This window comes from Cydia amplana, chromosome Z, assembly GCF_948474715.1.
Source record: "Cydia amplana chromosome Z, ilCydAmpl1.1, whole genome shotgun sequence".
Lineage (NCBI taxonomy): Eukaryota > Metazoa > Arthropoda > Insecta > Lepidoptera > Tortricidae > Cydia > Cydia amplana.
This window is the reverse complement of record NC_086096.1, coordinates 31,499,986-31,636,677: the sequence shown is the minus strand read 5'-3', so window position 1 is coordinate 31,636,677 and position 136,692 is coordinate 31,499,986. Positions and strand designations below refer to the sequence as shown.

The 136,692-nt window shown below is 35.7% G+C and overlaps 5 protein-coding genes across 5 annotated transcripts; 4 read left to right on the top strand and 1 right to left on the bottom strand.

The window, feature by feature from the left end:
- The first annotated feature begins 50,041 nt into the window (after nt 1-50,041).
- LOC134661655 (cytochrome P450 6k1-like) lies at nt 50,042-59,333 on the top strand. Its single transcript, XM_063517801.1, has 8 exons — nt 50,042-50,456; nt 51,753-51,908; nt 52,222-52,406; nt 52,824-52,984; nt 53,289-53,407; nt 56,076-56,181; nt 56,743-56,991; nt 59,136-59,333. The coding sequence occupies exons 1-8, from the start codon at nt 50,076-50,078 to the stop codon at nt 59,294-59,296; spliced, it is 1,518 nt and encodes a 505-aa protein (XP_063373871.1). The 5' UTR covers nt 50,042-50,075; the 3' UTR covers nt 59,297-59,333.
- Nucleotides 59,334-63,875: 4,542 nt separating this feature from the next.
- LOC134661942 (uncharacterized) lies at nt 63,876-77,106 on the top strand. The gene is made up of 5 exons (XM_063518195.1): nt 63,876-64,225; nt 67,072-67,239; nt 70,593-70,698; nt 73,453-73,636; nt 76,584-77,106. Exons 2-5 carry the CDS (start codon nt 67,086-67,088, stop codon nt 76,686-76,688), a joined length of 549 nt encoding a protein of 182 aa, XP_063374265.1. The 5' UTR covers nt 63,876-64,225; nt 67,072-67,085; the 3' UTR covers nt 76,689-77,106.
- Nucleotides 77,107-80,988: 3,882 nt separating this feature from the next.
- On the top strand, nt 80,989-122,265 carry LOC134661098 (glucose dehydrogenase [FAD, quinone]-like). Its single transcript, XM_063517036.1, has 7 exons — nt 80,989-81,307; nt 110,081-111,001; nt 112,301-112,517; nt 114,208-114,409; nt 116,806-117,017; nt 121,481-121,630; nt 121,999-122,265. The coding sequence occupies exons 2-7, from the start codon at nt 110,124-110,126 to the stop codon at nt 122,206-122,208; spliced, it is 1,869 nt and encodes a 622-aa protein (XP_063373106.1). The 5' UTR covers nt 80,989-81,307; nt 110,081-110,123; the 3' UTR covers nt 122,209-122,265.
- A 458-nt stretch (nt 122,266-122,723) lies between these two features.
- On the bottom strand, nt 122,724-124,831 carry LOC134661944 (large ribosomal subunit protein mL51). The gene is made up of 4 exons (XM_063518196.1): nt 124,664-124,831; nt 124,468-124,587; nt 123,062-123,209; nt 122,724-122,936 (listed from the first exon to the last, which is right to left on the bottom strand). The coding sequence occupies exons 1-4, from the start codon at nt 124,723-124,725 to the stop codon at nt 122,793-122,795; spliced, it is 474 nt and encodes a 157-aa protein (XP_063374266.1). The 5' UTR covers nt 124,726-124,831; the 3' UTR covers nt 122,724-122,792.
- Nucleotides 124,832-130,281: 5,450 nt separating this feature from the next.
- LOC134661894 (zinc finger protein 664-like) lies at nt 130,282-133,143 on the top strand. Its single transcript, XM_063518121.1, has 2 exons — nt 130,282-130,401; nt 131,843-133,143. Exon 2 carries the CDS (start codon nt 131,848-131,850, stop codon nt 132,997-132,999), a length of 1,152 nt encoding a protein of 383 aa, XP_063374191.1. The 5' UTR covers nt 130,282-130,401; nt 131,843-131,847; the 3' UTR covers nt 133,000-133,143.
- The last annotated feature ends 3,549 nt before the right edge of the window (nt 133,144-136,692 follow it).

The following is a 136,692-nucleotide window of genomic DNA, read 5'->3' as shown; positions in this document are numbered from 1 at the left end:
TTAATTACTCGCCTAACTTTTTCCAGTACCTAAAATATCCAATTATCATAATAAATTAATAATACAACAAACAAAAACCATGCATTTGGAAATAAAGCTCTCACGTTTCGAACTGCTAACATGCAATCAATGAAATGCACTATGATAAAACACATACCTGCTCACGTGCCATAGAACTTTGGTAAGTACATCAGGCGGTCTAGCACAACTTGCGTTCTCGCGCGCGAGTTCATACTTGAAGTCGCTCCAGATGTATGGAGTCGCGCGTGAGAACGCAACTCATGCTAGACCGCCTGGAATACAAATATTTACGGGATTGGGCTGTCGCGAAATCGTTAGTTTTGTGCGAACATCGCATTTTACGTTCAAATAAACTTCTAAAGCGAAGCGGTCAGCCTATTCTACAAAGGAATCTGCGCAGAGCCCACCGTCAGTCACTCTTCCTAAAAAATCCATGTCACGTGCATTGTATCAATTGTATGGTATATACGTATTTAGAGAACAAAAGAAGTAAAGATTATTTTTTATACAGTTAAAATTATGTATGTCATGAACCTTTTTTTATATAAAATCAACCGATAGAATTTAATTTTATGATCTCTATCAAACTATAAACAAACGACACTAGTTAATACTAAACTGTATAATACCAAAATCTATGTGAAAATTATGTTCATCACTAACAATTTCGGGTAAAGAGAAGAGAATAATAGATTGTAGTGGGGCCACGTACGTGGGGTCACGTGTAAAACTATACCTACTGCCCCACCACGCATAACAACCGCAAGTGACACTAGGAAAATTGTTTGAACTTGGAATTTACTGCGCAAGAACAGGGCAAACAATGGGGTTGGCAACTGTCAAAGGTTTGCATAGATGGCGCCATCATTAATTAGCTTGCCCCTTTTTGTATGAGATTTGGATGAAAGGGCTGGCATCCAGGGCATTAAAAAAACAAAAAATTGACATATTTCTAGGGATTGACAGGGCAAGCCAAATACTTCGAACGGCCAACCCCATTGCACGAAGTTCCGACTGTCATTTACGGATATTGTGCGGGGTAGTGGTAGGGCATATTATACTGTAAAGTTTTACTTTAAATTCTGAAATATACCTGGAGTTATGTATATAAGTATACAGGATGCTTCTTGTAACAGGAGCAATTAATTAAACTGTAGGCTGTACTCCTCAAACTGACCAACATTTGTTCAGCACCTTTTGAGAATAACTCATGTTTTGATTTTTATTACACTTTTAAGTTTATTCTAAGACGCAATGTATTACAAATTTTGTTATGTTTAAAGCGTGACAAGCAACGTCAAACACATTGAAGGCAATATTTATTTTGTATGAAAAAGAGGAAGTCTAAAGGATTCATCATTTTCAAAAGTTGCTGAACAAATGTTGGTCAGTTTGAGGAGTACAGCCTTTAGTTTAATTTATTGCTCCTGTTACAGGAAGCACCCTGTATAGTTTATTGTTTTAATATTTGCAGTGAGCTTTAAAAAGTCCTTGTGATATTTAAAAAAACCCTTAAATTTTAGACTTTTGTGTATTTACACTCGTAACGCTTATTTACTATCTAATAAGGTCCATGATCTAATATTAAATAATCTGACTTCCTTGTAAATATTCATCAAATAAGTTTTTTATTACATACTTACCTACCCAACTTTAGACCGGCATGCGCAAGGCATGAAACGTCGAGTTTATAGGATAGTACCTACCTAAATCAAAATGTCAAAATAAATTAAATAAAACAAGAAAAAATATTGTTGAAGGATAACCTACTCGCCTCGAAGCGAGCTAATGCGAACTTACCAGACGGAAATATCTTTCTTTCAATTTTTCCACATCGTTCATTTTATCATTATTTTAGGTACGTTATGCTGTCATCCGTCTAAAAAATCAATAAAACATTGTCTTCCTATAAAAAAATACAGTGGCAAAAGATAAGACCTTGAAGGTTTCCACTTCTTTTCTTATTACCGATTATAAATGATTTACCAGTGTTGTCCTCTAACAATTAATCAAAACCATTTACAATTGGAATCGGTGTAATAATAAAACAAAGCAATCTACCTATAGGTTCAAATAAAATGTCAGGGAGCGGAAAGGAATGTTCTGACTTCCGCGCGCACAACGCTCAAGACAATCACAGAGCCGCGTGGCTAGGCGAGGCAATATCACAGCACATTGATAGCTTTAGCCAATGTTATTGTCTATTTTTTGTATGTACCGATATCCATTGGGATATTCGCTTGCATTGAAATCCATCCACTATACCTTGGTGTGATACCGTCGGCCTGCCGATGCCGGTAATCCGGTGTATAAAAAATAATAAACAATAACAAATTAACGTGAATTTCTAATTTCAGACTGGCGTATTGATAAATATGAACTCGAGATATGTACCTAGGTATTTGTCTGTTTAAGTACCTATTTATTTATTTTTCTACTGGCACTTCTAATCAATTAAATCACTGTCAGTGTTATCTAAATCAACTTCATTAAGGGCACGGGGCGTCGGGCGAGCCGGCACGTGTCTATAGGATCATAGCATCAGTGTTGTCATGAATATTCATACAATATTGTACAACTGGTGTATTTTTTAATGCTAATCTCTAGGCACAAATCTACAAACCAAATTGATTTAATCTTGTATAGGTATTTACTTTGTTATTATTTATCATTTTAGGTGTTTACTGCTGTCTTAAGGCTTCGTCACACAGGCGCGTTTACCGGGCGGCGCGTGAGCGGGGCGCGCCGCTTTTATATATAAAACGCTCACGCACCGCTCACGCCCCGCCCGGTAAACGCGCCTGTGTGACGAAGCCTTTAGAAAAAATATTCTCTGCAATTCTCGGCCATGTATCTGTTGCACAAAATACTTTTGCATGAAAGAAAAACCTTACAGTAAGTACAAAAGGCGGATTTAAGGCGGTTATCACACTGGATGCGATTCGCACTTCGCACGTCGCTCCAATATTTGGGCGAGACAACGCTTATTATAACGACATCCCGTTCGCACATCGGGGCGACGTGAGAATCGCATTCAGTGTGATAACCACCTAATTCCATAAGCATTCTCTACCAGTTTACTCGGAAAACATATAAAAACTCAAAAATGCGAGTTTTCCCAGAGATAACACCTAGCTAGAACGATTTTTCGCCCCCGAAAACCCCCATATAGTAAATTTCATCGAAATCGTTAGAGCTGTTTCCGACATCCCCAAAATATATATATATATATAAATAAATATATATATATAAATAAACAAACAAGAATTACTCGTTTAAAGGTATTAGATTAGATTAGATAGATAATATGATAACATTTATAAGCGGTGGTGGCCGAGTGGATATGACGTCCGACTTTCAATCCGGAGGTCGCGCGTCAAACCCCGGCTCGTACCAATGAGTTTTTCGGAACTTATGTACCTACGAAATATCATTTGATATTTACCACTAGCTTTTCGGTGAAGGAAAACATCATGAGGAAACCTGTATACGTCTGCGAAGAAATTCAAAGGTGTATGTGAAGTCCCCATTCCGCATTGGGCTAGCATGGGGACTATAGCCCAAGCCCTCTCGCGCATGATGGCCAGCAGTGGGACGTAGGGTAAAGGCACCAGTAGTCAGCCTTATAACGACTTTTTTAAGTTTGAACGTTCGGCATTTCTACAGGATTAGTCGGATACTTAAACAAATGACATGGTTAGATCAATTGTTTATCATAGTTTTAAAACAAAATATTAAAAAAAATAACAATCCTCTTTATAATATCTCTAATTAAGTTTAAACAAAAAGTGGCACTTTTCTCCAGTAGTCAGCCTCCAAAATCCAGTAAGCAGCCTCTGTGTACCCAGTACTCAGCCTATATAAACTATTCATAATAATTAGATCAAAATCACTAATATTTATATCAAAATCAACGATATTATAATATTTATTTTTTCTTTATAATTTTTGTTATCGTTATTGTAGTTAGTTGTAGTTTTTAATTTTAGTTTATAATTTTTTGTATATATCAAAATCAACGATGTTATACAAATATCTATTTTTTATTACTATTTTAGTTATTGTAGTTAGTTGTAGTTTTTAATTTTAGTTTATAATTTTTTTGCATATACATATGTATTACTTACCTACTTGTTTACTTATTTAATAAAAATAAATCTTATAGGTACATACAATTCTTATAAAACGAAATTTGTTGGCCATAGGTACTTAATTAACTAACACTATTCTTGCAAACTAAGAATCGCAATATTTATTTTCTAATAAATAATGAATCCGCCAAAAATTAATGAGGTAAATCAGGTAATATATAATTATGTTCCTAGTAGGTATTCGGTAAAAAATAATTAATCTAGTCTATGCAGATCTAATTATCATTAATAACCAAAGTCATATACCGACCAGGAAAAAGCAAAATGATAGTTATGTATAGTTAACGTCAAAAATACGTATACACTTTTGAACCTTATTTTAATGAGATAAGGTTTAGAAATGTGGACATATGTTTGGCGGCGACGTACCAAGCAAGGTCAATGGCTGAGTACTGGATCCGCGAATCCCAGTGCTCAGCCGCTTTAAAACGTTATTTCAAATGCGGCTGACTACTGGGTTTTACTTTAAATTGACTAGGGCATGCCTAACTAAATTTGAAAATGTAAATTTAACGGTCCTAACGGTCGCATTGGCTCGAAAATAATAAAATAAACGAATAACCCAAAGGTCAGCCGTGGGGGGCTGGGCACTGGATTCTTTGGAAAAAAGTGTTATCCAGTGGCCAGCCCCCTCAATTTATAAGTGAAATATTGATATTTTCATTCAAATATAATGCAATTTAATAGATAAATAAATAAATAAACCAATCATTAACAAAAATAATAACTTTTAACATTAAAACATAGTTTTTCTTGCCTGTTAAGAGAACACCACGTGCAGTAAAAAATATGGCGGACATGACACTATTGCACTCGTCGACAAACAGCACCTGTATGAACGAGTATATTTCTTCCCCCCGTTCCCTCACCGCACCTATCGTGTGACGTATTAACCAATAAGGAATCAAAGCTCCTATTTGAGTACTCGCGATTTGTTTAAACGAATATACCAGATATTTATGACCAATAAACGGCTCAAAAGGCTGACCACTGGTACCTGGCTGGCCACTGGTGCCGTTACCCTATAAAGGCTGATTTATTATTATTATTATAAGACACACATATTATTCTACTATATAAATAAATAAACACGAAACATAAAGCTAATATAATACTTTCATACTGCTAGCAAAGAAAGCACAAAAAAATGTTTTGAATGCAAACTTATTTGGCCTCTGTATATCGTCTGCTTACTTACTAGGTGGCTACAGGGTAGTACCCAAGGTTTGGTCAGTTTACGGCCTAGGTTGTACTTGGTCGTACTGTGTATGATTACCTCCAAATATTATACGCTTGCAAAAAGCTGTTAAGCTCGAGTGTTAAGTTCGAGTTAAATTTGGAATTGCATTTGAACAAGCTAAGCTGATAAATTCAACAGTTTACCCTTAAACAGGCCTGACGATTTTTTTACATTTGATTACTGATTCGGGTAGATAATAGCGTTAAAAGAAAAGTAATTTCTTGTTTTTTTTTAGTATCATTAATTCAATAAAAAAAAAACCCCGGTGGTTTTTATATGCCCTCTGCCCGTTAAAAATGGTGCTGCGTGGCACATATATGGCCACTGCCTTGTTAGCCATACAGAGTAGTTTTAAGGGTAAGTCACGTCTTCACGTGTAATCGATAAAATAATAAAACAACTACTTAATTAAGAAAATAGAGTTCGCGCGGATATCGTGGCTCGTAAGATTAATCGTTGAATAAATATTTAATTTAAAAACCAAAGGAAAATATAATATTATCGCGATATATTTAATTCTTTTAGTTTGAATGACTTTTGTACTATGAGGGTTCATTCATAGTGACCCTTAAATGTCATGTAAACTCCCTGCAGGGCAGAGGCCACTTATAAACCACTCGAACGTGCCCCAGGCGGGCAGAGGGTTCATACGAACCACAAACTTTTAGATCGAATATTTTATCAGAAAACAATAACTAAGGTAAGTTATGACTTACTACACATACATTACCTAATAATCTACCATAAAAATACAAAACAAAATACTTACAGTACCTTTTTTCGGCGTAGCGAACTTATACAGCGGGAGAAACGTACAAAAACTGCCATTTGTTGTCGATTTGAACTTGACAACTAAATTGTCAAAGAAATTTGTTATGACACCTGTCATTTTTTTACGTTCCTATATCACCCACTTAATAGACTTTAGGGCAATGACATTTTGCGGTCGTTGTATTTACTCAGCTCGTCAAAAAAAAATCATTTGCTATGTGGTACTTATAAATACACAACCTGTTTAAGGGTTAATAATGTCAAACATAATCATCATCGCAAAGCGTGTCAGTATCATTGCTGGGGGCCGATTTTTGAATTTCGCCACTCGAAATTCGGTGGAAAACGGCGAAATGATAATTTTTGAAATACGAGCCATAGAAATTGGAAATCTAATGGTATTGACCACTCGATTTCAATTCTATTAGTAGAATTTGGATGCCTAGCAGTGGAGATATTATTTAACGAAATACATGAAATCGAGCGGTCGAAATTCAAAAATCGGCCCCCTGGAAGCCAACTTCCTCACATCGACAAGAGGGATAAAATACGGCTACGGAACCCTACGCTGAGCATGACCTCTTAGCTGGTTTTGCGACCCGATTGAACAAGAAACCCCTGTAACACTGCTCTAAATAAAACGCTAACTAACAGGCTAATTCGAACGTAACGGGGCCCACTGATTAACAGTCCGCCGGACGGTATCGGCCTGTCAGTTGTTCGGAACTGTCAACTTTTTATTCTAACTGACAGGCCGATACCGTCCGGCGGACTGTTAATCAGTGGACCCCTTCACTGACACCAAAATGACATCTAGGTAAATGATGTTAATCAGTTATCGTGCATTTCGCTTGTACTTCTCCGTACATGGTTTAGCGCGAGCGAAACTCACGATAAATGGTCACCATGAAGTCATAAGTAATTCATAAAGTACAATTTCGCCTTTTTTTCCTATAGATATACATAATTAAGTCTTACTATTAAGTATATTTTTGGATAAAATAATTTTGTTCAGTGATTTATTTGACAAAAATAAATTTGAGCAAACATTTATAGGCCATGTAAAACATCTGGGAAAAAAACAGTTGGTCTTATAGAAGTTGCAAAGTAACAGTTTGGGAAAATGTCATTTGTCGGATTTTAAGTTTGTCAAATGTTTATATGGGAAAGATTGAGTTGACAAACGTGCAGTTGGTAAAATTTGGTTGGAAAATGAAATTTGGTCAGAAAAGTTTCGGTACATTAAGAGGATCCCGCCCGTACTTTTTATGCCGTTAACGCAAAAATGACGTCACGCTGCATAGAGTATGATTGCAATTATTATTTTGTCATAATTAATCATTTTGACAACCTCTGCAGATAACCGATATCGATACTTGAAATAATCAGTTCGATGTCTAATTGACTTTTATCTTATTGTCACTCAACTAAATAACTGCAGCTGTCAGATTAAAATAATACTTATTATACTTAAAATTTGATATATTTGTTAGGTATTGTTGGAAATATATATTTTTTTTTAGCTTAAATAATCTGTTTAAGCATCAGATTGTGTTAACACTAAGATTTTTTTTATTTTCCTCACAGTTGATGTGAAAAGCAGTATGTATCACACGGTATCAAAATTATTTCGTCTTGGGCGTTATCACTTGAATCCCTCATTACGCTCAGGATTCAATGTACGCCCTTGACGGAAATATATCATTTTGATCCCTTGTAACACAAACTACTATTGAAGTAATTTGTACATGATTAAAATGATTGACGACTAATGATTAATAATTACAATAAAACTATTTGGGATCATATAGGCTGCATATAGGCAGCGTGACGTCAAATTGATGTCAACGGCATGAAAAGTAGGGGCCTTGGCATTTCCCTGGAATCTCATTCCCCTGGCTATGCCTATTCGCAAATTCCCAAAAGATTCTGCTTAGCTGTTTGTTTGTAGATGGGACTTGGCACGGTTACATAGTCACCAAAAATTAGTATGACACCGTAAGATTGTGAACCCGTTAGTTTATAATCTAACGTAGGTTAGGTTAGGTTAGGTTAGATTATAATCTCCCTACCGTCAGTTTATAATGTAACTAGCGAGATTATAATATGACGAGTGTTTACAATTTTACGGTGACAGATATAATATAAAGAATTAGATATTAGATTGTACTTATTTTTTACATATTTATACTGGAGGCTGTCAGCATACTGGTTCATCTATATGCCCAAATTGTTCATAGATGGCAGGTTGTTCATCTTCTGAGCATATTGGCCTATTCTGGTATTTTTACCCGACTACGGCAACGCAAAAGGAGGGTTATGATTTTTTATACTAAGCTTAGACGATAGTAACTGCCTGTGAAGCCGTTGGTCCTGGGTTCGATTGCCGGTAAGGGCATTTACAATTTTACATATTTGTGTGATGAGCATGGATATCTGTTCCGGAGTCATGGGCCCATGGGTGTTTTCTATGTATTTAAGTATTTGTATAGGTATATTTATTTAGGTATTTGTATATATTTATTTAGGTATTTATTTAAATAGGTACTTACATTTATTTATTTATTTAATAATATTTAATTACAGGGTTAGGGTGAACAACTCAAATACTTAACTTGAAAACCTTGCATAATGGCAAATTAGCTGTAATGTAGAATAACCCGTCCAATTTCAAATCACCATGCATTTTATTTATTAGATTATTTATTTATATCTATTTAGAAATTTAACCGACTGTAAAATTTTCTTTCACGATAACTTCTGGCATAGCACCGCGATAGGAGGAAAAAATGTCCATGTAGCAAACTAATATAAAATACTAGCCGAGGGACTAGTGTGAAATCGCTCTAATAACAGAAGCGGAGCCAGGAGAGGATCACGTACGATATCGTTTTAAGTTATATTGGAGCGTAGGAGAGTCCCGCGTCGCGTCGCATGCTGACACAATCTACTCAACTCGGTTACGTCGGGTCGGGTGTAACCTGGTTTAGATTATTTGTTGCCGTTTAAACGGTGTCTCCTACTCTAAACACAATACAGGGTGTTTTGATTATAATCAGGAAATAGAAAAGATCTATATAATTTTACGAATAAGATAAACTGCATTCTACACATACAATAATGAAAAAAACATTCCACTTGGGAATCGAATCCAGTTAAATTTGTAACAATAAAGTAAAGATTTATTACAGAAATAATATTTTTTTTTTATTATTTAAAATGGGCTTACTCATGGCCACAGACTAGCCGAGGCGAAGACGTGGCCTACGATGGAGCGAGTCTGCCCAGAAGGTGCCTGTTCACCCTTGATTTGAAGGTTGCCGGGTTATATGAGCTCGGAAATATAGACGCCGGCAAGGAATTCCATTCCTTGGCAGTGCGCATAAGGAAAGAGGAAGCAAAGCGCTTCGTGCGGATTCGTGGAATATCTACCAAGTATAAGGATGGAAACCGGCCGTGCGTCTAAAAGTCCGATGGTAGAATGGGGATGGTGGAATAAGCTCGTGTAGCTCTTGAGCACACTCCCCGAAGTGCAATCTGTAGAACACCGATAGACTGGCGACTTTCCGCCGATGGGCCAAAGACTGAAGCTTACCCGTTAGCTTCTTGTCACCAATCATCCTCCTGGCTCTGCGCTCCACTGAGTCTAAAGCGGCGAGTTGTATATATCATACAAATTAAAAAATTGTCAAATATCTACAGTCATAAAACATTATATTATATTGGGTGATTGGGATTGCCACTCTGGCTGTGGTAAAGTGAGAATTTAAAAAAAGTTAATCAAAAGCCCATTATTTTAATTCCAAACTTAATTAAATAGTAACGAAATAATTCGTCTTAAACTTAAATTATGTTAATATATTTGTATAAGATGGGCTATATTGTTAAATATATGTGTGAACTCAAATTTAAGTTCATGAGAAAATTCGTAACCGTAGGTTCGTACCTACCTACCTACCTATGAACTTAACGAATTTTTGTTTTGTGATTTTGTCGCAAATGTATGAAAAATCGTTATTATACGTGCTCAAGTGACATTATGTACCCGTCTCGTGTTAGCATACGTGTCATGAATGACATCTCTGGACTCGTATGCATATCATGCATCAAAAACAACAACAACGCACTAAGTATTGTATCTCCAAAGATGGCCCGGTGGGATTTAAATACAATTCCAGATTTTTCCCTCACGGGCCCATTTGGGTTGACCACTCTTTTTGTACTACCTACTCGTACTAAGCGTCGGTTGCACCAATCCGTTTGTTACCGTTAAAGTTTGCAAAATGTTATTGTACCTATTGGATGTTTCATATATGTATAGTTCTCTGCGTATGACGTTAATCAGACCGTCAACTGTCGTTGGTGCAACTGGCCCTAAATTAGGCAAACTTTTGTCTGATGTATGAAAAATGCGACCATCCTCTGAACGCGCCTTGCGACCACCCCATGAAATGGAGTTATTCATTTCATTCAATATCATAATAATCAGATAAAATCATAAAAGTTTACGGCAAGCCCCGAGCTAAGGAACATTTAGCAAGTCCTAATGATGTTATCAGCAGCATATCCAAATTGTTAGGCGCGATTGTGTCACAACTGATTTATTACCTTATAATTAGTAGCTAGAGTAGCTTGTTTTTTTATATCAGTATGAGAAGAAGGTCCATCATAAAAATGAATGCTCGTGTCATAATATGTAATAATGGCCGGGAAATATCACATGGGATTTATTATGTAGGTGTTAATGTTGGCTTTTTAAGAAAAGATACCTGTAAACGTTTGTAATGAACGTATTAGTAGTGTTTTTGTTTTTGATTATTTTTTTAAGGCGAAAAAATCATAAATTATCGCGTTCGGCATCATCTTCAAAGATATGATTAAAAATGGTACATGTAATGATAACAAATTTTAATTTTCATACATAGGCATTATATCGGTTTCTCTCTTGTTTTAACAAGTTAATACCCTTATTCAAATCGGATCAATCGTAAAGTTACCTATCACAAAAGTTACTTTTAGACAAAATACAGTAATTAAATAAACATATTTTCTAAATGTAATAAGATTGTTAACAGCATTTTAATAAAGTGTTAATCAATACATCCAATTAACCCTTTAACCATCTCACATTCCTTTCTAGCCATTCGATTTGGAACCGTAATTCTTAAAGCAGAGATGTGTTTTTGTTTTAAGTATGTTGGCAAGTATGTTGCCGCTACGGACTAAAGGGTTAATAATAACAAGAACGGCATCAATCACGAACATGCTCTCCACAAACTAGCCCTAACTTCCGAAGTTACCCCAACGCACCCTATAAGTAGGTACCTACAGACCTACATACTTGTAATCGGCTGAATATTTTAACGCCTGCGGTGCTACTTTCATACAGTATAAGTAGGTATGCCCAAAATCGCTGTATGTCTAAACTACTGACACCCTTGCTGTAGGAAAACGAGTTTTGGTAAAGGCCCGCACATACTGTCTAGGGCAGGGAAAAAGCTTCAGTATCTAGAATATCGTTTTATATTAATAGCGTTCACGGGGACATGTTTCTGGGAAAGGGAGGGAAAGCAATGGCGCGGTGCTATATTAGTTGACTCCACCGTGGCTAACAAAGTGCACACGTGGTCAAACTAGTCTAATAAATTACAGCGGTGAAGGTCCTGAAGGCATCGCAACAGGTTCTACACTATCTATACTATAGTATTACTTAATAGGTACATGTACAATAATAAAATAGGAAATTATTATCCCACAACAGTACGATTTTAGGACTGATTAGTGTTTAAATTGGAATAGGTATGATGACACATGTTGAATTTTATTACAAAATCTAGTAAAATAGATAGCAAACGAGCAATTTATCACAATAATATGGATATTCAAATAAAATATTGAAAAATTACAAAAATACAACACCTGAAAGTTTCAAAATTTAAGTTTTTTTTTACTTCCTAAAACGATAAAAGTAAGGGTACAATTCGATTCCTTACATTTCATCCAAAAAAATATTGTATAGCAACTATATACATAAACGCAATATTTCACCGACAAAAACGCAATTTTCTTGTTTTGTCCATACTACAAGATGGGCTCCCACAGAGACCTTGACGTCACGTTCCCTTGCCGTTTTGTATAGGGCGTTTCGCGAGTGAAGTGCGACTGTCGACCTTTGACTACAATTTCTGACTTTTGTGTTACTTTAATGCAATGGGTCCCATATAGACATTTGATCCTAAAAACAAACCCGATCGATTGATACCATAAATGAAAATTAGTCATGTAGCCTATTATCGAGTCACAGGAGATAAAAACTCGGAACTAACTAGAAACATCCTTAACATGAAAACAAAATAATCGATGACTTACAACCAATTTTATAACGATTATAATATGGACTGTAATTTTGGTCTGAAATAAATATTGATTGATTGATAAATCTAAAAAAGTACTATGACGTGAAACTGCAGCATTTCTAAAGAAATACTACACATAGAAACGTATGCGCTCGACATTGACATTATCTACGATTCATCGTCAGCTGGGGAAAATATTCATGACTAAAGGTGACATGCTTAAAAAATTATAACAAATAATAGACGCAATAATCACATAGTTGCATTTATCCCGGTTGACCTTAAATGAATGTTTATTCGTTTTTTATGTACCTACTTAGGTTACAACACAATTTTGCGGTCTGGAATCCATGGCAGTGAAGTCGTGTTTACCAAATTTTACAGAAATATGAAGCGCAATTTTCAGGCAAAAGTAAAATGGAATGTGCGCTAATAAGTAGGTAAGTATGTTATCATGCAAGTTTTTGTCTCTCTGTAAACAAACGCTTATCATAGAAAAATATAATCTACCACAATTATAGTGATAGGTAGTTACTTAGGTTGGGTACAGCGTAATAAGCCTAGAATTTCAGGACTTCAACACTATCAAAGCCATGTCGAAATATATAATAAGTCTACGTAGTTTTACAACGTAATATTAACGTTCATTTACTTAATTAATACCTACCTGATTACCATCTACATGAACCGTGGAGACCTCAATTTACTTGGAAATATCGAACAAACTAACAATATTAATCTAATCTAGTTTTTTATTTGAGAACGTAAGGAAAATTTGTAATGCGATAAGAAAAAGGCGCGACAACTTAAACCGCTATTTTGCTCGACCGCAATAGAGCTGTTGGTCTGAAAGTACACTGTTCCTGATCATCGATTATATTTTCACGCCCCAGCCCTATCCCGCCGCTTTTACGACGATCCCGACACGGCCCCGAATAGGTTACTTTTTGTGGGGCAACTCCAAACTCTCGGTGTTATATGCCGCTAAACAGTTTCACTTGCGTTTAATTCAAGAGATTGTTTACCGGCTTATAAAGTCGTGAATAATCGCCCGCTTCGGTTCCCTTAAAGGTGAAAGTATTTTTTATGACACTCGTAGTGGGGTTTTAGTAGTGTAACACCAGGGAGCTGTATGACTCCTGTCTGTAATACTTCTTGCAAGAACACTTCCAATCTGGTCTTCGGGCCTCCTTTATCTATATTCTCCAGTAATGCAAGATATTCTGAGCTTACCAGTCTTATTATTTTATCAAATTGCTTTCCATACAGAATATGAAATTCAGAACCACAAACATTGAAGAAATCATGAATTAATATTGCACATATGTCTGGTTCAGGTTTTAGGTTGACAAAGAAAGCAAGCCATTGCCAACCAAACCGAAGGCCATGAGGATTGGGAGCATTCACAAATCTAGGTGTTTTAGCAATCCATATTGCACATCTTAGCTTAAATATGCCAGACATTCTCTTTAAAAACATTTCTTATAAAAATACTTCACAATTGTTTGAAGAACTAGTGTTTGAAGAGCGTCCTAAATATTGAGTAAGTATGGTACCTAATCATTTTAATTATGTTTTTCAACGTTGTTTATTTTACTTTGTGAATTCGATATTTATGATGTTGGATAACAGTTAAGTATGCATACCTAAAGATATGATGATTTTTTGTCCCCACCGGTTGTTTTACAGGCAATTTCATCAGGCAATACCTAATATAATATATACATACATATTTTATAAGTAGGTTAGTAAGAAAGTCATGGTACAATGCTTCTGTAAATATATATCCTTAGAGTTAACAGAAATTTAAAAAGGGATCTCTATATCTATGTAGAGACTGAAATTTAAAACCTGCATTTAAACTATTAACTCGCTCTTAGTACCGTGCGAAGTGGTGTCGCGTTCGTAATTAACGGGCGAAACCTTTCTACCTATTTAGTTGTAGTATATATATGTATTTTATGAGTCGAATTCCAATTGCAAGGTATCAAAGGAAGTTACTTTAAAACATACCATTTTCATTGCGCTAAATTAAGAGGTATACAATACAATACAAAACTCTTTATTGCACACCTCACATATACGTAGTTTACAATAAATGTACAATAACATAAACAAAGACAATAGAGGTAACAACAGGCGGTCTTATCGCTTAAGAGCGATCTCTTCCAGACAACCTATAGGTATGTAGGTATATTCTTAGAATTTATTTTAGAATACCGCTACGACACGGTTTTATGGTGAAACTGAAAGTTTGCAGAGAGTACCTCCTCTTAGCTTAAATCGTTAGCATTATATAAAGAAAGCAAGCAAGAAACCCGAAAATATGAAAACATTAAAGATTACGAACGATAAGACGAAAGAGAACAAACGGTAATGTGTCACCGTAACGATTTGAGATTTACTAAATTATGAACTACTTAAATGTCAAGTGTTGCCAAAACAAAACACTTTCATAACTTCAGTAGGTGGTATCGTCTTGGGTCCTCTCATTCGTTTTTTGTCAAGTTCTTAAATTAGTCCCATTCTGCTTTCGTCACCCATTCTACATTCGTCAAGTTCATCGGTGGTCTTTGTCATCTTTGGTTATATTTTGTTGTTTACATTTTGACGATATTGACTAACATCGAACATGCCCAAAGCAGATGATGACGAATACCGGAATGAGCCGGAATAAGAAAAATGCAAACAACAAATATGACCAAAGATGAGAAAGACTACCGACGAACGTGACGAATGTAGAATGGGTGACGAAAGCAGAATAGGACTAATTTAAGAACTTGGCAAAAAACGAATGGGACGACCCAAGACGATACCCAGTAGGTGAGTAGTTACAAAATAGAGTTTAATTCCGAAGATATGTTCCATATCGCCCGTCTCTCCGACAAACCTACGCGCTCACAGGTCGGGGGCAAGGGAGAGAGTTCTAAGGCTTGTGTACTTACTAAGTACTACTTAGGCCTACCCATAGGTAATTTCAACTACGACTCTAAAGTAGACGTTTTACAGGGCCCCTATTCGACATGTGCAACTGTCAGATTTCGCGTCATTTGAAATTCAACTGCTGAAGTTCATTTGAAGTTCATCAAGTGCTGAAGTTCATTTGGTACAAACAATAATTTAACAAAAAACAACTTTGTTTTATTATTACTTTAAGGTTTATAATGGTTTGGTTTGGTTGTCACCTAACTGTGGATTGCTAATGTCAAATTTTGACAAGTAATGATTCCAAAGGTAGACTTGGTTCTCTATGACCTTCGGCACCATCTTGGAGTTTTTGACGTGCGAAAGGGTAATTTATAGCAAAGAGTAAAACTTTTTTTTTTCAGTACGTAAGTTTACATGAATTAATGACATCTTGTGAGCGATAGACCAACGAATGCGCTGTAGGCGATGCGGCGGCGAGTAGTGGAACTTACGTGACAATTTCCATCAATCAAAAAGGGACTACATTGCTGATGGTCGATAAAGGCTATTAATAATTGAATTTTAACAGCAAGAATGCCTTATTGACAAGCGATCTTTTTGTTGAACCCACACCTACACGTCAAATAATGCTTGCTCCACACATTCTCCTATAAACGCTCAAAATTGTAAAAAAATTAAACAATTTACTCATCACCTCTCTCAACTCAAGCTGCCTATTTCTAAACCACGTTAATAAACCACAAGTTGTACCTTAAGAGCCTCCTGTTGGAGCTGAGATTTAAATATTTTAGGTAAATATACCCGTCTCGCTAACGGAAGCGGCACCTAAAACTAATGCGATAAGGACAAGGTGAAAAATCCTGCGTAAAAATCTCAAATATCGAGGTCGAGTACGAAACCTCCTGTTTCCTGTTTACTTTTAACTGTTTCCTCCTCCAAAACTTAACCAATCGTAACCAAATTTGGAAATCTAAATGATTATGAAATTATCTGTGTCGGACCGTTTTGCTTTTTTGGCTAATTGATATCAGTTTTGAATACCACGCCTCTCATTGCGGCATAGTCAATTAGGCCATTTTGGCCATTTTTGAAGGGCTCTAGCGCCTTAAAAAACAAAAATATCAAAAAAAGCAAAACGGTCCGACACCGTTATTGACAATATTAATCTGTGTTAAAAAAATCATTGCTCTAGCTTCAAAACCCACGGAGGAAACAGTCGAGTACGTTTGTATGGAGAAATGACCACTCCTGTTGGCTCTTAACACATTTCGTAAACCACATATTCAGAAAAGTCCGTATTTTATTACTAAGTGGAACATGAATAGCTTGTATTACTTTTTTGGCATAAAAGTAATCTAAATTAGTCAAAATATTTTGACTAAATATTGCGCTACTGCTACCTACTATATAGGTACCTACTACCTTAGTAACTTGGTAACTTTGTCAGTCACCAACTATTTTGATGCTACCTACAAAGAGCATCAAAATAGTTGGTGACTGACAGGTCAGGCTTCGGTCTTGGTAAGTAATATAGTCAAATACAGTAGGTCATAAGACCTAACATTACTACCAAGACCTAAAAGTACCTATTGTTTAATATGTATCTACTCAGAGATGATTTTTAATTAAAGGAGATTAAATACATATATGTTATTCAACTACAAATAAAAAAATTAGATCTATTTCAGTTTACACATTTTTTTTCGTTTAATTTTAATAAAACATTAAAGTTTTTAAGCATTCAACTTTATTTAATTTTCTTCACTTTATTATTTTCTGATATTTAAGTAGGTATGGTGTTTCAGGTTGGTAACAGGAAATAAGAAAACCACACCTCTCCAAAAACTCTGCTGGTGATTCACATCGGTAAGTTTAAATATGAAACATGATAAAAACACTTAAATTAAAAACTTAATGTCTGGGAGACCGAGTTTTGCTCGGGAAACATATAATAACCCAAAAATGCGTTTTCCCAGAGATAAAACCTAGCTAGATCGATTTTGCGCCCCCGTAAACCTCCATATAGCAAATTTCATCTAAATCCGTTTAGAGCCGTTCCCGAGATCCCCGAAATATATATACATATAAATAAATAAATAAATTTACAAGAATTGCTCGTTTAAAGGTATTAAAAACTTATAAATAAATTATTAGCCCTAAATCCTGGTAGTGAGTGTAGTGACCTACCAAGTGCGGTAGGGTGCCCTTCTCCAGGCTGCCCGCTTGCCCCGCTGGATAAGAATGCTGATCCGCATCATCAAAAGCATACAGATATAAAGCGCTTTGACAGCTCCTCATAGAGGCAACGCGCGCTAGGCCGCACGCCATAAATCTAAGCTAAAGTCTTAAATTCGAGATCATGAACATGAAATATTGTTCGCTATAATATTAAAATCATAGGTATTAGACCTATGATTTTACTATTATAGCGAAAAGTTAGCAGGAGACGGCCGTGCCGTGGTCGTGATAGGTACAGCATGCGTGGACCAGACAAGCAAACCCTGAATTATGTCCCTACCTATTTGACTATACCTTTGTTCACCATTATGTTCACCTATGTATATTTACTCTTCTTTCCAAGATAATCATCTTTTTCAAGATGTAACCCGTATAATCGGGCTGTATAATTGCCTCAATTTTTTTTACACAAAGTTGTATGTAATCTTAATTCGATAATTAATGATGTTTTACATATTTATCATATACTATTTTGCAAATTTTTCTTGGATATTTGTACGTTGTTTATTTCGATTGACGATTACTATGACAGCGTTTTTTTTTTCTTTTTTGGCATTTACTACAGTAGCCAGTGTCATGTCGATATAAAAACACTTTAAAAATGGAAAGGTTGAGTCCTCAATACAGTGACATTATAACTCAAACAAGAACCATCCAAAGGGGGGTGGGGGGAAATTTCGTTATCTGCCTCTCTATCACTCTTGCATATACGAGCGAAATTTAATGGTGGCAGATAACGAAATTGGTATCGCGGCAGGCCCTCTTTAAACAAACCGCCTTGATTCATCAATGTTATATTTATTAGGAACAAACGTTGACTGCCGACTGTTCTATATATTATACTACTCTTTGCTGCCCACTTCTAGCGCTGGCGGTACACCGCGAAAATCAGTAAAATGCTGCAAATGGTGTTAAAGGTCTGAAAATCGGTACGATTGATCTTTAGGACATTTGAAACAATTTGACCCGAAGCGCCAACAAATAAAAAAAACGAGAGGAGTTATGACGTCATGTTTTTTTGTATGAAATAAAAAAAAATGTTTAGAAACCTATCGTGTATGGTATTAAACGAAAGGGCTTTCTGAGCCAATGCTAAAAATATATCACATAGTTACATTTCAGTCATTTTGTTTAAATTATAATAAAAATAGTTTTCAAAACATACCAAGTTTGGGCTTCTCCAGATACAATACCATAATTTTTTTTTTGTAAAATATACCTCAAATTATCCCTAATATCCTCATATCTAACCCTAATAAAGCAATTTTGAAATTATTTACATTTAGGTTTTTTTTTTAATTTTTCAATTTTACAAAGTGTAATAATAGCCCTGCCGAATTACTCAATACGAGTAATAATGTCATTCGGGTAAAATAAGAGTATTGAAACTTGCTTTTTCTACTCCCGTACTTTTATTTGTCATTTAAAGGGTCGTGCACACACCTTTAAACCCCTAACTTATAGTTATCAACACAAGTCTTTAGTCTATTCCCCAAAAAAAATATTTGTGCATACACGCAGTATCTTTTTGGCACTTTTACGATACTTCGTGTAATCACCACTTAAAAAATATTGTATGGAATACATTGTTTCCAATCTAATTTTAATTGTCATTTCTGACAGATGAGTAAACCATATACATGTTTTGGTTAATGGTACGATTATTTTCATCTTTATAGGGCTGTATCTCCTAAACCGTGCGTCGTAGCACAAAAATAATCAAATTTTCGTTCCCCTTTGAAACTCCTAAGTAATATTTAGAAAACACAAAAAACAAAAAAATAAAGATTTTTTTTTATAGGGTTGTATCTTCTAAACCGTGCGTCGTAGCGCAAAAATATTAAAATGTTCATTCCTCTGTAAGAAACCCTAATTAATATTTAAAAAAAACACAAAAAAGAGATTAAAAAACACAAAAAAAAAATTTATAATGCTGTATCTCCTAAACCGTGCGTCGTAGCGCAAAAATAATCAAATTTTCGTTCCCCTTTAAGGAACCCCTAAGTAAGATTTAAAAAACACAAAAAAAGAAAAAAAAAAGAAAAAAAAAGAAAAAGAGGAAGAAAAATATTTATAGGGCTGTATCTCCTAAACCGTGCGTCGTAGCGCAAAAATAATAAAATTTTCGTTCCCCTTAAGAATCCCACGCACTGAACAACCTATCACATTAGGACATGAAACAATCATCATCATCCATTTTTATTATTATTTCATTGCATTTCAAAGTAAGTGCTTGGTCGTAGAAAAAGTATTGTATGCAACGTTGTTTAACTGAGTCAAAAAATACTAGTGGCGTCTTTATTAACAATTTTCGGTTGTTGTTTGTTGTTATTGTTACTCACGCCACTCGCCTTTTTTGACCTCTCTTAAACAACAGTTGCATAAAATACTATTACATGTTCCTTTGGTAATATCTAAGCTTTAAGTAAGAAAAAGTTATGATGAGTGGGGGGCGGAGAACTCGGGAAAGGGGGGACGTTAAAGGTGAGTTTTTTCGGTTAATTCTTTCTTAATTATTACATAGACAATTTTTACTACGACTTATAGATTCCGAGATATAAGCGACTTTCTGAAAAAAACCGTTATATATTAATTTTATGCTTTCTTTTTAAATATTTAATTGAGAGATTCATAGATCACACTATGTAAAATTGAAAAATAAAAAAAAAACCTAAATGTATATAATTTCAAAATTGCTTTATTAGGGTTAGATATGAGGATATTAGGTATAAGATTAGAGGTATATTTTACAAAAAAAAATTTGCCGTATTGTATCTGGAGAAACCCAAACTTAATTGGTATGTTTTGAAAATTATTTATATTATAATAAAAAAAAAATACTGAAATGTAATGATGTGATATATGTTTGGAATCGGCTCCTAAAGCCCTTTCGTTTAATACCAAACACGATAGGTTTTTAAACAATATTTTTTTATTCCTTACAAAAAAAGATGACGTCATAACTCCTCTCGTTTTCTTTTTATTTGTTGGTGCTTCGGGTCAAATTGTTTCAAATGTTCTACAGATCAATCGTACCGATTTTCATACCTTTAACATCATTTGCAGCATTTTACTGAATTTCTCGGTGTACCGCCAGCGCTATATAGGTATACTTGGTCAACCAGATCTTGACAGTAGACAAAGGCGGCAATTTTGAAAAATGTAGGCGCGAAGGGATATCGTCCCATGGAAGATTTGAATTTCGTGCCTTTTTTTACTGACAAGATTTGGTTGACCAGCTATATACATATTATACTACTCTTTGCCTACGCCTTTGTTTTAAACTTTTTTTTAACAAGTTTTCACAGACAATTAAAAATTTGACATAGACACATCAAGGCGGTTTGTTTACAAAGGGGCCTATCGGGAAGTGCGAAAATCGAAACTCAGCTATTTGCCTCTTTATCGCTCGAATATGCAAGAGTGATAGAGAGGTTAGATAACAAAATTTCTAATTTCTGACTGTATTTTTCTTTAAATATTTTCAAATATAATTAAGTTGCGTTGTTTTATCACAAAGTTAAAAAGACTTAAAAGACCACTGTTTGTATCATCACCATCAGATCAGCTCGATGGTAACCATAAAAATATTGTATTGTCACCCATATTACATATTATGTACTTATGTAAATTTTCAGCTTCATTGAACACCCGAGAAGTGGGTCAAATCTAGACACGCGGTAGCGTGTCCAGCCAAGTTCAAAGAAAAAGGAACTGGCGACGCAGCAACCGTGTGTAATATTACACGAACCATTTCGAGCTACTTTTGACCCCTTCACAACTTGAAACCTACTTAACCTACACACATGAAATTTGGCACATGTATTCAAGTCCCTTAGCTTGTTCAAAATACACTATTTCATAAACATAGCTCAAACAGTTATTGATAAATTAACCTTTAAAAACTGGCATTTTTGTGACTGACTGACATATAGATCAAAAACCTAACCCACTTCCAGGTGACCTAGAAACTTGAAATTTGGCATCAAGGTAGACTATTAGGTGTATATAGAAGGAAAAATGTGAAAATTGGAAATGATTGATATTTTGATGGAAAAAATAATAATTAATACTTATAGACCAAAAACCTAACCCACTTCTAGATCACTTAGAAACTTGATATTTGGCATCAAAGTCGACTATTAGGTGCATATAGAAGGAAAAATGTGAAAACTGGAAATTATTGATATTTCGATGGAAAAAAAATAATTAATACTTATAGACCAAAAACCTAACCCACTTCTAGATCACTTAGAAACTTGATATTTGGCATCAAAGTCGACTATTAGGTGCATATAGAGGGAAAAATCTGAAAACTGGAAATTATTGATATATCGATGGAAAAAAAAAATACTTATAGACCAAAAACCTAACCCACTTCTAGATTACTTAGAAACTTGATATTTGGAATGAAAGTAGACTATAAGGCGTATACAAAAGAAAAAATGTGAAACTGAAACTTTTTGACAATTAACCGCGCGTTAGCGAGGGTCTCCTTTTCAGCTTAGGCAAACTGCTTTCATGATGAATACTATAGTAATTTCTGTACAAAAAGTAATGATATCCCAACAAAAACATAAATGTGAAATGAGAGCCAAGTTCAATATTGAGAATATGTGTCGTTGTTAAATCGCCGACAAAAGAATTGAGATCTATATGGGTGCCAAGTTCTGTGCTGTGTAGAAAATCCTGAAATTATAAAGGATTTGTCTTGGCTAGTTTTTAACAACAAACCAAGTTTTTGAAAAACTAACAGAAAAATATATATTACCTATATGCCTATACGTAAAAACTAGCCAAGACAAATCCTTTATAATTTCAGGATTTTCTACACAGCACAGAACTTGGCACCCATATAGATCTCAATTCTTTTGTCGGCGAGTCAACAACGACACGTATTCTCAATATTGAACTTGGCTCTCATTTCACATTTATGTTTTTGTTGGGATTTAATTTGCATGATTTGATTGGAACCACATTGGAACAGACAGACAACCAACGGGACAGATGAAACTAAGTAAAAGCTTGAAAAAATGTGGCTTTTTCAATTTCTATTGCAACTTCAGATGAAAACGGGGTTTCTATTGTTTCCCAGATAGTTTTAAGCCATAATGTATTGTTTGCTCGAATTTTCGTTAGTCATAATTCATTTGGTTCAGAAACGCGTCACTTTTCAGGATTGCCATAAAACAAATCTAACCTAACCTAACCTATCTATAGGATAACCTAACTAAAATCTTGAAATGTTAACGGTTTCAGTTTTATGAGTAATGATAATATGACAAACAATACATTATGACTTAAAACTTTATGGGAAACAACGGGACCCCATGAAAACGTCCTTATTGAAGCATAAGGACCCTTAGTTTATGGAAAGCCACATATAACAACCAATTCGAGGCTACTAGGTGGCAAAATACGACTCAATACGAGTAGGTAGGTCAAATACACGAGAGTAAGGATTTATATTTGGCCAAATATTCTTGTGACAAAGTTATTCTTCCTCGCGTTATCTCGATTTTGCCACGGATCATGAGAACCTATTGTTCGCTTGACAATTAATCTCAAGGATTGGCGTAGGCACTAGTTTTTCCGAAAGCAACTGCCATCTGACCTTCCAACCCAGAGGGTAAACTAGGCCTTATTGGGATCTGTTAGGCTGTTAAAGTTTAAAGTTACCTACTCGTAAGTCTCGTAACACAACATATAAGTTTCACATAACAAAATTACTTACATATATATATATATATATATATATTATGTACCTAAACATATTACTTTTCTAAAAAAAGGACTGAAATCTAGTGCTGCGAAGAAACGGTATTTTTGTTCGGCTTTTTTGTTGCTATTTTGGCATATGGATACATGGTAGAAGAAGTAAGTATGGAATCCTCCTCCGTTTTGCGTGGTCCGACGCACCTGGCCGGGTTTTCGCGATTTTCCGTCAATGTCTGTCAATACCTTATTTCTTACGAACACCTAAAATAATAAGTTTAAAATTAATCTCAATGTCTCCAGTTTGCTGTTCATTCAAACTGACAAAATCCAAATTTCTGAGGCAATATACGACCGCTGTCTTATATAAGCCATTAAAATTCATCATGAATAACCCCACGTTGCGTTGTTATAAATTTAATTAAATAAATAATTATTGTATTTAATTTATAACAACTAATTAGGCATAGCGTCCAATTTAGAATATGACACAGGCACTAGTTCTTACGAATTTTACCTTAATTTATTAATCAAAGGACCTGAGGTAAAAGTGAGAAGAGGTTAATAAGCAGATGCACCAGCTAGTCGCCGACGCTCCGCTTCCCCCGGGATTAGCCCTTAAGCCTGCACCTAACAGACTGGCTCATAGGGGGCTATGAGCTTGCTGTTGCGTCAATTTTCATTTTTAGAAAAAAAAACTAGTCTACTAACTACTAACAACACAATAAATGCTTATTTTGCCGCATTCTTCACTATCTCTCCCTATTTTACTGCCATCTAACCCAGAGGACAAAAATATAGCTTATTGTGGCTACTGGCTACTCCGTCTTCCTCATGACTCATGATATTTTACTTCACCATAAAGTAATTGGTGTAATATCAAATGATATTTTTCACACAAGTTACAAGAAGTTCATTGCTAAGAGCCGGGGTTAGGACCCACGACGATTGGTTTAAAATTTAAACTTTATATATAATTTGTTACCTAGTAATTATACTAAATCTGTTTTCTTTTTGACATTTATTGGTATATGTATTGCTGTATGTTTATTGTCAAGTTTTTTTTAATTCTGGACAATTGTCATATATTCGTTTTCATGATAGATCTACACCAACGCAACTGCATGTCATGTTCTTGCGGTTTATTTTTATAACGCCAAGATCGAAATTTGACTGTTAACTCCATCTTGCGTCGAGTAGGGGAATCAAAAAACTATAGAAAATAGAAATGCAGTTTACTCTATGCCATAGAATCCCCTTTTAAATGTCATAAATCCAAACATGGCGGCCATACCAATAGACAACCAAGTCTAGCGATGAAATGATTTGTTTACATGAGATTCACTGACAGGTGACACACTTTACCTATTCGACAACCCATGATTGTTCAGATTCAAATGAACTTCAACATGCGACGTCAAAAGTGGCATGTCGAATAAGGCCCCTGAAAATGCACGTACATTAAGGTACAGTAATAGTAACTTCGTCGATACAAAACATTAAGATTTCGTGATTTTTGCTTGAAAAAAAACTGTCTAAAACGCATCTTGTTTTTTGAAGTGAAAACTTCTTTAGCGCCGCTGGGCACTTTTTGAGGTGGGGAAAAAATGATAAACTCGAGACAGCGTAAGGCGATCACGTGACCGTAAGCCCCGTAAGGTGGCCACTCATAATTTAGATGGCATTTAAATCAATAAAGAAAAACTCAATGTTATTTGACATTTATGTTGCGGACACCTTTTCAAAACCTATACTTACCTTTTTACACACTTTGCCTATGTTCAAATAATTTGAATTTGAATTCCCGGTTCTCGCCATACAAACTCAGTACCGGGAGCAATCCCTAAATTTGACGTTGTCATGGCAGTGTGTAAATAAACATGTCAATGAAAAAGTGTGATCTTATTTGAGAATGATAATAATATATAATAAATAAATATAATACCTCCGCTAAACGTATGTATCGTGTTACCGGGCGTCGGTAACATAGTGAGGTGAGTTTTAGTTTTCACTTCTATCGGCACTCCCGGAGTGCAACCCGTTCTTTTTTTTATAATTTATGCACAAAAGCTAAAAATGTGGAAATTGCTTCTCAAAATGCGCTATTAAATTTTTAATCGAACACATTGATTAGGTACTTTTTTGGCATTTCTTATATTTAATGTCTAATGCAGAAAGAATCAACGTTAAGAACGTTAAATAAAACCTAAAAACATAAGAAAGCACCAAGAATCAAGTTATTTTAGAAGCCATTCGGTGTAAAGTTCGGATTCAGGCACACAGTAGATAGTCTCTCTAATCTCAATTCAAGTCCCTTTGTTCGAAGTGGGAACCGTTCAATACTGACATACCTACTCGTAGCATGGGCGAGTTTACATAGTGATAAAGAGAATCGAAACTTTTAAGCCCCTTGCTCGCTTGCTGCTGTTAATATGTAGTAGTTAATACTGCTACATAATGAAACACTGTTTTATATACATACATATTACTTATAAGCCCCTTTTGATGTATTCATGAACCGCATGGCATTGTGGCATTGTTGCTCTGTCATGCACGGTTATCAGGTAGCGTCTCCAGAATACGACTTCATTTCGATTAAAACATCATCTCGACTGATATTAGAATAGAGGTCAAATCTAATTGCTTTATTTTTCAGAAATGCTCGAGATTTGAAAGTGATTATTAAATTTATGTAAAAGTGGTTATTAATTGTATGAATTATTAAATCGATATTAATTTTATAATTATGCAATAATGACATATTCAATGATACGTCTTCAAGAACCATTCTTCGATAAACATAATAAGTATTTTCAGAAATAATCGCTCCTATAAAAAGGTGTATAAAAATACATAAGAACCGAACGAAACGAAACGATATGAAAAACTACCGTCCAATTTTTTTAAAAACTTGACCACATAGGAAATCTTTTAGGTTTCAGAAATTTTGGGGGGTAATCGGCGGGATTATTTTTGGTTAAGGCGGTTAAGCAAAACTTTTGCAATAAAAATTTGATTGGCTCCGGCATGCCTAATTAGAGAATGTTTCTGACGCCACTCCGCCACTGTCGCACCTACACAAAAATCCAGATAAAATTGGAATAGGTAGGTAGATATAGGTATCCCTTTAAATACGTTTGCTTTAGGCGGCCATTTTGTTAATTAGGCCACGCACCCAATTGTTAGCGCAATCAAGCGTATGGGGATGATGTTTTTGTGGCTTTGATGCGGGTAAATATCATTTGGGTTAAGTATGAGCCAGCCTATAATTCGATAAAACCTGTAGGTACTAACCATGTGTGAATATTTAAAAATGTTTTTTTTTGCACATGCAATAAATACATTTTTGTGATAAGTTCATACAAATAGTAATATTTTTTTACAAAGTCCAACCCATATATCCGATAGGGCGTTATTCTGTTATTAAGATGGTTATTATAATAATTCATTAAAAAGACGTGCCTGACTGTCAAAAACTAGCCCTTTAGGTTTATAATCGCTCAAATTTTCTCGATTTTTGACATAGTTGCGTTCGGCGCTCGAGGTCACAAACTTGGATTATTCATTGAGCCAACATCATAAACAAGTGTGCAAAAAATTAGAACTACCCGATTTGACGCAAAGGAATCCCCGTACTTTCAGCCGACAAAGTTACTGGATTAATAAAGAGGTTATCCATTTAGTTTTGAATATTTTCCATGAGGATTGTCGTGGTGTATAGTTTGTAGCTTTCTAATAGACCCCTAAGGCTAATCCTATTGTCTATTGTTCAGTAAAACCGCACGTGCTACTTACCTGCAAAAAAGGGTCCTAATTATTCTATTTGGCACCTGAGCGCGGGCTAGTCCAACGCTCAAAAAACCAGTGTAGGTGCGCTCTCCGATAACGCGCCTTTGTTACGCATCTCGATGACACATTTTAGACTGGTTCTGTAGCGTTCGACTTGCCGGCACTCAGTAACCGCAGTACCGATTTTTTATGCAGGTGGTTGTGGCACGTGGCACGAGCGGTTTTTCTTAACAATAGACAATAGGATTAGCCTTCGGGGTCTATTAGAAAGCTACAAACTATACCTACAGTTCACAGAGCCACAAGTATCATCACTACACTACACCTTATAAAACAAAGTCCCACACCGCGTCTGTCTGTGTGTATGTTTGTTCGCGATAAACTCAAAAACTACTGAACGGATTTTTATGCGGTTTTCACCTATCGATAGAGTGATTCTTGAGGATGGTTTAAGTGTATAATTTATCAACCCGTGCGAAGTTGGGGCGGGTCACCAGTATACTGTAAGTACTTATGTATCCGTTCCGTACAAGTTCCGTTACAAAAAGTGTCCAGTGCAAAGGCAACATAAAACACGTAGGTATCCAGTATGATACTTCAAGTATTCTTCTCGAACTGTAACACTGACTTAACCGTAAGACAAACTAGAGATCGATCGCTGTCAGTCGTGTCGTCTCGAAAAACCAGCGTCTCAAAATACAAATCTAAATGCGCGGCGATATTGTGCCTTTCGGTAACCTTGAACCCTAAAATTATGTACCTAAGGGAAATATCGCGGGTAGGCAAAGTTTTAAAATAAATATACAAATTGTACTTCATTCGGGACTATTATATGTAAACACGGTTTTGTTTTGAGAGGGGCCCGGACAGCTCCGGAGGTTCTATTTCTGCGGCCGAAATTTTAGTGTAATTAGCAAGATTAATGGCACCGTTAAAGGGGGCTCTTGAGTTTAAGCGAATATTTTTCTCATTTTCTCTCGACATTCATAAACGCTAAGCGAAGTTCAGGGACCTAATAGAACGAATTATAAGCGAATATGTAAACGAGAAGTAACAATTTTTACACTATACACTATATAGCTATACTGTACTAACAGTAACAGTTTACCTACCAACAACAAGTTATCTCGTTGCAATTAGATATAAAACGATCAGTTAACTTAGTGAACGATGGTTGTACTGAGCTGTACAATTATTATTATTATTAAACAGTACATATTTAGGTACATACCTACCTATGTACCTACTGAATGCGTTTTTTCGGTCAATGAAATAAAAATGTTAAAATATTTTACATCAACTATTCAACTGTTGGTAAATGTTCAATAAGCAAAAATTAATAGCAAATAAGTTATGTATGTTTTTGTCTTTACTAGCACATAGTAATAATTACCGATTTTGGTAAATGAGGTGACACCGATTCGTTTTTATGAGACAGGTGAGATAGGCTGATAGCATTTATAACCGACTTTCAGAGGGAAATGGTCATTTAAGAAGATCTATAGCCTTATAATGCAACCCTTATACTCTAAAACCCTCGTTCGTAAACATGTCATAAATTTATGATGGCTGGAAATTTTAAGATTTTGAAAAATTATGTATTTGAGGGTCAAACTCTTAGTGTCGACAATTTTGACTAAATAGGACCTAATTAAATAAATATTTATCATTTTCGTAAACCCAACCAATTGCGAGTATTTATATAATTTAATGACTAACATTTTGGTAGCACAAAGCATTATTTGAGGCCGAGATGTGACTTTATTTGACTAAGTGGGCACAGCGAACAACAAGTAGGTACCTAACTTTGCCGAGAAGAGCTAATTTCGTAGCGTGTACCCTCTCCAACATCAAAGGACTCATGAAGTCATGAGTAACTTAGTAAGGGACATTAAATCGTACCCGGGTTTATTACTGCAAAATAATATGAGGGTGTTTAGATTGATCAGAGAAAGAAGATATTAAGACATATATATAATATATATTGGTGAATATAAATTCGATGAAAGCAATGTCGGCAACACGACTGACTCATTAATGTGTCACAATGTAAGTCAGGTACATTATTTTGAGATATACCTATTAACACACAGTTTTGCGTGTTTACAGCAAATGCTAAAATAATATTAAATGTCCAGTCAGCAGTTACAGGGACATTATACGTTATAAGCTTTAATAGAAAAGAAAGCAGACTCAAAACAGTTTGATATAAAATAATTTACAATCATATAGTGCATCTTAAAACTAAAAAATCGCTATAAGTAAATATGCTTAATAAGATTTGAGGAGTTCCCTCTCTCTATTTGTAAAGCTAGGTATAATGCTTACTGTCCAATGACGTAGGCAGGTAGAGCAATTTAGGGACATTCACAGTGTTATTGGTTATTGACTATTCTAAGCTTGTAAAGTTATCTCCGCTCTTTGCGTAAGCGGTAGGAGACGGCGCGGCGGTCAAATATTGAATTTTAAGAAATATTTAGTGCATCAAGTTAACTTATTTACTTCTTCTTTTAAAGCCTAATTTATTCAGTGCAGTTGCTGCGTTCATTCGTCATGTTACGTTGTACTTTATTGTTTTGTATTCGATCTCATCACTGCAGAGCCATATTAGCTTGCGATATAGGTAACCATCGTCTTGACCAAGCCATTTCTGGCTTCATACTTCATCACCTATAGGATAATCTCGCCACTTCTACTCAACAATAACACTCAATTATCCTTGAGAATCTCTCGAGAATTCCAACAAAGTGCCAATCAAATATGCTAAACATCTTTAGACCTAGAAATGTGCTAAATATCTTCAGCCTTAACAAATCAATATCGATGACAAGGCAGAATATAGAGGTCAAGTTGTACGTTGTACAGTCGCCATCACATATATCGGAGCGGCCAAGGTGCTCAAAATAATCTGAACTTGCACTTTAACGTTTTGATAAAAGAGGGTTAGGTATTTTAGTCGGAAATGCAATAATCTTCAGATTCATGCAAGAGACACTCAAAAGTATGAAAGTTTTGTAGGTTTTACTATTAGATTTTGCAAATAAAACAATTACACTTTTTATGTTTCCGGCCATGTATGGCAAAACCATTTTCAGTTGTTTTACACCATATATAACATAAAAAATGTATTTTATACCAGTTTGTTTCTAAAGGTGGGATCAGACGGTTCATTTTTTGTTCATTTTCTAGTTTCATTATTCATCTTTCACTCAAAGTGACACGTCTGAACACAAAATGAACCAAAAGTGAAAAATGAATTCATTAGTGAAACAATCCAACAGTGTTGGATATTTTCATTCGACATCTTTCACTCGCACTCCGAATGAACAAAAAATGAACAGTGTGAACACAGAGTGAACGTTCATTCGGATTTTGCATATTTTTCTCGAATCCTGTCCTATCTATCGAATTCTACCTACACAAAGATAACGTAAAAGCAATAAAATTGTGTTCAAGACAATTATTTTTGGAGTATTTTAAAAATTACCAATGCCTCTGGAACCACAACATTGATGATTAAGTAAGTAGATATAGACAGAACAATCCGGACAAATTCTATAAAATCTCTAATTAGTGATTTAAACTTAGAGATTAGTGAAGATGTTAAACTTAAAATAAAGACGATACGGACCTGATATGTAGGTACTACAGAATTTATCAAAATACGACTATTACAATAATTTCTTCCAGCGATCCATGGTCGCACCCACCACCGTCGGCGCTTTCTTTGCTTCTTGCTTGTTAAAATCTTTATTAAATGATCAAAAATTAAAGTTACTTATACCAAGAGACCAAGACGCACAAATTCATTCGACGCCATAGTGAAAGAAAAAAAAAAGTATAATTTTTCCAGCAGACGTCTGAACGTGAAATGAAACGAAAGTGAAACATTCATTCGAGTGAACCGTCTGATCCCACCTTAAGTAATACTTATGTTTACATGGAATCTGCTAATGTAGGTATAAGTGTACGTACCTACCGTGTAAGAAAATTTCTTACCCATTTGTGTAAGTCGTATTAATTACGAATATTATTATTACCCTTTAAAGGTTCAACAACGACCATAAAGCCGTTATGAAGGTCAAAGTTCGTTTCATATGAATGTCGAAATTATTCAAATGTATACGTATAAAGGCCCAAAATGAAATGTGCTAGGAGTTGAAAACTTAATTAAACTCACTTAATAAAGGTATACTCGTACCTATGCTAAGTTTATAACAACTATCAGCAAAATACCTACTTAACTAAATTAATAGAAAGTTGTGCTGGTTCAACTGATTGGTTCAATGCTAAAAATACGTTTAGGTATAGAATGTCTAACTTAACATATTTTATTAATCTTTATACGAAAACTAACCTAACTCTTCTACTTAGATCTTGTACTCGTAAACTATCCAAATCTATTTTTGAAAGCCACAACATACCTATTACTTACTACGTGAGCAGAGTTCGATATTCATCCGAGTAAAGATGTTGTTTATTCAGTGGGGCACATGTATAGCAAGTAAGTAAATTGTGGTAACGTGAGATACAGGTAGGTAAGCCAGAGATACACTCAATGTGAGAATGTTCCACGGATAACATTACGACAGTAAATAACAACTTACACAGCAATACCATCCACAGCATCTCCATATTGTTGTGTAAAATTAGATAAGGTGAACGCAGTCTGATTTTTTACCTAAACTTTAAAATGGCTATTTATTACAGTGAAATTTTAAAAATACTTAATCCACATATATGTTCTTAAACTGTCCATGATTGGAATTTTTTGCCATAAGATTCAATAAATACTATAAATAAAAACTCGCTAGTCGTACAAATATTTGTCCTGAAAGGGATAAAAGTAACTAAACTGACAGCGGTATCAATAATATTTGCTTGCCTTAGGTAGGTACCTTATTTTCACAAACGCCGATGATATCAGGTAAACATCACATGGAATCTAATTTAATAGAGAACCTACTTCTTGTATCTATTGAATAAGTATTTACTCTATAATCATACATAAGTCACTAACTCATTATGATATTTTTCTGAATTCATAACTACTAGTTTGATTTCAAGTACCTACCTAGTATATATATGTACATATATATCACCATCATCTGAAAAAAATTTGGCCTAGGTCGTGGTAAAGTCCTAAATATGTATATTTCTATTACACACAAAAAGTGCTGAACCAAGGTGTAACGTACCTTGAGGTGCGAATCTTTAAACAGATGCCGGAACACCAAGCTCTCGCGTCGAAAAGAGAACGTCCAATCAAGAAACAATTTACGTTTTTATGAAAATTTCTGCCGGAGATGTTTTGTGAGGAAATAACCTTAAACGAGCGCATTATTGATAGAAAAGCTTACGTTATTCCTTCGTGAATATATACCGTTAGTATAGTACAGTATGTTTGTTTCGTGCTAGCGTCCATGCGCTGCAACCGATCTTGAAACAATTACTAGTTAGATTTGATAAAACATCTTTCACGCGAAACAGAAACTTCTACATTTATTTTCGTTGAACGGTGCGGTGAGCAACCTTTTGACACATTTTTGTCGCGGTTATGGTTCAATGGGTCTCCCGAAACTTTTCCCTTCCAATAATTTTTGTAGTTTAATAGAGTAGAACGATAACGTGAACTTCGAGTCATGTCAAATAGACACGAAAAATGCTCCATTTTAAAAACAAAACAAAACCTGATTCGCTTAGGTATAACGAATGTAGGTAGGTTACTTTTACAAAGATTAACACTTTCGGTGCCGGGCGCCCCGTTTCCAGTACAAAATGAACACACATTACGTGTTCTTGACAATGAATGTGTTAATTCTTAAGCTAGCCTTCGTTACAATCATATTTTTATACTTGATCATCAGGGACCTCAAAGCCCTACTTCAACGAGCGTAATACGAAGTTTCGCCAACGATATTAAGTACGAAGTAATATAATAGGTCTATGAGTTTCGCAGAGCAAAACATTCCTATTGGAAAGTTTTTTATTAGTTTAACAGTAAATATCGGAATTATGCGTCCAGCGATTGCAATGGGCTGGGCAATGGACCCGTCCGATGTTAGTTAGCCAAGTAAAAGTATGGGTTTATTGAAACTCTGTCATAAGGAGTTACGAAAAATTTAATTTCGAGCGTAGATACCTATGTACTTACAACTTCGAAGCCATTATAAAGTGACCTTTTAGTACTACATTATAGGTACATTCCTCCTCACTAGATTCATATATTAAAGGATAGCAAGAAGGGTTCCATTCATTTCTTATAATTTTAGGTTAGGTTAAATACTAGTAACCATTACGACAACTACCTAAGAAATGAAAGACAGGTTGACAGTTATGAATAAAATGTCCAACTCGAGGTCGATGTGACCTACAGTGACATGAAGTTTGAATGCGTTCATACAGTAACTAGGTAGGGACACGCTAGTTGTCTCAGCCAAGAAAATAATTAAGGCATAGGTACTCTTAACAGTACCATCACAACAGTAGGACAAAGTAAAAAAATATTAACGGCTCATAACCTATGCTTGTCTCTGCTGCGGGACCCAGAAAAAGCTTCTTAACAAAATAACATCTAAGACTAATGAACATTTCATCCAAATAATTATTAAGTAATTTTTAACATAATTCATATACATACAGGTAATAATAACAAAATTAATACCCACCACTCCCACCAGGCACGAAATACTTAAATATACATAAATGCCACACTCCACATTGCATACAATGCATACACTTCTAAAATCATTCAAAAAATTATAATTTATGAATCACCTGCTGTGAGCTAACAGAGCCAGGATCCGCGGACTTGATCCGCGCAATTATTCATGAAAGCATTTTCCTCCAAACTGCGGATTGCACTGCCCGTCCATCAGGCGATGACCGTGCATGCGCTGCGCTCCAGTCAGCCTCGGAATGCTCAGTGTGTACTCGCTTCACGCCTGAATACTACACACTACACAACTCTACGTTACCTACCCGAAGCAAATTACTACAAATAGTACAAATACTTACCCACATAACAAACTGTCTTTCGTTAGATACCTGCCATCGGCAATTTATATCAGGTTTAGATTACTTACACAATACGATTTATAAAATGATGAGGGTAACAAACATTAAATTACGTTACATTACAACTTTGTCGTGTGATCAATGTAATTATAGGTATTTTGTATGTAATCAGGGTATCGTACCCGTATAGTACCATTACATTATTACATGGTGTTTTTCAATTACCTGCAATATTTTTGACAAGAATACTGAGCAACTTTTACTATAGGAACAACCCCGAAATCGCGAAAACAAATTGACTTTCCCAATTCTCCCATAAAAAAACATCAACATCTGACCGGCCAAAATGTATGAAACAGACAATTTAGGTACTTTTCGTAATTTCGAGTTGCTCAGTATCTTTCAAAATATTGCCGGTAATTAAAAAACTCCTTGTATAATAAATGTACTCGTAAACATTCCAGTTAACGAAAACAAAGACGTTCTAAATTGTGTTGGGCAGTAAAATTCAATATTATTTAAATTAATGTTGTGTTTAATTTTAGAAAACATGCATCCAAACGTAATTCGCACTAATGACCTATTCATTTTCAAACGCAAGCCACACATTCCGATCTGATCTACCGATGAGATGAGCACAGCCAATGAAATAATTAACAGGCAATGAAATTAGGGGATTGGAGCGGAATAACCCAAATTGCAAAATTTCATCTGTAATATATCACGATCAGTGAACAAAAACTCTGTCGCGTCCATAACACAAACGCCAGCTACGTCCCTCTTAAGAAAATTCAATTACCCGAGAAATTTTCGATAAATTGATTTCGTAGGGACAATTTATGACTCTCGTTAGGCTTGCAAACCTATAGCACAAACACAGTTATGTCAACAAGGATGGCACAGATTTTAGCCGATTGCTTTCAAAGGCCCGTCTCAATCACTACATTTTTTTTAAATTTATTGTTATATAAAAAACACATACATTAAACAGTAACAAAAATTTCGCCAAACTGTACAACAGTTTGTTGGCGGTGCGCTCTTATCTTTTATATATTAAATTAAAAGTACCTAAATCTAAAACACGCTCAAATAGAAGTGTACAGAAATGCAAACAAGTATAACTAGTTAACAGTTCACCTCGATTTAACTGCACTAAAAGTAATAATAATGCTATGTAGTGTACATATACCTATACTAACAGTGGTTTTTAGAATAATTATTTAACAATATTTCTTTAAGCTTTGCCTTAATTTTTTATTTATTTTTCTCCAGTAAGAGAGCGTTTTTATTACAAATCTTGGGTGTTACATATTCTTTAGTTCGTTTACCGTAATAATTTTTAGCCGTGATTTGACATAATTTCCTCTTTTTAGATGACCTAGTATTATAGTGGTTAACAGATCTCTCAATTTAAAAATCTTGGGTATAGTAACATTCTATGGCATTTAGATATTCTACTTTACATGTAATCGGAAGGATTTTACAAGCCAAGAACAATTTTTCATAATTAGTTCTACATTCATTTTACATGTTTTTTTTTAATTTTTTTTACTAGATTAGATTAGATAGATTTACTAGACTCGACCAACCTGGACTGGTGAGATAAGAATATTTACACGGAACAGCGCGAAACGAAAGAGTGGTTAAATACAGAAAAACCGTCGTTATTTTCCAAGTGATATAAGGGCTTCATTAATCTGCGTGTTTTAATTACGATCTTGTTCCTAAATCACAGAAAAAACCATGTCTTTCTTTGTAAAATGCTTAAATAGATAGTTAGTGGTGTATTGAAACGTGTACCTTAATTTTTATAGACTAAGGTTTCAGTTTAATACATACATTTGGGAAAGATACGGCCTTAAGCAGTATATCTCCCCCACACAAACACGGCGCTTCTCGCAGTTACGCTCGTTTTTTAGGGTTCCGTACCCAAAGGGTAAAAACGGGACCCTATTACTAAGACTCCGCTGTCCGTCCGTCCGTCCGTCCGTCCGTCTGTCACCAGGCTGTATCTCACGAACCGTGATAGCTAGACAGTTGAAATGTTCACAGCTGATGTATTTCTGTTGCCGCTATAACAACAAATACTAAAAACAGAATAAAATAAAGATTTAAGTGGGGCTCCCATACAACAAACGTGATTTTTGACCGAAGTTAAGCAACGTCGGGCGGGGTCAGTACTTGGATGGGTGACCGTTTTTTTGCTTGTTTCGCTCTATTTTTTGTTGATGGTGCGGAACCCTCCGTGCGCGAGTCCGACTCGCACTTGGCCGGTTTTTTTACCACTTTTGTTTTGTTTTCTTACTAATTGAAGTAAAAACGCAATCTCCGCTTGGAGCATCTCAAACCTTTTATCGTCTAGGTTTTGTATTTTTCGATGTGTAGAGTGTAATTGAACTAAATAAGTCACTTTTTTTAAACATTAAACAGCTCAGCATTAAACAAAGCGAGCCGTTGCAACCGGGATATATTGACGCTCTGTCTTCGTTCGAGGTCATATTAGAAAAGCATAGTTCTAATCACAAGAAATAATGTAAATACAATTACAATTTACCTACATACCTTTATGGTCTGTACACTATAATCTACGATGCGGTGGTCTCATGATCATGACAGTTCGGTGTACGGAGCACAGCGGGGCGTTTAAGGATTTGCCGTGTGAGTGCGTGGCAAGTGGTGTTATCGGGAATTCGCAGGCACGTAAATACATGGTTCTTAAATATTTATTTCCTGGCAATCTGGTGGCATGTAAACGACTTTTTTTCCCTGTTATAAACAGGAACTGCATAACCGGTATAAATAAAGGTAGTGATTTAACACGGTTCGTTTCAATCAATGAGAATATTTATATTGTAGAGTCTGTGCGGAAAGAGAAGAGTCGTGGAATGTATGGGGCCCAATACATTCCACGAGTCTTCTCTTTCCGCACAGATCCTATCGAGATGATATCTGTCAGCGTACCACCCCTTATGTTTAAAAAATATGTAGTACAGTCAGCATCAGCAGAAGTTGCTAAGCGGGCGAGGTGTTCAAAATTACCTTGACGCGCTCTTATTCTCTTAACAATAAAGTCGCGTCGAGTTCATTTTGAACACCTCGCCCGCGTAGCGACTATTAAGTGCTGACTGTACTATATAATGGGGTTGGCCGGTCGAAGTATTTAGCAGATGGCGCCAGCATAGCTTGCCCTGTCAACCCCTAGAATTGCGTAAATATTTTGTTTTTTTAATGGAATTTTATGCCTAAGGGCTGTCATCCATAGAAAAAGGGGCAAGATATAATGGCACCATCTAATGCAAACCTTTGACAGTTGCCAACCCCATTGGTCTACATATGTACGTACATATCTATGTATGTTTATATTATATGTTGTTGCCAGCTCTCTGTAAATACCTTCTTAAATCCGTTTACTGACCGGATGTTGGACATATTGACCAATATGACACACCAGTGTCTTGGTATTTGTATGGGAAGCTTTAGATGAAAGAGAGCAGGAAATTAGGGATTGCCGGTCAAGCAGTTATTGCCCGGGTTAGGCCGGTGAGGTTATATAAAAACCTATTGCAGATGTGTCTCGCTAAACCGCTTGCAATATGATGTTTCGCAATGAAAAGAGGTTATTCTTTTTTGTCAGGTTAATCATCTTTAAAACTATTTAACTCAACTAAAAACTTCGAAGGAGGGCCCCGAGCTGTGTTTTCCTCGAAGATGGATAGACCGATTTTGATTTATTTTGTATACTTTACAGTTTGTTCCATAGTCCCCGGAACCCCGGAACGTTCTTACGCTGCTACTGCCGCTAAGCCGCCTGCTGTGTCCAAGCCTATACTAAGCAGCGGCCGAAGAAAGGGGTGCAGAGCCTTCGTGAACATGTTCACAAGGACCAACAGCCGGCTCTAAGGGAGTCGCGATGCGACGAAGATGGTTTTAAAAAGGCGGAGAAGAGAAGGAAACCAGCTCGTCAGAACCAGTGCGGTACCGCACCGACCGGACCCAATCATTTGCTGCGTCCTGCAACACCGTCGACGCTGCTGTATGTGTCCCGTCTACACTACCTTACGAAGGTCGATGATATCGTAAAGTTTGTAAAAGCAAAAACCGGATTCATCCTGAGGGTCGCGAAGTTGGAATCTCGACACAATGCGAATTTTAATTCGTTTGTGGTGACCGTTCCGACTGAACATCTAGCGACCTTCACCAAGGAGGAGTTTTGGCCGAAGGGTGTCAAGTTTCGGCGGTTCCGCGGCCGGTTCCCTGACACTGCGGGGTTGCGTAATGCATCGCAATCATTATGTGTTTTTTAGTGTTTAGTTATATTTTTATAATATGTATGCTAGTTTTAAGGTATTTATGTATGGGCCACTAGTTGCCTGAAATAAACGATTTCATTCATTCATAGTCATCAAGTTAATTTTAATAATGGGACCCTTGAGAAATCAAAGGAGTTCTCCAAATATTATAGGCTCGTATTATAGGTAACTCGTGCATTTACTATCGGAATTTATTTCGTTTAGTTTCATTTGGTGGACCTGCTGACGATGATCATAAATGAAAATCGCAATTAAAATAAGTTTTTGGCAAAAATGACATTTTTGGTACAAGCTTTTATCGCTGACTGTACTTTTTTTCCCACAGACAACTAATACTCATCGAGACAATTCTAAAAACCCCAAACACAATTAGGTTCCGTTGTCTCCATCATCAGATCAGCTCCATGGTACCATAATGTTGCATTGTCACCAGACTTTTACACACGTATGCAAATTTTCAGCTTCACCGGAAACCGGGAAGTGGGTCAAATTTGACTTGCAAGATTTGATTACAGACAACGGGACAGTTGCAACTAAATAAAAGCTTGTAAAAGGCATTTCGTGAAATCTTTTTTTATTGTTAAAGGTTATAAATAGTTATATGACAAAGACAAATAATCATTATTATGTATATTAAGGCCAGTCCAGAAATTGCTAATTTGATTATAAATTAAATTGACTACACGTACACAATTTAATAGTGGGATCGGCGAACCAATTTACTTTTATGTCCGCACCACACAATTTAGTCACATTTTCACGTCTGAACTGACCTTTAGACTTTTGTGAGAGAACTGTTGTTACTATTGCCTACATATCTCTTTAGTTATCATCTTTTGCTGTGCAAGTGACGTTCGGTGGGTTGAAAGGCGCAACAAAGTGATGACCATTCAAAAGTGGAGTAAACACAAGGAATAACTGTTTGTTGGGCAATAACCTCGGGCGTCACGTCCGTCCGTTCGTGCCAGCCGACCGTAAAATGAGCTTGCTTCTTTCAGTTTCGATATTTCATTGTCTTGCCTGAGCTGAATCTAAAGGGGCCCACTGATTAACAATGCAGTCTGCCGGACGGTATCGGCCTGTCAGTTGTTTGGAACTGTCAACTTTTAGTTCTAACTGACAGGCTGATACCGTCCGGCGGACTGTTAATCAGTGGGCCCCTTAAGTCACTTTTTGTGTGCTGATAGACTTTGTATTTCACCAAAATTTTTCACTTGCGGTTTTAAATAGGAAATTCATAGGTAGGTATTACCTAATAAAAGCCTAACGAGGGTCTTCTTTCACAGGATAAATAATTATGTACTTATTAACTGTGCCCTCCCCGTTGCTTTGCCGATCTATATTAATATTTAATCTATACTAGATACTATTAGTATAATCAATCGAATCATGTTTCTTCTCTTTCTCACGTTGTAGTAATAAGAAACTTCCGCTTGTGTTTTACAAGTCGCAAGCTCTCGTGAAAAGAACCATAGATATGACAATTTGGTTGAAAATTTTCGAATTTTCACCATGAAAGTGCAAGTGAAACTCACGCTCCGAGGGTTCCGTGCCATTTCACAAAAACATGTATAATTATTTCTTTAAGGCAGACGAAAGTATCAAAAACGGAACCCATATAGTTTCGTCATGTCTGTCCACCTGTCTGTCCATCAATCTGTCTATTTGTATGTAATGTTTTATTCGTATAGTAGTTATAAGATATATTTTTATAAACATTTTAAGTATAAGTGTGTTTTGCATTCCGCTCCTTAGTTTTGTAATTAAATTATTAAGAAAAACCTCATTCCCCCACTTAAAAGTTCTCTTCATTTACAGAGTATATGTTTTATCCATTTGATAACAAAACGACGTCATTCGACTAAAAGCCCCTCGGTTAATTAACATGGCGCTAAAATGTTTCACGTAAACACTTATGTACGTTCTCTAATCTAACGCGCAAAAATTAAATGTAATACATATAGCAACGACATATCAAAGCCAAATGAATGAATGTCACAAGTAACTAAATAACTTGAAACGTTGAAAATAGTAGTATAAAGTAGTAGTAAATCACTTTATTGTACAAAAACAGGGTCACATGAAATTTACATAAATTTAGGTACAAAGGCGAACTTATCCCTATAAGGGATCTCTTCCAGCTAACCTTAGAGTTAATAGAGCAACAGGCAACTACAACCACCTACATACTTTTAGGATCTAGGCAATAATGTAAATAGGTACCTATTCTGTAGTATTTTCACATAGCTTGGGTACGGTGACAACTGTATCTCACTTAATACATATTTTGCGTTGTAAGGTTATATATACCTATTTATATATATTGTATGGAGATGACAGCTAAGACCATATGAGCTAGCTATGTCAAAATTAGTATTTCATACAATATTTTTTAAGTGGTGATTACTCGAAGTATCGTAAAAGTACCAAAAAGATACTGCGTGTATGCACAAATACTTTTTTGAGGAATAGACTAAAGACTTGTCTTGACAACTATAACATAGGGGTTTAAAGGTGTGTGTACGACCTTTTAAATGACAAATAAAAGTACGGGAGTAGAAAAAATCAATAAAGAAAAACTCAATGACATAATTCAATAAAGCTACATCTTGATGATATCGCTAATAAAAGTGAACTCTAGCACTGGTGAATAAAACTCAAAATATCATGACCAAATATATTTAGATGCGAGGTCTGCAAGGTAACTTTACAATTTCTATTCGAATTTGAATTTCGAATTTTAAACAAGCTCATTGACCAGCGATTTCGGAACTAAAGTTTGTCAATAGAAAGGAGGATGGGTCAATTATACATAGTGCTGCAGACATTTTGGACTAGTCATTGAGTTTTCACTTCTATCGGCACTCCCGGAGTGCAACCCGTTGCTTTTTTTGTGTAAAGTACTTCATACAAACTTACACTGTGTGTGACTATATACTTACATACAATAAGTTTAAATAATTGTGACACGTCCCGGGCACGCAACAGCAAAGTAAATTGAATCGACAGCGGGAAATTAAAGTTCCGATGCCGGTAACAATTTTATTTTTACGTGAGGTTCAAGTAATGTTCGCGCTTTCAGAGAAACATTTTAATACAGTTAGGGTGCTACTATGGGTGCTACACTGCTCTACGTATTGGAAGGACACTTTTCAACCATGCTTGCTCTGCACACATTTTGCAATAGTGTACAAGTGTGATCATAAACGTCAAAAATATGAATATACTTTGCCACGTCAAAGAAAGTGCATAGACTGCAGAATTATCGTAGATTGATTCTACTAGTAGAACCTAGTATCCGTACCATGAATCACACTTAACAGTGTCAAAAGTAGTCAAAACTAACATATAATAAACGCTAACGTCAATGTAATTTTCTTTCTATGCATCTCGCTCGTACTCGCACATTAGTGCGAGCGAGATGTAGGCATAGAAAATAAGTTACGTTCCCGATAGCGAATAATATATGTCAGTTTTGACACTGTCAAGGGTGACTCATGGACCTCATGGTACGGATACTACCAAACTGGTGGTAGCCACATGTATGTGGTTATTAGTAGGTTCGTCTGACTACTTTAGCATAAATAATACTTATACCACAATGGACCTTATTGCCACACTGCCATACATAATATATACCTAATATATAGGCAGAAGTAAAATGCCTGAACGAAACTGTCGAAACTGTTTCATAACACGCCAATGTGTGTAGCGTTTAAACACGAGGGCGAGTAATTTATGGTTCAAATGCAATAGGGGATTATTGTGTGTGTGTGCCTCTTGACAAATCGGCTTGTAATCTCTTGATTACAAGCCGATTTGTCAAGGGGGGGGGGGGGTTTGCCACTTGTCCAACAGGCGTATTCGATCTGTCAGAGTCAAAGGTGACATTTCTTCAACCAAAAACGTCACTTTTGACATCAGTATCATTTCGGAAACAGATCAAATAACTAAAATTCGAATAAGCCTGCAAGTCCAACTTACCAATATTGTGTCATCTAAATAATGTGAGTCGCCCGTGCGTCTCGCTCGCGCCTATATACATAAAACTAGGTCCAAGTCCGAGCGAAATACATGCGCGACTGACATCAATCATCATATTAGGTTTTGATGTCACACACAGTGTAAGTTATTGGTGTTTTTTTTTTAGTTTCTCGGTTAAATCGCCGTAAAACTGTCCGATGTTTTGATGACACGCTTCTTGAATCTCATATTGGTGATATTGGATACCTAACACATTATTTTCTTCAGAGCTAAACATTTAAGTAATTACATAAATGTGTTTGACGCTCTCCTAGCTAAAAGAACTTGTGCAAACTTAATTATTATGGTAATGAGTTAGCGGATATACTGGGATATACCTACTTCGAACACAATAAACTCTGAAGAAACGCCAAGCAACTTGGCAAAACTTGGCGAGTGGGTTTTATGGTTAGGAACTGGCAGTTAAATGGCAGCGAGCTACGAGATCAATAATTGTACCTACAAAGAGTTGAATTAGTCCGTAACGAGGTCCATTGTCCGTCTATGTAAGTACTTGTTCAATTCAGGGGAGGTAATTAATGCTGAGAAGACACTCTTCCTACGTGTTTTGGTTTTTAAGATCAGTATAAGGCTTGCAACTTATATGTTATACTCAATAATATTTCTGGTCTGTGTCCGACAAATGTCGTCCGATCGGCGTTCTGTAAACTCGACGTACCTATTATAAAACCTATAGATATAATATTCTGAAGAATGTGTGCATATCAAATGGCATTGTTCAGTTCAGTCAGTCGATAAGCGGTCGAGGTGGTCAAAATCATATTAGCACATCTTAATATTAGTTATAGTCAATTTAGGAGCGGTACATGAGAATTGTAAATACTTATTAAGATTTGCATTGGACGACATTGATTCCTAGTTAAAAGAACACGCACCTACTTAAATAATGGCAAAAAAAGGATTGCATAGTTCTAGGTATACACTCGGTACGAAGTCTGTCCTAGTAGCATTCCACAGTTGCGGGCAGTAAGTATTCGAACATTCTCGTCCAGTAAAGCATGGAATGCTCATCACAAGTTACTACATAATATTTAAACAACAAGTAGTAACTTACAAGTTATTCCTCATTATTACCTATCTACTGGTAATAAGGTATTTACGTTGATATTTCCTTATTTTATCCTGACTCTGGGTTATTTTAGTGTTTCTTATTATTATAATTAGGTAGTACGTATATGTACCTACATTAACTTGTATAAAGGATCTCTTCCAGTGTGCAGTGAGTTTAGGTTACATTCGGATTGCGACTGCAGCAACAGTCCTGCTGCACTGCTTCATCGTTGCTGGTACATCGTTATTAGCAGTGGAAAATGGTCGATGTCACTGTCAATTTCCCTGATAAATTGCGTTGCTCACGTTGCCGCATTGCTGTGGTTATTAAAACGTTCAATGTATCTATCATTCTTTATCAGATAAAGAATGACGTATTGAACGTTGAATGATACTGTAACAGTAAAGCTGCATCAATAATACTGCTGCAACGTACAAAAATTAACAAAAAGTTACATCAGAATGCAACCTTTCGTAATAATTAATACTAATTTTCTATTGATTATAAAAATAATATTATAAAGAGTACAATGCGGTTTGGTTAGGTAGTGACTTTGTACTATAGGTATATGCATTATGAATTCCTCGTAGTTATAGAGCGCCCGTTCTGCGCTCAACGAGCCAGTTTTTCAAGCGATGCCTAAGTTGCAGAAACTTGGTGCTTCAATGTTTCTTTAAACTTTTACACTTTCACATTATGCTGATTAACTTCATCATTGGCCTTAGCGTCTATATTGCAGACGATTTATGGCGTAAGACATTACACCGCCTGGGACGGAATGAAGGAAACGCAGGGATGCCCAGCACCTGCATTACTCTCTCGGCTTCACTGTCTTATCCCACAGGAAAAGCGAGCCAATACGTGTGGAGACAGGTCGGCCGCAGGAATCTGCCGCTTATTTCAGGTTGGACCCTACTCCGCGCCTTACGGAAACTCCATTCCGGGTTTTATTTTGGAGTATCCTCCTAGATGGATTTCAAACCAATGCTACTCAGGACCATCTCCCCTGTGACGAAATAGCTTCTTGCTTCGTTAACTTATTACCGCTATATTACGAGGTTGATATGTTGACATTAGGTAAGTATACCTAATATTGCCTTAACTTCATTGTGTTTATTTTTGTTTATTTCAATATGTACCGTGGGATTCATTTTAAGTCATATATCTATTAGGTATGTATGTCATAATTGGGCGTTTTTTTTTTAAGTTGTCCCCTACTCTTTTTTTTCAAATTTGGGATTTTTTATGTTATTTCTACTCAGAACCACGAGCTCTTTCTATCCTAATAGGAGAAAAAAAGTGTCCTAAGGTTTTTATTTCCATTCCGTCACCATTTTTCATAGACTTTGTATGGCGGTCGCGGAATGGAAAGTACGAAAAATGTATGGAAATTTTGGGACACTTTTTTTCTCCTATTTGGATCAAAAGAGCTCATGATTCTGAGTAGAAATAACATAAAAAATCCCAAATTTGAAAGAAAAGTGTAGGGGACGACTTAAAACAAAAAAGGCCCAATTCCGTGGACTGAAATTACTGCCGAAAGTGCATGATTCAGACATAGTTTACTAAGTTGTTACCTAAATAATTCAAAGCAAACCAACAACTATGCAAGTTGAAAATGTCCGCTACGCAGGCAGCAGGCACCAATCCAGATTCTAACTCAGGCGAGGACATCAACCACTACCCTCCCTCCCCCACTCTCCTTAGAGATATGACATTGTAGTACCTTGGACGGCCTCGTAGGAGACCAATTGCACATAGATGTAGGAAAGTAATTTATATTTGTTACAAACATAGCTCATATTTTAAAATAAGTATAAATAAAAGAATATTTGAAGCACAAGCAATCAAACATAATAAGTAATAACCTACATATGTTCCTGTACCACGAATTGGTTGTTTTGTTCAATTAACCGCACAACATGCTAACGACGAGGAAGATGCAGGTTATTAATTTTCCTCGTTATGCTTGTCCGTAATGTCCGTGCTATGGAAATACCCTTACTTACTTCATTCTCAGTTTAAGGAAATATGTTTTATTTTATTTCTGCCGGACATTGTTGAGGTCATAAAAGTTGCAATGTTTTATTTTATGTTTAGGGCTTATTTCACTAACAGGTAAGTTCGTTTAATCTTGTAATTATACGATACTGCCTAGCCCGAGTCATATCATATATTAATTCACTTGAAGATGTTCAGAGGTTGGAGTTACGGGCAAGAAGATAAGAAAAAATGTTATTCTCCATAATTAACCTGTCAGCTCAAATTTGAGCCAGAACGCTTATGGTGACGTCACACACGTGGGAACTCACGGGTTAACAATACCTATACCGTACCTACATTAGACTTAGATACAAGCGTTAATGGTGCGTAAGGTTTATAAATAATCAAAAATCATACTTTAAATATAGATTCATAAAACATTTGAATTTAGGTATTCAAATGTTTTTTGTATTCAAAACAACATTGAATGCGGCTAAACATTGCTAACAGATACAGCAAAACTAAAAATAATTTTCCGAATTGTACAGGATAAGTACTGTTGTAATTTATTGTAAAAGTACCCCTATACAATAAATAACATTTAAGTAAATAATCTTGTACAAAAAACTCGATCTCCTCTTGAATAAACTGTTTGCTGTGCCCTACAGGGTGTCATGTTGTACACGATTCTATGCAATAGGTTAAGATACAATGTGATATGCAATAAAGATTATGAGTATGAGTATGAATTCTACATCTCAATTTTAAATATCAAAACAAAAAATGGCAAAAACTGATCCCGTTTCGTTTCGTTAATTCCGTCTATCCGTCAGTCCGCCGGTCCGTCTGTCTGTCCCTATAGCACAGTGGAGTAAAATTGCTCGAATATTTTGATAAAATTTGGAATGTAGGTAAATAGTTGAAAATTGTAAGCCGTTACTTAGTTTAGAAAAAACATAAAAAATATGTATTTAAAAAGGACACTTCTTATGTAATCTAAACAGTTTTTTGAGTAAACATCAACGTACGTACGTCCAAATTAACTTAAACGTTAAATTATGTTTTTTGAAAAACGAATTATAGCCAGCCTTTTATGAATAGTATGATACCTTTGCGTATGGTACTTTACGCACACTAGCGTCCCAACCCCTACCCCTGCCGCAACCCCCCGTTTTAATATGAAATAGGTCCCGGTTGACGGTTTTTTTATTTTTAAGAAAAGTCTTAGAATTAAGAAAAAAGTGTGAAGGTAAGAAATAATCCTTAACCTCTAGCCGCCCATACGTCAAACCTTGCCAAGCAAAATGAAATTTTATTTTGTCAACACAAAGTTCAAATTAGAATGGAACAGGAGGAGACATGGAACCTTTTTATAGGTCTCTGGGCGGATAGAGGTTAATAAATTTTAAAGAAAAAAGGTTATATGACCCTTTTTGCTAAGACTCACCATAGTCATGTCATGTATTAACTTGTTGAAGTTCAATGTAACATAGTACGTGATAGTACTGACAGAAATCGTATGGGGAGAACCAGCTTGTTCAACGGTTAAATTTTGTTCAAGTTCATCTAGCTATAACATGAATATGGTACATCATATCAAAAAAATTAATATAACCGTTTTTTGACAAGTGTTTAATAATAATTATTTCGTTCAATGACACTTTTTTATATACTTTCCCCATAAATAAAAATAAACTGTCAACCGGGACATATTTCATACTAAAAGGAGAAGTTGCGGCAGGGGCAGGGATTGGAACGCTAGTGTGCGTAAAGCACCATACCCAAAGGTTGATTGATACCTTTGGGTATGGTGCTAAAAATAAACTGTTAACCGGGACATATTTCATACTAAAAGGAGAAGTTGCGGCAGGGGCAGGGATTGGGACGCTAGTGTGCGTAAAGCACCATACCCAAAGGTATCATACTACATTCATAAAAGGCTGGCTATAATTTGTTTGTCTTCCCCATACTTTAGAACACAACTTAACCGAATCAAAAGTGTTAAATTGAGATTTAGCGAGAGATAACAAATTGTTAAATTAGAATCAACCTCAAGTTTACCTACGCATGTGGTTTTTGAAAACGTCAAACTTTCGCGGATTGATGTCACACTGATTCTTTAGTCTTTATTCAGGCAAACACTAAGTATTTACAGCTACAGCCAAGACACTTATACTGTTAATACATATGTAGTCAATATCATAAAATTAGTAGGTACACTTGTATTACACACATTACTAAGTTACATAGAGATTTAAAAAAAATCTGATATTAAGTAACATAGGTAGAGTTTTAAAAAATCCTGATACTACGTTGTAGGGACGGCCACTTGTCTGCGAATATGTCTGCGTTTTGGACTGTCGCTAACGTTTCTGATGCAGATCCGCTAGCCACACCGCGCCGCACATTATTATGAGTGATGACAATCCGCGTCCAATGTGTACACCGCCTAGTTTTACTTCGGAGAGTAGGTAACTAAGTATCCCATATTCTAAATTAACAAAGAAACTTATCTTGTTATGTAAGAATTACAGATTATATAAATAAAATTTTCATATCTCATGCTCTGAAAGTGCATGGGTCGTTGTTGTTCTAAAAAGTGCGCAGAAAGTGATACGTTTCTGCTCTAGCGCAGAAAAGTGGTGTACTCTGCGTCCCCGTCCCACGAGCAACGGGGTAAAAACAAAATGAAAAAATAGTGTCTTATTTCCCCGCTTAAAACTATTGGTGGTTGTTCAATTTTACTAATCCCGTATTTAATTTTTTTCATCGAAAATGATATAAGTAAATTGTTAAAATAAATTATTCTTGATTTCTTTTGTTGAATTGTATTTACTCGATTACACAAGGTGGGAACCAAAAGGAATACACCAAAAGAATTTTTTTAAACCTTACAGTTGCGTAAATGAGCAAATACAAAATCTTCAGCCATCAGCCACAGTTAAATGGGTTTTAGCACAAAATAAAATACAAGATAAAAATTGCTTATTTCATTAATTCAATTGTTATTTAATATTTAAATTCTTAAAATAATTTGATTATGTTATTACGTGGTGGGGCGCACCAAGATCGCGGTGCGGTGCGGTAATTTGTTACGGCTTTTATAACGAAAAAGTAAAAAATTAAAAAGTTAGAGGCAATCCCGCTGATTTTCATACTATACTGAACAAATAATTTTAAAATACTGCAGTTGGTTTGTTAAAATATGTGCGTGTTCGTAAATATCGCAATCTAAATGTTTATCGCTAGGGTTATTTATCTTCACACATGTAAAGTCTCCGATTGGAAGTAAGTCCTAAGGAAAAAAATCATGGCCGTAAGTCTATTAGGTAGTTGAATTACTGATTTTGCAAAATTGACTTGTCTCGTTTGGTTTCCTCGCATTCGATATGAAAAGTAGAGTGTTTAACTCGGGTTCAACCCTTGGTTAACATTTCCATTCCAGCAGCGTTAATAGCATATAATGGATATGTAAATTCTATTTTAAGATATGGCGTAGTAATCTGGGGAAACTGCACTGACAAACATAATGTATTTATTGTTCAAAACCGCTGTATTAAAGCCATTTTTTCGATTAGTCCTACTGAGTCATGCCGTCCATATTTTATACAAAATAATATTCTTACCTTCCCCTGTGTCTATATCTATGAAGTTTCAGTTTTTGTTCACAAATATAAATATCTGTTCACAGAAAATATATCATTGGGTCCTCGTGTAGTAAGACCTAAATACAGACACAGGTTACATAGGCCATATGTTAACTTGTCACTTACGGCAAGCAACGCCTATATTACTTATGTGTATCACAATTTACAACAAATTACCTGGGGGTCGATTTTTGAATTTTGACCGCTCGATTTTGTCACTCGAAAATCGGTGGAAAACGGCGAAATGCTAATTTTTGAAATACGAGCGATAGACATTGGGATTCCAGTGGTATTGACCACTCGTTTTAAATTCTATTAGTAGAATTTAAATGCCTAGTAGTGGAGATATTATTGAACGAAATACACGAAATCGAGCGGTCGCAATTCAAAAATCGGCCCCCTGATCGTTTTAAAGACATGGATCTTGAGCATTTCAAAGCAAATATAAAAATGTGGCTAATAGAAAAATATTTTTACTGCATAAATGATTATTTAAGTTTATCATGAGTGTTCCTAATATGTAACTAAATATATATACTGTAAATGTATGTACACCTGAAAAGGTAAAGTTTCGGTGTAACTAAATATGTCATTGTATATTCCACCTGCAATGTAACCTGATTCTTACATACAATAAAGAACTTGAACTTGAACTTGAACAATCTACTATTACGTCATAGATAAAAATCCGACCGATACCGATGACTATACGACGCTTGACCGACAACAATTTATTAACTCTACTAAGATATTTCCTTAAGTCGTCAAGTACTCATATCATAAACCGGCATTATACCTCGCTCTGCGGGCCTACATGGACGTTTTGAAAATGAGTACAGTAACGCAATATCTATTAACGGCAGCTGTCACCGCGTTGATCGCCCTATTTTGGATTCTAAGGCAAAGATATGATTACTGGAAGAAGCGCGGTATACCCTACGTGAAGCCCGTCTATTTCATAGGAAACCTAAGTTTTGTTATGAGAAAATCAGTATCTGATTTCTTTCTCGAGATGAGTAAGAAGTATCCTACGGATTGTGTCGGTATGTTCCTAGGAATTACACCCACGCTAGTAGTGCAGACACCGGAGCTTGCTCGGAAAATACTCGTCAAGGATTACGGCAATTTCGAAGACAGGTTCCTGTATTCGGGTCACGCCGATCCGCTTGGATCGCTGAATCTCTTCACAATAAAGGTAAGTCAATAAATAGTAATTTCCATGTCTGAAATAAATATTTTTTATGTATCTAATACCTTTAAACGAGCAATTATTGTATATTTACATATTTTTATATTTATATGTATGTATATATATTTCGGGGATCTCGGGAACGGCTCTAACGATTTCAATGAAATTTGCTATATGGGGGTTATCGAAAAAAATCGATCTAGCTAGGTTTTATCTCTGTAGTTTTTATATGTTTTCCGAGCAAAGCTCGGTATCCCAGATATTTTTATTTAAATAGGTACTTATCTACGTATAGCAACTAAAAATTTGCTATTAAGCTTAAGTAACAAAAAAGTATGTGTGTAAAATAATATGCGAGAGACTCGGTGTTAATATCTGTAATTTAGTAAAATGTTCAGTCGGTAGAAGCAAATAAAATACAATATGTAGGTGCTTGTGCTCATTTCATTTAATTTCACAATTGCGTTCTGCTCACTGAACATTAAACCAGTTCTTGGAATTTTTTTCCTTGGAAATATAGTTGGTACCTCGGCTCGTACCAAGAGTTTATTGGAACTTAACATACGTACGAAATATCAATTTATATTTGTGTACCGCTTGGTTTTCGGTTAAGGAAAACATGAGGAAATAGGACTTAATAAGGCTAACTTGTCTTCTGAGCTGGAGGGTTAGATGCAGAAGGAAGTCCCATTAGTAATAAACAGAGGTGCCTATGCCAATGTTTAGGATTAGGTTACCAAAAGCGCCGGATATTACACCGCATCGGTACAAAAAACCGGCCAAGTGCGAGTCGGACTCGCGCACGGAGGGTTCCGCACCATCAACAAAAAATAGAGCAAAACAAGCAAAAAAACGGTCACCCATCCAAGTACTGACCCCGCCCGACGTTGCTTAACTTCGGTCAAAAATCACGTTTGTTGTATGGGAGCCCCACTTAAATCTTTATTTTATTCTGTTTTTAGTATTTGTTGTTATAGCGGCAACAGAAATACATCATCTGTGAAAATTTCAACTGTCTAGCTATCACGGTTCGTGAGATACAGCCTGGTGACAGACGGACGGACGGACGGACGGACGGACAGCGGAGTCTTAGTAATAGGGTTCCGTTTTTACCCTTTGGGTACGGAACCCTAAAAAACTGTCTGTTTTCCCGAATATACCCGAGTGTATTTGAATAAAAATATGTCACCGTTATTTCAATCTTTCAACGTGGAAAAGGAATACCGATACAAGATTGATTTGTGGTAGGTAATTAATTAGTTCTCAATTGAATTTCACTAAACTAATGATTTATGTATTTAGAACCCGATGTGGGCATCGATGAGACAAGAACTAACGCCCATGTTCACGTCATCACGGCTCCGAAAAGTCACAGAACTAATGAACATGAACGCGACAGAACTCGTGAAAAGAGTGCAGCGCAACTTTATCGAGAGGAAGGAAGATGTCAATCTTAAGGTAACTCGCAATGAAATAGGATTCTGAATAGATCATACACAGATTTAATGTTCTTATTTGTATTTTCTGTGCAAATGTGAATTATGTCTTCCAGTCTTTGAGATTGTACCAGCTGTATCTTGATTCCAAGTTACACTGTATGACAAAATTTGGATACCATTATAATTTGCACTGATTTAATGAAATAGGTATTTAATTAACTGCTACAATTAAATCAAAATTGAAGAACCTGTGGGCAAAAGGAACATTTTTGTTTAACAGAGTAACCAATGCTGTATCTTTCCCCAGTTTACCCCTAGTTTTCCCCTTTCAGGAAGTGTTCTCTATGTACGCCTCTGACACGGTCGCGTTCACTGTGTTCGGCCTACGTATTAGCCGCCTTAGCGACCAAGACTCCCCTTTGTGGTTCATCACAAGCCACATGGTGAAATGGACTTTCTGGCGAGGACTTGAATTCAGTACTATATTATTTATGCCTTTTCTGGCGAAACTGCTAAGGTAGGTGAACATTATCTTACGTTTTATGTGCGTGTGGAGTATGATTTCGATTGTGCGCTATACGAGTGTACTCGTAAAACTCCTTGCTGCCCTGCGCGTTTGGACGAAACTCAACACTTGACCTGCACGCAATCTCATTTCCTTAACAATAAAATTGTGCTAAGATGGCAGGCATTTTATCAAGGGGATGTTTTACAATGTCAGTGACTTTTAAGCTTGTAACACATAGAGTCTCATTTCAGCTCCATCTGTTATAAAGTATAGAGACTTCGCCTTATATTATATAGGTTACTTAATTTTTATGAAAAATAGGAAGTCTAAAACTTCATAATTTTTTAAAGCTATTGAAAATGAACTTTCGTGTTGATTCATTAGCATCTGATCGGCTTTCAATGTCTTCTTTTATTCTATTTACAGATTACAATTCTTCTCTGGAGGCGCAACAGAGTACATTAGAAAACTATTTTGGAACGTTGTCGACGAGCGCAATAAGACCGGCGTGTCGAACGATAAAGATCTCGTTAATCACTTACTGAAATTAAAGGAAAATGTGAAACTCCCCGCCGAGTCTGGATCTAGTTAGTTAAATGATTACGCCCAACAGTATTATTAGCGCAGTGGCGAAGTGATTTATTTTAATGCTAGAGCCCGTCTAACTAATAATACTGCACCGACTTTGCAGAGACAAGTCTGGTAGTGCCACTGTAAACGTAATATTTTCAATTTGTCGTTAAGGTGGCACTTTCACACTGTGTCGCTTGCCAAGTCTGCAGGTTTGCTTGGACTAACCCTAAACATTTTAAAGTAAATATTTTTGGATTAATACGGTTTTTCTCGGATATTACTAAACACACAATAAAAGCTGCATGTGTATCATTTCAGAGTTAGCTGACGACTTGATGCTTGCACAGGCGGCGGTATTTATACTAGGATCTATCGAGACTTCATCTACGACCCTCAGCTACACATTACATGAGCTAGCCTATCATCCTGAAGCACAGGTAGGGTAGCTCCCTAGTTTAAGTAGATACAGTCGACGTAAAAAGTTAATGTTTACATTTTTCGCCTTATCACAAAGGAGTAAGGTGCAAAAATGGAAACATATCTTTGACTTCGACTGTACCTAAACTATATTATTGTATGAAAATAATGTTTGTTTATTTTTCACATGTGAATGTCAACTAGGTGCCTAATTGAACTTTTATATTTGCTTCACAAACACTATGCACCTATTATTGTACAACGTAGTTTATATTAGTCGAAAAGTAACAATTAATTATTTCCTACCTAGCCTAGCCAAATCAAAATGACACTTTAAATATTATCTGTAGGTTATTTATTACTCTTCTGCTTATCTGTAGTCTATGTACACTGAAAAGTACCTAAGTAATAATGATATGCAAAAGCTTTGTATGGCAAACTAGTTTTGGTTTATCGCGAAATTAAGAAGCCATTTATAAGACTGCGACGTGTTTATTTATCTTAGAAATTCATTCTTAATAAAACTCAGTCAAATGTAATTCATAATAGCGTCTTGGCTCCTAGTTTACTCGTAAGTACCAGCTGCAACTGCAAAAAGCAGCCGGCTCTCGAACAAAACTAATTTAACTTACAATCCCTACTCATTATAGAATACGATTGTTCAAACTTATACTTAACCCAGCAATGTGTAGCTTAAATATGCTCTGGGTGTGTAATAAACTTTAGAATCTAATCCTTACAATACATTTCAAAACTGTCCAGTGATACGGTTGAAACGTCATTCAATAAAGTTTCAGCACAGACTTGTAATAACTAAAATAAATAATATTGATTCTCAAAGGTTATCTTCGTCACTAATAACAATAAAAACAGTGGACTATATGCCCATATTGCCTATATCAGTCTAAAAATGACATTCGGATGGGGACTGCGACTCTATTATTGTGACATCCGAATATCACTATAACATTGATCTGAATAGAACAAAAACATATGAGAGTCGCTTACAATAGGCTAGATGACAAATTTTCATTTATGGTATCAATCAATCAGGTTTGTTTTTAGGATCAAATGTCTATATGGGACCTATTGCATTAAAGCAATACAAAAGTCAGAAATGATAGTCAAAGTCCGACAGTCGTACTTCACTCGCGAAACGCCTCTAACAAATCGCTATATGAACGTGACATCAAGGTCACTGAGATCGCATCTTGAAGTATGAACAAAACAAGAAAATTGCATTTTTGTCGGTGAAATATTGCGTTTATGTAAATAGTTGTTGTACAATCTTTTTTTGGATAAAATGTGAGGAATCGAATGGTATCCTTACTTATTTCGTTTTTGAAAGTTATACACAAACTTAAGTTTTGATACTTTCAGGTGCTGTATTTTTGTATTATTTCCTTATATTTTTTTAATATCCACAATATTGTGATAAATTGCTCATTTGCTGCATTTTACTAGATTTTGTTATAAATTTCAACACGTGTCATCATCCCTATTTTAGAAATATACAGGTTAAGATAAGTTATTAAATAAACAAAAGCCCATGGTAGGACACGTTACATAATTGGGGCAAAAAAAATCTAAATGTTTAGCAAAAAATTTGCTTGGTGGTTTTTGCGGGTCTGTAATAATGTATATGTCATACACTTTGGTCTCTAGACCATTATTTTGTATTAAGGCGTATTCGATTTACATCCATACCTACTTTTTGAGACAATCAAGTTAACAAGCATGGTTTTGTATCACTTTTGTAATCTAAGAACACAAAGATGACACCGAAACCATCAATTTTCGCTGAACATAGGAGAACAACTAGTTTTATATTTTTTCCAAAATAAAATAATATCTTTTAAATGTGTAATGGTGGTAGGTATATTCCTGAACTCTTAGCAATATATTTAAATCATCTATAAAATATTTATCTCCAACAAGAAGTTTTATTTTTATTGTAGTTATGTTGTTTTTGCAAACATCCCTTTATGTAGAAGACCTACAATTTCCATACAAAACCGCGTGCCCCTCATGCCTCATGCCATGTAACGTATTTGCATTGTTGTAGGTGGCGCTATCTACAATGTTTGCCTTGCGTATGAAAAATTTTACCATATTGCTATTTATGTCTTCTAAATATAAAATTGGACTTGTCAAACCACTGTTATATTAGGCACAAAAGTATTAGATTTAAGTAAATAATACAACATTTCAGGCTTCATTAACTTTCACGCTTCATTAACGAATTATCCAGCTTAAAGAAATTATCGCACAGCATAAATACACAGATAAAAATAATAATCTTGTGTTAATCTGCGAGCACGGTTGTATATAAAATTTGCGGTTTCAAGTAACCAATCACTTTTGTAAATAACAATTAGTTTTATATACGTCTTGGTTAAAACGCGATTTCACTAATTATAACTCGTACTTACTAAATAGATAGGTATCTTGGTTAGAACTTGTTTTGACAAATTGATCAATAATTATTAAAGTTTAGTTTAGATGAGGTATATAATACAAAATGTCTGCTTGTTTTAAATATCCAATTCCTCTGTCTTGAATCTAGCTGTAGTAGGTGTAATTAAAATATTATTAGCTGTCTCAATATTACTTTTAATAGCAGACTTCTCTATCATTCATAAATCTAACAAAGTGTAACATAGTGAGTCCTTTTTACTTATTCCGCAGGAAAAGCTTTTCAATGAAATTGACACAGCACTAAAGGAAAAGGGAAAAGAGATTTTGGACTACGATAATTTATTAGAGCTCAAGTATCTCTCATCATGCATTAGCGGTAAGGAACTTTTATGTTTCCTGTCGTTTATTCGAATGCCCCCTAAGGTCGCTTATGTTTTCCAAGTATAAAGGCAACATTGGTAACGATAAATAGTACAAAAATATATCAATAATCCTCGGAATAATGATTAATAAGTAATTTTCATATCGTTTAAGCCCGATTAAAATAATATGAGCCGTACTCTCGTTTTTTAGCTGAAACCAGGTACGGTTGGCAATTGCTTACCGTGCTTGGTTTTATAGGCTGCAGAGCCTGCAGACAGAGAGACTCGGGCGTTCGATTACATAAGATCAGTCCCCGAGAATGAACTGCCTTGTATTTTTTTTTATATCGACTCTGTTTGGTTTAGGAAATAAACCCGACGTTGATCAATTCAAAGTTGAGGTATGTACAGACGAGTGGCTCTGCAACCAGCAATAAAGTTATTCCTACTTACATATTTAAATACGGACCTCCCGGCACATATTAACAGAAACAATATGAAATTGACGTTCTCAATCAACGGTCAACTTCTTACTAAGTTTAGAGTGGTAAGACTAATTCAGTATTCGTTTATAGAAACAATGAGGAAGAACACGCCAGTACCGTATTTAGAAAGGAAATGCAAGAACAGGTACCAGCTGACGGACGACATAGTGATTGAGAAGGGCACCCCCGTATTCGTGAACGTCATGGCGCTGCATTATAACGAGAAGTACCACGTGGAGCCCGAGAAGTGGCGTCCCGAGAGGTTCGCCAACCCATCCGACAACGATAACAAAAATTTCACCTTCCTGCCCTTTGGCGAGGGACCTCACTTCTGCATAGGTATGAACTAAAAGTCAACATCTAATAATCAACCTTTTTACCACTGACTGATTGACTGACTGACATTATAGGTACACATAGATCAAAAGGGTGAACAATAGTGTGAATAGAAATTTACAAACCAGGCACAAAGAAACCACTGACTGTACGATTTCCTTTCTAAAATATAACTACGGAACCCTAAAACCAATGCAAGAAGGCATAAACTAATTATGGGTTAATATAAAATAATCTCTATTATTTTCCCAATGAACTAATATATTTAAGAATTAGCATCCATTTTCATGTTTATGTTTATAACGGGATTTTTATGAGTACCTAGATTTTGTATAAGTACTTATAAGTGTTATAACTAGTGATTTAAATTGTTAGAATAGTGATTACTATTAAAAGATACAGCAGCATTAAAAACTTTATATATAATTAATTTAGCTATTAGAAAGTGATAATAAAATGGATCCGCCATGGATAGATTTAACAAAAGTCTGTAGGTAGTACCTAACCTATCCATAATGCAAGTTAGTTGGCATAATAGCTTCTATCAAATTACCAATCTGGGTTTCGCAAACTGAAGCGTATCTTATCTTAATTAGATCGAAACCAAGCATATTCTAAAATTAGAACCCTGTGAGCCTGTGACCTCAATTGTTCGCCATCAAGACGTATTGAACGTCTCACATCCATACTTGACATGTCGTAGGCACCTACATAAAGTGTTGTGAGAAGGCTTGTTATAGACGATGTAAGGGAAAATTTAACTTTTATGTAGTTGGGTCAAAAACAAATCGGAAAACAGGCATCTTACCTACAAATAGTAACGATTCGGGTGCATAGTATGTATTATAGCTTTTAAAAGGTAAATGAATTAAACATACCTAATGAGGGCTCAGAAAGAAAATTAGCTTCGAAGTCCAATTATTTATTGATGTCCACAGGAAGGAGGCATAACCTAGAGATACCTAAATAGTCGCGGTACCAACATTATAATAATAAGTGCTGATCATCTGTTTGGCTGTTTCATGGACCTACTATGCCTTCATTTGATATGGCCATTTCAACTTTTAAAAAGTTTGGAACTCGACAAATAATGGAATTTGTATGCAACATTGCAGTCCCGAAATCGAGACTGCAATGTTTTTAACTTTTTAATTTTTTGACTGACCATAAACTACGCACTTCGCGACCAATTTTTTTATCGGCAACGTCGACTTTGCCCTCGATTTTTGACAAAAAATTATTTGATTCAGGACGTTTACTAGTAGGTAGGCGATAGTAAAGTGATGGAGACTAACAGCCATATTCGAACTTTAAGATACGTCAAATATAAGATATTGAAACGATATGGATCGGATATGTCAGTGTCAAATGAGTGTCAAAAGTGACATTTTTGTTTTAAGAAACGTCACTTTTTACACTTGTTTGACACTGACATATCCGATCTATATCGTTTCAATCTTACATTTGACGTATCTTAAAGTTCGAATTTGGCTGTTATTAAAGGTTTTAACATTTAAATAAGGTTTAAGATATCTTGACTCGAAGGGTCATGCTAATTAGGGTCCCGTACCAAAAAAGGACAAGAGAACCCTTATGGTGCGACTCTGTCCGTCCGTCCGTCTGTCTGTTACATTGCTAAATATCTCGAGAACTACTGAAGCTATAGATTTTAAATTTGGAATAGTTATGAACAAAGTTAACCCGAACACATAGGAATTGGATTGTTTTTTTTTTCTTTTTATTCATTATGTAAAATGCCCAATATAAACAGCAGGCAAAATTTCAAAGTCTAGTCGAATTGAACATTACAAAACCATTTCTTTTTTTCATAGAGAAAAAAATAACTTGAAGCAAAATTAACTATCAAAAACCATTTTCTAATTTTACTAGCAATTTAAGCCCCTTTACGGGTGTTTATTATAAGTACTTGAAATATCTATAAGATTATACTAAAAATACCTTCTTCTTTCAAATAAAAAATAATTGTTGAAATCGGTTCACATGATAAAGAATTATCTCTGAACCAACATACATAGAGGTCGCGCAAATTAGTTCGCCTTTATTTTTAAATTCAGCGAATCTGCAAGGTAATTAAATGGATAAGTAGTTATGACATTGTTATTTGAGCGGTACAGTTTTGTTTTCAGGAAAGCGCTACGGGTTGATGCAAGTGCGTGCAGCGCTCGCGCAGCTGCTGCACAGGTACCGCGTGGAGCCGGTCTCGTCCTACGAGCTCAAGGCTGACCCGTATGCCGTGTTCCTGGCGCCCGCCAATGGAGGCTCGGTCCGCTTCGTCCCGAGAAAATAGAACGTCCCTTACCACCGTAACCTGTAACCCGGGCCAAACCCGGCACTAGGGGAGTCAGCCGTGAAATTATCATTTTTGAGTGTCTAAAGCTCGTAGTCAGTGTATTAAAGCCATTTGCACGACTTATCCGGTTTGACCGCCCAGCATTTATTTGGAGCTTTGTTTTACCCTTATGCTTTTGTTAGATATACAATAAAGTTTATCCAATCTAATCATATATTTTTTTCTAATTTCAAAGTCCTCCTAGTCTAGTCGATAATGGCCCTTGTTGACCCTACGAAGCACGAGATCCCGGGTTCAAACCTGGCAAGGCCATTTACTTGTGTGTTGATATTAAATCTATTTATTGAGCTCGCTCCTAAACAAAGAGTCGTATCGATATCATAAGAGTTTTTTCTTTTTGTGACATGTTTACAGAATAAATAGCAAAAAATGCAGAAAATTTGTATCGCTGGTTTAGGCGGTATTTAGATATTTAGTTTTTACTCCAGAATAAGTAGCCAAATTATCAGCTTCCTAAGAGCAAAGATTAGACCTAATTCCGTATAAAATAAGTAAAGTCTAAGAAAAAAATGTCTCGGAAAAACAAGAAAAAATTATGCTCGAATAGATGGCGCCAGCGCCATACCTTTGGCCTATGTCTAGTTTAACAAATATCAGTGAAAGAACATAGGTCAAAGTCATATAATGGCGCCGTACTTTTTAACACCTGGAGGACATTTTTGGGGTAGGGACCAAAGACGTGATCTGAGATAACGTGATCGGAATAAAAATTTAAAAGTAAAACTTATTACCTAATTATTCAGGATTGAGTTGGTATCGACGTTTACTCCCAACATGTTTTCGCATTTGAATATTTGAACAGCAGTTATCTACTTATAATGCTAAACAATGATAAATCATTGTCCCTTGGGATAATATGTTCACATTCGCAATGTATTCTGATGGTTATTATATGAGTTACACGGTACGCGTAGCGTGGCAGTGCAATATGTGATAAACATTATTTGTTTTTACTTTTTCACAGTATAGGTATTACGTACTTTGTACAAGCAGGTAGTGTATTTGGATTATACTTTTTTCATTAGCCGTTTACTGGAGCTATTAAGTAAATATAATACGTCATAGCACCACCTTCACTTGTGATAAAATTAATAAAAAGAGATCAACTACAAGTGAATCTACCTTACTTACTATAAACAAACAAGTAAAGTAACATAACATTCTGTTAGGTACGGAATTTTCCCGAAAGTTTCCGAAACTACCCAATAAAGCAAAGATTTCAGGCGGCTAAAGCCGCGGGCCATATGAAAATAAGAAAAACCTCATATTTACGTTACCACCTATGATCTGTTTTCGTAAAAAAATTATAATATATATAAGGCTATTCAGGGGTTGACACAAAAAACGTGCTGATAATTAGAACTGGAGGCTAGAGACAAACCAAAGAAAGTCTGCAGCGCTAGATTAAAAGTAGTTTTTAAAAATCAGTATGCGACAACACCACAGAAAATGGATTAAATAGTCTTGATACTTGTGAAATTTCTACCATATTTACCGTCTATGAAAAAATTAAGCTGTATGCACAGCTTAATTTTTATGGTAAAATAAATTTCATTCCAACAATAGATGTCACTATTAATATGTAGACATATACTAATATTGATAAATAATATTGGGAGAATGTGACATTTGGCTTCATCAAAATTAATAAGCTTTTGTAATATCCGCGACGGCGGTAAATAGGTACAGAGGGCCTACCGCGAACACCGAAGTTCTCAATATGCGAGCATCTTTCTCTTTTACTCCCATTAAGGCGTAATTAGATTGACAGAGAAATTGCCCGCAATTTGCGAACTAAAGTTTTCGGAAAAACGAAATAAACCATTAAAACAATAAACATATATTAAAAATTAATTTTAGCTTTAACTAGTAGGTACCCATGCCGTGAGCATAAGCATGGAGGTTGTGGGTTCGAGCTCAAAACCCGGCTAGTACCAATGAGTTTCTCGAAATGTTAGAGGAAGTTCATAAGTAGGTATGGCTATACCTATTAGGTGTGTTCAATTTGCTGTGAAACCTTAGTCTAAACCAATATTATATTATCTAAGTAGGTACATATGGTGAAGTATTAAGATGTTTCATTCCACTTACCCGTCATCAACTCCAAATTTTGTAAACATTGTCGTTTTTCAGCTTGAATCGCCTCGTGCTGACTTTTTACAAGTGTAAAATTATTCGTCATGCGGAAAAGTAACTCCCGCACGCCGGTTTTGTAAGGTTTCACCATGTTTATTCCGTTCATCACAAAACACAATGAATATTTAAACGATTTTGACAAACACATACCATAGTGCATGACGTTTACTGACTGCTTAAAAAACATTGCCATATGTAGTTTTTTAATTCGATGTCAAATTATTGCGCTGCAGACTTTCTTTGGTTTGTCTCTAGCTAGCCTGAGCCTAGGCTTATGCTGATTGTTGTATATTATAAATAACATGTTATGAATTTGATCTGGATTTGTTATGAATATGATCCGTCAGTCTCAAACGTGATATTTCTTTAACTTAAAACGTCACTTTTGACACTGACAGACCAAATATAACATCATCATCATCATCATCATCATCATCATATCAGCATTGAGCCGAAAGATGTCCACGGAAGTATGGTTATGTTTTCAAAATGACGGGCGTTTTTGCGAGCCTTGATGATTACTTGCTCCCGTAAAAAGAATCAAAGAATATTTCAACAGATGATCACGCAAATCCTTTTAAAATTCCGTCAATGTTTAAACATTGGAATTAAATACTACTATTACTAATTAAGGAACTCGCAAAATATGAATGTGCCCTTTTATCCCGCCCCAGCGAGTTGAGTGCGGACCATTCGGCAAACATAGGTAGGTACACAAGCGGCCATGGGGAATAATTTGATTGTAGTCTCAAAATTTTGCGTGAAAATGAGCCTGTTAAACTGCCCAAGTATTTTTGTGTACTTACCTAATACATTTTATAGATGAAAAAAGCTTTGACAGTTTTTAGTTCCCATTTTTAACACTCGTGGCGCTGCCTGACATAACAACAACAAACTATGAAAAACGCTGGGGTGTCCATCAAATCTGGAGTTCGTCGGACTGTTTCTTTTCAAAAAACATTTCCTTCGCAACTTAACTAGATCTCCTATTTCTGAGCGGTTTGCCCTTCGGGCATCTGAAGCTACCTAACGAACCTAACCTACCTACCTATTGATTTAGTGAGACGTCCGTGAAAACATTACACTTTGGGGGAAAAAAGCGTAGGTAGGTAAGTAGGTTAGGTTCGTTAGGTAGCTTCAGATGCCCGAAGGACAAACCGCCCAGAAATAGGAGCCCCGCTTGCGGGGCTCCGTCTATTTAAGTTGTGAGGGAAATGTTTTGGAAAAGAAACACATGTAGTGCGATGGGACCATGGTAAAAATAAATTAAATTACAAACATTGTCAAACTCCGGTTACGTAGACGACCGAAAGAACTGGTCACTCTACAATCTAAATAGTAGATACGATGCGGCTAAACGTTGGCTGCCTTGTTGAAGAACGTATCGCAATGACAATCCGGCTAATCGTCGAACCGCCGCTAGCCGTAATGTAATACGGCGGATTATACGATCTGACTACGACATATATATTAGCTTCTGTCCGCAACTTAGGCCCACTTGCACCATTCCACTAACCCGGGATTAACCAGTTAAACCTGGAGTTACCATGGTTACCAGTACAATTTGACACTGAGTAAACGGTTTAACCGCATAACCCCGGGTTAGTGGGATGGTGCAAGTGGGCCTTAGTCTGCGTAACAGTGTGATTACGTGGATTTTTGATGACGTTTACTGGCAACATTCACGAAGCTCAGAAAATAGCATTATCCCAGGTGTCCGGATGTGACGTACAAAATTTTGGATTGTATTCCTATACGAGAATGCCGATAAAGGTGTATTCACTTCGAAAAAATCATATTCACAGGTAACTCTTAAGTACCTATCTCATTATGTACGTTTTATTGTGCTCGACATAACAATTAGGTACGTTTTACCGAAACCAACTAATAAAGGTTACTACATAGCGAAGTATTTTTCGTCGAAACGTAAACTGAAGTCACCGCACGGAATTGTCTCGATAAATCTGCACAGCTTTTACGACATCATGTTCGAATTCAAGACCTTGGTATTGATGTCTTCCCAGGTTGCTAGTTGGAGCGATGTCAAAAGAGAGTTGGGTAAGCAGGCAGCTCCCGCATTCACCTTGACCATACGGTGCGGGTCAAGATTCCGACAAGCCGGTTACAAAGTATCTCATGGCTATGAACAAAATTAAAACCCACTCGATACCTTCACCTTAAGTAAAGCCAATAACGATTTAAAAGTCTTATATGATTTTAAATAATTTACTTGCAGGCAGAAAAGATAGCAGACTCACTTTTTCGTATCAGACCGAGTTAAGTGGGTGAAAGTAAAAAATATGAAACATTAAAACTCGTGACACAACAATCTAGTTGATTGCTTCGCAATCGAATTATTGTCGTTGCAAATTACATAGTAAGTTTGTTGTGGGCCGAGAAGAGTTGAGCCGTCAAAATGTATCTAAGTTAGTGAGCCGCGCGGGTATCCGGGCCGTCGCCTCCGTAATGCACCGGACGTAGGCAATGTTTCAGTACTTTCAGTTCCGACGCTCCAGTCCGCCGCCGGGAGCGCACGGGACGGCCGCGCGACCCTTCCCGTCTCCCGGCCGAGACCGCCTCCGAACGCAAAGCCGTATCAAATATTTACACAGCCCTAATACTACTAATAAAATTTCATCGCGCCACTTACCCTTCTCTCTACTCCCGTTCAAAAATATGATTCAACAGTAAAGTTGCAGATAGCAGCAAGTGCAAAAATTCCGTGTTTTGGTAAGTTTGAAATAACCGTGATGATGTCATAATATCAAAAGTTCAAACCGGCCAAAAGCATTTTGGGTCATGCTTAGTGTAGGGTTCTATCGTTACCGGCTGATCGTAGTACCTAACTGAATAACAGGTTATGAATTGGATTTGGATATGTTATGAATATGATCAGTCTGTGTTAAAAGTGACGTTTCTGGCTGTAGAAATGTTACTTTTGTCACTGAATGACAAATAATGTTAGTATTTAAATATAATACGCGCCGTTAGTAAAAATCGGATATTTTGTGATGGCGCGGAAACCCTCGATAGCGAATATTTATATTTATTTATTTATATACTTAGGCAAAATATTTTGAAATAATTACACCCCAAAATATCCTGTCTGCATACGAAACCGTCGGTGTTAGACATCAATTTGCGCTTGGCCAGTTTTTTTCTAATTTCATTTTCATTACGAAATAAGAAGACAATAGGTACTTTTAAGTCCGGCAGGCAATCCTATATTACTTAAAGCCGAAGCTCGCGCTTATCACCATTTCCAAATAGGTACATCTTTTGCGAATACTTAATTTGTAATTTAATGTAAAACCTTATAACTTTAAATAGATGATAAGCTTCGTAATAGCGTTTTATGGCAGAATTATTGGGATTCAAACATTGTAAAATTTCACTAACTATATAGTAGTTAAACTGCAAGCCAGAGACTCAATTTCATAATTTCATTCCTTGGTACAATGCCTCAAGGGCCTATTTTAGATTTAAGCTAGTTTTTAATTTCTTTTAGTAATACACTGTATATATCTTGTTTTGTAAATAAATGATTTGCCTATTTCATAACTCAAATAGACACAGTTATTAGATTAAGTGAGAAACTGAAACTTATGAATTTTCGTTAGCCATGATGTGAAACTTAACGCAAAATCGTAGTTTTAACATTTAATTTTTACGGATATAAATCAGAAAAAAATGTCATAAAAAATCACACAAAAACTATAACTCTAACCGAAACAAAAGTTAAAAAAGTTACAGTTGGCTCGATAGGAAAAGAACACAAAGACATGTCTTATTTTCATTCATTTTCGGTTATATACTCGTATCGTACTCTTGCATACTATAGCAGTATAATTTTAGCATAAAACAGCTAGTGATATAGCCGGTCGTACGAGCAAAATTTTAAACACGAGAAGGTATATTTTCGGAGTCATTGAGAGGTAAAATAACCCGCGCGCCAGCCGTATCTTCCGTCGCAAGATTGGCGCGGCGTGCGATATCTTTCGTTTCCTTCTAATTTCCTGGCTTTAGGCCCGCTCTTAAGTAGGTACATAGTATATTCATCATACCGATTAAATTAATAAATCTATCAGCACATTTGGAGTTAATATATTCTGAGATACCTATCTAAACACCATTGTATGTATGTAGATATCTTGTTATAGTTAGGTACTTTTATAGGCATCTATACGGCTTGAATTAAGATTGCCAAATTAAAATATGACCGTCGAAAGTCTAAGATATAATTTGAGCCGTTTTTGATATTGAATTGGCGCCTTGTCTTAAACGATGATTAAACAAAGTACCTAAAAGGCCAAACGGTCAGCCTTTCAATCAATCAACCTCATCGAGCGGCCGTAGGCGTAAAACTTTTTTAATAAACGTCGTGTCAAACACAAATGCAGAATGTGCTGGTCTTCATTTTGTTACTAAAACAAAGGATGGGCTAACTCTTCCCGCGTTAAGGCGGGAAAATCCTGTATCAAGGTGCATATTAATTCCGCGGGGTTGGTCCTGCGCGAGCACTGATTAAATGCCGTTTACGGTCTCAAATCTAGTTTACTTTACCCGTCCGTCCGGCGAAGTTATTCGCAAAAACCAAACTCAACGGGGTGTAAGAGATTTGATTAGGTCTCGGGCCTTCTTTAATATTAACTTCAGGGCCAAGCTATGCTCGCGGACAGTAATACAACGTACCACAAAGAGAACGTTAATTACTATATTTTAAATCAATCCCCGTTTTGTTGTTTTAATTGTCTTGGTCCTGGTTTAATTTATAAAATAAGTACGTTCTTTAAACAAAATTAATGAATAAATTATAATTTAAATATGAAACGCGCGATAAGAGCGTATGAAACTCGTTACCATTCGTAGACCCATGCAAATTACTTAGTTCACTATAAGAAACAATGTTTTACTCGAAGAGACACGGACTTAATCACCGCAGTAACGTAATGGGAAAGAGGAAGAGGTGTGCGTGACAAAAACTAATAAAATCCATCCACAATAGGCCCAGAGAGAGTTCCAAAAATACTAAATCCCTTTGTTGGGCAGACTACGAACTATCGTTAGGTAGGTACTGTAGATTAAACGACGCGATATATACGTAATAGTTATTTTCGATACAAGTGCGAAAAAGAGAAAATTCGAAACGAGTGACGATAAATTAAAACACGACCGAAGGGAGTGTTTTAAATCGACACGAGTTGCGAATTACCTATTCGCACGTGTATCGAACAACGTTTTACAGTATATATGGCACTTTAAAGTTTAGACATACGCACGAAAAGTGCTATTTTACGCACTAGTGCGGAAAAGTAGCCCCATATGTACTGTAAAGTCTATTTTTTTATTCGGTAGACTAAAATGACATTTCATAGTATGGAATGACACATGATGTTCATACTATGAAATGTCAGTTTAGTCTACCGAATATAAAAATAGACTTTAGGTATATGTTAGTACAACGCAGTATGTATCGGCGGTATCGAAACTTGAATACAAACCTAGAACCTTGTTACCTAGAACCTCATCGAGAAGACCGAAGGGAATAATACAGTATACTTTTATTCTGTTAGCAGTATCCGTTACTGTAATGGCACGAACGACAAGAAACCCTCTCGGGCTGCTGACGTCACTCGGCAGCAGCACGACCACTGCGACGGCGGTGCCCACCGCCGCTACCGTCACAGTTGCCAAGCAAAGTGCCAACAACAAAAGGCCTACACCTATCATCATTTATCCGACCGGTAAGTAACTGAACACACAAGTCAACCGCGACCATGTCCTTCAGACCTGCACATCAGATAAATTTGATACACGAATGGATGATAATTGAAGTGATGTTTACAAAAACAACATAACTGACTACACTGGTTGACACCTGAAACGATTAACAATGTTCTTAAAAAAGTGTCAACCGCTCTAAGCAGTTAGGTTAGTTTTGTAAACATCCCTTCAATTGATAAATAGTAAATAACAATAACACAGCGTTACCATACCAGCAGATATAAATACCTACATTCATTTAATAAAATTAAAGAATGTAATTTAATTTTTTTAATATTTTAATTATCCTGTAGATAGGTACTTACTTATTTTAAGCGTCAAAACTATTGAGTAAATTTAAAAAGGTATACGTTTAGGTATATTCGATGTTTTTAAAATCGCGCATGATAGGCTACATTTTAACTGACTCTGAAAGAGAAAGAGATTTTTCTAATGAAAAAGTCGTTGTCGGGTAAAAGTTATAAAAGGTTTGGCTCGTTTATTTCATCTGACAACGAAATGTAGTCGAGAGTGTAAGCCCTAAACGACGGCGTTGCATGAACAAAAGATTGCATTTGGCAAGATTGGTCCTTAGGACCTAAGGATGGATTTAAGAAGCGGAGCCACCAAGATTATAGTAAAGGGTCTAGCCGCAATACTATAGTGAAACTGCCCCTGGCTGAAGTGTATACCTTTCTTAGGTGCGTTTATTTGTCTTATTATAAGATATCGATTTACCAAATTTCAAGGCTAGAATCCTCTTGGTATGGCTAAAAAAATTTTTTTTTTAAATCGTTTTTATTTTTTTGTAGCTAAACTAGTGGTTCGATTGTTTTGAAATTTGGATGTTAATTGCATTTAATATTAGTATATTTCCAAAAAAAAATCAAGGTTGTAACTTGTTTATAAAGGCTTAAAAAAATATTTTTAATTTTTTTCACTTTTTTTTTAATACTTGTGAGATAGCGACAACCTCAATTTTTTGTTATTTAATGCAGAATATACTATTGCATAAAATATATTTTTTGTAAAAAAATCCATTTGGAGCAGCTAGGTAAAAATGTCTTACTAATGCATACAGGCCGTCCTTCTTACGTTTGTATGGGAAAAATTCAAACTCTAGCTAGAAGAAGTGGCACCCCCTTATTTGGTTACACTTATTATGCTGATAATGTACACCAAGTTTTGTAACTTTATCTCAACTACAAGGGGGTGCTCAACCACTTTGAAAATTTTCAACGTTGTATGAAATCCAAAAATATTTTTTTTTTTAGATTTATATATAAGTAGTTGTTTTCACATTATTTGTAAATGTGATTTATAACTTATTACATAAAAAAAAATCTTTTTTAAGAATTTTTCAGGTGAATTTAAAAAAAACTTGAATATTATGAAAAATATAAATAAATATATTTTTTTATTTAATAAAAATATATTTCTTTTTTAAGAATTTTTCAGGTGAATTTAAAAAATACTTGAAATATTATAAAAAATATAAATAAATATATTTTTTTATTTAATAACTTATATATCACATTTACAAATAATGTGAAAACAACTACTTATATAAAAATCTAAAAAAAATAGTTATTTGTACAACAAGAGATCAAAGTTTGATATTTCTTCGAGTGCTTATTCTGAGTTCCGTGCAAGCGAAAGATTCTATACTAGATCTATTTTATAAACTTGAGCGTAGTAAGGGACTCAAAGCGCACGAGATGTAAATAACTTTGATCTCGTGTAGTTCACAAAACTTTTCACCTCAGCAGTGAGAACATATTAGAGAACCCGAAAAATGTATTCCTTCTTCATCACTTACCTCTATTCACTCATGTTTTCTTAAGATATACCAACAATTAAATTTTCACCTCAGTAGCTCGAACAAGGGTACTTTGCTACTTAAAAACAGTGAACAAAATCGTATTCTGCATTAAAGAACAAAAAATTGAGGTTGTCGCTATCTCACAAGTATTAAAAAAAAGTTTAAAAAATTTAAAATATTTTTTAAGCCTTTATAAACAAGTTACAACCTTGATTTTTTTTTTGGAAATATACTAATATTAGATTCAATTAACATCCAAATTTCAAAACAATCGAACCACTAGTTTAGCTACAAAAAAATAAAAACGATTTAAAAATATTTTTTTTTTTGCCAAACCAAGGAGATGCTAGCCTTGAAATTTGGTAAAACGATATCTCATAATAAGACAAATATACGCACCTAAGAAAGGTATACACTTTAGCCAGGGGCAGTTTCACTATAGGATTACGGCTAGACCCTTTGAAAAATTAAAAAAAATACTAAATATAAATATTTACCAAATTGCTTTATTAAGGTTACATATGAGGATATTAGGTATATTTTGAGGTATAGTTTACAAAAAAATATTGAACAGTATTGTATCTGGAGAAGCCCAAACATGGTATATATGTTTTGAAAATTATTTATATTATAATTTAAAAAAATACTTCTATGTAATGATGTGATATATTTTTAGAATCGGCTCAGAAATCCCTTTCGTTTAATACTACAGACGATAGGTTTCTAGTTTTTAGTGCCATACAAAAAAAAAAGATGTCATAACTCCTCTGGTTTTTTTTTATTTGTTGGTGCTTCAGATCAAATTGATTCAAATGTCCTGAAGATCAATCGTACCGATTTTCATACCTTCAACATCATTTGCAGCATTCTACTGAATTTCGCGGTGTACCGCCAGCGCTATTACCTAACTAGGTCGATGCGAACACAGAGCACGGCACAAGGACCTGCCCGCCTTGCTGACTAATCGCACCCACTAACGATACCCAGCCCAAGCCTTTAGACACTAGTAGGTACACAGAAAATCTCTCGAACTCCAAAATTAGATATCAATTAAATAAAATAGTTTATTATTTAATAGTTAATTACAGACCTTATGCACGATATTCTGTGTTTGTTAAGTGTAATTTATTAAACCCATTTAACCATATGGGACGTCTAGATTGTAAACTTTGGAACGATCGAATTTTAGCAACTGAGACGCTTCTTTACTTATAAAACTGCTGCTATTGCTGAACACTAACTTCCACTTAGTCGCTACAAAGCTCGTATCGTACCTACCTACTAAATACATAGGTATTCGGAACAACAGTTTGGAGAGATGGCAGCAGATGAAAGCTTTCTTAATACAAATCTCACTTTACGGTGCTAACGAACTCTGAATACTAGTCCTTAACCCCATTGTAGCACAGTAAAAAACTGGGAGCACCATTGCATTGCACTAAACATTCGACGAGTGGGGCGCAGAAATCCCGGATTAACCTGGCAAATGTACATTTTATTATTTGTTTTCAGTGACTCCGGAATCAATAGTGGTGCCGATTGTGTCATGCATATTCGGTTTTCCATTGCTGGCATTGACCGTTATATGTTGCCTTCGAAGAAGAGCGAAACTTGCTAGGTAAGAAGATGTTTTAAAGTGGACATGGTATTTTCGCCAACGCGCATTTGATCCTCGGATGTAATCTGGCTTTCCTTGTTGTACTAAATAGAGTTATTTATTGTATTTAACTATTTTAAATTGAGAAAAACCGTCTGTTCTTTGTAAGAAACCTTTATCCAATTATTAGGTCAAAATTTTGATCAAATATAGGGGATATTGGGGTCAATTGGAACGATTTTAACATTTTTGACTAAGTAAGCTAGCTTTCGTCAAATTTCTGGGGTCAAAAACAGTGGAAATACGTAACTATTTTTAAACATTATTGCAAATACATATATATTACAGTTTAAACACATAATTGCCTTGAGTAAATTACTTCAATACTTTTATTAGATTGTAAATATTATAATGGCTGTCTAGTCATAAAAACTCTTTTAAAGTTTTGCGCGCCATGCGAACAGAAAATTACTTCTTAAGTCATATTCATATATGTTCAGTCAGCTGCAAATACCTATACCTACCGTACGTTTAAAATCTGGACTCTAGACTATACCTACGTCCCCACGAAAGAAACCATAAAACTTGGCATGCATAGGTATAACATGTAGTTTTTATGAATTTATCAATCAATCAATCAATCAATATCATTTATTTGCAAGAATACTTAATTAAAGTTACAGGATGTTCTTGTAGAAAAATGTCCAGTATTCTATCGTAATTAAACGATGCGCAAATGTTTTAGTACCTAACGTAAATTTTTAGTCCAGCACATGTGTTAGACTGAAAATTATTATGTTATTAAATTAAATTTTAATACATGCAATATAGCCAATTAGATAAATAGATTTCACTCAAGAAATTGTATAGCACATTTCATTACATCAATAAAATTGGACTAATATCAGTACATTATTATATTACATAAAATTTATATTTGATTGGATTTATAATAACTAAAATTAATTATTTGCATTATTGTGCTCAATATACTGCTTGACACTATAGAAACAGTGTTCTAATAAAAAGCTTGTCATTTTCTTCCTAAATTCAGTAGTGTTTAGACATCTTAAATTGACAGGCATACAGTTATATAGTAGGATACACATATTATAGGAGTTTTTTTTTTGTATATAGCCGTGTTGCATCTTTAAGCAGACGTTTGTTTGTTTTTACCAGATAAAGCGTGAATCACATTTTTTAGTTATGTCATTTTACTTGATATGTAATTCTGAATACTCCTGTAGTTAAATTATATTTTTTTTTATAAAATAAGTTTTAGCTAGCTTAATCTCGTGTATTGTGCCTTTAAGTAATCTATTTTTAGCCACCCCGCTGAGCCCGCCCCGCCCCTATGCAATGTGTTGGCAGCAATGCAGAAGCACGCTCGGCGAATATCCGACACCGACTCTATAACCCATCCTAGTATAGATAGATAGATATAAGGTAAACGTACTGGTGCTCGACGCGGTCCCAAGTCCCAGTACATGTCATCTTGAAACTTAAGTCATTGTCAATAGAGATGACAGCTGGGTGTCATCTATTGGGCATTATCATGTCGAGCACTAGTACGTTTACCTTAGCTAGCTACCAATGCGCTACTGATGATGGCAATTGACTGTGTCTTAACTATTCGCCCAAATATTCGTGTTGCATGTACATACATACATACAGGGTGGTCCAAACCATGACGTCCAAAAATTTTTTTTAGATTCCTCACGTCGTGGGCTATCAGAATGTACCCCATGTATGTTAGCCGATTTTTCGTAGTTTTCGAGTTATGATTTTTTAAACTTTTAACTTTTGTTATGAAATTCCGGGGTTCCCATACAGGGTGGCTAAAAAATAACTGCATTCCCGTTGCCAGGGAGGTTTTGGGATTATACTGAGCAAATTTTACTATAGGACCAACACCGAAGTCGCAAAAAAAAAATTACCCTTCCATAGAAAATGGACCACAGCCAAAATGTATGAAAGCCAAATTTTTTTTTTTCGCGATTTCGGTGTTGGTCCCATAGTAAAATTTGCTCAGTATAATCCCAAAACCTCCCTGGCAACGGGAATGGAGTTATTTTTTAGCCACCCTGTATGGGAACCCCGGAATTTCATAACAAAAGTTTAAAGTTTAAAAAATCATAACTCAAAAACTACTAATAATCGGCTAACATACATGGGGTATATTCTGATATCCCACGACGTGAGGAATCTAAAAAAAATTTTTAGACGTCAAGGTTTGGACCACCCTGTATATGTATATGTAATATACATACCATTACATTCAAAGTTATAAATAGCAGTAGCTAGTATATTTAACCCTTTATAGGGCAACGGTCTAAAAAAGACCAGCCTGTAACACCATATTTTTGTATTTTTTTCTTGTACAGAATTTTTTGGACTACAGAATGGCGATGAGGTTTGCATTGAGGATTCTTTTTTCAGTCTTGCCCGTTAAAGGGTTAAATTAGTATTTAGTTTTAATCTGTACACACCTTTCCGCCATAAATTAAACATTCAGCATAAAAGTCTGTACACCTATCTATATTTTGATATTTTTCACGTCTTTCACAATCATACCAGCCGCGTAACTTGTTTTCTTCAAGTTATTGGGTTAGCTGTAATTTGATAAATTCTCAATCGGGAAAAATTACAAAATATACATTTTTGTGTTGTGTTGAATTGCCATGCCATTCGTCGAAATAAAATGATGCGAAAAATTGGTTTAAACGAAAATGGTCAATAGAAAATTTGAAAATGATAAAAAATATTTTCTTATAGAGAACGAGCTCGACGCCGAAACTGCGACTTGGATCGCGGCGAGCTGTCCGTGGTGCGCCTGTCACCGGTGAAGGCGCGGGCGCGCGCGGTCAGCCTGGCGCGTGCCTCGCGCGCGCTGCCGGCCCTGGAGCTGGACACCGTGCTAGAGGAGCGCTCCGACCCCGAGCAGACGACGGTGTCGCAAGTAAGGCTTGTAGACCAGTTGTCGCTGGTCAACACTGAAACACAGCCCGCTGATTAATGGACAGCGTGTACTTACAGTCGGTTGTAACAACCATCCACCGTTAAAATTTTACTTAAATTTTTATGGTCACTTAGTATGGAAGTAACGTAAAATCGAAAATGGTAGGAATAAATTAGACTACTTATTTTCTCCTAGTAGAATAAATAGTGCTCGTTATTCTGACTAGAAATAATCTAAGCTAACTGGGATTATTAAGATTTCATGAACTTAGGTAGAGGTACAACAATAAAAACGCCCATTACAAGCTTACAAACATGTAGGTAGGTATTATAATATTTTCTTTGATAAATAATCGAACCAGATTGTCATTAGTACTAAAACAACCTTATCAACTTGGCCTTAAACATTAGTCAGCAAGAGGGCTAATAATAGTAATAGTTCTTACTTCAATACGGGTGACCGGTGTAGTTAGTACCTACTCACGCAATTAATGAAAGCAATCAGGTTAAATTACGTAGCTATAGGTAATTTACATCACTACTATAGTTTCAACATGAATGAACATCAGTAATTTCAACAAGTTAATAGGTACGAGTAGGTACTTACATCGAAATTATAAAAACGATACCTACTTAGGTAGGTAATAAAAGTAGCTCGTTAAAGCCAACCATTATAGGTAAATATGGTTGGATTACATATTATATTATGTAAATCTTAACCGAGAAATTATGATACATAAAAAGTCGCATTCTCTCAAACACCTCCACCCATCGCATACTTTATTCACGAAATAGGCCTCAACGGGCTTTTCCCGTCAGATTGTCAGATTGATGAGTCGATCATTCTTGTTACACCCGGCAACTAAATGTTTAGTCGAGTCAGGACGTTAGTTGGCTAACCTTCAGGCTAATGCCATTTGTTCAGCCAATTTGAGAACGATACCGTTTCGTACCCGATTTGTCTTACATCTGATTTTGACAGAGAACATTATCCTAATTGGCATTAGAACGGTTTTTGCGAACCATTTCGAACGTTTCAAGCTAACACTGGTAGTGGCAAGTCGTTTTCTAAATCTCTTGGACAGTGTTGAAATTCGGTATGTAAATAAGAGGTCCTGTTTTCATGTCCAGACTATTTTAGGTTTCGGGACCTCAAGGAACCCCGCTATCATCTTGAAAAAAACCGGTCAAGTGCGAGTTACACAACACATACGACGTGTGTTGTGTATACAACACATTATAAAAACCAGCAGCGGGACAGAGGGCCTACCGCGAACACCGAAGTTCGCGAATTGCGGGCATATTTCTTTGTCACGCTTTAATTGGAGTAAAAGAGAGAGATGCCCGCAATTTGCGAACTTCGGTGCACGTGGTAGGACCTCAGAGGGCCTACCGCGAACCACGTTCGACGTATTGCCTCTCTGTCGCTCTTGTAAATTCGCACGTAAGTGTGACAGGGAGGCAACACGTCGAACGTGGTTCGCGGTAGGCCCTCAGGGGCCTCAGGGCCCAAGCTGCCGGCCGGTGGTCAGGGCCACAGAGAAAGGAACCGACGAACTATACGCGCCGTGTCCATGATTGCCGCCTTCTGCATCTGACCCTTTATTATTCTTATCTGACCCATTATTTATTAAAGCTTATTAGAGCCTTTCTTTTATTTTTTGCCATTTTTATATATTGTGAAATTTTTTGCCACTTTTGTGTTATTTCTAGTCAGGATCGCGAGCCCTTTATATCCTTATAGGAGAAAAAAAGTGTTCTAAAATTTCCATACATTTTTCAAACTTTCCTTTTTGTTACCACCATACAAAGTATATGGGGAAATGGTAACACAATAGGAAAAAACTCTGGGACATTTTTTTACCCTATTAGGATCGAAGGAGCTCGTGATTCTGACTAGAAATAACACAAAAGTGGCAAAAAAGGTCACAATAAATAAAAATGGCAAAAAATAAAAGAAACGCTCATTAAAGTCAACACAAAAAGTACTGCTAACTTGTAACTACTAGAGGAGCGGGCGGGTAATGAGAGCGGTGTCAATATAGACTTACTTAATGATCGTATTTATACTAATGTAATTCAGGAGTGTCAGGAATCCTTTCCCAGGGCTTGCCTCCCATGGGCAACCCCGTCGTGCCCCGCGATTAGTATTTAGTTGCAAAAGACGAATGTTTGTTTTTGGCTGCGCGGTTATGTGTAAAAAAATATAAATTTAATCATTGTTGAGAAGACTTAAAATATATACATACTGTTTTGTATTTACACGAAATAAATGGCTGCCTATTTAACCTTCGGCGCTACTTTTGAAATTGCAACTGCGAATCATAAATTTTTTAAATTTTTTGCAATGAGAGCACTTCGTAGTACCACAGCGGAAGTTAAAATTGGCTCCCATTAATTACCCCAACGCAGTTTATAATTATTTCCGTATATATTTGACTTTATTTACCTTTCTAAATGCCACGAAAGAGAGACGTTACAATACAACGACAAAAGCCTTTTGGACAGTTGAAACTTTAGAAAATGTAATCCAAAACGATTTGAGACAAGACTTGTTCTTTGATTCTGATTACCCGAAATGGGAGCGAATTTTTTTTTTGTTTTTCGTGTCTAACCGATGATGATGATTTTATTTTTGTGTACTTTTTTGCCTCCTAAAACATTAAGCAGAATTCAACCAAAAGTTACAATGGTAGATTGGTAAGGAAAAAACTAGTGCCGTAAAATACAAAGTTCTTTAATTCATGGGTATTTATTTTATAAATACTGCTGAATAACTGGACCGGGCCATTTTAACGTTCGTTTCAAATGAGGCAATAGGTAGTTATTTGGACAACAAGAGATCAAACTTTGATCTCGTGTAGTACACACAACTTTTCACCTCAGCAGTGAGAACATATGTAAATTTAGTGAATTAAGGACAAAAATATATATATTACATTATTTAGGTGGAGATGACTCCAGACCGTGAAGTGGGCGCGATCCTATTCGGAGCGGTGGGCGCAATGGGCACGGCGGCGGCGACGGCGGCCGCGTGCGCGCGCGATAGCTAGCGCCGGGGCTCGGCGCAGCTCGGCGCCCGCTCACCGCTCTGGGCCGCGCTGACCAGCCAACCGCTGGACGCCGACGACCCCGACCCCGATGACCCGGACGCGGACGACCCCGAGCTGGAGATCGACGAGCCCAGCTAGCAACTAGACGAACGCTCGGTGGCCGACATCGGCGAGCATATCAAACTCTTCCTGGACATTCCCCTTAGATTTTAGTGAATATCAGCCGCATATCCGCAGCCTGTGAGGTGTCAATGTTATTGGAAACTAGAGGTTTCTTAATCGGGCAGTTGTACTTATCACTTGCAGAGAACTCCGCTTTGGGTAATCTGAATAATAAAGTGTGAATTTAAGAGCTGCAACAACTAATCTCACTTTATTGCTTGAAGACAGAGGGGAGTGCTTGGTTAGCGATGAAATTTGAGTCCACCTATTATAATTATAGTTTACTCGTACGTAGTTCAATAAGCTTTAATCTAGTCCTACGCGTACTAGAACGTAATTCTTACCATAATAGTTGGTCTTTTACTTTTCTCGGCTCGTAAACGTTTGTAATCTTGGCACGGTCCTATGAATTTGTTAGAGGTTGTCATTGTTAGTTTATATTATACGAACATAACATATTTAAATTCGTTAGGTATTGAGTAGATATATATCTATATATTAGAGGTTTTAATTTCTAATGCACACTTGTAATATTATTAAAAAAATGTAGGTATTTAAGAAATTTGTTATTGTTTTATATTGTCGAAAGTTAATTGCATAATCTGCAGTTATAGTACATAAATGTACAGTAGGTTCGATAATTACCTATTAATAAGAAAATGTTTTATAGTAGAAGTCCCAAGACCAACTATAAACTTATGAGATGAGCTGTTAAAATTAACTAGTTTCCCATGTTTGTAACTTTTCTTAACATAAACTTAATAAAACTGTTTACTTATGTGGCGCGTACCACCACACAAAGTTTGAGGTAAGTACCTACTTAGTATTTTAGCATGGAAATATTCGTACTATATATTTTGAATGTACATATTAATAAATTGCTAAAATTAATTAATTAAAGTGATTATATATTAGACCATTACTTATTATAGTCCTTGTAACAATATTATACAACAAAATTATACAATACCAACCCAGAGAAAATCATAACAACTTGTGTGTGTTATTTTGCGAGTCATAACAGCCGCGTGTCAAGGTCACTAACTCGACATGGACTAATACCTACTTATTATAAAATATAACATGATAGCAGTTGCGCCACTCTTATACCTAAGTACCTACTCTCTGCAGTGACCCCAGCGCAGAGCCCCCCGGCGCTGCGCGGAGCGGCGTGGCCAGCGCAGTCCTCCCACGAGTGCGAGTTTATAACTAACGAGTTCGAGTACAATACCTATACAATAACATGCAAAATCATCGCCGATACTCATCGATAAGCACTGGGTATAATATCAAATTGTAGGCTGACTTGCATCTTAAAGCTACCGTTTTATTGCTTAGGTAAATACTTATCAGAGTAGGTACTATGATATATTTCTAACAATAACATTCTTTATTAAATTTATGATGATGAGTGTCCATGATTAACTAAACCGATTTGAAGTTCTTCGAGTCCCTAGTAGCGTGATTTAGGCTTGGTATACTACATGCTTATTGCTTACTTAAGGCCCCGAACGTTGTTTTTTCTCTCACTCTGACTGAGGGTAAGCGTGAGCGAGATAGCTGTGATCGCGGATATGATGATTGTGAATTTTAACAAAAAAAAGTAATCGATGAGTTAGATCCTAAATAAAATTGCGCATTTTTAGGAGCTATTGTCATATTTATAGCTTTTTGCAAAAAAACATACTTTTATTGGTGCGTTTTATAGACCTAATTCGTGATTTTTTTTCTATCAAGCGAAAGTCCACAAATTGGGTTTTGAATCGATGATGTTACAAGAGAAATCCCCCAAGAGTGCCAATTAAATTTTTGGCATCCGTATTGTGATCTAAAAAAGCGAAACTTTTCAAAAACTCAGCTGGCTTAACCGACTGCACCTTAATATGTGTCACCTTGGGAACCGATACCCATCGGTACTTAATTATAAATAAACTGTCAAGCAACTTGCAGCGGCGTCACTGGAATGAATGGAATGATAAAATATTGGAGATGAAAAATGAGCAATCGAAGAAGTTTTCAATTACAGAATTCACTTTATTATGAAATCTACGGCACAAAATGAACAACATCAAACGAAACTACAAAATCATTCAAAGATTTAAATGAAATTGAAATTGGGTACCTACGCGGCCCCGTATTGATGCTCCTTATACATTGGAGCGCAAGATAGGACAAACGATTAGACATTAGTGGGGACCACCGACAGCTGGCAAGATAAGGGTATGTATCAGCACCTTCTCTATACCGCCGTTCAATGATTACCTAAGCCCGGCTTTCAGGGCTGCGTATTGTAGGTAAGTCCGTGATTATTCGCCGATTATTTTGTTGGTGGTATACGGCTCACTGCAATTAGGATCATCGTTCCAACGCTTCACTGAGCACAGATTACACGCTGCATATTATGTACCTATATGGAACATTGGTGTTGATTATCGGTTCATTAGAATATCCTTTGAAGATACAGGGATTTAAATTATTTAACACGGTAAATTTAACTCGGACTAGTTAGGACCATTGTGTGTAATACGTACTGGTGGTGTTTATTTCAAACGTCGTTTTTAGGGTTCCGTAGTCAACTAGGGACCCTTATAGTTTCGCAATGTCCGTCTGACAGTTTTTCCGTCTGCGCGTTTGCTCAGTGATGGTTAGTGCTAGAAAGTTGCAGTTTAGCATAAATATATAAATCAATAATGCCGACAAAGTGGCAAAATAAAAATAAGAAAAACATTTTACTACTGTAGGTAGGTAGAGTGGATGTTTTTTTAGCTTTAAACTTAATATGCCACACCATGTGTCGCATATTAAGTGTCGAATAGGGTCTTCAACAAACATTTTTAGTAAAGTACACATGTTCGAAAATGATCGCTCCGAAAGAAAACAAAATTGTGCTCTTAAATGAATTCAAAGATAGGAATTTACATAACTAGCCTATGCCTTCGAGATGGTTTCGAAATTATCACACAAAGAAAAATAAGCCAATTGGGAATTTAATATGAAAGTCAACGGGTGTATAAGATAGCGATGCCTTTTTGTACAAACTTTTTTAGAGATTCAGTAGGCTTAACACGAGTGCACCGCGACAGTGTTTCTCGAGATAGACTATCCGTCCCTTTCTTATTGATACAGTAAGAAAAAGTCAGGTAGTATCGCGACTTGCTCATGCCAGTTCCAGATTTTCCCACTTTAAAGTTGCACGTTATTGATTTTTTCGGTAGTGTTCAGCTTTTTGTAATAACCTTTTTTGAACCCCTGTTCACGATTAAAAGCCCTCGGAACCGTTCTAAGCAACCCAGAACGAGAACTTAAACATCAAATGTCTCACAAGAAAAGTTCCTTGATAGATCGAGACACAAGTAAAAGCAAGGTGATTCCATTTGGGGACGACTTTTCCATTCCAGGTGCGGTGCGGAGCTCCAAAACACCCCAGAAACAAAGATAATGAGATGAGTGAATTCTCACGACTCCTTGAGATGTTTAATTAACTTTTTGTGCTCACTTTATTTTAACTCCCGAAGAAGGTCAAGATTTAAATTGAATTGAATAAAGACGTAAAATATCATAATTATTCGGCCTAGGTTCGGTACGCAATAAGGAGACAATTACATTATTTTTATATTCTGAATTAGGGGTTGGGGACCCTACGGGTAGAAGTTGACCCGTTGCACATAGAGAAGAGCTTCGCCCACCTTTGCTATATATTGAATAAGAAACGTATAACGTATATTTAATATAAGGTATAGTATAGGTACTCATAGGGCATATCATAGCAGTATTCTGTGAACAGGAGCCAATGCCTATCCAGGAGCTCCACCAAATACAATGTATTGGTCACCAAGTCGGGAATCGAATGGTGCCGTTGATTTAACTTGATGTTTTCTTTTTTTTCCTCCTTGGGTATTGTTACTCATGTTATAAAATTAACATTTTTAATTAACTTTTGATTTGAGTAGGTATACTACAATTTAATAAGGCTAAGAATCCAAGCCAAAGTGAAAAAAAAACCAGTAAAGGCTATGTCATAACATAAAGTAAAACATAAACCTAGGTTAATACCTCACGGCAGGAGATAGTGCATTGCACTTAGTCGGTTCGGCAGTTCTGAACACTGTGCATCGGATGCAGCTCGCTCGCGGCGCACCCACTCATGGGCCTTGGCACATCTCCCATATTCGCTTAAACTTATTCGGTTCAAAATTAACTACTTTACCGTACCATTATAAGTTCCAATCTGCAAAAAGGTCATCGCAGTTTAAAGTAACGTGTTGTGCGGAACGCACGCGACCAGTTTCGATGCATAGCGATACGCAGTGTTGCGAGCGAGTGATATATTAAAGTGGATCTTCGGTCATCTGGTCATCTGGCCTACCTCTTCAGGTTAATGCGCTAGTCGGCAGCAGTGGAAAATAATGCTATTTAAAGTTTGATTTTGATAGGTTTGATTACCTATCTTTAACGAGGTAAGCTACATAAATGTAAATTACCTAAATATTACAAATGACTTATCTTTAAAAGAAATAGCAACCTATTATTGAGAACAAAGTTATAATATATAATACCATACAAGTATATAAACCAACCAACAATTACTTTAAAAAAAATCTTAGTTTATGTTCTGACGTGGGTACCTACCTAACCTACTACTACTACTCATTTGTAATTTAAAATTAACGTTTTTCCATCGCGGTTTAGTTACCGGTGAGCTTTAACTGCACTACGCTACGCGTCGCACTTTTAATCGAAAAACATTTATTTGTAAATTAGCGCTTATTTTTTCCTTTGCTTGCAATTTTACACCCACTTTACGCAAACATTTTATTTTCTTTCTGATTAGTTAATTAGTAGTGGCCAATTACTATTAGTGGCCAATAACTATAGCAGTCACCCTACGTGAAATGACTGGTAGATAGATGCCATTTGCTAATAAACAGGACACGCATCACTTACTTATGCAATAATGCATAATTTGGTAAATACCGTTAAGCTTTACCCATCTATTTTTTATATTTGAACTGTTTTAACCTTTTCCACGCCGTGTCAAACACAAAAGCTGCCACTCAGACGCCACATCATTGAAGTGTCAACACTGAAGTTGAACTTTATGTCTATGCACGTAGGTCGATGTTGCTCTGTGGTCTGTGACCGATTAATCGGTCTTTGGCGTTGAACCTACGGTACGGATATATCGGTCATTGGCGTCCAAAAGGTTAATTACCTATGTAAATAGGTAATCTTTATTAGCCCTTTGATATCCCGTGGGCCCATTGTTCTTTTGTTTTGAGCTTTATGTAGATATGCCGCTGTGGGAGAAACGATTAGTTATTCAGTTCAAAACATACGAGCGCACTTCTAATAACTTAGGTATCCATTAGTTTTCTTAACTTAGTTAGCTGAGCGTTTTCCAAAACAAATGTAGGTACATTTTCATTCATGTCTTCAAAATATTGAGTTCTTAGGCTCATTTTACTGAGAATCATTTGTACATTCACGCCTCATACGTGAAAAAATGTGTCCCAAGATTTTCTTTCCACATCGTAACATTTTTGTATGAATATTTTTTTATTTGTATGAACGTGACGCACTGGAAACATATTTTTTCATCTCATTTATCTACCTGTGGAAACTTGTAATTGGCTCACTGTTTCTATGTTATTACCTAACTTGTTACTCTAGCTGTAAATTTTCCTAACGAATAAAATAAAATTTAGGGACACATTTTTTCATGTATGAGGCGTGAATATTCAAATGATTCTGAGTAAAATGAGCCCAAGAAGTCAATGTTTTGAAGACATGAATGAAATGTATATTTTTTTGGAAAATGCTCAGCTGCTGTAGGTTTCCAACTTACAAAATACAGTATTCATAGATGCAATCACACTGTTTAGACGTATGTATATTAGATTTCATGTAAGCCGGCACGTGTCGCACTATCCCTTGTCTAGCTAAAATAAAACATAGACGTCAAACATTAGAAACACAGCTGATTATGCCTATTATTATGTTACTAGCGACCCGTCCCGGCTTCGCACGGGTTAACAAATTATACATAAACCTTCCTCTTGAATCACTCTATCTATTAAAAAAACCGCATCGAAATCCGTTGCGTATAGTTTAAAAGATCTAAGCATACATAGGGACAAATAGACAGCGGGCAGCGACACTGTTTTATTAGTATAAAACAGTGTCGCTTCCCACTGTCTATTATCTGCCCCTGTCTACATAGTTGTAGTGATAGTGATTAATATAACGAAAAAATCAATAGGTAATTTTATTTACTTGTTTTGCACTTCTTTCCAAATATTAAATTGCAAAAATATCCGCTATGCGAATCCAAAACTCAATAATGATAAGTAATCGGATTGCGATTGTATTTTTTTTCCGTTTCCTCATAGCAAAATTGAATGATAAGCTTTATTCAATCATTTTCTTTTATATTTTTGCGCATTATGTTAGGCTAAACAACATTAGTAATTTAATCAGAAACAACTTGTTTAAAAAAAACAGTTAACTATAATAATAATTCAACCTATAATGTACATATACGTACCACTGCAGGGCACAGGCCAAAACTGAGTCACGTAGGTTCCAGTGAATTCCTATAAACCTAATATTTGTTCCGTCTAATGGTATTAGGTACTCGTACCTATGTAGTATAATGTAGTGATCAGCGAGCAAGATGTGGCGAGTGTGACTTTGCTCTTTAGTAATGTATGCTAAGTTACTTAAGCACTTTGCTACCTACTAGTTGAGTCGGTAGGTACTAGTCAGTGGGGATTGCTTCCATAATATACAGCGAAACTCATACATAAGTGAAACTGATGGTGATGACCATTTAATCCAAAGCATAATAACGACGCTAGGACGTATATACAGACATTGTCTTATGCTCACTTAACGGTCATGACTCATGATAATTTAATAATTATTCATATTATATGTACTAATGTATTAGGTACAGCGAATAGTCCTTTGGCGCGGTTTTATGTCATTTCTGAGATGTTTTAATAATAATTTTAAAAGGTAAATTCGTAGTAATGTGGAAAGAAGGTAGGTATATTTATTTAAGTTCTTTTTTAAATCAACCGTTTTTAAAACGCTTTGTTACGAGCAGATATAACAAATAATATTTACAGACTAATACCAACATACATATTAGGTGTTTTATACCATATTTATCTACCGTGAAACCGTGCACTTTTTTCATCAAATATGTATATATCGAAAGCAAAGTGACCTGTGTAAACCGTTAGTACCTAAATAGTGATCAAACCACGAATTTATATTATGGAATTGACCTATATGTATTAGCCTAACTAAAATTCCACAACGATATTCACCCAAGCTGTATAAGAATCAACAAATTGATAATTTATTTTGACTTTCATTAAAACAGAGGTTAGAATGTCAACGCAATTTTATAACTTTGATTTTTAGAATGGCGTAAAAGCGAAATAGGTAACAATTTAAAATATCTCGTACCTATAACTCTTCGCTGGCGGAATACAGACCAACGGCTACAACTGCGAAGTTTTTTTTCTATAAATGTATTACCCTGCTTCTCATTTACTCGTTGTAGGACGCTAAAAAAAATATATAGTATGTATAGTAAATATAGTAGTTTGTTAAAATTGGCTTGTAAGTACGAGTTGTTTGATAGTTCTCTATGGGATGACAGCTGCCCCCGTCATATTTGACCCTGATCAATTAGGTGATTCCGATTATGCGTGGTACAGTACAACCCGCACTTACATCGTATGGAAGAGGGAAATTATTATATGAGTTGGTGATGGCTTGATGAACCTGCTGGGTGCGAGACGCGCTTAATCGCATATTATACAATTTGCCGCATCCTGGACGGTAAACCCGTTATGTATGCATTATTATGCAGTAACCTTTAGCGAATTTCGCTTACTCGGACTTTTAAATAAATGGCGTTGACCATGACAATACTTAAACCTGTCCGATATTTAGCATAATCTGACCAAAAGGTCATAATTGGATGTCATTATTAAATAGGATGTGACGCTGACGGTACTACTTTTGAGCAGTATGCCAGTATCCAATTAAATATGAATGCATGAGACTATAGAAAACAGTCTATATTGCTAAGTTACTAATTTTCAGGTAAGAGAATACAGACGTAAGTTTACGTTTTTAAATCCAAAGCTTCTAATTTGAATTATGACTATAGTTAAGTAGTACATTGTTCAATTTGTTAACGAGGGTCAAAAAATAGTTTATAACGCGAGTTTACAATTTTATTTAATACAGCCGGTGTTAGTTTTCACAATTCCAAAAAAAATTTTTGAAGCTAGGTAAATAAATCTTAAATATTCGTAAGTACTATGTTTAGGTACGCCTGGCGTCCGTTGGCTCGTTGGGTGGACGACATCCGGAAGATTGCGGGTCACTTCTGGATGAGATTAGCTCAGGACCGGGACAAGTGGCGTACTAGAAGAGAGGCCTATGCTCAGCAGTGGGCGATAAATGGCTACTATGTTTAGTATTCGTAAAAATCGTATGCGATTTTCACAACAGCTGTTACACAACTTGTTTATAAATGTAAATTTCTTGTGTATGATATTTATTATGTGCTTAGGAATCGATACGAGCAAGTATCACGAGTTCAATGTCGACTACGAAATACTCTGCTATAAACCCGGCCCGAAGCAATGAATGATAGACTCGCCGAGAATTGCACCGACGCCGACGGCGACGCGGCCTTGTCAAACGCACAAGACTGTTTTTGCGCTGTGCCCGAAATTCGGAAAATAAATGAATTCATGTCAGAAATTGCGGAGCCCGTTGTGATATCGCAAACATCCAATAAAATGGGTTTCACTGTTGTTTGCAAACTTTAACGGCATTTTATTGTATATTTGCCGTCATAAAAAAGTTATCGTAAAAATTTTTTTTCATTCTTTTATTTACTACTGATGAATACACAATGGAAAACTGGATTATAGGTACGCAGCGTTTCAGATCCGACGTACGATCATTCTGCTGAACACTGAACATGCTGCATACTTACTTAAAATCAGTAGGATTTACTGTATGAGTATGTACCATTAATATCTGTAACGGTGTGGCGCTAACAACTGATTCGCTGGTTTAATCAGACGGTACGCTAGTCTCATTTCAACGGAGTTTAGTCTCGGGGGACCCTAAGTAATGCTATAATGTTCCGCAAAAAACATAAAGGCTCATTTAAAGTCACAACAAAACAAATTCTGCTTCGCAAATCGCAGCGTAAAAACTTACAGCGTTTAAACATTGAAGCAACAATTTTTATGTACTGCTTCAGTGAGCCAGTGAGCCTAGATTTAGTCATTGTATAGTGCAATCCTGTGTTCTTTTAACTCACAGTGTCTGACAATGATGTTGCGCTGTAAAGTATCTGCAATCCTAATGCCTACCCAGCAGGTGTAACTTTGTCCATCTGAATATATAAATAAAACATTTGGATAATACGAGGAATATACATTATGGGTTATTATTCAATAGGGATGATGACACATGTTGAATATATAACAAAATCTAGTAAAATAGATAGCAAATGAGCAATTTATCACAATAATGTGGATATTAAAATAAAATACGGAAATGTTACAAAAATACAGGACCTGAAAGTTTCAAAAATTAAGTTTTTTTTAACTTCCAAAAAAGATAAATGTAAGGGTACCATTCGATTCCTTACATTTTATCCAAAAAAAAATTGTAGGTATAGCAACTATATACATAAACGCAATATTTCATGGACAAAAACGCAATTTTCTTGTTTCATCCATACTACAAGATGGGATCTAAGTGACCTTGACGTCACGTTCACTTATCCTTTTGTGAGGGGCGTTTCGCGAGTGAAGTGCAACTGTCGGACTTGAACTATAATTTCTGGCTTTTGTTTTGCTTTAATGCAATGGGTCCTATATAGATATTTGATCCTAAAAACAACCGCGATCGGTTGATACTATAAATGAAAATTAGTCATGTACCCTATTGTGTTCAGAGTCAAATTTTCAATCATAATCTAAAAAAATAGTCTATTTTTTACAGTTTAGTTTACCTATAGTTTTTTTTAGTCGATGTGATAAGTTGCTTACAAAAAACCGGCCAAGTGCGAGTCGGACTCGCGCACAGAGGGTTCCGCACCATCAACAAAAACAAGCAAAAAAAACGGTCACCCATCCAAGTACTGACCACGCCCGACGTTGCTTAACTTCGGTCAAAATATCACGTTTGTTGTATGGGAGCCCCACTTAAATCTTTATTTTATTCTGTTTTTAGTATTTGTTGTTATAGCGGCAACAGAAATACATCATCTGTGAAAATTTCAACTGTCTAGCTATCACGGTTCGTGAGATACAGCCTGGTGACAGACGGACGGACGGACGGACGGACGGACAGCGGAGTCTTAGTAATAGGGTCCCGTTTTTACCCTTTGGGTACGGAACCCTAAAAAGCGCTGGTGGCCTAGCGGTAAGAACGTGCGACTTGCAATCCGGAGGTCGCGGGTTCGAACCCCGGCTCGTACCAATAAGTTTTTCGGAACTTATGTACGAAATATCATTTGATATTTACCAGTCGCTTTTCGGTGAAGGAAAACATCGTGAGGAAACCGGACTAATCCCAATACGGGCCTAGTTTACCCTCTGGGTTGGAAGGTCAGATGGCAGTCGCTTTCGTAAAAACTAGTGCCCACGCCAATGACTGGGATTAGTTGCCAAGCGGACCCCAGGCTCCCATGAGCCGTGGCAAAATGCCGGGACAACGCGAGGAAAACGACGATGTGATATAAGTTGCTTAGGATGTTATCACTTGAACTTTTGGTGAATAAATTTTATTCTAATTTATCTTTCTTTTGATAAAATTTTAAATTTTCTGCAAGAACGTCATGTTACGTGGTCCGGTTCGGATGACCCCTGACTACTTTATAGTATTGTTAAAAATACAACGTATACAAGAACTTGCTGTTTACTATGGGTATATTGTTCATAATTGTGTTATAATATGAATGCAACAAACATAAAAAAATTAGTTGTTCCAAAATACACCATCATTTTCGTGGTCACACTTATTTAGTAATATTTTTAACAATAAAAAAGGTTATATGTATACAGGGTGTCCCAAGAAGTAGTGATATACTGAAGCTGGGAGGTAGAGGACCTAGAGGGCTAGATAGATAGGCGCTGATAGATAGGCCAATTCAGTATGGTAACATTTACTATCGTTAGATCTTTGAATGGAATTAAAAAAAATTAATGCCAAGAAAGATAAAATTACCCAGTATGTTAACAACTTAAAGGGCGCTTAGAAAAATAAAACATACTGGGTAATTTTATCTTTCTTGGCATTAAATTTTTTTTTAATTCCATTCAGAGATCTAACGATAGTAAATGTTACCATACTGAATTGGCCTGTCTATCAGCTTAGCACACAAAAAAAAATCAAGCATCTACCGCAATAATTCACGTCACCATAAATAAAAATCTCATCGTACCGTCTCAATCTCATCCGAAAATACGAAAAATCGCGGAACATACATGGGGGTGATTCAGATAACCCTCTAGGTCCTCTACCTCCCAGCTTCAGTATATCACTACTTCTTGGGACACCCTGTATAACAATGAAAAAAAAAGAACAAGAGGCCCATATGGCAAATTATTTTAAGAATTATCTAGGTACCTATACTTATAATAATAAATTTATATTGCCCATTGAGTGTAAGATATGTACCTACCTAAGTGTAATAAATACCTATATACCATGTATGCGAGGCACGATATGAGGGACTGATAAATAAATTAGATCAAACAGAATCGATTGTCGCGGAATGTAGCGGACTGCAATAGCATATAGTGCGCACTATTGTTAGAATACAGAAGGCAATTCTCCAAGCATCCAGTGCTGCATCCCATGAAAAATCAGTACCTAGTTAAACCTAACTCTGGCCGCAGATTACGCACATTTGTTGCGAAAATATACACCTATGTTTATGCTGACCACCAACTAACGGTCCGTGAATGCAATTCAGATATTTCGGTGTGATTTCGGTTACCGGCTAAGTTTACAATCTACTCACAAGGGCCTAAAGCGCCTAGAGATATTTAATTCAGATCTTATCCTATGTCCTACCTATAAAATCAAATAGTTACACAAATACCGTCGATAACTGTTGAATACGGATTTTTCTAGTTGCTAGTTATAAATATTTAATTGCGAGAAACCCCTCGGAATCCGTATAATTTCCGATTCCATTCCAACACAACTCCGCGCAAGTAACATAGTTGGTCAATAAGTGACTCAAGTAGTTTGTCACTGACATAAACGCCGTCGAGAACGTAATTTACTTTCTATACATCTCGCTCGCACTCGCATATTAGTGCAAACGGGATGTATAGAAAGTAAATTACGTTCTCGACGGCGTTTATGTCAGTGACAAACTGATGGTAACCGTCCAGTCAGGGACCGGAACCGGTTACCTTAACCGGGGTTTTTCATAGGGTTATTTTAGAAGTGGTTATAAAAACCCCTACCATAACGGTAACCGTCTGATAAGGTAACACTTTGATTCGGTAACCGTATCAGTTCGAGTTAACCCCTGTTACCGGTAACCGAAATAAAAACCCCGTCTATGCTGTTACCTCATAATAAGGTTTTGAACCAGTTCAAACGATTGTAAACTTTACGCAGACTTAAATTCAACTTATTATTGAATAACCGTGGTTGGCATGGGCGGTCTATGAAGCCTCCAGCACAAACAAGTTTTTTTGCCGGTAACTTCGCTTATTGTCAATTCAAACAATATTGCACTTTGAGTCCTTAAGCTAAAATTGAAAACAAGTGAGCGATTACAGTATTATTTTTAGAGCGACAGCCGCGGCGCAGCGCGGCCATTCCTTTGTTTATCTTTATACCTGTGTGTTCCTATTGTTTTTGTCAATTCTAGTTTAGAAATTTTTAGAAAAGGGGTTGCAAGTAAACAACATCCTATCCTAGTAATATCTGCTATTATTTAGATATATTTTATGCTACTTAGATTATTATTTTTATTTTCGGGTTCACACTTGATATGTACCTACAGATTAAAGACTGATTTAAAGAAAAATTTTCACCTAACTAGTAATTTTACTGGTACCTAGTTAGGTATAATTTATCTTAAGTGATTTAAAAAAAAAACACTTTGTGATAAAGATACATGCGCTAGCGGATTGTGGTAGATATTTTACCATTGTTAACAAATGACATATGTACTAGTTATTATGAGCTTATTTTATAATAAGCAATTAAAGTCTATTTTTTTATTCGGTAGACTAAAATGACATTTCATAGTATGAAATGAAATGACACATGATGTTCATACTACGAAATGTCATTTTAGTCTACCGAATAAAAAATAGACTTTAGTTTAAAATGTTTTCAGATGCGGTGAGTTGTATGAGCTAAGTCGTAATTTACCTTGTACCGCTTAATGCAGCGATCAGAAAATATATATCTATAGCAGTTATAAACTTATTTTAATATTACAAATCTTTCATGAATACCAGGGGGCTCAGCACGGTTCCATTTTTATCGACTATCACTATGCCCGTCACTTTCGCACTTACATACTTGTTAGAACGTGACAGGCATGGTGATAAACGATAAAAATGCGACCGTGCTACTAGGGCAGAATTCATTATACATATTCATTGGGTATCTATAACATTGGTAGATGAAATAGTTTTGATTAAATTAAATAGATACATACATTACATACATACTTAGTAAGCAGTGTTGGGCATTCAAGAATAAAATCATTATTTAAATAAGAATTCCTAAGAATAAAATCATGTTGATTTTATTCCCGTCAAAATTATTCAAATAATTTTGATCGGAAATAATTCGTATGTGAAAAAATTGAATAAGAATCATCTCATTCTTAATCAAATAAATATAATCATGATTTTATATTCTAAATAATATTCCTGGATTAAACATGTAGTATGGGTGCCGTATAGGCGTTACGTATAGATAGAAGTAAATTAGACAAGAAACTATTATGTTTCTTGACTAATTTATACCTGATTTTATGCAATAAAATCTTACAAATTTAATTTACTGCCGCATAGTCTTGGTATTGGACGATACCCGTATTTATTTTAATGTGATAACTAAATCATCAGGTACAATTCAGCTGCTCTGAACGGATGGTGGATAGCGAAACTCTTCAATGGCTCACTGTGCCTAAATTAATGTAAAAAATAAAAAACCGGCCAAGTGCGAGTCTGACTCGCGCAGGAAGGGTTCCGCACCATTACGCAAAAACAAGCAAATAAATCACGTTTGTTGTATGGGAGCCCCACTTAGATATTTATTATATGCTGTTTTTAGTATTTGTTGTAATAGCAGCAACAGAAATTAATTATTTGTGAAAATTTCAACTGCCTAGCTATCACGGTTCATGAGATACAGCCTGGTGACAGACAGACGGATAGAGGAGTCTTAGTAATAGGGTCCCGTTTATACCCTTTGGGTACGGAACCCTAAAAAAGATGTTTTTAAAGGTAGGATAAGGAATGGCTTGATATGGTGTATTCCTATTTCTCCCCGCCGGGCACAGATGGGAATAGGCGCTTCAGTTAAATCATTCCCATATGTCCCCGCCTCATGTATCGCGGCGATCACGTTGGGCAGGAACAAATGGGGAAAATACTCATGATTTTTTTCTGTTTTCGAATTATGTTTATAATTCGTTTTTTTTAGCATTAGAAAGAACTTGAAAGAAGGTAAGCGATTTTGACATGTCTTTTAATTGAAAAACACTTTTTAAAAACCATAACTATTACTTATGAAAGCAGAAGACTATAAAAGATCGTATTAGATTCATAATTGTTACATATTTACCGTAACTTATTTTTAAAATGTGCTTTTCAATTAAAAGAGACATCAAGATTGTTTTCTCCAATATGCTCGGAAATGTTCACCTTATTGTAGCAAAAATAGTACGGGAAGTTCTACGTTATTGTCAAACTCTAATTTAAAAAAATCAAACTATCGCTGTCCTGTTCTAGCGGACGGGAATGAAAAAAACACTACAGTAATGACTTATTACTGTAGTGTTTTTTACTTTTTAAAAATAAAAAACGCAAACAGCCAATTATTGTAGCCGCGAGCCGCGTCTACACGACCCGATCAGCTATCATTTCAAACTATAGGATAGAGTGAGATAGTAAGATAAACGACCTTACTTGTCTCGTTCTTACAAGACCGTTGTGCTCGTGTATGATCGTGCAAATACTGCTTAATAAAATCAAAGATTATTTTTATATTTTTTTAAGGATCTCATCCGTGTACATAAACAGAGACAGAGAGAATCATACTATCTTTGTCTTACACTAGTACTAGCACCCAAAAGAAAAGGATGGGTATAGTTTTCCTGGTTCTTACTGACTGACAAATTGGTTTGACCAACTATATTGCACAATTATATTGAATGGTACTGAATGGCAGAATAAGTTTGTGCCCTTAACTTAAAAAAAAAATATTTTAGAGGGAAATTGTTTTTGACATTTTTGATGTGAAGGTTCGATTTGAGTGATGCTTGCTGCTTAAATAATTATTATTTTACCTTATTTCCTCGCATGTTTGGAGAAAAGCACTATATATGCCTCGGCAGGAATAGCAATTCGTGGATTCGTCTTCTTCGAACGAATCGAAACTCATCCACGAATTGCCCTTTCCCGGCCTCTGCAATAATGTACTATTACCTTATTTCTAATGCTAAAAAAAAACGAACTATAGTATGTGGTTTCAGTATCCGAGTTACTACCAAGACTTATGGTGTTTTTAAAAGCTCTTCTGATATTTAAAATTTGCATTTATTATTTAGACGGAAATTAACAGGTATATTTGACACAACGCTTGCCGCACGTGTTTAGCAAATGCTGACAAAGAATTCACCACGCCACGACTTAATCCTATTGTTATTGCCAATGAGTAATGAATGACGGTCTCAAGTGCAAACACGCCTGCAACTTTCTGCAAATCTATTTAATTATAGTGATAAGCGTAGGACTCTTTTCTTACCTGCAGTAATTTACTATCTCATTCACTTTCCGTAGGTGTGAAAGAGATAGCATACGTAAGACCTCAAGGCTGGTAGGAATAATAAACAAAATACATACTTAATACGCAAAGAAATATACATTGAACCATCATAATTATAATTTCGCAGTTTACTTTCTATGTAGCTTCATTATAAAATTATCATCACCGTTTCGAAGGCTTCAAAAAATTCAAATCAATCCGACCATTGAAAAGAGGGGTTAAATTCATTTTACTATCTATATACATTGTACTACATATAATATGACGTATAATATGACCAAATAAATGCCATTTAACCTTGTTACCACTAACTCATGTATCTACAATTACATCAATTAGTCATGACACGGCAGAGTACTGATAACAATACTGTAGTGTAGTACAATAATAAGGCTTTATTGTTGTCACTATGACTCTCACCGCATTCTGCTTAATCCTAAATATCCTAATACAATAGAAAATACCACGACCTTTAAACATTCGGTGCACTTGCGTTGTAGCGCGTGCCAGCGGAGCGCAGCGTTTCGATTTAAATACGCATGTTGCTTCGCCCGTGTAGGTATATTTATTATCTTCATGTTATTAGGTACTAGGAAGTGCAAATAATTGACTTCATACATGAAAGATATTTTGCAGATTTTGTTCAATAGTCACCTTCAACAACACGAGAGTAATCTAGAGCAGAGTTGGGCAAAAAATAACTTGAATAAGAATAAGAATAAAAACAGAAATTTCATTCTTATTCCAATCGATTTGAATAAGAATAATTCTTGCACTCGTTATTTTAGAATAAATAGAAAGTGAATAAATCATGACACTTTTATTTTAAATGAAAAAGACAAAACGGAATATTTATTCCAGATGTAGGATTATACTAAATAACGTTTTATTCAATTAGAATGTTATTCTGAATTAATTTAACTTTTGTAGTTACATACTACTACTTTTAATTTTGTAAGTTTCTAAAATAAATAAAACAAATAAAATAGATAAAATAAATGAAATAAATAAAAAAAAAACAAATAAATTATATTATTGACATTTATTTTATTAGTATTGCATTTTAGTTTTTATATAATATTATAAGTATTAGTTTAATTTTTAAGTAGGTTTATTTTAATTTTAGTTTAGGTTTTAAATTTTTAATTTATAGATTTCATAGTTAGGGTCTTTCCGCGTAACTCGGACATGACAACGAAAAAATAAACTATTGAATTTAGAATGTGTTTGAATGTAGAATAATCAAATGAGGGTAGCAGAACAAATTTTATAACCTTAAGTCAATAATAAGTCAACGGTTGTCATAATTTCCGACATTGTAAGTGCTGCTTGCGGAATCAACTACGAACGTAAGATAAGTGATTATAAATATTACGACTTTAATTGATTTTTACGCAAAGAAGAGGTAAGTAACCTTTATTTATCTGTTGTCTATTAAATTATTCACGCGTTACTTTGATTACAATTATCATAAGTTGAAAGAAAAATATGTAAGAGGTGAATGAAAATTGCATGTCGTTGAGTAACGTGAGTAACGTAAAAAACAATATTTTTCATTTACTGTACTGAAGTTTTGGACAAACGAACTTATATTGAACTATGTGTATGATTGGGCTTAGATGGTGTCATTCTCGCGGTTTATTTCTCCGCATAAGTGTTATTTTATAGAAATACATGACTTGAGATACTTGTAACGTGAGTCACAGTGAATCGCGTTGTTGCAACTGTAAAGCGAGTAACTAAATATTTGAATGTATTTTGTAGCTACAATGCCTCTACCAGCGGCAGAAAGGGCAAAAAGAAGAAGACAGAAGCTGAAAGACGACGGAAAGTACGAAGAGTATAAGAAAAAACATAGGCTTGCCGCCAAAAAATCAGGCAAAAGAAGAAGTTGCTAGATAACATGACTCAAAAAAAGAAAAACCAATTTATAAAGGATGAAAGAGAAAAAACCAGAAAAAGAGTTGAAAAACATATAGATCAAAGAAAAAAGCTGAATAAGCAAGAGCCTTAGATAGTTCAATTGCATCCTCATCTTCGATGTTAATTAATCGCCAAGCTTTGGGTAGAGCTAAATAACGTATCAGAAAAGTTCTAATTCTAATAATAATAAGTAAAAAATATGCTATTTGTTTGCTAGAAATGATAAAAAATATCAAAATATTCTAGGTAGTCGCAAGTAACGTGATTCACGAAATCGCTGTAACGTGAGTTCGTAAGGTTTTATATTTTATTTAAATAAGGGTGTATCTTTGATTTTATTTGGTTAACTATTAAAGAAGCTTGCATATTTATGTCATTGTTTTGTTATTTTGTTAAAACTAATTCATTCAATAATCAAAGGGAAATCAATAAACACAAAAGGCGTAAAACTCCGTGTCCATTTCTTGTAACGTGAGTCATGGAGTTATTTTCGACTTTTCTCCAATTTTTATAATTTGATGGAGAAAAAGTACTTCGATAAATGATTCGCAGTAATGTACTCTGTGATATTATTATCAAGTTTTCGACGTAGAAAGCTCTTGATCTCAAATATACGACAAGATTGTTAGGAATAGTGACTACAAAGTAACGTGAGTCACCGTGGATTTACCCGTTAGTTGTAATGTTTTTTTATTATTACCTTTTAAGTTAAATAAATGAACTTTATCCTAATAAAATAAATAAGATAAATAAAATAAACAAAATAAATAAAATAAATAAAATAAACAAAATAAATAAAATAAATAAAATAAATAAAATAAATAAAATAAATAAAATAAATAAAATAAATAAAATAAATAAAATAAATAAAATAAATAAAATAAATAAAATAAATAAAATAAATAAAATAAATAAAATAAATAAAATAAATAAAATAAATAAAATAAATAAAATAAATAAAATAAATAAAATAAATAAAATAAATAAAATAAATAAAATAAATAAAATAAGTAAAATAAGTAAAATAAATAAAATAAATAAAATAAATAAAATAAATAAAATAAATAAAATAAATAAAATAAATAAAATAAATAAAATAAATAAAATAAATAAAATAAATAAAATAAATAAAATAAATAAAATAAATAAAATAAATAAAATAAATAAAATAAATAAAATAAATAAAATAAATAAAATAAATAAAATAAATAAAATAAATAAAATAAATAAAATAAATAAAATAAATAAAATAAATAAAATAAATAAAATAAATAAAATAAATAAAATAAATAAAATAAATAAAATAAATAAAATAAATAAAATAAATAAAATAAATAAAATAAATAAAATAAATAAAATAAATAAAATAAATAAAATAAATAAAATAAATAAAATAAATAAAATAAATAAAATAAATAAAATAAATAAAATAAATAAAATAAATAAATAAATAAAGTAAATAAGGTAAATAAAGTAAATAAGGTAAATAAGGTAAATAAGGTAAATAAGGTATATAAGGTAAATAAAGTAAATAAAGTAAATAAAGTAAATAAAGTAAATAAAGTAAATAAAGTAAATCAAATACATAAAATAAAAAATAAAAAAAAATAAACAAAATAAATAAAATAATCAAAATAATCAAAATAAATTATATAAATAAAATTAACAAAATTAATGACAAATAAAATAAATGAAATAAGTAAAATAAACAAAAACATTAAAATAAACAAAAACATTAAAATATGCAAAATTAAAAAAAAATACAAAAATAACAAAATAAACTATTAGTTCTATTAATAAATTAACTTTTTCTTTTAGTAGGTATTTGACTGACGGCACATCACTAAATACGAATGTAGCAAACCAATAAGCAACCGATAATAAAGGTTACCATAACTGAATAAAAACCGGTTAAAAACCCCTAACAAAAACCCTAACGCGATGGGGTTTTGAGATTAACTCGGTTAAAGGTTAAGGTTACCGTTTCAATAAGCTTACCGTTACAATCAGGTAACAGTATGATAGGGTTACCGAATGATACGGTAACCGAATTGATTGGGTTACCGAATGGATAGGATTAAGCGTAAAGAGGGGTTTTCCGGTCCTTGCGTCCAGTTTCAAAGCCACCGACCTGGCTATACTTGCGTCACCATTGAACCGGTTTCAGCGTTCATCCATCTGGTTTTCAGCTGATTATAATTCCTCCACTTTATTATATAAAGCAGTTACAGTATGTTGCTACACCTGCTACATTACAGCTAAGTAGGTACCTACTTTCACAATTAAATTACTTACGTTTAGCTGTAAATGAATGAACTACAAGTAGCTAGCTAAATAAACTTCCTTAAAAAAGAAATTCTCAACACAGTTATTTTATTGTATTTTATTTGGCCCTAGACGTCTGTAGGTAGATGGTGGTCTGGTGTGGCGTACCAATGACCTGAAATTTTGTTTAGTTAGTCAGCCGGAAGATCGCATAGGGATGCTTTTATTTAAACAACTCAAATACAATAAAATATTATAACGTAACACTTATTATGTACATGACAATGCAATATTGAATAAATGAAATGAAATCTTCTCGATTCTATGTATAATTCTAAATAAATTAAGGAAAATTGTTCAAAGATATTATCATATATAAAATCTTCATATAGGAAAGAATCATTTTGACGCAGACGGACAGCCGGAGATGGCGAAAATAAAAGGGTTCCTAGTTGGCTGAAAACCATTAGCTAGAGGACAATGGTGTATAAATGAAGGCGGTTAAAAAACTAACGTTAGAGATACCTACTATGTATCTCTGTAATCAATCACATATTCATAACACTACAAAATTAATTTGAAATTAACACCATATTTGCCCTGTAAAGGACCCAATTTATAACTTTGTAATAAATAATCATCACGAAGGTTAAAGAATGATCAAACAATCAAGGTCGTCACGTAATAATACCTAATCATTGAAGGTTAAACTTATTCATAGTGTAAATAGAAGGTCAATGTGCGGCCATTTAGACCTGTGTCATTATGTCACCGATTATGTGGTTGCGGTAGCCGAATATGCAATTAGACGACAAAACTGCATAATGACGGAACCCTATTACCGTCACTGGATTGTGTGGATTTTATTATTATCATTAATATGAATAAAGGATGACTCACGCTATATAAAATAAGAATATCTGGGAGACCGAGCTTTACTCGGAAAACATATAAAAACTCGAAAATGCGCGTTTTCCCAGTGATAAGACGCCCCCGAAAACCCCCATGTAGCATCGTTTCATCGAAATCGTTAGAGCCATTTCCGAGATTCCCGAAATATATATATAAATAAATAAACAAGAATTGCTCGTTTAAAGGTATTCGATTAGATAAAGATAAAAGATAGTTTATTCAAGAAGACATATTACAATGCGCTTATGAACGTCAAATAAAGCTACACCGGCTCATGACGGCTGATCGGTGATCACGAGGTGCTTTCCATAGAAAACGAAGCGTCAGAAGCTCCGACCCGGTGTAGCGTGAGGCATACTTAAAGCCATACAAGAAATTAACATACTTAAAAGCTCATTCAATGTGGAAAGAATAGAATTAGGAAAAAAGAAATGGATAAAGCAAGAAAAAGATAGAAAATAACACAGGAGAGGAAGTGTTATTTTATAATTAGTTTATTCAGAGACCATACTTTTATATCCGCAACGCAGGCTTCGTCAGGTAAACACAAATTTACAATCAGCTACAGGCATCGTCACAAAAAACTACAGCGATAAAATCCGCAACAGGCTTCGTCAACTCACTCTAAAAATACACATTAATAACAAAAAAAAAAAAAAAGAAAAAAAAAAGTTATTTTAAACGTCAACCTTCTATGAAATTAGGTATGACCAGGTATGACATAGATAACACTTGCACTGCGTGTGCTATCAAAATCGTTGCAGACTTGTTTTGGTCTGGCTCTACCTTACGGCTGCATTGTGAAGGGCTTCCGAAGTGTAAGTAAACCTAAAAGCGCTCAACTACAAACGATTTTCCAGCTAACGTGGGGACTTTGCTCGCTTTAGTGCGGATTCATATTTCATATCACATTCCGATACTACCATAGTCCTAAGTACAACGACACGACAGAGATAAAAATGTACCTAAGTGTATGTACATCTAAACCTAAACGTTTTTCTACCAAAAATGAAATATCGACATAACTGTTATACCTACATACGAGTACGTAGAGGTACCTCAACTCTATAGCAAATATACCTAGCCCATATTTCAAAAATTTGCATTTCGCCGTTTTCCACCGATTGATGAAATAGAGCGACCGAAATTCGAAAATCGCCCCGCAGAGTTTAAACTATAAAACAGCAGAATAAAATGTTCATTAATTTGTAGGTTAAACTAGTTTCATACTGAATAAAATCTTATAGGATTCAGTTATACAAAAAAAAAACAACTTTTGCATTCGCTAGATCGTGACGGACAGTTAAACATTCTCGGCCGACGCAGCAGGAGCCATTGCGGCGAGCTTTTTCTTTGAGAATTGTAGGAATATGTGCAGAAGGAATCGAGTTTTATGGACGCTTTGCCACTGAATTAGGTGAGTACCTAATTCCAATTACTATTTTCATTCTATTTTTATTATTATTTTCATTCGTGGTGAATACCACCGAGTCACCGAACGCGAGGTACATGGGTTACGAGATTTACGAGTATAGATTCCATATTTCATTAATATACCTAATCCCATACCCGCCGAAATTAGAATGGAAATGTATGTTACGTCATGAGGGTAAAGGGTAAATTCAGTAAGCCTTCTATTTATGTACTAACTTATTTATGTATTCGAGAGTGTATGGTTAATAAATACCTATACATGAGAATATACCGTGAGCACGCCGCCCATCAGGGATGGAATTTACAAATTCACCATTTACATCCATTACGTAGGTAGGTGTATACCTAATAAACTGAACTCGTACACAGTGAACATTCCTATTCGTATACAGTACACGGTGTGTCGTAGTGTGACACCATAATACGCGTATTGATTTTGCATCGCTGCACCTCTAATGGTAAAGACATCTGTACTGCTTTCTATGTAACTTTACCTGAATGGAGCAAAGTAACACGCAACAGTTTAAAAAGTCTATACTCTCGGTTTATTTTTTCATTTAAGTTTGTTTTTATGAGTTGGTTAAAAATGCAGCCTGGTCATTGAAGCGAGGCGCTTGTCACCTCAATAATCATAAAATTCATAAATCATAATGTTTCGTTCGATGCTGCGGTAAAACATATATTATAGCTACGTAATATGTAGGAATGTAGAATTAAACGCACATACCAAGCACATACACATACTACATTACTAATATATCATAATTCATTCACCCAATTATTTTGATTTTACATAGATAATAAAAGGTATGTTTCTATAATTATCTATTCTCTACCTCGATTTTGTCGACTGAGGATTAGGAATCAATGTCAAACGATTCGTTTTTATGACCAGGAGACATACTAGTACTACATTTTTCCCAATTTTGAAAGATTATACGTGTAGGTTTATAAAGTGTTATTATACAGTATGAGTATATCCTAAATACGCTATATGAACGTATATATTAACAAGCTTTTATTAGGTCGACCTGTATGTAACTATGTAATGGAATCTTGCAAGTTAAATTTGATCCACTTCCCGGTTTCCGATTGATCTGAAATTTTGCATACACATGTAAGTCCGGTGACAATGCAATATTATGGTACCATCGAGCTGATCTGATGATGGAGACAGGAGGTGGCCATAGGAACTCTGTGATGAAACAACGCAACCTAATTGTGTTAGAGGTTTTTAGAATTGTCTCGATGAGTATTAGTTGTCTGTCGTAAGAAAAGTACAGTCAGCGATAAAAGCTTGTACCTAAAATGAAATTTTTGCTAAAACCTTATTTTTCATTATAGTACATATTATACCTATCTAGCATACACATACATAGGTACATAGTAAGGTCGGGTGTAAATTCTAGTTTTAATGTTATTTGGTAGTACCTACGTACCAATGAGTTGGACAACAAGTAGGTTATCTCCGGTCCAGCTCACGTAGCTACTATATCAAGCAGAAGAACAAAGGACCGTGACATAGGCCGACGTAATATCAGTTCGCTCATGAGACTTGCGAAGCCGAAAGCACGTGATATATGATAATGATGGCACGTCGCGTCGCTACCTACCTGATTTGCGCTAGGTACATAAGTATAACTTTGTGCCATAAATTTGTGTTTTGTACAATAAAGAGTTTAAACATACATACATACATAACTATATGTTAAAACCTTCATAGTTGCTAATGTGATGTAATGTTACATTCTGGCTGACAAGAATTTGAACTTATGAAATGTGCATTCTGTGTCAATATTTTTTACTATAATGATTAACTGAATATTGAAAATATATGTTATACGGTTATGATTTTGATTTATTTTATTAGGTCATGGGTTTAAACATAGCCGTAAAATCAGTGAATATTAACTTTAATTATTATAAATCTATTTCAGTACGTGAAATTTTCGTGCGTACCTAAACTTCATAGTGAAATATAATTTTACGAAATGGAAGGAAACGCCAATTTATTAAATATTTATTTTATTAGTATAATTAGGGTGTTTTAAGTCAATGCCGCAATTGAATGAATACCTTTTGCGACTGGGGTGTACCCTAATGTACCTATATTTATTAAAACCATAAACATAATTAATAACAAACTTACAATAAAAAGTAACCTAAAATTAAAACTATCTACAAAAATAAAACTAATGCCTAAGAAATATATATGACGTAATATGGGTGACCTAGCCCAATATGTATATATTAGGTCCGATCTCTGTGGAAGGGTTCCCATAAGGCTGGCTGCGTTCCCGTTTGGATGGCTATGCCGATCCGTTGGGCGAGGAACAAGCCAGCCCTACGGTCCCCGGTGACCTCGAAAAATTTTTGGGCTGCCGAACTAGTTTGTGGCCGCCTGAACACCACGATCCCAGAGTTTCGACTGCAAATTCCGCAAATATATTAATTGAGAATATTGGAGCACTCATTTAAACATATTGTTAATGTACCTAGTTAAGTACACCAGCAGCCCAAGAACATATTTTTTATCAACAAAAACTATTTCTTTATTTTGTAAAACAAACTCGGTATGATTTTTGCGGATTTTTTTAAAGACGCTCTAATTTGCACTTTTTACTACAGTGTTAATTGACAACAAGTATTGTACGACATTGGTTTGATTAGCACGAGTTCGCCAACAGATTTCATGGCTTGCTTATTTTGGGAAAGATTTTATATGTATCAGAATGCAAAGTCATTTTTGTGTAACAAAGTTCAAATAAATAAATAAACGGCAAAGTTATTTTTAACCCCAGACCTAAAAAGAGCGGTGTTACTCGTATTGTTATATGATTGACGCTAATGTCTGTGTGTCTGTGTCTGTGGCATCGTAGCTCTCCAACAGATGGACTGATTTCGATGCGGGTTTTGTTACGTAATAGCATACATAAATAAGTCCGCTACTTAACGCAAGATGTCGACTGCGAAAATAATAAGCGTTTTGGTAACAAAACATGCTTACTTATTACTCTATGACAATGCTTATGAATGACATGGATATGGCGAAACTCTAAAAGGTTGATTATGGACCCTAAATACACGGCGATTATTTCACGATTTATACGTAGCTTTTTTAGGTACTTATCTGAATCGAATGGCTGTTGTAGTCGTCCTTTCTGCTAATGCACAACATTATCATTCCTAATGCTCATACACCACTCCCGTCATTCATTAAGCCAGAAATCGTGATCTTTAACTATTCAGTAGAATTTAGTACGTATACTGGTTCATCTCAAACGAGAGCTCTGTCAGCTATGAAAATAATAGAGCCCAGGCCTCGCCTCGCCTCGGTAGCTGGGTCACAGCAACGTGTTAATTGTTCGTATACATGCCACACCATTTACGAGGTGACGCATGCAGCATAAACATTGTGTCGACAAACATGTAGGTACAAGGTGGACAATAGTTTCAATAGGCAGGTGCCAATCGAAACTATATAGCGGTTAACATAAAAGTATTAACAATTACCACTTAGTAGTAAAGAAATTACGCGGTCAATAATTATAGGTCAATATTATTTCCATTGGCCCTCCTAAAGTGGTCCCCCGTTAAAGATGAATTTAAGTTTATGTATTTTATATATACCTATCTACCATATTTCAACTCAATCGCTACAGTACCTAGTTTCGCAGCAAATTGGCTGTGACAAACGGACAGACAGACAAATCCCGCGTTCAAATCCCGGTAAGGGCATTTATTTGTGCGATGAGTACTGAGTCCTAGGTGTTTTCTATGTATTTAAGTAGATACATATTAATAAACATTTATATATTATATTATATCTTTGTCTAAGTACCTATACCTACCCACAACACAAGCCTTATTCAGCTTACTGTGGGACTTACTTATGTCGCAAGTTGCGCGGCGCGCCATATTTTTTTATTCTTTCTAACTTCCTAGCTTTATGGCCCCCTCTTAAGGCACTTTAATCAATTTTCAAACCAAACAATTCATAGAATGTTTTCGGATAAGCGTAGGTAATATCGAATAGACGACATACCAGTGGTGGTTTGTTACACTCGTATTTATTTTCTTTTTGCGGCGCGTACCCGTCGAGGACATTTAATTTGCATGCATAAGCCAAAAATATACAACGTTTTACAATTATGTAATCTGAATTGCATGCGTGTAGCCTATAATAATTACAATAGAATATCGAAAAGTAACGCTTGATTAAGTTAATTAGTATTTCACAATTAAATTCCGTAACTAGTTCACAGCCAACGTAAAAGCAATCAATCAAAAATTCCACGAATATTAAATAAGAATTTGTGCATTCATACATTTCTAAAATACTTTTGAAAAATATTACCTGTTACATTACGTAACTTCTTATAATTATCATGTGCGTTAATACTTACAACTATTAGGTATAATCTTCCAGATAAGCGCAAGAATAGGTACGCGACAATGATTAAATAGGTACCTACTCAAATAAGAGAACACCGAAATTTGACCGAATGTTATTGCTTGACGTAAGAATGTGAATTTATGTGTAATATTAATATACTAGGGCATTTCTCAGGAGGGCCATTTTTACGTGTCCGGGGCATAAAGTTATTGATTTTACTGTTCAATAAATCTGAATTAATTCAGGCATGATTTTCAGCATATACTCTGTCTGGGACACTATCAAACTATTTATTTATTATTTATATAATACATTAAAAACATATCCAAATGCGAAAAATGATGTTCGGTGGGCGTGCCCCGCGCCCAGATTTTTTGAAACATAAAATTATTACTCAAGATGGGTCATTATATCGGAGTTATTATCGGTGTTCACGCATAAGGTATTAGTTAACTGAGTTAACTAGTTTGCTCAACACATTGAATTTACGATGTGTCCCGAGCTATTGACTGATTTCGGTGTAATTTACAAACCATGTCGGTACTCTTACAAAGTGGTCTACAACTTTCTCAGTGGCTCATACAAAGTATGCTTTAGTTGTGCCTTAACCGTTGAATAAAGTAGAAGTGCAGTCACAGTATACTAAGGTAATTTTTTAAATGTTTCTCTGTCATTCGGTGGATTTGGTTCTATGTTTTTTTGAGATCGGTGGTGCAATTTTCTCCCACAGTTTTAGTGCATTTATCGTTATGCAAGTGATTAAGAAATCCTCGAAATTACCTAAACCCACCATTATTACATCTCCTCTGTATCATTCATACTATTTCTGTAATTGCTAAAAAGCGATTAATTTTGACATCACTGGTGTTGATTTCCTTGGTTTCGGTGGATTTTTTGACCACCGATATCAAGAAAGTGATCACCGAATTCAAATCCTGCTTTGTAAACTAGTTTGTTGTACTTTATTTTCTAACTTATCACACCTAAAAAGTTCAAGATACTCTTTATAAACGTAAAACTATGCTTGTACCTAAATTAAGTCATAGTATAAGTAAACAAAATCACTAGTTTACAATGAGTAGTGTTTATTTTTCACGAGACGTATGTTGAATTGAAAATCGTAGACCTAATGTTTCTTTCTCTCTTTTCGCTGTTGTCTTGATTTATCTGCAAACCAATGGAGTATATTATGTAAATTTGTCCTCTGTATCACTTGAGACCCTACACCACGATACCTTTAAACCATATTAGTGTCAGCCATATTAAATAAATGCAGTTAATTCCACTTCGTTCAAAATAACTTGTGTTTTTACATACTATGCAAGGTGCACCCACAAAACAAGGGATTACAAATAAAGTGGCCTTCTATTGTCGAGATCGCTTCAAAGGCACTGAACGTACCTACTGATCAATATTTCTAAAGCATAGCCATGAACACAAATTCAACATAGCCAATGTCTGATGTATTTATGTTTAAATATCGGAGTTACAATTTGGCTCAAGTGTGTGAGGGTGCAGGAGATCATAATTAATAGGTGATTTGATCTTTAAGCATTAATCAACAACTTCAAATAGTTTTAAATTGAGGGAGTTCACGCTTTAAACCTCTGTCATTCAAAAATAATACATATTTATAAGTCTAGCAAAATACATATTTTTCGTATTGTTTACATTATTTTATAAGTGCATTAAATATTTTTGAGCATTGAACACCACTCAAAAGTATCTTGTTTATCGGGTGTAGGTAACATAAGTTTCTTTTTGATGAGTGTGCCGTTGGATTGTGTGAAACAAACATTTTCTTCTTCATAGTACTTATGTGCGAATTTGTGGTCGATATGTCTGAAACTCGTTTCAGGACCATACATCGCCCTATTGTATGAGGATAGTCAAATAGTGTGGGATATCTTCTAGAGATGTTGTTTCATAAGCCGCAACTTGGTTATTTTAAAATCTTGAGTAAACAAAGGTACTATTTATTAAATTTATGTAAACTATGCTATATCATTCGCCTCGCTACATCGCTTATCAATCTTATCATCAAATAAGAATAAAAAATATTAATAAATTATAATATAATTTAGATATAAAATTGAAGTGTGATTTCTGTGTAAGCATTTTTGAATTCGGTGACGCAAATTGATTTCAGTGCCTGCACATGATTTCGGTGTTTTTTAAATCTCAAATATCATAGAAACTATAAGGTTCTAATGGAGGCCTCCACTACCAATATTTTTTATATTAAGGCTAGATTTTAGGAAATAAAGTTGTGTATCAAATAAGTAAAAAATAAAATTCGGCACCGAAGTCAGGCACCGAACGTCATCTCTGAGAATCGCCCACTACGCTCTACATAGTACAAAATATATGTATACAAGGGAATCAAACCCCTAGGGGCTCTGTAAGATTAGGTCGTTACAGAAACGACGCATCCAAATATGTTCAGCTAATTGACTTCTCATCTCTGTTCCACGAGAAAATGGTATGTTACACAGGCACTCGTACTCATTTAACTTCACAAATAATAAGTTCCGAAAAGTACATCATAATCGCCTGCACTCACACGATCTCTCATACACACACGCACACACACACACACCCTAAAAGACCTATCCAACGACACCCCACACTATAGGGTTGAAGCGAAAAAAAATCATCTTCATGTAGGGGAGCCACCCTAAAAAAAACTTATTTTTATTTTACGACTTTGTCAGCGTAGCGTAGCATGGGACCGCGGATAGTTATCATGTTTTCGAATTTTAATTTGTTGTGTTTAGAAAATCAAAAAAGTCTTCGCTGAGTTCCCTTAAAATCAAATTGCGCATTTTTAGAACCAATATTCATATTTTTAACTTTTGGGCATAAATTGTAACAAATTTTTAAGTGCGTATTACCTATGTTCGTGTTTTTTTTCTCCTATCGATCGAAAGTAAAAAAAAGCGGCCAAGTGCGAGTCGGACTCGTCCATGAAGGGTTCCGTATTTAGGGGATTTATGACGTATTAAAAAAAAACTACTTACTAGATCTCGTTCAAACCAATTTTCGGTGGAAGTTTGCATAGTAATGTACATCATATATTTTTTTTAGTTTTATCATTCTCTTATTTTAGAAGTTACAGGGGAGGGGACACACATTTTACCACTTTGGAAGTGTCTCTCGCACAAACTATTCAGTTTAGAAAAAAATGATATTAGAAACCTCAATATTATTTTTGAAGACCTATCCATAGATACCCCACACGTATGGGTTTGATGAAAAAAAAATTTTTGAGTTTCAGTTCTAAGTATGGGGAACCCCCAAAATTTATTGTTTTTTTTTCTATTTTTCTGTGAAAATCTTAATGCGGTTCACAGAATACATCTACTTACCAAGTTTCAACAGTATAGTTCTTATAGTTTCGGAAAAAAGTGGCTGTGACATACGGACGGACAGACGGACGGACAGACAGACAGACAGACAGACAGACAGACATGACGAATCCATAAGGGTTCCGTTTTTTGCCATTTGGCTACGGAACCCTAAAAACAGGATTCGAAACGCTGAAGTGCCTAGAGGAAATTTTCAAGTTTGCTAATCATTTTTTTGGCAACCGTATTGTTATCTAAAAACGAGGTATAGTTTGTAGCTTTCTAGTAGACCCCGAAGGCTTATCCTATTGTCTATTGTTCAGTAAAACCGCACGTGCTACTTACCTGCAAAAAAGGGTCCTAATTATTCTATTTGGCACCTGAGCGCGGGCTAGTCCAACGCTCAAAAAACCAGTGTAGGTGCGCTCTCCGATAACGCGCCTTTGTTACGCATCTCGATGACACATTTTAGACTGGTTCTGTAGCGTTCGACTCGCCGGTACTCAGTAACCGAAGTACCGATTTTTTATGCAGGTGGTTGTGGCACGTGGCACGAGCGGTTTTTCTTAACAATAGACAATAGGATTAGCCTTCGGGGTCTATTAGAAAGCTACAAACTATATATTTATACGATTTATCAAAATCTGCGCTCTTAACCTACGGCCCCTTAAAATGCCACCCGGCATTTTGTATAGACATCAACATTCACTTTTAAACACGTACCATTAGATGTATAGTAGTTTACTGGTTTACGAACATATAAATCCTTTTAACGTATAACCACCCAACTTTCGACCGGATTCGGGGTAGTAATGGATTCCAAGATAAACAAGCAATCCAAACAGATGCGTGAACCGTTCCTCTAACAGTGAGAACCATTTCGTAACTTTGCGACTCCGACTCCACAATAGCGCGCTTTGTCTGACACCCAGACCTTGGTTGATATCAATTTAATCTCATTTTTAACAAAATGTTGCAATTGAAGTTCAAGCAAATTTTAGCCCATTTAATATGAGGGTCAAAATGAAATTGTCGGGAGTAAATAATTATGCATTTATACCTACTGAATAAAAGCCTATTATTTTGTAATTAATGTTTTTGATACCCTTTTCCATTATTTCAATTCTAATCCGTTATTAAAGCACTTACACGTTGAAATGAGAGTCGATGAAATTGCCATTTTATAAACGTCGACTGCTTCTTCCGGCTCAGGCGTCGAAAAACGCTGACCATCAAGTTAGGTAACCTTTAATTTTAATAAGGAAAAAATGTTGGAGCTCAGTTGAAACACAACTTCAACTTTTTGATTTTTGTCGATAGGTACACGGCAACGTTTAATTCAGAAAACCATATGTTTATCCTCAACAGCTTTTTCCTAAATACCTTTTAGCTAGTGTACCTAGCAATTTAATCATTCAAACTTATAAGAGCATAACTTATAGGTAAATATTATTATATTCCAGATACCTCCGTTGGGTTGCAATGACCAGAAAGTTTGGGACACTAAAAAGTCAGATTCCGGGGCAGAGATCTAGAATACCGCATAATTACCATGTAGTTTATTCTACGCAGACGTAATCGCAAGCAAGCAATTTTACTAAGTAACAAGTTAAAGGGGAACTTATCGCAGTTAATGACGAGACATGGTTCCCTGATTAGTATCGAACAAGTGCGTAAAATGTTATTAATATTCTCAGTACATAGAGACAAGCCAGCGGAATCGAGAAACAGCGACCTTGAAATACCGAGATTACAATGCCTTTTGTGTCTGCCTATAAATGTAGTCATCAATACGATTATCTCGGTTGTCTTTTATTTAGACAATATACTTAAAGGTATTTGTTATATTTCGGAGCTACTTCTTCCCGCAGGTTCGCATGCTCGCTCGACAAATATCTGACTGAACACGCACTCCGCCTTAACAATATAGGAGTGTTCAGATATTTATGGGCCCTTGGCCGCTCCGATATATCTGATGGCGACTGTACAGTCAGCATGAAATGATAATGACCAAATATATAGCAAGTATTGCAATTTGCAACATGGCTTTCTTACCATAAGAATAAGGATGTGTTGCGATAGACGACTACTTATTTGGCCGTTACAGATATTTCAATTCCTATACTATCTATACTCAATGCTAACTGTATTTGAATTTAAGATTGTGTTGCGTGGACTTCATTTGAACATAATATTAGATTAGGTACGTATTTATAATGATGTGTCACGTGGGTGGCGTCAACAAATCGAATCGAATAAACCAAATGATGTCAAATATTTACCGTTGACAGTTATTATCCAGTACAAAAAATAACCAAGACCGAAATAACCAAACAAGACCGAAGTGATCCCATAAGTCAACAAAGTTTTATACGGAACACTAAAAATCGAGACAAGATCAAAATAAAGCAGGAGGTACCTTCGCACACAGATTACCAATTTGTCAGGCGATATCAGCCTGTCAGTTGTTCGTAACTGTCACTTTTTGCGTTTAGCTGACAGGCTGATATCGTCCGGCGTACTGGTAATCTGGGGCCCCTTTACTTATGGTCTTATTTATTTTTATACCTAGTTGATTTTATATCATTTTAGACATAGGTTGTTGACATAGGGCGTTGACATAGATTGCTGGACCAGCAATGCTGGTAGGTATAGACAGACAAAAGGATAGGATTATGGATATAGATCAGAAAACGGAGGATTTATAACAGTCAGAGGGAAAATGTATACCTACCTATACCTATTACCTATGCTGATTACAATTGAGATTAATTGATTGAAGTGTAAAATTATTGAAATCATAATGGTGCCTACGGGTATTTAAATGCCCGCGTAAAATTGCACAATTTTCAATGTGTGTTTTGTTTCAGGACTAGACAAAGAAATGAGATTTAAAAAAGCTCCATACCCAAAATGCGACGAATACTATTTTTCTATTCCATTGTCATAATAAACGCAACGGATATATCTAAAGTGTTTGATTTCTGGACCGATATTTTTAGGCCATTACCCCGTAATCCGAGAGAAGGGTTTCCGCCAGATTATACCCCTCATGACCAAGAAGAGTTCGATTTCATAATTGTTGGAGCCGGCTCGGCGGGGTGCGTCCTAGCAAATAGATTGACCGAAGTAAAAACATGGAAAGTTTTGTTACTGGAAGCCGGAGGCAACGAAATTTTTTTCTCAGACATCCCCATATTTGCATCTTTCCTATCTCTGACTCCGATGAATTGGGGCTACACCTCAGAGCCTCAAAGAAAAGCTTGCAAAGATCTCCGAGGAAAAGTGTGTTTCTTACCCCGAGGAAAAGTGCTTGGTGGCAGCAGCGTATTAAACTTTCTTATCTATCAACGAGGACATCCGGATGACTATAATGACTGGGCGCGAATGGGCAACACTGGCTGGAGCTATTACGAACTGTTGCCTTATTTTAAAAAGTCGGAAAATATTAGAATTCCTGAACTAATGAATTCTTCGTATCACGGCAGGGGAGGATACATGGATATTGACTATGCCCCGTACCGGTCTCCCCTTGAGAGTATTTTTCGAAGAGCCGGGGAAGAACTCGGTTATGAATGGAACGATCCAAATGGAGAAAATGTTATAGGGTTCTCTAAGCCCCAAGCCACGATGAGGAAAGGCCGAAGATGCAGCACTTCCAAAGCCTTTCTGGAACCTGTCCGCTTTCGACCGAACTTAAAGGTATCGAAATATTCCACAGCAACAAAACTGCTAGTCGATCCTAAAACTAAGATCACTTATGGAGTTGAGTTCTTAAAACGTAACATCAGGTATGTAATTTACTATTAATTGTCCAAACTGGCTAGGTACTTTGTTAAAGTTAGTAATCAAACTCCCCTATGAGGCTGGCATCGTCACCACGAGTGTACGAAACCCTCTATAAAAATTAAGAAAAAAAAAACCGACCAAGTGCGAGTCGGACTCGCGCACGGAGGGTTCCGCACCATCAACAAAAAATAGAGCAAAACAAGCAAAAAACGGTCACCCATCCAAGTACTGACCCCGCCCGACGTTGCTTAACTTCAGTCAAAAATCACGTTTGTTGTATGGGAGCCCCACTTAAATCTTTATTTTATTCTGTTTTTAGTATTTGTTGTTATAGCGGCAACAGAAATACATCATCTGTGAAAATTTCAACTGTCTAGTTATCACGGTTCGTGAGATACAGCCTGGTGACAGACGGACGGACGGACGGACGGACGGACGGACGGACGGACGGCCAGCGGAGTCTTAGTAATAGGGTCCCGTTTTTACCCTTTGGGTACGGAACCCTAAGAAAGATAGAATGAACGAGATGTTAAATTAAACTATCTACCTATTAATACTTAATTCAATAATATTATTATTTTTTTCTACTCCAGCACTTAAATGTGTCAATTAAATGACTGACAGTGATATCTAAAGCAATGTCATTTGAATACTTTGTCTATAGGCTCATAAGATGACTGCTAGCAGTCATCTTATGAGTATAATACAACTGCTTTATTTTTTTTAAAGATACAAGTTCCGATCATCTTGATTGAAAGAGGTATGTTTTCATTTACAATATTTTTTTAAATAATAACTCAATTTTTTTTAAATAATAACCTTTTTTTTTTAATAATAACTCTTTTTTTTTTTATAATAACTTTTTTTTTTTTCTTTTTTTTTTGCTGCAGCTGTCATAGAAAAAGTAATGTATGCAACAGCTCATAATTGGTTCTTAAAATTCTCGGGTCTTTTTTTACAAAACTCGACTACGTCTCGTTTTGTAACTTCGACCCTTGAATTTTAAGAACCCTTATTATATCACTGTTGCATAAACTACTATAATAAGTACATACCTCAAGGCCAATCTAAATAGATCCAAAAAAGCGTTTGGAGGAATTAATTCCCAGCTAGCTGGAAATCGTTATAATACCTTTACTTGGTCCTAAATGCGTGTAAACCGAGTTTGCGCAATCCCAGGAGGTGTGCATAAATTTTGGGAGCCTTGGGAAATACATTTTTCCTTGGATTGCCAAACCACTCGATGTAGAAGGAACCCACCATCAATTCGGGTAACGTAAAATAAGGCTTATTTTTTTTAGGTATCGAGTTAGAGCGCGGCGCGAAGTAATATTGGCCGCGGGCACAATCGGTTCCGCGCAGCTTCTTATGGTGTCGGGCATCGGTCCACAACAGCATCTTTTAGAAACAGGCATCACGCCCATACTGGACCTTCCAGTGGGATACAATCTCCAGGACCACGTCACATTCTCGGGAAACGCATTCATTGTGAATGATTCTCGACTTTGTGTTAACGATGTAAGACATTTATTTTTGTAGATTTTCAATTTTAATAATTTTAAGGCGAGCATTATAATAAGGTACCTACTAATTTTATTTACTCACACTGAAAACATGAAAACATATTAAACTGTTTAATTTTGTATGTTTTTAGTTGTACCTATTGGTTGTACGTAAGATTTCGTCATCACTGTGTCAATTCGTTGTCTATCAAAAGCAGTTTTAGTTCATATTTAGTTGATTATTATCCTATTTTAAGTTTACATGTAGGTGAAACTAAGTATGCAGCTAGACTTTTAATATAAATTAAAATTAACCTCAATTCACTGGGTAATTTATCTAATGGTCATGCCTTAGAACCTTACAACTTTCCAACCCAATATTTACACTGAAAAAATACTACTTTCTCTGAATAATGGTCGTGTGTACGGCTGTACGCGTCCGGATCTTTTCATTACGCCATAGCCGTAGTACCTACCTATTTACCCAACATGATTAAATTACTGTAATGCAATATAAATGTACCTAACCTATATCTCTGACTGACGTTTAAAAAGACGTTTAACACTTATGTACCTATCTATCGCCCTTGAACTGAAACACCGTGGAAGAGACACGTAGGTACGGGACTCTAAAATTAAAACTTTAAAGTTAAAGACCTAGTTGTTGTAGTTGTACAACTTGTACAGTCTACCTATGTTTAACGAATAAATAATTTGGAATTAAAACCTTAATTCAAAATTGTAATAAGAGATCGACACGAAAATAAAATATATATTTTTCGACGGCCTCCTAGCCAAGTCGGTATAGTAGTGACCCTGCCTACGAAGCGGGAGGTCCCGGGTTCTAATCCTGGTAAAAGCATTTATTTGTGTATTTATCACAAATATTGGTTTCTGAGTTATGAATGTTTTCCGTTTCACCACTTTGTCGGCGTGAATACGTACATATTTTTCAAGTGATTGTATTAGGTAATTCAAAATCACTCTATTGGGACCGTGCACGATGGCAGCGCCCCCTAGCGTTCGCAACGTGGTCGGCGCTGTCAAATAGCGAGCGCAACAAAATAAAGATTATTCCTTAAAAATATTTACTATAATGTATGTAATCTAAATGGATTATTAAATTTTTCCTTACATATATTATAGTTTTTGTACTAGTACTGGTTAAACTGTTTCAATAGGTTAGGTCACTTTTAAGGCAGTTTACTAAAACTTTAATCGACTTATAATTATAATTAATTCACTCTTTATTCATACTATACTACATATTTTATACTGTTTTTATTAGTATTTAACTCTAACAAAATTTTGGTGGTAACTACTGGGAATAAAAATTCCCAGTATTTACCAGCGGTAAAAGGAGGGAAAAAAAAATTCCCAGTAGTTACCACTGGTACCACTGGTGGTAACTAGTGGGAATAACCCGTAATTACGGCTGCCCTATCTAAAATTCAACTCTGGGTACGGCCCTGACTTACTGTGGGACGTAGTAGATCGATCTGTAAAATTGTCATATTATTAACTAGCTTCGCACGGGTTAACAAATTATACATAAACCTTCCTCTTGAATCACTCTATCTATTAAAAAAACCGCATCAAAATCCGTTACGTAGTTTTAAAGATCTAAGCATACAGACAGACAGATAGCGGGAAGCGACTTTGTTTTATACTATGTAGTGAAGTGATTTATTATTTTGTACCCCTAGCTCACGGCAGCGTCGCCACTGTCAGCAATGGCGTATCTAGCGGGTACGGGGCCTCTGACGCTCCCAGGCGGAGCGGCGGGTTTGGCATTTAGCCGGACCAGATTCACGGAGGACCACGCAGCGACCCGCCCCGACATCGAACTAGTCATGGGTGCCGGCTCGCTTGCCGGCGACATGCTGGGGGTCTTACGAGGATTGCTGGGTATCAATTTCTTACTATGGCGTTATTTATAAACGCTTGTCAAGTCTAACAAGCCCTTCTTTTGTGTTATCTGTCATTTTGAGATTTGCGTTTGATAGAAAAGGAACAAGATTAAACAAAGGTTTGTTAAGTTTTATAAATAAAGGAGGTGTTTTTATACAACTTACCAAAAGGTTTTACTAGGTTTGTTACATTGTTATTATACGTACTCTCATACATAATTGAATCATGTCATGAACATAGTCTCGTTAAAAAACGGGAATTGGACAAAACAAGTTTTCGGCTATCAGGCAAACGACAAATAGCAGTGGGAAGATCAGCGCTGAATCGAGAAGAGTGACGTTATAAAAGAAAGGCTCTTACTCAGCAATTTGTTGGATGGGCTGCATAAATAGGACAGATTTAGATATGACATACTTTTTCAAAATATGCATGGATGGCCTTTTTGCCACATGGGATGGTGTATATCCAAAACAGAATTTATTGGATCAAAAAAATGAGTAATGGAGTTAATTTACCTTCATATCATATGTAGGTATAGTATAAATCGGATTTTTTAAATAGAGTCCCACGGAGAGCAGCCACTTTTTTCCATAATCCGTAGATAGGTAGGTATAATTGGTCAACCAGATCTTGACAGTAGAACAAGGCGGCAAATTTGAAAAATGTAGGCGCGAAGGGATATCGTCCCATAGAAAATTTGAATTTCGCGCCTTTTTTTACTGACAAGATTTGGTTGACCAGCTATACCTAAAATCCAAAATGCTAATTAAAAGGTTAGGGAAAGTCTCCTAGAATAGGCCATTTTGGACCTGGTAGCTACCCTCAGTGCCCCATTAAAAAAAAAGCATGATGTAAATGGTAGTAACAGAAACTGAACCTTAATCAAACAGATCACTTTTACAACGTAGACAATATGCTTATGCTACGAATCAAAAACGTACAATGTGTACCGTGTGTACCTACATGTTTTATTTAGAATAAATACCTAATAAACAACTTTAATAATTAATATCTTTCGCGTCAGCCCCCCGTGTGACATTTTCCCAATAAGCTTACAATTTGCATTCTAGCGCCATCTACCGAGCGCTCGCTTAAATAGTGGGTTTCGCTGCAAAGCTAAGATATTCGTCGTTATTCCACCGTGTAAAGCGAAGGAAGCAATATCGGTCTTTACAAACAAACCACTATCGCAATTTCAACAACAGGAGAACTAACAATATAAATGGCTGTAAAATATTGTTCCAGTTTTGTTTAATAAATAGAGTCTGTGTAGGTAAGAGTAGATATATTTTAAGTTTTAACTGCGCAAGGCAGTTAACCAGTAAAGTTTTGTTTACGTTATGCCAAAATCATGAAGAGTGCAATTGAATAATACCTATACCTACAGTCATATAATATAATAATTTTTATTTTCATTCAACCTAAAGTAATACATAGGGGTTGAGTTGAGACCTTCTAGTAGGTGTAGTGTACCTGTATCAGAAAGCCTCGCTCTTACAATTGTTAATTGGTAACTAATTAGAACATTGTAATACATTGTAATATGAATATTAGTATAACTATGTTACATTGAGTAAGTATATTAAGAACTAAATTACAGACTATGCGTGTGTGTATGTGTGTGTGTGTGTGTGTGAGTGGGTGTGGGTGTGTGTGTGGGTGTGTGTGTGTGTGTGGGTGTGTTTGTGTGTGTGAGTGCGCGCGCGTGCGTGTGTGCTCACTTTAGTAGTTGGGGTAGGTATTATATTTCAATATTCCAATGTAAAAATATTAGATGATAGAAGTGCACTGCTGGAATTCCTTTAAACTCACCGAATAGTTATTTACAGTACATATGGCCCTATTTTCACGCACTAAGTAGTGCGTAAAATAGCCCTTTTCGTGCGATCCTCTCCTCGAGCGAGCGAGCGTTGTAGCGCACTTGTATCGAAATAGTTATTTACAGTACACATGGGGCTACTTTTCCGCACTAGTGCGTAAAATAGCACTTTTCGTGCGTATGTCGAAACTTTAAAGTGCCATATGTACTGTAAAACGTTGGTCGATACACGTGCGAATAGGTAATTCGCAACTCGTGTCGATTTAAAACACTCCCTTCGGTCGTGTTTTAATTTATCGCCACTCGTTTCGAATTTCCTCTTTTTCGCACTTGTATCGAAAATAACTATTATGATGCACTACACTACTTGTTCTTTATATCTCCGCCTCTAATAATAATAACTGACGGCAATGGAGTTGACAGCAGTCGCCGTGGCTGAATAAGTACGTGATAAAGTACCTAAGGTACAATGAAAGTATAATAAAAGCATCATAGGCTTAGATTTTTTTAAATAATAGTTCCATGAACCAACTGTTAACTTTTAAACACGTTTATAGCGAAGGTTTTTAAACAGGAGTTACCGACGAGTGGTTCTGGAAGACCTACGGGAGCATGCCCGTAGAGGCGCGATTGCGCTCGTTTGCCATGAACCCCGTGCTGATCCGGCCACGCAGCGTGGGCCGCCTGACGCTGCGCAGCGCCCACTTCGCCGACCCGCCGCGCATCCATCCTAACTATTTCCACCATCCCGACGACATGAATGCGCTGCGCGAAGGCGTGCGATTGGTGAGCTTTTTACTCTACTACTTACTCGTTGGTATTCAATTCGCGAGTTGATCTTAGCTAGGCACCTATACCTACGCTTTGCCTCATTATGTAATATGAATATGACAATATTGGATTAGATTATTACTAGCGACCCGCCCCGGCTTCGCAGGGGTTCACAAATTATACATAAAGCTTCCCCTTGGATCACTCTATCTATTACATATAACAAAACGCATCAAAATCCGTTGCGTAGTTTTAAAGATCTAAGCATACATAGGGACAGACAGACAACGGGAAGCGACTTTGTTTTATACTGGGTACGTAGTAACGTGATATTATAGATCAGATTTTTTTTAAGTAAGTAAATATTCTACAGTAGGTAAATTAGGTAATAAAGCGGGGTTGCATTCGAATCACGCATTATAGGCAGGGGGGAGGGAGGGGGAAGGGGTAGGAACCCCCCCGACCCCTCCCCAAAGTTAGGAAATCAATAGTTACTACGAAACATTTTTTTTTATTTATTGAGGTTATGTTCAATAAAACAACCAAAGTGTACGAAAGGGACAATTAGGACTTAGAAAATTTCGTATATGTACATATTTTTGAGCACTTTGTCCGTATACATGTTTTTGACCACTGTATTACTTTATTGACAGCGAGTCGGGTGTGTTGTGAACGCAAGATACCTAACACTCCTCGCTTCGCTCGTCGTCGTACCTAACGGTGAATCTGGCACTGTATTTCGTTCCGTCACACGTAACTTCAAACACGTATAAAAAAAACTACGCGTTTCCTACAATGCGTGATTCAAATGCCAACCCGTTTAGCCGCATAACCCCGGGTTAGTGGAATGGTGCAAGTGGGCCTAAGAAATAAAGACTTTTTTTTTCTTTGATTTCTGTACTCTGTACACCACAGCTGACAGGGTCTAGCGAAAAATAAATAAATATAATCAAATTATTTACATACCTGTTTAAGTCGTAAGTTCAATTTTCTGGTTTTTTTGCACAATTGTGAACTACTTAACTTGAGTTAACATTACCTACACGAGTCTATGATACTTATAATCATGATTCTATCTATGAGAATTTGTATCTCGTATTGTATTAATTCACTGACACATAACAACAACTTTCTGGGACACTTTTAAATTTCACTACACATAACATACCACACTTCCTATAAACTATAATATCTTATAAATAATATCAATTGTAAAATTACCATTACTAATTCAAGAGCAAAATGTTATCATTTTCAAGTTGAACTGAAAAAAAACAACTGCTCGGCAAGGCATGAATCTGTATCTATGGGCTGCTTCGTTTGACGTACAAAGAGGCTCGTAGAGTTCTTAAATAAAATATAGTTGGTCAAACCATTGTGTCAGTAAATAGGAACAAAAAAAATTATATTCATCCTTTTCTTTTGGGTGCTAGTACTAGTGTAAGACAAAGATTGGATGATTCTCTCTATATATGTTTGAAATGAGACAGTCCTTTAACACTATAGGCAATAAGCGATTATAGTCTGTCAAACATATTTGTCAGTAGAAAAAGGAGCGAAATTCAAATTTTCTATGGGACAACAACCCTTCGCGCCTACATTTTTAAATTTGCCGCTTTTTTTCTACTCACTGAAATGGCTTGACAGACTAAACTAATGTACATACAGTGTGTAAGTCAAATACGGGCAATAAATTAAACCAGATATAGAATTTACCCGTCTTATCATTAATTAAGATGTTTTTTTAAGTTACACTTAATTAGAGTCAGACCAAGAAAAGTCTGCAGCGGATTTGATAGCCCACGCAGTGCAAGTGTTATTTACACGTCATCATTTCATAGAAGTTTGACGTTTAAAATAACACTGGCACTGCGAGGGCTGTCAAATCCGCTGCAGACTTTTCTTGGTCTGACTCTATGACCCCGTGATTAATTTTTTCCACATGTACCGAGCAGCAATGTACTGTAAACATTAATATAAGTTATAATTTTCAATGCATTTCTAAGTAAAATCTATCTCAATATACTTTTTAGGTCCTATGCTAACCACCGTTTAACCTTTTGGCCGCCGGACCTAGTCCGCAAAGACGCTCACTCACACGCCAGAGCAAATTTTAAGTAAACAACTAATAAAAAGTTTAGGGATTGCAAATAGTGATATCGATATCTACAATTTATGGTAAAAATCTTCTCAATTTGGCTTTGTTCTTATCCAACTTTAATTTATTTCGAAAATGCCAAAAATTAACATATTTTTTACACACAACAATGTTAAAAATAAAGGTCTTTATCATTAAAAACAACCACTAAACAATATCGATTCATGACGTAATATCACCGCACTAGGCTGTACAAGAAGTCGTTTATACAAGACAACGGCGCGCATGGACTGTCCGCAGTGCAGACCGACAAGGACTGTTTCCGCGCGGATTAAGTAATAATAGTCTCTAGGTCAACGGCGTAAGCGCTTGTCGGTACGTAAACTTTATAAGCGTAACGTTAGAGCCGCGCATCGTGTGTCGATAATATAAATGTAAGTACCGGAACTGCATTGAGGAAAATTGCACGTGGGTTAATTGAATTGTCAGTGAGTGAAGAACAATAATATTGGAAAAGGGTGGGGATCGGAAATGTTCGGGAATGCATGTTTCACATTCGACATGTTCCTTAGATGAGCTTCTCAGTTCCCGTATTACATCCATACCATGACAATTTTTCATCAATTTCAAATATATAACATTCTCATAGTTAGGCGACACTGACTATATAGTCCTAGCGTCCGCCTGTACCATTCTTGTGCGAAGCTGTCACTGCAGGGTATCACTCCCCACTACACTATCATCTTAAAATGAATCTTTTGTTCTGCAAATAAACCACAAGGACAGATTTACTTGTCTGACTCTACTATCAACAGCTGAAGAAGCTCCCTGAACTTCAGCTATAGTTAATGCCTGTCTCTCTCGTCTCGTTTTACGTATTCTAGTTACTAGTTACCACCAATTGGCATTTAACAAGTGTTCAAATGCTTAACCCTTAAATGCATAGTGCTGCCAAATGTCTACAAAACATTCGACAGCTCACAGATTAAGGGTTAAACAAATTCTGTTTGTTCCTATATATTATTTCAATAGTAAAACTAATAAATTTTCCGAATCATTACATAAATTTACGCAGTATTTTAATTTATAAAAATTACATTTGTTTAAAGACGAAATGTCGGAAAACTTGGAAAAACCTGGAAGTTGATGATTTTTAGTATGTCATTTTGGGCAGATTTTTCGGGGTTTGTAATTATGTTATATTTAAAAACTTTATCATAGGTATATCACAAATAGTGTACCTTTCTAATGGTAGTAAAAAATTTCATATATCTATTACTGAAAATTACATATTTACATAAATATGATTTAGCCAATTCAACTTCTAACACTGATTACGCAGTAAAAATCGAAGTTATATTTTTTTTACTATTTTTCCTAGAATCGGCAAACAATTATGTGATACATATATTAATTTCGGGTAAAAAGAAAAAGTCATGCATTTCAGGGTTAAATAAAACCAGATTTGCGATTTGATATTTATTTTGAATATTCTCATATCGAGTTAACATCCCATCCCTAGCTGTCTTGTATACAAGACAACGGCGATGAGGAACAAGAAAAACGTTGAAATCTGGAGCAATTTTTTTGAGAGACTTATTATAAAAGAATGGATTTCTATAGGTGCAATAAATGCAATTTTTTTTTAAACAAGGACCTAAAACATTAACATGAGTGTAAAAAAAATTATAATTGATATTTTTTCCACATTTACCGAGCGGTTGAATTTTTGTCTTGTATACAAGACAGCGGCGCCAGTGTATCGTTCTATCGTTGTCTTGTATACATGCCAACGGCGGTCAAAGGGTTAAATATTCGCCCGTATTGGATTTATACACTGTATAAGCACAGAAATATCTGGGAGACCGAGCTTTGCTCGGAAATCATATAAAAACTCAAAAATGCGCGTTTTCCCAGAGATAAAACCTAGCTAGATCGATTTTTCGCCCCCGAAAACCCCAATATAGCAAATTTCATCGAAATCGTTAGAGCCGTTCCCGAGATCCCCGAAATATATATAGATATAAATAAATATACAAGAATTGCTCGTTTAAAGGTATTAGATAGATAGATAGATAGATAGATAGATAGATAAGTAATAGTATTGGTATAAGGTTATGTATAAGGTTACCTACAAACCATCGACATCATCAGCATCACTCTTGCATATTCAACCGATAGAGAAGCAGATAACGATTCTATCTATTTTCGCGGTATCGCCTCAGTTTAAAATATTTGTGAAGTTGCTCATATAGGAACTTATGAATGCTTTCGAAACCCCCTAAAACACGCTCGGCAACGAGGCTTCTGAGTACGGCGGCCTTGTTGTTTCCGAACGTGTTAGGTGGCCGGTAGAATAACAAAATTCATTTTTTTACAGATACAGAACATAATAAACACAAAAGCCTTCCAGCGGTACGGCACGAGATTACACGACACGCCGTTCCCGGGCTGCGAGAATTTTATTTTCGACTCCGACGACTACTGGGAATGCGCTATTATGCAGACCTCCATTACTTTGGACCACCAGGTACCCTTTCTTCATTCACAATATTCACATGAAATGAATACGTACGATGATCTTACATGATCTTCATCGACATGAAGGGGTCAAAGTGGTTCTAAGTTCTAAATGGTTAGTGTAATGCACACATCATGAAGTGTTCCATTTCTAGAGTCTGTTCGGAAAGAGAAGAGTCGTTGAATGTATTGGGCCCCATACATTCCACAACTGTTCTCTTTTCGCACAAGCTGTATACTCCAATGCACAAATCTTCGCATGCCATTTGTTACAATGCAAGGACCTTTCGTTCCCACCTATGGTTTTCGCCTTAGCCGAAGCCAGTCGCGCAATGTCGTGGCCAGGCTGTTATACCTAACTCTTACGAATTTTTGCAGGTCGGGACCTGCAAGATGGCTCCGAGTGGTGACCCTACAGGCGTGGTGTCCCCGCGGCTCCGCGTGCGCGGGGTGTCGGGGCTGCGCGTCGCCGACGCGTCCATCATGCCGCGCATCCCCGCAGCGCACACGCACGCACCCGTCGTTATGATCGCCGAGAAGGCGGCTGACATGATCAAAGAAGATTGGGCGTATGTGCCCATATATTAACGATGCCAAATATTAGTCACTAGTTAGGTTCTAAATATATATAAGTAAATTTATTTTTGTTTCAATCATTTGGACTGTATACCTGCGCTCCGGCGCACGCTTGCGCTCGTCTCATGACCAATAAATATAATACTCACTAGTAGTGACAATCAATGTGGAAGCGAAGCTTCCTTGATCAAAGAAAATATATATAATGATGGATACTATTAGGTTTTCTGACACATGCATTCTAGAATAAACATGCAGGTAATGTACAAATCCTAAGAGGCGCACACACTTACGCTTATGATTCATATGCCTGAGTCGTCATGATTCCAGAGGTTGTGTATTCCCTGGCATACAAATTTATTTACAATTTTTACAGAATCGGAAAGATCATACCACCACATACAATACATACATAGCGTCAATACTTTTGTTGGAAAAGAACAGTACAAAGCTAAAAGAATGATTACTCTGTAAGTCTGTATTTGAAAAAAATTTGCAGTCTATGCAAAAAGATTTAAAAAAACGTACAAGTTTACACACTACATTTATTATTAAACATATATACCTACACAGTTATTCGCATAATATACATTATTCTAATCTGGGGAATTCCCAGTTTTTGTTTTTCTGTTAAGTTTCCTATACAAGAATGACAGGCGTTTTTCTAGATCTTTCCATTTAGTTGGCCGCATTGCTGGTTTGGCGGTCTTTGCAAACATTTTCCTCTTCCTAAGAATGACCTGAAAACAATATTAATATCTAACTTGAACTTGTAGCTAGGAAAGTAACATGACAACCCAGTTCCTTCAGGAAAAGCAACCCGGATGGTTAAATGCTAAGAGTATTAGTGTTATTACAGACTCACATGGTATTCTTGACGAGCTTGGAAGCCCCTGATCCATGCGGGGAGTGTATACAAGGTCTTCACTGGATGAAGGTCACCTTTTCCCAGAATATCTATGTAGTCATTTTGTCCGAATAGGGCTCTGCGCTCAGTCCAAGCATTTATAGGTCTGTAAAATAAGAAAGTATTTGTTACACATATAATATGGCAACACTGTGTATCTCCTAATACGGCAGCACTGTGCAGCTACTGGACAGAGTTGCCACATTAATTGGGATTCCTACCCTTTTTATTATTATTTACTATTTATAAAGCAGGCAGGCAGTTGAAATAACTGATAATGCCTGTATCCAGAGTCATCAACAGAGTTTTCCGTGTTGAGTAGAATTTGCGTTGTGCTTATCTAATTTGTTCTTGAACTCATTGACACTTTGGGCCGATACTACGTCTTCTGGGAGTTTGTTCCAAGCTTTGACCACTCTGTTGCTAAAGAAGTGTCTATGAAGATTATTGTAGGACCTGCGAGACACCAGCTGGTGCAAGCAGTATAAGCTTATACTGATGACCTCTCGGACAGTTGTTATATTGGATTTTTTCTTGGATTTCCTAATTTTTTCCTCATTTTCTTCAAAATCAAAAATTGAAGTGTCAGATTACTGGTTCCCTGTCGGTCACTGGTGCCAATATGTTATGTATGTGACAGTACATAACATAGTTGCTCCAGTGACCGACACTTCATCTGTAGTTTCAATCTAAATGCTTAAATTATGTATAAAATTTGAAACAGTCATAAGTCATAAGCAAACTATTTGTTACTGGTGTGTATTGTGTGTGTAATGACTATTATGAAATAAATAAATTGAAAAAAGAGAGTAAAGATCTGTTGAAATTTTGTATGGGTTTGAGCTATTATGAATTATGATATACATGAAAACAATTGGGGAAAATGTGATTACTTTATAATTAGAAGAAGATAGTATGGTTGGATTTTTATACAGGTGTCTGAATAGTATTTAAGAGCTCTTTCTACAATTTGGACATCTTAATAAATTCTAAGTACCTATATTGGCAGTTCTACCAGTAGAGAACTTTTATTAATGAGGTAGTCTTTGTCTTTGGTTGCTCGTAAATTGCATCTAATCATATCCATTTTCTTGTGATAGTGTGATACTATACACACTTGCCCTAAAATATCCCAGTTAACCCAGCTAATGTTTTTTATGCAACTGAATATTTAACAACATAGACATAACTGCATCCTCAATGTAAAAAATAACTTAATTCTATATTGTTACATGGCATTATTTCTATCAAAGAACTATGTGATTTTTCTTTTATAAAGAAATAATGCCATGTAATAGCCTCAATTAAACAAGAGATAATTTTTAAAACAATTAAATAAATGTATTAAATACATATAATTTTACCTGTATTCAGGTATGGGCAGGGGTCTTCCATTGGATCTAGGCAAGAGCCCACCAGACCAAAGTTTTTCATCGTACCCATACCTTCTCACAAGCCGTGTCTTGTCAGCATGATACCTTGTTCTGAAAAAAAACAGTTATGACTGTCATTCGATAGTCGAGATATTGTAGATAATATTGCAGATGTAGTAAGACTAACCTTATCACGTTTATTGTAGGTCTCCAGAATGTTTTCAATATTGTTGAGCCTATCCACTCCATCTGAGTATCACTAAACTAGCGTCGCTAGCTTGTGTGGTATCAAGGTGTTCGAAAAACTCAAAAATATAGTCTTTACATACAATTCTTGGAAAAATAGAAATGAAGGCTGAGCAGAGCGGGCTGGTCATGGGCTGGTTGTTCATTTGACACTTTTGACGTTTTGATTTTTTTTTTCGTCCATCTGGTTTTAAGTTTTGACAGTCAAGTTTTTCTTTTGTCAAAATTTAAGGCCATAACAGACTATCGCACCGGACCGCGACCTTGGTGCGGTGCGGCGCATTTATCGATAGTGTGTAAGCTTCCATCGCACATAATTATTATTAATAGCAGTCCGGCGGGCATGCGCATCGCACCAACTGACAGGTAATAATAATACTGGTGCGCTCCGCACCAATTTCCCTAGTGTGTAAGCTGCATCGCACCGATTGACAGCTGTCATTTTCAAATTATGACAGTGGACGGCAATGTAACCAGTTGATGAAATAACAAAAATGCGGAAGCAGTGCTTTAAAAAGTGTTGGAGATCGATGAAAATACTGGCACATCACAACTACAAAGGTTAAAGAGTGTGTCACTTAGCTATCTGTCAATTCTGATATATAACTGGAAAAATGTATGATCTTGTGTTGATTCGATATTAGTAAAATAAAACAAACGTTTACATATAATATTTATTTCTTTCATCCGCCTCTCCACCCAACAAGTGGTAGCAGAGCGTGGTTCGCTAGTTAAATGTAGTCGGTAAAAATAAAACTTCGTTCAAGATGAGCACATCGGCAGCAACCGCTTCGTCGTCGTACCATCGGATCGAAGCCCTAACGAAAGAAAATTACGATACGTGGTGTCTCCAAGCGCAAGCAGTGCTAATCAAAAATGGCCCGGAGAGATACCCGAGCCGAATGCAACTAGCAACGAGACGGAAAAGAAAGAATTTCTACACAAAGATCTACTAGCAAGGTCAGAATTATTACTTCTCAGCTCGCCTTCAGAGTTGAAGCAAATAAAAGGTTGCAAAACTTCGTCCGAGCTTTGGAAAAAACTAAAAGGCATTTACCAAAGTACTGGTCCCGCAAGAAAAGCAACATTGCTGAAGCATCTCATACTGAAAAAACATGACAACGGTGACGTCCGCGAACATCTTAACGACTTCATGGACACCGTCGATAAATTAGCAGACATGGGTATAACTTTAAATACTGATCTACTAAGTATAATGATGCTATACAGCTTACCCGCTTCATTCGAAACTTCAGAATAGCGGTAGAATCGAGAGATACCCTACCAAAGCCTGAAGAGCTGAAAATTAAAATTATAGAAGAAAGTGAAGCTAGACAAAACCAAGATGCGCAAAAAGAAAGAAGAGAAGGTGCATTCGATTCCAAGAAAAAGCCTAAATACTGTCAGAAATGCAAGAAAAAGGGGCATAATACCGAAGAATGCTGGAGTTAGAAGAATAAACATCAGCAAAATCAAACATTCCACAAAAAGGATGAGAAAAACTTCAGCATAACTCCTACTTGCCAGTCCATCACCTCTGCAGATACCTGGTGTCTGGACAGCGGCTGCACGTCCCATATGTGTGCACAGGAAGATAATTTTGAGAACATGAACTCCGAAACTGGAACTTTGCGGCTAGCGTCTGAAAATCACACCGCTAAAGTTGAAGGCAAAGGCAAAGTACGTATAAACATCCAAAACGAAACAATTAACCTCCATGATGCGTTGTATGTACCTACCTTGGCATCAAACTTAATGTCAGTCGCAATAATCACTGAAAAAGGAAACACCGTACTGTTCACAAAAGATAAGGCATACGTTAAAGATCAAAAAGGTAAAGTAACTCTAACTGCCACGAAAGAAAACGGCCTGTACTACACAAAGGGAGAAAAAGCAAATATAGCAAAGACAGTCAGCAACATTGAAATTTGGCACCGAAAACTTGGACATCTTAATGAAAATATTGTTATTGTTATTGTTAAAATGACTTGAAATTAGCTGCAAACAAGAAATTGATTAGAGGACTGGAACTAGGAGGAGGAAATTTACCGGACTGCGAAGTATGCATCAAAGGGAAGATGGCCAGACTGCCATTTTCATCCTTAGACGGACCACAATCTACACAAGCGCTGGAAATTGTGCATAGTGACGTCTGCGGGCCCGTCAACACTGAAACACTAGCCGGATCTAAATATTTCCTAACATTCCTGGACGACTACACTAAATATTGTTGCATCTACTTCATATCGCACAAAAGCGAAGTATTCGAGAAATTTAAGGAATACAAAAGCAAAGTCGAAAAGTTTCATGATAAACCGATAAAAAGTCTACAATCGGACAATGGAACGGAATACTGCAATAGAGAATTCGATAACTTTCTAAAAGAACATGGAATCAAGAGAAGGCTCACAGCACCGTACACGCCTCAACAGAATGGCCAAAGCGAACGCAAAAATAGGTCTCTTCTTGACAGAGCACGGTGTTTGATGATCGAAGGAAATATACCTCAAAAACTGTGGGCCGAAGCAGTATACACAGCGAACTATCTCATCAACCGAAGCCCAGCTAAAGCCCTGAAAGGTTGTACACCATATGAAAAGTGGACCGGCCGTACTCCATCTGGGAATCACCTGCGTATAATTGGATGTAAAGCTTTTGTCCTAAACAAACACAGAAAGGGTAAATTTACACCAAAATGTATAGAAGGAGTCTTCATGGGCTATGCACGGCTAGCAAAAGGTTATCGCGTTTACATTCCTGAAAAACAAGGTATTGTAATAAGCAGAGACGTGAAGTTCATTGACAAAATGTATTATAAAGAGGATGTTGATCGTACCGAAGAAAACTACGATGATTTTTTTGAAAAACAGGAACAACAGGAACGTGTGAGACCTGAAACAGAAATCAAGGTTAATAAAAATACAGAAAGAAAGAGGAAGGAAAAACAAATAAAGAAGAAGAAAAACTTACCTGTAGTAGAAGTTGAATTCTCTTCAAACCCTACCCATGAAACTGTAGTCGCACCTCCTGTATCAGAACCTGAAGATGGTGAATTTGAAACAAACGAAGAACCTGCAGAACCTGAAGATGATGAATATGCAGAACCTGAAAATTATGAAATAAATGTCAACAGTACTATAAACGAAGAGCCAAGACCTCTTAGGGCGCATAAAGCTCCAATATGGCACAAAGATTATGAACTGATTGACCAACCTTCAAATTCATATGAAAATCAAGAGCCATTAGATGAAGACATGGACGAACTCTCACTTATATGCGAAAATGATCTCAATAACGAAGAATGGCATGACGCTATCAAAGCGGAAATAAAAGCTCATATAAAGAATGGAACATGGAAAATTGTTAAGAAAGAGAAGGACATGAAAATTATTGACCATAAAATGGTTCTGAGGAACAAATGAACTCCCGAAAAAGGAGAGATAAAGAAGGCCAGACTTGTTGCGCGCGGATTTGGACAAAGACCTGGAATTGATTTCAATGAAACATTTGCACCAGTTGCCAAATTAAGTACCATTCGATCTGTAATTGGACTAGCAGTCGAAGAGGACTTAAAACTTAACCAAATGGATGTCACGACGGCATACCTGAGTATACCGAGCAATACGTAGCCGAAATAATGGTAGAGGCATGCGACGAGGATGATTTTACTTTGTATGACAAAGCAAAGAACATGCTAGAAGATATAAAAAGTATCGAACAAGAAAAAGTATGTCACCTCAAAAAGGCCCTCTATGGATTAAAACAAGCAGGAAGGCAATGGTATACAATATTAGATACCGAACTAAAGAAAATAGGATTTCAAGCGTCGAAAGCTGATCCTTGTATCTACATATTAGTCAAAGGAGGAGAAAAGACAATAATTGCCATATATGTAGACGACCTTCTTATTGCTTACTCTTGCCCGAGAATACTGGCCGAAATTAAGAAAAAGTTAAACCAACAATTCGAAATGAAAGATTTAGGACAACCAAAACGTCTAATCGGAATTGATATGGAATACAAAGAAAATAAAATAAAATTAACACAAAAGAAATTTATTGAAGAAACATTAAAGAAATTTAAGATGGAGGATTGCAAAACCACGACTACTCCGATTGAAATCAACTTAAATCTGGAGCCTAACAAGAAAGGAGGAGAGGATATTTTACCCTATAGAAAGCTAATAGGAACATTAATGTATATCTCTGTCGCTACACGACCCGACATAACGTATGCGGTTAATTATCTATCAAGATTCAACGATAGTTTTGGACCGGAACATTTTAGATCGGCCAAGCGAGTGCTACGATACTTGAAAGGCACGACTTGGATGGCATGGCGGATGCCGACTGGGGCGCTTGCAAATTGGACCGAAAGTCCTGCTCTGGTTATACTTTCAAATACGCCGGGGCAGCGATCAGTTGGGCATCCAAGAAACAAAGAAGCGTGACCCTTTCAACAGCAGAATCGGAGTACACAGCTCTGACAGAAGCTGCGAAGGAAGCAGTTCACCTAAGATCGCTGTTTAGAGATTTGGGCATAAAATTGGGACACAACCCTATAGTATCTTCCAAATCGAAGCATATAGATCTGAAAGTACACTACATCAGAGATTGTGTAAAAGAAGGTGTACTAAAGATCGAGTACAAGTGTACGGAAGAGATGGAGGCTGACCTTTTGACAAAGGCACTACCAGGGCCCAGACTCGCTATGCTTAGAGGCAAACTGGGCGTGTTGCAGTAGTAGTGTTGTGAGGAGGAGTGTTGGAGATCGATGAAGATACTGGCACATCATAACTACAAAGGTTAAAGAGTGTGTCACTTAGCTATCTGTCAATTCTGATATATAACTGGAAAAATGTATGATCTTGTGTTGATTCGATATTAGTAAAATAAAACAAACGTTTACATATAATATTTATTTCTTTCATCCGCCTCTCCACCCAACAAAAAGACACAGATTTTTTAAGATTTTCATGGAAAAAGGTGCATTATATTACCTCACGCCCATCTACCTCTAAAAAAGCGGAACCACATTAATTTAAATTCAATCTTATAGGATTCCATTGCAAAAATTCGTTGAAAAACATGGAAATATGGGACACTTGGCAACACTGGCGCACGTGTGCGGCAGTCTGTAAGCTAGGATCGCATCGTTTTGACGGTCCGGTGCGAAAGTGTGGAAGCCCACCCAAGTACGAGCTATTCCTAGAAGCGCACCAAGGTCGCGGTCCGGTGCGATAGTCTGTTACGGCCTAATCCCCCTTTAGACTATGTGCGTGAATGGCAGCGCGAGTGTGGACCAGTGTGGACTCGATTACGCTGTTTGCAAAAAATAATGAATAAATAGACCAAAGAGAATATAGTCTGTGCGGAAAGAAAAGAGTCGTGGAATCAATTCTCCAAGACTGGGCCTCAACCTTGCGGTCCAAGGCATGTTCGATCAAGTCAAAAGTCGTTTGCTGTACGTTCGTTAAGAAATGGTTAAGAACGAAGCGAGAAAAAAAAATAAGCTGACCGGACCAAGGTTGCGGTCCGGTACGCCCGTCTGTTACACTATTCAAAACGAACCAAACCTTATCCACAGACAAGATAAACATCAAAACTCTTAAAACCAAACAAAATGGCCGATGTTCATTGAAAAAACTTGTTGAAATTTTAAAAGGAATTCGCCGTAAACGTATGTATTTCAAAGTTATTACATAAACACTTTTCATGACCGTTTTGATATTTATTATAACAAATATGAATAATACTTGCCCATGCGAAACCGATTCTAATAAGAATGTCTCTATCCACAATATAAACTTGCAAGTTTCTTGTTTGTTTATTCACTAATCCTATAATTACAATCTATAGTTTATTTCTAATTGGCAAAATGATGTCTCCTGTAACTTGAACAACCAACCCATACGATATAGCATGAATTAAAAAGGCGCAGTAAATGAGTTAGGCGCGTAATTGCGTTGTTTACAGACATGAAGACAACATTTTATGAATCTATTCATCAGATTTCCGGAAGTCCAGATATTTTAGATGTGTCCCATTCTTCTATGGCTTGTGAACCAACAGCTATAGCAAAGAAAAACGTTGATTCTGTATCTCAATAAGCTGCGTAATTGTGCACTTTTTCGATTCATAGTCGATTACGCAAGGGTGATAAAATTTCCTTGGGCGTGTGCATTGTTTATGTTTCTATCTGTACTGATACTAGGTTTATTTACATACTTTAATAGTGCTTAAAAATATAATATTCGACAATGCTAAGTTTGATAAAGAAATGATGTGTAAACAATAACATGTTAGTAATTTTAATCTTTGTTTTATAAGTTATTTTGTTAAAAACAAAATGGCGCGCAATAGACGCTCTCTTTTCCTCGTTTTGTTGTCTCATGCTACAGATAAGGAATGATTTAAATACAAACATTTAATGTTCTATTGACAAAGTATCCTTATTTGCATATGTATTTTTTCAACTTTTTGCCCTTACTTTTAACATATATTCATAATTAAAGTAGCATAATAAACTTGCTTAAAAAATTTGGGATAAGGTTTTGTATGGCACCATAATTATTATTTAAATAAAAACAGTTTTTTTTTATTGCACATCATTAGTTTTTGTACTCAATATAATTATTTATTATTTCTTTTTTACCCAATACAAGACATCACAATACAAATGAAACAAACATGCAACAAGACTAATATTTTAACCCGTCAAACGACAATCATACAACAAATTGATGCAAAGCAATTTGACCCATATTGATCAGTAGTAACACACGTCTGATACTGGGTCACTATGATCCAAAATGAGTTAGTATCACACTTGTGATACTAGGGCACAGGTTAATGTAATCTTTGTGACCAAAACAGATTTATTTATTACAGATTTTTTTTGTCAAGTATTGTAGGAGGTTACAATCTATTTATAAACCATGTCCATAATTTGCCATCTACTAAGGATGTTAGTAGAACATGTTAGAACATTTCTTCTAACTTCCCTTTGACAATTGGACAAAAAACAAGACAAATATAGTTGATCCACTCATTTATTGCAATAGTCGATTTATGAATATACAAAATAATCGATGTTAAAACTGTTTATTTCTTGATTTCAGTGAAAATGTCTAAACGGGAACAAAGTGATAGAAGTGAGAGGAAATTGGACTCAAGTGATTATGAAAATCTTATATCACAGCACAGTATATTTGAGCGGACTAAACACCAAGAGTTGCCCAGTTTTCCTGGATTTTCTAATGCAGAAACTCAAACAAAGCCTGGTGACATAAAAGGTCAAGGAGTTCAGTCAGCTTTAGGCCCATGGCACTATAATCCATGGTGGATGTTGGCAAGCACTTCAAGGACCACTCCATCACATGATGATTTTTCGGAAAATAGTGACCAGGCTAAGGTTAAGCAGGAACCCCGAGGAGCACCATCCCCCGAACGTGATCCTTTAGGGGGTGACCTAGACCACTACAGAAGCACTGTGACACCACCTGTAGGATTAGACTCATTCTGTGATGATTGCTCAGATCCATTTTGTGATTCCAGTGCTGCAATCTGTCGGAAGCTGTTTCACTGTCCACATTGCAGAAAGAGCTACCCTACTATTCTCGAATTTAACACACATCTAACTGGTGTGCATCCTGCGCAAAAGCCATTCAGATGCCAAATCTGCTTGGAACCCTTTCACAAGAAATCACATCTAAGAAGACATTTAGATGCTAATCACACTCGAAAAGATGTAAACAAGTGTTCAGTATGTTCAAAGTACATCAAAGATAAGAGTAACCTACGTAAACATATGCAAGTCCATACTGGCAGAGTACCTCAGAAGCAGTTCAAATGCGATCTTTGCAATAACAAACGCTATATGTCATTAGACAGACTTAACAACCATAAAGTGGTTTGCACTGGAGAGAAAGTGTTGAAATATTGCGATATGTGCCCAAAGGTATTTGACAACTCCAGGTCATTAAATAGCCACAAGAAAGTCCATGCCCGAGAACTCAAGTGTGACAACTGTGGAGAACAGCTGCGTTCTTTGGAACAATTTACAAACCACAAGATGATTTGTCAGGGATCATCGGAAGCAGCGATCGGTGGAGGACTGAGCGGCGCGCCAACCTCTGCCAGCTCTTCAGGCAACCGCTGCTGCACACAGCCTGGCCTGTGCGAGCACGACAAGCCCGCCTACCTCAACATCCCTGGCTATGCAGCTGGCAGAGTTCTTGATGCAACACTCTCATCATTGAAATCAGAATTGAACTGATTAAGCAGCCTACACACATGTCCATAAAAAGGGTATAACTAATTTCATTTTTTTACATGATTACCAAATAGTTGAAATGATGACAGTAAAAACTAATTTTCATGATTGAGAATTACACAAGACTGATGCAAATATCCCGCCTCACGACTTGCTTTATTATTACCATTTAAAGTTTAGAATTTAGTTTAGTAGTTTAGTACAGTTAGATTAAGCAGTATAGCTACTTGATCACATGTTCTTATATATGAAATACTGATAAAATATTGAAGTGGAGGAGATGAGATGACTTGTCTTGCTAGCATATATTGTTATTTTATCAGTTCACATATATTTGAATGTGTTCAAATTGTTATCAAGCTATAATTTTATATCTTAAAATTAGTACACCAATAAGAAAATTGTTCCACGAGAAAGCTTTATTGATAGGGAATCAAACATTCAATATTCACATACTTATGTGAAACAACAAATATATTTTTTATTTGACTTTAACAATGCCTCGACTGATTTAGAGTTAAATTAATGTGCAGTATTAAGTTAATCACTTTTTTATTTTTCTATTAAAGATTAACTTTATTATTTGATAATCTTTAGATACTAAGTTTTTGAAATAGAGTGGTCTGTGGATGCTTTAGGTTAACCTATAAATGTTTTGTAAAACTTGTTCAGGGCTCCATAAGTCGAGTATGAAGCACGCAAACATGCGGCACTAGCTATGGTGTAGCAGTCGTAAACAATTTACGTTTTTGTGTGCAATTAATATTTGATATACAATATAATATTTCAAGTACTAAGAATTTCGGATAATTCAATTGACCAAATGTTACAAACAATTGCCTCTAAATGTGTGTTATGGCCCTACACTACATATATACTCCAATCCAAAGACAAAAATAGAATCATTTAAGTTTCAACTATAATACTACTGTATTTCTAATTTGAATATTTTCTATGTGAATGTTTAGGTACTTTTAGACTTATTTTTGTTTCACAAAAAATTAGATAAGAAACTGTATAGTGCAATGAACCTTTTGGCTAAGCCTTGAGCATATAATGGTTATAAAAATATATATTAATATGTTCTTATTCCAAAATATTAATTTATTTTTAATTGTTACACACTTAATTATTAGTTGCTATTTGCTATGTATACTATACATGTGTCTATATAAGTAGTTGGTATGTTCTCTAAATCAGACATTGGCTACTGCTAAGTGCAGTCGATGTAGATCACTGCATTTGGCTCTATACGGAATATGTACAACCGTACACGCTGTTTGGGCATTTTGCATGTTCATTCAAATATTCATTGTATCAGTTGATACATACAAATCGTTTATCTCTATTTTGCGTTGAGCATTAATATTAGTACATTTATTAAGTTTTGCTACACTTTATTTTCATATGTATTAAATAATAAGAATAAAACTATACTTAATACAGCCAGCCTCATCTAATATACATGTAGCGTATATAATAATATATACATTTATATGGTTGAAGAATCTAAACCTCACCTCTTGTTTTTTACTTTCTTCACGTCTGTAATACCTTTCGAATGGAACTGACTGACATTGACGGCAGATACTTTTTATTAGGTACTATATTTGTTACTATAGCATAGCCAATCAAATTAGATCCAGAAATAGCGTATTGATGAATTAATTCCCAGCAAGCTAGAATCGTTTGAAAACTTTCATTTTGTCCTAAATGCGTGTAATCAGAGTTTGATCCATCCCAGGAGTGTGTGCCTACATTTTGGGAGCCTTAGGAGATCATTTTTTCCTTGGATTGCCAAACCACCAGATGTAGAAGGAACCCACCATCAATTACAATGGCACTATCAGCAAGGTTTGGTGGATCAGACACTGATAAAAACTCGATTTTTATTTTCAGATTTTTAACATACAACATAACGTAGAAAATTTTAAGTAGCTGCAATTTTTTACAAACGTCGGCTACGAATTCATATTAAGGCACCTTTCGGATCCTCAGATATTATTTTTAACATGATTACCGTACCGTACAGTTTTCGATATACAAGCAATAAACTGTAAAAACGCAAAAATGTAGGTATGCACACCTCCTGGAGCAAACTCTGATAACACGCATTATTTAGGACCGAATGAAGGTATTCAAACTATTTCCAGCTTGCTTAATTAATTGACCGAAGCGTAGCGAAGGTCTACGTTTTGACTCGGGCATTTTGCTTTTGTATGTCCGGATGTTCTCGTCTACAGGTCGCAATTCTTAAACGATTTTCGTGAAATTTTGTGACCGAATTCTATGACTAAATAAAAAAATTTTGTCGATCCGGTTTTTGGAAATTTTTCAAAATGGCGGAGTCGTGATAGCTCCCGCCTAAACAAATAGTCGTATCGGTATCATAAGAGTTTTTTCTTTTTGAGATATGTTTATAGATTAAATGGCCAAAAATTCAGAAAATTTGTATCGCTGGTTTTGGCTGTATTTAGATATTTAGTTTTTACTTGAGAATGAGTAGCTAAATTTCGTCAGCTTTAGTAAGAACTATAATGGCGTATTTTGCATGCGTTCGCTTTTTTTGTTTGCATCGGGAGGTCCCTGGTTCCATCCCCAGTAATTGTATACTGCTACATAACTTTTTGTATTTTTTTTATACTTAAATTTCGTATAGTTGTTTTTTTTTATTTTGAAAAAATTAAAAATTTCGTATTTTTTATTTATCAAGCGCGGGTTAAGCGTATTCGTTTAATTTTTGTTTGTAGCTTTATGTCATTTTTAATTTTTTGTTTATATTACATGTAGTATACCTACCTATATTTTTGCCATACATTTATTCAGTTTTAAGCTCTGCTCGCGAGGTCTACAGCTCACAGAGCCACTAGTTTAGTTGGATTTGTGTTTATAACTATCAACTAATTTCCATTGTAATGTGTACTAAGATTAAAATAGAGTAAACTGACAGCAGTGCTGGTCCAACCATTTAATCAACAAAATATAACTGAGTTAAAACTATGAAGAAAGATGACTTTAATTTTTATGTATGGGTAATTATAATGATTTTAACGTAATTTCATTACACCCCCAAAAAGTCAATTTGCTCTAATTCTGAATATGTTATTATTACATTTTATTCGTTCGAACTATTATTGTATAGCAAAAAAGAAATGATGCATCAAGACTGCATCAATCCTGACATTTTTTTAAACTTCAAGAAAGCCAATATAGCTGGTCAAGCAAATCTTGTCAGTAAAAAAAGGCGCGAAATTCAAATTTTCTATGGGACGATATCCCTTCGCTCCTACATTTTTCAAATTTGCCGCCTTTTTCTACTGACAAGATCTGCTTGACCAGCTATATATTCTTCATCATTAGTATACCGGCAATACAGTGAATTATTAGGATCGCCACAGTGGGAAACATGTATACCGTGGGCTCGAGTAACTCGACAGATTTTAAAGGTGTATTCTCTTGACCGCATTTAGAGACTAAGATGTCATACAAAGTTTTCTGAAATCGATCTTGTTTTAGAGGTAATGACCATCATGGTAAAAATTTGTTATTGCAATAACTCTGAAAAACACCTTTTAGGCTGCAACACTCTTTTTGCTGATGTTGACTAAAAGCATCTAAAAGTCATATGTTACCTAACATACTTGCTCCTTTATGACTATTATGACCCCAGGAATGTATGGTTAAAATCTGTCGGGT

Excerpts from the sequence above, each read along its gene's own strand:
- LOC134661944 (XM_063518196.1), bottom strand. The coding sequence starts at position 124,725 with ATGGAGTGGATAGGCTCAACAATATTGAAAACATTCTGGAGACCTACA. Across the intron at positions 124,588-124,663 it reads CCTACAATAAACGTGATAAG|AACAAGGTATCATGCTGACA; the intron begins GTTAGTCTTACT and ends GTTTTTTTTCAG. Across the intron at positions 123,210-124,467 it reads CTGCCCATACCTGAATACAG|ACCTATAAATGCTTGGACTG; the intron begins GTAAAATTATAT and ends CTTATTTTACAG.
- LOC134661942 (XM_063518195.1), top strand. The coding sequence starts at position 67,086 with ATGGCACGAACGACAAGAAACCCTCTCGGGCTGCTGACGTCACTCGGC. Across the intron at positions 67,240-70,592 it reads TATCATCATTTATCCGACCG|TGACTCCGGAATCAATAGTG; the intron begins GTAAGTAACTGA and ends ATTTGTTTTCAG. Across the intron at positions 70,699-73,452 it reads AGAAGAGCGAAACTTGCTAG|AGAACGAGCTCGACGCCGAA; the intron begins GTAAGAAGATGT and ends ATTTTCTTATAG.
- LOC134661655 (XM_063517801.1), top strand. The coding sequence starts at position 50,076 with ATGGACGTTTTGAAAATGAGTACAGTAACGCAATATCTATTAACGGCA. Across the intron at positions 52,985-53,288 it reads CCCCGCCGAGTCTGGATCTA|AGTTAGCTGACGACTTGATG; the intron begins GTTAGTTAAATG and ends GTATCATTTCAG. Across the intron at positions 56,182-56,742 it reads TCTCTCATCATGCATTAGCG|AAACAATGAGGAAGAACACG; the intron begins GTAAGGAACTTT and ends ATTCGTTTATAG.
- LOC134661894 (XM_063518121.1), top strand. The coding sequence starts at position 131,848 with ATGTCTAAACGGGAACAAAGTGATAGAAGTGAGAGGAAATTGGACTCA.
- LOC134661098 (XM_063517036.1), top strand. The coding sequence starts at position 110,124 with ATGCGACGAATACTATTTTTCTATTCCATTGTCATAATAAACGCAACG. Across the intron at positions 111,002-112,300 it reads TTCTTAAAACGTAACATCAG|GTATCGAGTTAGAGCGCGGC; the intron begins GTATGTAATTTA and ends TATTTTTTTTAG. Across the intron at positions 112,518-114,207 it reads CTCGACTTTGTGTTAACGAT|CTCACGGCAGCGTCGCCACT; the intron begins GTAAGACATTTA and ends TTGTACCCCTAG.